Genomic DNA, 144,179 nt, shown 5'->3' on the forward strand with positions numbered 1-144,179 from the left:
AAGCTATATGGTTACACCTAGAAGATGACAATGGGATGCCGTGAAGGATATCATGAGGTACCTTAAGGGCATTGTAGATATTTGTATGTGATATAGTGGGGCCAGAATGTGCATTGAATAAAGGGAAGTGATCAAAACTTTAAAAACACAAAACTCAAAATGCAAGAATCAAATACATAGCCATTGTTTTCATTGTTTGGTTGTTGTTGCTTGCAGAAATATGTTGAGCCAATTGATTGCTTTTGGTTCACATGATTTTCTTTGATCTTGATTTAGACCTCTCTTATCGCGCCCTTACATGTGGTGCTTCACTCCTGCACGTAGAGTTCACTTGCATAAAGTTTACTTATAGGAAGTTAATTCATAGAAGGTTTATTTACACCTAGATCTTTTGCACAAGGTTTATTAATACCTAGATCATTTGTATGTAATTCATTCATACCTAGATCATTCGCATGTAGTTCTTCACACAGATTATTTGGACATAACTCAAATTATTCACACCTAAATCATACACACAAAGTTTATTCAGATGTGGTTCATTCGCATGAACTTCACTCCCATATAGTTTACTCGCACATAATTCATTCTGCTCAACCAAAGCAAAAGGATCCATGAGGGACAATCAAGAAAGGATCAAATGACTAACAACCTCCTTCTAAGAGTGTTATTAAAAGTAAATATGAAAATTCAAAGATCAAGTCTACTTCCAATCAGTCTAAGAATCCAAGTGCATAGTCATATTTGACTACCAAGATTGACCAATTCATTGAATCGAAAGTTGCTACTTCCAATTTTAAGGTGAAGCCCCACGGAATCAAAACCCTTAATTGTCATCAAACTTATCATTATAGTTGAGGAGCAAGCCTCTCATTCTTCTGACTCACAAAAGGATGTGAACTTTAGCACAAAGGGTATGATAAATCCATTGATTCATGAGTCTTGTTATTCTCGGCCAAAAGCTCTAGAGAATTTAAAGCCTAAGCCAATCACACAATCTATCAACAAGGCATTAGAAAAGATGGGATAATGGCAAATATCAATTGATGACTAAGATCCCCAAGGAATTGGATGTAACTCTAACGTCACTTGCTTGATCATATATTCATGTTGACATTGTAGCTCCTATTGAAGAAAATAAGCAACTCTTAAAAAGACTGTTGACATATGCTGAGCAAGAACCCATCTACTTGCACTGTCCAATAGTCATAACAAATGTCATGAAGTCTATGTCCAAAGCTAAAGAAAAGGAGATTAGCTTGATTTTCTCATTCTACACTCACCGTTGTGATACTAGCAATTAAGAGGCACTTGAAGCATTGGCATAAAAGGGATAAGCACAAAGCATATTTGAACAAAAATGGTATTCTAGTTACTATTTAGTAGCTAGAATCGATTTTTGACTAATAACGTAGCCAAGCAAAGAAGGGGAGTTTGGACTTCAATGCATGATCCTACATATATAGCTCCTACTTCTTTGAGAGTTCTTGCAATTGTATGAGATTTTAAGCTCCTTGAATCAGCCCAAGGCCACCCTCTCTATTGAATAAACTCCTAATAGAGAAAGAACCGCATGTTGTGAGCATAATAGGCTAAGGGAATGTTGTACTTGGCGTTGTTCCATATGTATTTTTACTACTCACAACACCACCTCTCTTTGATGTGACTATGTATTTTTACTTGGTGTTGTTCCATATGTATTTTTACTACTCACAACACCACCTCTCTTTGATGTGATTATGATCCACTTCAATGCAATCCCAACTTCTTTGATTGGTTTATTCCAAGGCTGAGTGACACAAACCAATCTCTTTCCTTTGCTTCTACTACCATGCAAAATGAGTCTTCATCAAATGATATAAAGCAATGTGGTGTATATAAAACTCCAACTAACAAGGATACAATAGCCAAAAGTAGTGCACTCGAGATCCTAGATTCTAAGCCCAAACTATTGATGTCCTTATAAATACACCCGTGAGCTAGACCAAGTTGAGTTGACTGAATCCTATAATAGCTCAAAGGAAGTTGATCGCACTCACCTATAGATGACACAAAACATGATTTGCCTACTCATATGAAGTCATTGTGAGTTCGTCGATCTTTGAGTAGTATGGCTATTAATTTGGCCAAAAGTTGCTTCTAATTGGCATTCCACTAAGGAAGAGAATAAACATCTATTTTGCAAGAGCATGTTGGTTCAATATGAGTATACTAAGACCTTCCCTCAAAAGCAATCGTAGCCATGCCAACTTATGCTTATGTGACCAAAATCAAATACATGATCGATACTTGATGACTGTGAGCATAATTGGCATTCCTCAAGCCCATTCTTGTTGCAAGATTAGTTTTCTCATTGGGTGGAGCTTACTCTAGATGATAGTTGACTTATGACATTAGTTGAGTAGCAATATACAATTAGTACTCTTATCTAACCTACTTACTATAAGACCACTTCACTGCAATCTATCATCCTTGCTCAGAATTTGGACATGCCATCACTATTACAATATCATCCATTGATTTTGATGAGATTCTAATGGAAGAGGAACTATATATAGCCAGTCACTTGGAACTTCATTACTTAGTGATTTGATTACTCTCCTTTGTAAATTGGCTACTAAACGTACTAACTTGGATGCTTTTGCTAAATTGGAGTACAACTAAAATTTCTATAGTTGGTGGATTCCTACGATTATTAAACACTAATTCTTGTGTATAACTAACCTTAATGAATTTATGCATAGTTATTCTTTCACTCAACGTATCACAATGGCCAAAGACAAGCCCCTCTAACTTTTAAAACAATGCTACACCTTATGCGAGTGCAAGATTAGAGGTAAGCACTCTAAACCTTTATTCTAGGTATAATGGCAAAACATAGCAAAGTTCTCATTGCTCCTTTCTATCTTTTACATTTCGTAAATGCAAGAAAACATCAAATAATGATAAGTGGTAAAGAAGAGCACTACCATGCTTAAGGTTTGAAAAACATATTATCAACAATGATCAAAGATCTCTCAAGATTGAAGGCTGCTATGACAAGATCGAGATAACACACTCATCATGGAACCTCAAATGAGAGCCTCAAACACATAAGGGAACCATCAACGTCAAGGCTTTGATTTCTTTAAACCATGGCATACCTTGCCTTCATGGTCCTCTACTTTTAAAGGTGGAGTTGCAAATTGCTTCATCAAAAAGCATCCAAATCTTCAACGACAAGTGTCGGTTCTTCTTCAATGATGGCTTCAATGCTTGATAAGGCGCTGTGCTTCAAATGTCTAGGCATAGTATTCCATCTTCATTGCATGCACCTCGATGCATTAATCTTCCCATGAGCTAGGTTTACTATCTGTCATCAATGTTCAAATCTCTTGTGCTTCCATTTCAAATTTGTAAGGCTACAAAGTAATTGTAGAATACTGTTCTTATTCCAAGAAGGAGATAACATTTGTATCAATTGCCACATGTGGTTAATCTAGTAGAGAACCATATGTTTCAAAAGATTATTAAAGTAGACTCCATCTTTTGTCGTCCTACCTTTTAGATTTTTCCAAAATCTTATTTAACCGCTCTCTTTCCCCTCAGTACCAACAACTCTTTCCATATTCATCAATTCAAGTGACTTTATTGCATCACCCATCATCGATTAAAGAACCCACAAAGCAATCTTCTAATTGTGTATTAGCATATGTATGCTCTATCAAGCCCTTTACTTCTTCAAAGCTACTTCATTGATTGTCCTAGCATCCCACATTGGCTTGTAATGTGAGTGCCATAGGACTAGCACTCATCTTAAGAGGGCACTAATGTAAATATGAAATATGGAAGGCTAAAATCAAAGGCAAAGTCAAGGACAATCAAAGTGCAAGTTATATAATTATTTTTAAAATGATATTAATTTTGAAGCTTCATTGAATTTTTTGGCACTTACATTATTTTTGTATATCATGGACACATTATTATCATGGATGTATTATTTTGTGAGAGCTGGACTCACACAATGCACACTATATCATTTATCGCAGTTGTATTTGACACACCTACAATTATTATGTGGGTTTCACACATGAATATGTAAGTGCAATAGTGTAGGATAGGTGTAATTAGATCAATAGACAAGTATAGACCAAGCAATGATCATCCTAGAGCCCACAAATGGGTAGGACACCCAAAAGAGGATGCAAATCCTAATTCATAGTTGTGGAAACCCTAAATGAAAAGTGGAAATGCAAACAAAACATCATCCTAGAGATTGAGCTAAGCCTAATTTTGATTTATATAAGGGTAGGAGGTCTTAGTTGTATTTACACTTTTGGTGCATCCATGTTGCATGTTGTAGAAGCTCTATTAATGGAACTTTTGAGCGACCATTCTCTTCTTCTATTGTAGTGTCTTGTCTCCATTGTTGAGAGTGAGGGAGAGAGGTAGTAAGAGACATGTTGTGAGTGAGGGACCAAAGGATGGTGACACTCTACACCTTCTTTTTGCTTTTATTATTATTATTCTTCCCATTCATGGTAAGAGGGTTGAGTTTAGAGTTGTGTGTGAGGTTGTGAGAGAGTGAAGGATTGGGAAGCTCTTCTCCATCTTCTTCTCTCATTGTGGCATACTTAGTGGTTGATTTCAAGGAGCAAATGCATTAGATTGTGTTGCTTAGGTCGTGGAACTTTCTTCGAGCCTTTAAGCTTTTAGACTTTACTCAAAAAGATAAGTTAGTGATTTCACTATACCTCAAAGCTAGTATTGTGTTCTTACTTTTCTTGGGTTGGAGAGAATGATACATGGTTAGTTAGAGTGGAGTGTTAAGAAGTCAAGGTGAGAGATTGCTACCAAAACAAGTTGTAGCTTCTAAAAGGATAGAAGTCTATCCAATGTTCTGACTATTGTGTGTAGAGAGAGAGAGAGAGAGAGAGAGAGAGAGAGAGAGAGAGAGAGAGAGAGAGAGAGAGAGAGAGAGAGAGAGAGAGAGAGAGAGAGAGAGAGAGAGAGAGAGAGAGAGAGAGAGAGAGAGAGGTGAAGCTTCATGGGCTAAAGGGAAACAAGAGAATTAAACTTGCAGCATGACAACTTCAGTTGCTTTGCTCCAACTTGCAAGGTAATATGTAAGAATAGTAGTTTTGATGATGATGACAATTATTATATTTATTATTATTATTTGACTTTTTGAGCTCAAAATCTCCTAAATGAAAACACCTACCAGCACAAACATGGTTGTAAAAGGATGCATCTCTTGTTTCAAACAAAAACAATGAGATATTGATATTATGTTATATATCATATTACCTTTGTGTGTTTCAAAAATAAAAGATATTTCAAATGTGAGCATCTTTATACAATCATAGATGAAAGCAATATCCTTCATTTAAGATCACATGTTGCTTGGATTCTAATTAATATAGCATGGAAGGAGATGCTTTATTTCTTACACTAACAAGTTTCATGGATGACATGTGTGATGGTGAAATAAATATGAGCATGATTGATCAAGTGCATTATTGTTGAGAATTAAGACCATTACATGGACTTTTTGATCAGGACTAATGGAAATGAACAAGGCATCATTCCACTGGCTGGTTTGGCAAAAAGAAATCACTTAATGACTTGAAGGTAAGTGAAGAATCATGAGTACGACAAGATTTAGCCTATCTTTAGGAAGTTGCATGATTGAAGGAGCTAATAACACTAATTTTTAAAAATTTGATGCTACAAAAACTTTCAATGACTTGAAAGTTAGTTTGTCAAAAGTGGAACAACAAAATAAGCAAGTCAAGAGGCCTTAAAAAAGTCTAGAAGACTCTTTTGAAAACCCACCTATGATGGTAGATGTATATATCACTTACTTATTAAAATATTTTTCTCAACCACTTGATTAATCACAAGCTTGCCTTCTAGTTATATCAAAACTAGATGGGACTTGGGTAGAAACTACAAGTAAAAGAAAGATAAGTAAAATGTCAATATCAATTGCATTCAACTGATTATTTTATACTCTATATTTTATGTAAACATGCACACATGCGACATACATGAGGAAAGCACTTATGAGACAAAAGGAAAATATTGTTTGAGGCATTGATCTCCTTTTTTATCTAAATTTCTTGTGAAATTGGTTTCCAATGAAAGATATTCCTTATTATGCCCATAGGAACCTCAATAATGGTGTTTGCATCATAATTTGTAAACTTTCATTTGGGTGTTTTCAAGTATGGTCTAACGTTTGTATATTCTAGGAATTTACTAGATGTCTCAAACAACATTTCACTAAGCTAGTAGTTGTGCTAATGTGACACCCATCTTTGTTTGCTTATGGGTGTCTTGTCTGTATCATATGCTTGTGTAATGAGCACTTGATCCTCATTTTGTCAATTTCCCATTTCTTGGTATATGGTGTGGGATACTCTTGAGAGTTTCTAATTGCAATCCAAGAAAAAAAGGCTATCAAGTTGGTACATCAAACCTCATGATGGTGTCACATTGCTTCATCCTTGTTTAGAATGATATGGGTTGGAATACTAGAGCCCATTAGAAAGGTTTTGTGCAGTGTCACATAATTGGTACCATTGTGTAAGTGGATTGCTTTCAAACTCTCTTTTTGGAGGAGCTTTAAGAGAGAGGCCCACACATGGCAAAGCATTAAACTACAACACATGCACACATAGAAGTGTTAACGATGACGTTAACATCGACATAACAATAAATAATGTTAGAAGTATTAATGGGTTGGGCAATGACTTGTAGCTATGCAAGACTAGTCATTAAATCATATAATCATCCAATAGTTGCCATTGTTGAGATCTCTTTACTAAGTAGTGATAAACCCAACATTGTTAAACAAGTATTCGAACATGTAGGATACTAAGTAGTGATAAACCCAACATTGTTAAACAAGTATTCGAACATGTAGGATGTGTATATGTTCTAGAAAATGCAAGCATAGTACGATGAGTCTTTTTGATAGAGTGACTAGAGACTTTCCGATGGGTGAAGAGGGATTTACTTTAACTTTAGAGCAAGCTCCCAAAAGCATTTACATGTACCCACTTTGCATGGTGAACTTATGATGTTTCTGTCAAGCAACCATAAACAATTTGAGATAGTGGCAATGTAGACCCCTTTCTAAAGGGAGAGGAGAACGTACATTGTAATGACACTTTCACTTATTTGCTTTCACACATTTTGGCAATTACAGTATTTTGAAAGAGTTCACGTGGTTTGAATATTTGAAGCTTCTCCAAAGGATGACTCTACCCATTTATTCAAGTGACATTTGCCACAATGCAAGGTAGCTAGCAATCAAATGCAAGATGCTGATAAGCTGCTGGAACTTGGAGCAACGTTCATTCTCAGATCCACCGATATATGCCAAGAGTCTATAGTAAGTTCATGAGATTTTATAAAATTTAAAAGAGAGAGAGGGAGAGGAGAAAAAAAGGAAAATTAGGAGAAAGGGGAGGAGAAGAAAAGAGAGAGAGAGAGAGAGAGAGAGAAGAAGAGAGAATATGAACATAAAAAGAGAGAATCATACATAGGGAAAATATAAAATTTACATACTTTAAGAGAGACGGGAGAGAGAGAGAGAGAGAGAGAGAGAGCATAGGGGAGGGCCACTTGGAGTGGGCCAAAGGTTCACCGAACATATTTACTGTAGGTCAAATCTCAAGCAACTATACTATCCATAGCTATACAAGATGGTGGACCTTTTGTCCATTTGTTGTTTCGCCTAAAAATAAAGCTTTCCCTAATTTCAAAATTGAACGTTGAGGGGACCCACCCTTTCTTTATAGTGGTGGCTACTTAAGTTCTAAAAGATGACGTGGCACCGAAAATGAGAGATTTAGGAAAACACTTATCTCAAGGGTATTATAATAAAAAACCCATCGATTTAAAATAAAGTGCAACATTTTGGAAATTAAAAACTTTTAAAAGTGTATATTATTAGTTATTTCTTTTCGAATATATTGTTCCGAATCTCAATTTCGAGCGAATAAATTGTAAACGGGCAAAATTTCTGGTCGGCTGTCCGTCCCGGTGTCTCTCTCAGAGACCGGGGCGCGTTTTTATTATTTGTAATTTTATTGTCATTATTATCATTTTTTTGCGCTCTCTCTCTCTCTCCCCCCCCCCTCCCTGTGCTCTCTCTTCCTAGATCTGCTGCCTCTCCCTTCCCTTGTCCTGATTTGCCTGATCAGTAGTTTTTGGCTGGTCAGCAGTTATTTTGTGTGCATGGTTTTCTGCACGCACGTCCCTCTGCAGCAGTTTAGGGTTTCTGTTGCTGCTGCTGGTGCTCCTCGTCGTGGCCCTGGCTCCCTCAGGCTCTGGCGATCGTCCTGACCCTGCCTCATTCCCCACACCTGCATCGGCAACCACCTCCGCCGTCGCCATGAAGCGTGCCTACAAACTGCGTACGCACCTTCCCCACGACTCTACAGTTTTCCTGCTATTTTTACACCATCTTCTTCTGTCTTTATTATCTCAGAATTGCAGAAAACTACTGCTAGAAGCGTAGAAAACTAGTTCCCTGGCTCTGCATTGGTGCAGAGATGCATCGTTGCCCCATCCAGCATATCTGCATTGTCCTCGCGAGCCTCATTTTTTGAATCACACCACAAGCTGATTCAAGCCTTGTGTTTGATTTTGTGATTTCTCGGTGGTTTGCCAATTTCGACAGAGGAGTTTGTAGCGCATGCCTCCAATGTCAATTGCCTAAAGATTGGCAAGAAATCATCAAGAGTGCTCGTGACCGGAGGAGAGGATCATAAAGTTAACATGTGGGCTATTGGAAAGCCGAATGCAATCTTGGTGAGGTTATGTTGGCAATGCAGCTATCACATTCATGATACTGAGGAACAGGATTCACAACAATTGTGGAGTGCATTGTGTGTGGTGTAAATGATCTCTGCGAACTGTTTGCAGAGCTTGTCTGGACACTCGAGTGCAGTTGAATCAGTCACCTTCGACACTGCTGAAGTCCTGGTTGCAGCAGGGGCAGCAAGTGGAACAATCAAGCTGTGGGACCTGGAAGAGGCAAAAAGTATGTCACGGCATTAAGCAGTAATCTTTTGCTCCTTGTGGTCATCTGCATTGTAGCTTGGATGGCTTCTGGTAAACAATATGGCTGAAATATTACAATGTGTTTGCAGTTGTAAGGACACTTACTGGGCATCGGTCCAACTGCATAGCTGTAGATTTTCATCCTTTTGGAGAATTTTTTGCCTCTGGTTCTCTGGACACAAATCTGAAGATTTGGGACATCAGGCGAAAGGGTTGCATTCACACTTATAAAGGGCACACGCGTGGTGTTAATGCTATAAAATTCAGTCCTGATGGCCGCTGGGTTGTCTCTGGTGGAGAAGATAATATTGTGAAAGTGGGTGATTCTTACCTGGCCATGTATTTATGCATTCTTGAGTTCTTTAGCCATGTTTTGTAGTCTACAGAAAGTGTTTTAGAAGTTGCACTCCTAATCTGGTCTTGCAATTATTTTCTTGTTACAATCTAGTGGTGATCTTTGAGCTGGCATTCATTGGAGAAAGGAAAATTGTGGTTGTACATTTCTAACAGTGTGTAGTTTTGTTCTCCAAGTCGGTAGCTCACGGGTGCTTTGCTGTCTTTGTGGTTGGTGTTAGTTGTGGGATTTAACAGCTGGCAAACTGATGCATGACTTCAAATGTCACGAGGGACAAATTTTGTGCTTGGATTTCCATCCACACGAATTTCTTCTTGCTACAGGTACTTAGCTTTCTATCACAGGAGGAACAATGCAATGAGAGTATTTACAGATATTCTACCAATGTGTTAGGTTTTACATAATAAACACGTGTAAGCAAAAAAGGCATCAGTCAAAGCGGGATCCATACCTTGAGATGTGAGATGATCTGCGACATCTGTGACAAGGAAGGGGCGAGGAAGGAAAGGGGGGGGGGGGGGGGGAAGGGAGAAGGGGGAAGAGGGAAGGAGGGATCGGAGGGGGAGAGAGAAATGTCAATGATTGTAACTGGCCAAAGCCCAACAGACTATCAAAATGTGCTGAGCACTAATAGTAATAGTTAAGATTACCCTGCAGAATCCATTGGCTTTTCGACATAGTATGTTATTTGGATTATGGACCAATGGAGATTGATCATGATTTGACTCAGAAAGGGGTTGGTATATCTTCAATCTTGACTTTGGGGTTGGTGTATTGATGTTATGTGCATTTCCGCAACATACTAATTGTGGGTTGTGGCAAGTATGCTGGGTTGTTCAGTTCTGAGAAGAGTGTAAGGGAGTTGTATATGAGTCCTTTGGGCATTTCTACCTCTGACCATGGGGTCATTAGAGTGCATAGGATTAGGTTCTTGTTTTGGCCACTTTGAGCCATGTGGCCAGTTGCCTATGACCAGGGCATCCCATACGCGATATGTCATATAGACGTCATTTGTAGCCACATTAGGCTGTGGTTTTGCATTGTTGAAGCTGCATGCTGCCCTGGGGCCTGGAGGTGCTAATAATGATGACTTGGCACTCTTCCTAGGAGAGGCTGCCAACTGCTGCGTTTTCTGCCTGGAGCATTGATTGACATGTGGCTGTTGTTGCTGCATTTTACACAGATGTGAGGGTCTCCGCTGCATGTTAGTTGCTGTGTGGCCAGTTGCTTTTGTTATTTTTTCTCTGCTGCAATTTCAACTTGGTTGTCTTTCCTAGTTGCATTTTGCATCTCTGGCTGCACTTTTCTTGCCATCCACTGACTGTTACAACTCGTTTTTATGTTTTTGGCAAATTTCAGTGCTCAAGGTGACCTCCTCTCCTGCTTCTTTGAACCTGGCTGCCTCTCTTAGTACTAAGAATCTATGGGTGTAATTTCTTTGCTGCCATGAAGTGTTTTGCTGCTTCTCTAAGGTAATTTTGAGCCTGGAACAGACCTGGTTTTGTGTTGCTCAAGGTGGACTGCACTAAGAATTCCCTGAATTCTGTCTGATAACAGCTGAGTTTTGCTTGATGGTGCTTTACTGTTAGATCTTTGTGATTCGATGGGATTCTTTGCTAGCCTTGGAGGTTCATTAAGGACTTGATCAATCATGGCATTTGGATTTGGCCGGCTCCTTCATTTCAACTTGTTTTGATTGTGCACGCTTCCTCACTTGAATTATGGCCATTGTTGCGGGGCTCTTCTAATGTTGTGCGATTTTGCTAGCATTAAGTGTTTCTTTTGAAATTTCTGGTGTGCTGTAGCTGCTACTACTGCTTTAGTTCAATTTGCAATTTCGTGGAGTTGGTACTCTTTGAGTATGGAACATTAGTGCTCAAGTATTTTACCTACTCCTTGTTGGTTGTTTTATTATCTTTTACCTCCACATATTCCTCTCAAATAGTAGATTTACACATTCTAAGTAGACTTGGCACTAATGCCAAGTGATGTTACTAATGATGACTAAAGCAGTACTCCATGTATTGGACTTGGGCATTTAGTGTTTCTCTTAGAGCGAAACAACGAACACATCTTCTATTTGTGCCAAGGTGCGAGGAGGCGTAGAAAAAGAGTACCTGCATGTTGGAGAGAATGTGAGATTTAGGCAAGCTTTAAAGTGTCTATGGCTTGATTGAGTTGAAGGCTCTTCAATGTAGATTGAGATGGAGTGAAGAGACCTCGAATATTGAAGTGTAAGTTCAACCTTTGGCTCTTGGAGCTAATACTTGTATAAATCTCTATTCACTTGCGAATATAAAGATTTGAGGATATCTTTCTCCTTTCTTGGATTCTTTTATCTTTTGTTGAGTTGTGCATTAAAACTGTGAGTCTTGTAGTTGGTACTGCCATTGACTCTCATGATGGGTGAAGAGTGAATGGATCAAAGGGTTTCAAAATTTTTGTGGGATGTGCTTTTTCAACCATGAATGGTTTCTATGAAGATGCTTTGTGTGTAGATTTTATGTAGTGGAGGCAATATGAGTGGTGGTAGAGACAACATGCTTGGAGGTGGTATCACTTTATCAAGAGCCCACTATCACCAAAGTTAGACGATTGCTTTTTGTTTGATGGCCTCCTAGCTTCAAGGGGAGATCATTGACATGGGGTGGTATATGGACCGAAGGTTGGAGCTCTTGGAGCTATTGGTGGTCCCAAATTCATTGAACGAAGAGTTTAGTATTGTGAGCTTGCACTGCAACTTTGCGCTAGCGAGCAATTAGCACTATTCAAGTATCCTCGCCTCCAAGTTCACATGGAGGATTGGAACATGCTAGACAAGACCACTCACCTTCACTTGCTCATGCTTTTGATACCTTTAACCCTTCTCCACGGGGTGTCTCAGCCACCCTTGTAAAGAAATGCTCATCTACAAAATACAAAAATAGTTGTATGATAGACACACAGACTGATAAAGAAATACAATTAGGATTAGGGTAAGCAATGAGACAATGAATATAGAAGATAAAAAAATCTAAATAATGAATAAGTACAATGCTCAATGCAGTAAATACACCATGCAAGGTAAACATTGGCCTTTGAACTAGATGGAGAGCTGATGGTAGGCGCGTGATGATGGAAAGCAATGTGTAGCAACTTGAATTGAGATATCCTCTGTCAATGGGATGTGGACAGCAAAGAGAAGGCATTTTCAACTTGCAAAAATGAAATTAAGGCTGAGTGGTCGGCAACTTGTTTATTTATAGATGGCCAAGTCCTTCCAAATTAGGGTTTGGCTTATGAGACATAGACACTCTTTGGAAACGCATTTTGATCCATCTAGTCCATGGACTTAATATGGTATCGAATGTGCAAAAAAAAAGTCAGATAAATTCTTGTGTTTCATACGGTCATTAAAAATACATAGAAAAAGCTGGGTTAGGTGTCATGGGGATGCGAAATTTGGAGATGCTTTAATATTGTCGATAACATTTTTTAAAGTTATTAATCAAATGTGCAAGGTTGTTTAGCACATGTGATGCACATGGTAGTTATTTTATGTTAACAGGCTAAGGACCTCAAGGATGCAATGGGTGTCAAAGATAAAAGTTGTAATAAGTTATGTTTGACAGGTACTAGGTGGTACTCATTGTCAGATTTGAGCCTAGATCAATATATTGGTCACTAATGTTAGTGGTAACATTAGAGGGGAGGGTTTGTTAGAAGTGGTGCAGCAATGGAAGTGTAAAGAATATGCTGAAATAAATGCTGAAACACAAGATAGAAGAAAGAAAGAAAGAATGAACACAGTAGTCAGATGAGAACTCAGATGTATGCTCGGGAAATGGAATCCATATCGAACACGAGACAGCAGCATACAACGGTGAGTCACTGGCTGCGTGGGCTCCTCAGCACCGGCTCCTCTCTCCCAGAAGGATCTCTACTGATGGCTGAAGCACATCAGACTGTGGAGGAGGAGCCCTATAAATAGCCACAAAAGTGGGGAGCATAAAATGCAGGTCGGCCAGCAATAAATGCTAAAAGTACATCATAAATGGCCACAAAAATGCGCCATAAAATACTGCATAAAATGCTACATAAAATGCCCAGCCTCTGCACACAGACTCACACCATGAGCTGACTAATATCTGCTAACACCCTCTCTCAGATCATGTGTGATCTGATACAAGAAAATAGTACAATGAGGGAGAATCATAAACTACACAACAAAGAAACACCAGAAGGACCATGGATATCCAAGCGGTGAGTGGCCAGCCCACCACCAAGATGCCTCGGAGAGTATCTGATGTCGATGTCGATCGTACCAACAACACGTGAAAATAGAGAAGACTCATAGCAGCTCTCTGTGTAATGTCACCTATGTCACTCAGGACATACAAAGCCAATCTGCCAAACATGTCTCTGAATCCAAGCGGTGAGTGGCTAGCCCACCACCAAGATGCCTCGGAGAGTATCTGATGTCGATGTCTATCGTACCAACAACACGTGAAAATAGAGAAGACTCATAGCAGCTCTCTGTGTAATGTCACCTATGTCATTCAGGACATACAAAGCCAATCTGCCAAACATGTCTCTGAACATGTGACCATGGATTCCCCGCCTTTGGCCAAACCACCAAAGTGTCCCCTCATGTGAGCTCCAGACGAAAGCCTCTCGCTCTCTGTCAAGAAGAACAGCTCATCATGAACCCAGAAATCAACTCCAGTCTCTAGGATTTCACTGCCAGATACCGTCGATGCGTCAGGGACATCCCTCTTTGGATCCTGTGCATCTATATCAAAATATAGATGAGGCACTGCAGCCCCACCAACACACCCTCTCACATTCCCTCTCTGGCACCGAGGAGGCGTGAGGGATGACATCATGCCATCATTAGAAAGCAGCTGTGGAAGGGGCCATCAATCCCTTCCCACGATCTGTCGAAGACGATCCCTTCCGCGTCTTGGCCGTGGCCGAGGCTGGAGGATCGGAGTCAGAATCAGAGGCAGATGATGACTCATCGGAGGAGTCCGCATCCCGCTTCGACGTCTTCTCCTGCTTCTTGGACACCGCTAACTTTATACAATCCTTCCGTAGATGACCTGTCTTCCCACAATGGTAACAATGTGGCTGCGACTTTTTCTTCTTCGAACCCCTCTCTGAAGCTTCAAGAGCCTCACCTGACCCTCCATACTGTGACGGAAGCCGTCCCTGTAGCTTATCTTCACTTGAGGTGCACGGAGGGGCCATCTGGAGGAGGTAGAAAAGAGAAGTAGAAGAAAAGAAGGTTGTTTGGAGAGTGAGCACAGCCAAAACGCAACCAAAAACACCAAAAATAGTGAGTTCACATGCAATATAACCCAAAGGCTGACCAGAATAGGCCAAAAGCTGCTGCACAAAGTGAAAAAATCAGTCAAAAACTGCCAAAAACAACAAAAACGGCCTGAATAATCAGAAAAACAGGCAAAAATAATGCTGTAAACAGCAAAACGCAGGCTGCAAACTGAAGAAACAAGGGCTAAAGACTGTTGCCAGCAGTTTGATGAAGGAAACACAGGCAGCAAAGAGTGGAACAGCAGTAAACGCAAATCTGTGCAGAAAAACGCAAAACGCAAATGTTGAAACACTGTCGCCAGCAGCAAATCAGCAGTCGCCAGCAGCAAATCAGCAGTCGCTAGTAGGAAGGACAGCTGGCTGATCAGCAAGAAAGGTGTAAATCCTGAAATCAGCAAGAAAACACAGCACAAATAGGTTGCAGCTTGAAATCTGATACCATGTCAGAAGTGGTGCAGCAATGGAAGCGTAAAGAATATGCTGAAATAAATGCTGAAACACAAGACAGAAGAAAGAAAGAAAGAATGAACACAGTAGACAGATGAGAACTCAGATGTATGCTCGGGAAATGGAATCCATATCGAACACGAGACAGCAGCATACAACGGTGAGTCACTGGCTGCGTGGGCTCCTCAGCACCGGCTCCTCTCTCCCAGAAGGATCTCCACTGATGGTTGAAGCACAGCAGACTGTGGAGGAGGAGCCCTATAAATAGCCACAAAAGTGGGGAGCATAAAATGCAGGTCGGCCAGCAATAAATGCTAAAAATACATCATAAATGGCCACAAAAATGCGCCATAAAATACTGCATAAAATGCTACATAAAATGCCCAGCCTCTGCACACAGACTCACACCATGAGTTGACTAATATCTGCTAACAGGGTTGTCATGAGGACATGTATTTTTGAAACCTCACTTAACATGTGGATTAATTTTTAATCACATGGTTAAGTAAATGTTGCACATGTGAGATGTAACTGGGGTTAGAGTCAATTTACGAGCGTGGGACTCGGGGAAATCACAGAATGTCAAAGGCAAAAGTTGCTATAAGTTATGAAGTACTTGTACTTTGTGCTATCTGGTGCCAATTGTTGGCTTAGGTCATTCATTTGGCCATAAGTCTTAGTTGTTGGTGGCACTAGAGAAGTGGAGTTTAATGGTAGCTAAAGCCAATTTGATGGTCAAAGATGGAGCAAAGATACACAGGAAGAGACTTTGCTTAACCAATTTAATTATTGGCCAATCAGATTATTTTTATGGGGACTAAATTACTTATTAGATTAGTTTTCAGTATTTAAAGATTGGAGATTAATATTTAATTATGGATAATGCCAGAAAAACCATTTCGGAAGGTTGCCATTTGGCAAACTTGCCCATGAAGGCTAGTGGGAGGTTGAAAAAGAAAAAAAAACCATGACTATTTTGCTATTGTGAGTGGGGAGCTGTTGGAGCTGATTGGGACTGTTTTTCCTCCATTTTCCAGTAAGAAAGAGCTGGTTGGCTGTAGGTGACAGCTCCTAGGGACTCCCAAATTGTAGGTGACAGCATTTGGGCTGTTGGCGGCAGCATTTATTGCAGGCGACAACAGGGAGAGGGTTCCCAACAACAGGTGACAGCATCTATAAGCTATTGAGATAGGGCATTAGTAGTAAATGACTAATTTTCTTCAGTTCTTTGCGAAGAAAGTCTGAATTTTCTCTTTGCTCAGCATTCTCTCTTATCTCCTAGCCTTTCTACAGCCTTGCTTCGAAGATTACAGCATTAAGATAATCAGAGGTTAAGAAATTTCAGATTTCTTAGCTGTAAAGCCTGACCTGCAACAAAAATTAGGGTTTAGCAGCAGCCTCGAGAAGTGTGGCAGAAATTGGAAGCTCCAAGACTTGGATTCAACAGAACTGAAGCTATTTTTAATCAAATTCAAGTGGATGGACTAGCAAAATCAATGAATTTGGGACATTTTTTATCTCCATCAAAGCGGGTGAAGCCCAATTGATTGCTTGAATCAAGGTGCAAATCAAATTGAAGACTTGCTGGTCATTTTGGAGAGTAAGGGGAGTTGGAATAGTGAAAAAGAGATTGGGAAAATCCCATTGTATATCTTCTTCTTCTCCAATTAAGTAAAAGAAATACTGAAAGGAGTGTCTGTTTTGGGGCCAACAGGGTGTTCATTGTCCAAGATTGCGAGTTAATTTACATTTCTCAGCTTTGTAATAAATGTTGCTACTGTAACTAAGTTGTGATTGGGGAGTTACCAACCTTCCATGTTGCTACTGTAACTTAGTTTGTCCAAGATTGCAAGTTAATTTACATTTCTCAGCTTTGTAATAAATGTTGCTACTGTAACTTACGAGATTGCGAGTTAATTTACATTGTCCAAGATTGCGAGTTAATTTACATTTCTCAGCTTTGTAATAAATGTTGCTACTGTAACTTAGTTGTGATTGGGAAGGAAGGCTGGTTTTATTTTCAGCCAAGTGACCCAGGTTCAAATCCTAGCAATGGAACCATGAAACCAGCCCAAGGTCCTTGTGCAGATGATAATATATAGGATGGGGCAATAGTCTTTCTAGTGGTCCTAAGCTGTAGGTGACAACTTTCATGTTTGTTTGAATAGGGCCATAGTAAGTTTTCAGTGTTTCTTGCAGTGAAACTCTGAAATTTTTCTTTTCACAGCCTTCTCTCTTATCCCCCAACCATCTCTCAAGTTATCTCAGCATTTTCCAACAGTTTGAGCCATTAGAGGAAGAGATTTTAGTCAATCTTTGTTGTAAACCCTAATCTACATAAAAAATTAGGGTTTTGACAACCACCTTGGAATGTGTGCTCAAAATTGAGGGCCTAGGATTATCTCAGTATTTTCCAGTAGTTTGAGCCATTAGAGGAAGAGATTTTAGTCAATCTGTGTTGTAAGCCCTAATTTATATAAAAAATTAGGGTTTTGATAACCGCCTCGGAATGTGTGTTCAGAATTGAGGGTCTAGGACTTGAATTCGAACAATTGAAATGGAGGAATTTCAAGGAGATTCAAGAGGCTAGCCAACCAATATCACATTTGGGGCTGAATTTGTCTTTTAAGGAGTGGGGTGAAGGCTAGTGCCCAAGCAAACCAAGGGGTAAATTGGTTTGGAGGCTTGTTAGTTAGTTTTGATAGCAAGAGGGAGTTGGATTAGTAGAGGAGATCAGAGGATCTCAGTTATACCGCAAGGGTTGCCAATTTTGGGGCCAACAGGGTGCCCAATGTCTAATTATTAAAGTAGTAAAGTATGCATTTTCAGTATATGTGAATTTTATACTTGTTGCCTTTAGTACTAACTTAGGTTATTTACCACTCTATTCGAGAAGGAAGATTGGTTTCATTAGGCTAGTAAATATTACTTGTTATAACATGAGTGGCTACCCATGAGATAAAGTATCACAAGGCATTATCCATCCAATACTAATACAATTCACAAACCACAAATGTCTTTACTTGTTATAACATGAGAGTGGCTACCCGTGAGATAGAGTATCACAAGGCATTATTCATTCAATACTAATGCAGTTTACAAACCACAAATGTCTTTGCTTCAATTTTCAACAATGAGTCATGAACACGATGAGAGATTGAGAGAAAATGTAAAATCCAAGACTCTAGTCTCAAGTAATTTACAAGATCTAGTTTCATTTATAAGATTGAAGACATGTACAATGGATCAAAAAAAGAAGCTAGTTGCAATGACGGATCATGGTATGGCAAGTCATAAGTGCCAAGTACAAAAAGTAGTAGATAAAAAAAGAAACTAGAGGCTAAGACTCAAGGTGAGCTATGTGTAATGTGAAGGCCTCATGAAGAGGCTTAGGCATTGTGATAGGGGTAAAGAATATAGAGATATAGGTAGAGGTAGGGGAAGGAAAAGAAGAGGAGGTAAAGAAAGAGGAAATAGATAGGGGTGAGACATAGGAGGAAGAGGAGCATGTAGGGGTAGAGAGAAGTGGATGGAGGAGATTCGAGGGAAAAGAGTAGAGGAGCTTGTAAGAGAGAGGTAGAAGAAGAGGAGGTAGTAGAGGTCAATGAGGATAAAGAGAAAAAGGTTAAAGCAAAAATATCACTTTTCTTTTAACACCAAGTCGATTCACCCCCACACACCACATCCTCCCCTCCCCCCCTTAAAAAATAAAAAGGAAAGAAAGAAAGGAAGGAAGAAAGAAAGGAGGAGCATGGATTGTACATATCCAATTGGACTGGATGGATCGTTCTATATGGATCCATGAATGCAACCATGCTGATGACTTTCTTGTGGCTTGGACTCGATTCATCAAGATCTAAGTCTCATTTTAGTCAATGCTCTCAAGCCTATATTCCACGGTCTCTCGTCATTGGGGATTCTTTAGAGCTAGGCTTAGAATGCGCTATATAATCTATTGCAAAGAAAGATGCAAATGAAACATATTTTAGGGCCCTTCAAAGTGGAACTTGATGGTAGAAGTCTTGAATCTAGCATGGTTTGTTGGTATGAGCAAGGCAATAGGTTTGTGGAGGAGACCTTAGTGCTGAAGTCTTTGCAGGTGGGTCATGACCGGTAGCAGACACGGCTTAGATGACACCATCTTTGATATGCAAGGTGGAGGAACCGGCTTAGAGGTTTTGGCTCATACAAGTCAAAATTTAAATGGATTATAGGTATCCAACATAGGCCTAGTTGAGATAAAGACGAGGGATTATTAGTATTCTTGAAGGTTTTATGTTCTCCATGAGCTAAGATGGGGCTATCCTCACTAGTTGAATGCCTTGACTGATGTGCACCTTCTGTTAGAAGTTTAGAGGAAGATCAAAGAGTGTAATTGGGCTACCTTCTACATATTTATTTCATGAACTTTGCATTTGTCATCCACTCAATGTCTTGTAGATTTTTGAAGAGGGAGATGATGCATTCTTCTTTGCTATGAGAGAATAATGTCATCTTAGTGCTTTGGGTGAGGGAGAAGCTTTTCATGATGGCTATGAAAGATAATCTCTAGGAGAGTAGTGGTTCTGATACCATGTGAAGATACGGTAGGGTTTGTAGAGAAAACATTGAGATTGTAGGAACATAGCCGGCACACAATGCACTTAGACAAGAACATAGAGTGCAAAAGGAGGAGAAAGAGAATCGGATGAATGAACGGATGTAGTAATGTAATGAATGATGGAGGAGTGAGATATAGTTGAAGGGTGCTCAAGAAGTAGAGACTATCCAACCATCATGCTTGTGGGAGCGAGTTGAGGCAGAGTGCCGAATAGAGTTGTCCTTTGTGAATGGATCCTGAGTGCAGCAAACCACCACTGTTGGAGTGGAGGGCTGATACTCATGGCTGAAAACAACAAGGCAGCAGGCTGGATGCCAAAATGCAGCAGTCTTTGGGGCTAGAATGACTAATCACAGCAATGTACTGCCTAGTTATAGTCTTTGGGGAGTGGAGAATGAGGATGACTGCTGCTAGGAACTGCAGGATGCAGTAAATGCAGGGAAGCAGCAGTTTTGGAAGGAAGACACAGCCAACTGTAGAAGGTGGAGTATCTAGTGGCAGTCTTGCAATGAAATAGAGCTGCTTGGAATGAGCTGACAGCTGGGTGGAACCACTTGGAGGCTAGCCACAGCACCAATAACAGGGTGGCAGTCCTAAAACAAAGGCTGCTGGAGCAACTGCAAGGGTGACAGCTTCTAGAGCTAGAAAAGAAGGGTAACAATGATGATGAAGACAATGGAGTGTTGGCACAGTGTGAGAAGTAGGGAAGAGGATGGATACTTACATGATGTCCTTATGTAGGGACTTTTGGGCGTTTGTCCTACTATCAAAATAAAGTGTTTTTTTAATGAATAATTCTTTTTTGGGCATGCATCCTACTTCCAACTTGTCGAGGATATCCTCTATTCTTGATGGTTATCTTGTTCGAGGCAGCATAATTGATGCACATACAACAAAAACCATCCTTCGTTTGGACCAAAAGAATAGGTGAGTAGAAAGGGGATGAGCTAGGCTGAATCAATCTCTTTTTCAATAAGTCCATCATATGCAGATAATGTCTTATTTTTGGGTTGCACTTACTTTGTACGATGGCTTGTTTAGTGGAGTATTGCTTGGCACTGAATTAAAAGCACGATCCTTAGGCCTCTTGGATGGAAGTTGAAACCAATCTTCCTCCTTGGAGAGGGTGGTAATGACCTGATTAATCAACAACTACCATAAAATTTACATGAACAAAAAATGCACACCTTATCACTTTAACCTTGGATAATGGACATCGTGCTGGCCCTAAAACTAGTGCCCTTTGTAGTATCTCTTTAGCTTTTATTGCAAATGGATGGAGTACAATTGAGATTCTCTCATCTTCTCTGCTAATCTAAGTGCCTCTTATTATCAAAACTGTCGAGCAAAGTTAGTAGTATCTTTGCAGTTGCGATTTGTGTAGGCAATGCTAACTTTCTTTAGATACATTACTAGCTTCCTTTCTCCAAACCAATTTGCCCCTTGGTTTGCTTGGGGATTGGCCTTCATCTTACTCCTTTAAAGACAAATAAGCCCCAATTGTGATATGGGCTGGTTGCCCTCTTGAATCTCCTTGAAATTCTTCAATTTCAGCTACTGGAATTCAAGTCCTAGGCTCTCAATTCTGAGCATGCATCCCTAGGTGGCTGTCAAACCCTAATTTTTGTTGTAAATTACAGTCTACAATAGAGGTTTCTCAATATCTCCACTTTTGATGACTCAAATGGTTGGATTTTGCTGAGAAAACTTGAGAGATATTTGTAGGATGTGAGAGAATGCTATGGAGAGAAATTTCAGAGTTTCATCATAAGAAAGGCTGGAAAATTGCTGCTGCCTTGCTCAAACAACCATGGAAATTGTCATCTATAGCTCAGGACCAGAAGAAAGGCTGTTTCTTCCTCCTCTATGTTGTCACCTGTACGAAAAGGACCTTGGGTTGTTGTTGCTTGTACTTGGAGGGCTTCAAACTACCTTTTAATCCCATTTTCTAGTATTATTCAGCTTATTAAATTAATTTTTAGAATATTAATTTAGTAATTTTTATAGTGCAAAAAAAAATCGTTAGTTAATAATTAAATTGGCTAGGTTAATTTGTCTTCTAAGTATTCGTGAGCAATTATTAGCTCTTAGAATGGCATTAATGAACTAATTAATGCATAGTCTCTAATGCCACCACTTACATTAGTGGCCAATAAATTGGTCTAGGTTAAAATTTGACATCGGGTACTACCTAGCTCTTGTTAGATATAACTTATTATAACTTTTGCCTTTGGCATCAAGTGATATTTTGGGGTCTTGGGTTTCACATAGTGAAATAATTAACTTATATCTCGCATGTGCAAGTCACATTAGTACATTTGATTAACTTTTAAGCAAATGTTAAGTAAATCAATAAAATTTCACGTCCTTGTGGTAGAAGCTCTCTAAAACAAAGACTCAAAAAAACCTTCTTTATACTATTGCAATAAATCAATCATTAAAAATAGAAGAAGATGATACAAGCTTTATGTCCAAAACACGAGTCTTTTTCCCATGCTTTAAAGTAATCTTCTTATTATTAAATATGTCCACCGCCATGTAAACCTTGTATCACCATGGCATACCGATAAAACATCTAACTCTCGAGTGGCATGGTAGAACTTCTTTGAATTTATACCACTTTGGATACGGATCCTTAGCTTGCAAAATAGGCTCATCATGACAAGGGCGAGCCTAACTTGCCTCACTCATAGGCCCTAGCTCCTTTGGATGAATGCTTAACTTTCTTGCTACCTTTGGAGATATGAAGTTTGCTTTTGCACTTGGGTCAATCTCAAACTTGTCGATGTCTCACTTTGCCCCATGTCATGAGGATATGAAATTTTGATGCTTTGCTTAGCATTTAATTAAGTTATTAATGAAATGTGTAAATGTTAGGTATACATGTGTTGTGCAAGTTCACAATGATAGGCACGGAACTTGGAGATTCAATGGGTGTTGAAGGCAAAAGTTATAACAAGTTGTGCTTGACAAATACTAGGTGGTATATAGTGACAAATTTTGGCCTAGATCATTTTAATAGCCACTAATGTTAGTGATGACATTAGGAACTGTTTAAGAATGCTTGGGTTATAAATTAGCCTAGCCAATATAATTGTTGGATGGTGGAATTATGTTTCTAAGCAAGAAATAGTTATTAAATAAATCCTTAGAACTGATAATCTGAAAATTCATTTAATAAGACTGAAAATCGAGGGAAAATGGATTAGGAAGATTGCCACTTGTCAAAACTTGCCTATGCAAGTAGAAAGAAGGTTGGGGAGAGTTCATTCTAGTGTATGGAAGTTGTGAGAGAGAGAGAGAGAGAGAGAGAGAGAGAGAGGTGGTTCAAGTAGGTGCCAAGCGTTGGAGGCCCTTTGCAGCCATCAAGCCATTAATGGACTTTTTTGGTGTAGGCGATTGCAGCCCAAGGCCCATTGATGTGGATGACAACAATTTTGGAAGATTCTGGCAGTTGATGACAACACCTATGGCATTCTAGACAAAGCAGCAACTGATTTCTTCCATTTTCTTGCAATGGAAGCTTGAATTATTCCTCTCTTCGGCATTCTCTCTCATTTTCTAGCCATTTCTCATCTTTCCTTAGCAAGTTTCAACAAATTTAGCCGTTGGGGGTGGAAAATTTGAAGATTCGCTGTTGTGATTCCTAATTTACCACCATAGAAATTAGGGTTTGATAGCCACCTTAGGAAGAGTGCTAAGAATTTGAGGCCTAGGACTTAGTATTTAGCAACTGAAATTAGAGCATTTTAGAGGTTCCAAGAGGCCAGCTAGGCAATAATTTGGAGCCGTATTTGTCATCAAAGGAGCAAGGTGAAGGCTAAACTCCAAGCAAGCCAAGGGGCACATTGGTTTGAAGGCTTGTTGGTCATTTGTGATAGCAGGAGGCTTTTCGATTATAAGGAGATTAAGAAAATCTAAAGTGTTATTCCTCCAACTCAATTTAAGTTGAATAATTATTGCAAGGGCCTACAATTTTGGGGCCAACAAGTTGTCCATTGTCCAAAATTAATTAGGACGCTACATTTTTCGTTTATGTGAATTTTATACTTGCTATAATTGGTGTAAATCAGGTCATTACCACCCTTTTCCCAAAAGAAAGGCTGGTTTCATGGTTCCATTGGTGGGTTGATAACACTTGATTGGAAGTCAAAAGCATTGCTCTAGTGCTGAAAGTGTGTTCAACTGAGCATTACAACAAGAATGTCTTCTTATAGTGAGATGGGATCAAGAAATGATAATGTCTCTCAATTTGAAAATGCACATTATATAGAGGGAAATGCAATGTCTAATCTTAGAATAGACTCTCACCATGGATATTAAGAAGAAGATGTGGGTGTTGACCAAGAAGTGGGTCCTTCTAGACTATAAGATATTGGTGATCAACAAGGTGAAGAAGAATTTGATGACTAGTTTAAGGCTTGGTTGAGGACAGCAGTAGAAATCTTTGCCTAGTTGGTCAAGGATAGTTTAAGAGATTTTTGAATTCTTTGAAGAAAGACTACAAGTGCAAAAAGAAGATGCCATCCTCAAAAGCTTTGGGACAACAAGCAGCAGCTCCCAAAGAGTAGTCATCGCAGCCTCAAGATGCACCAAAGGTTGGTGACGAACAAAAGTAATTAGTGCTAGTAGGGTAATATACGCAAATGCATGGCCATCTTGGTAGTGCCAATACAATGGATTTTGGGCTGTAGGGCATGCATGCAAACATTGGGCACTCTAGGTGCTTTAGTAGAGGTACAATATTCGATGCTGTGGCATATATGTTAATGCATTTGCATCTTTTGGTATGTATGGGGCTCAAAGAATGAATGTTGGTTGGAAATGCTTCATTTAATGTTGGTTATAACGCAATACAACCAATGCACCCTTGTTGTAGTCACTAGTTTATGATAACATGACTCCAAAAGAGCTAGCAAAGGACTATGATGAGGGTGGTACTCTTGGCACCAGCTCCCTCTCTCTAATAGAACGTGTGGTGATGATGTGGTTGAGAAACCACTTCTTCAGTTTACACACTTCAGTTAGGGATTCTTATTGATAGCTCCAAAAAGGGATGGTTTCCATATTCTGGTCACTTTTTCAGCAGGTGTTGTCATAAGGACATGTATTTTTGAAACCTCACTTAATATGTGGATTAATTTTTAATCATATGATTATGTAAATGTTGCACATGTGAGGTGCAACTGGGGACCTGAAGAAATCACGGGATGTCAAAGGCAAAAGTTGCTATAAGTTATGTCGCATAGGTATTTGGTGGTATTTGGTGCCAATTGTTGGTCTAGGTCATCCTTTTGGCCATAAGTGTTAGTTGTGGTGACATTAGAGAAGTGGCGTTTAATGGTACCTAACGCCAATCTGATGGTCACAGATGACGCAGAGACACTCGGGAATGGAAGTTGCCTAGCCATTGGCCAATTAGATTATTTTTTAGGGCACCGAAATAATTATTAGATTTATTTTCAGTATTTAAAGACTGAAAATTAATATTTAATTATAAAAATGCTAGAAAAACCATTTGGGAAGTTTGCCACTTGTCAAAAATGCCCATGCAAGACTGAAAAACGTCTTTACAGGCCGGAGAGAAGCATTTCTATAAATTCAGGCTGCAAGGGAGAGGGAGAGGAGGTTGTTAGTCTGATTTGCAGCCATTGGAGGACCTTTTGAGGCTGCCAAGGGTAGGAGAAGACCAATCAACAAGAGGAGACAGCATGTACAGGCTCTTGAGACAGGGCAATAGCTTTAAATGACTGAATTTTTTCAGTTCTTTGCATTTATAAGCTGTTGTGGCAAGGCAGCAGCTGCATTTGACTGATTTTCAGTCATTCTTTGCGACAAAACTCTGAATTTTCTCTCTACAGCTTTCCCTTTCATCTCCGAGCCATTTCACAGCCTTACTCTGAAGATCTCAGCATTTGGACCCTTGGAGTCTAAGAAATTTCAGATGTCTCTGCTGTAAACCCTAATATGTAGCAGAAATTAGGGTTTAGCAGCAGCCTCGAGAATCGTGCCAGAAATTGGAAGCTCCAAGACTTGCTTTGAATAGGGCTGAAGCTGTTTTTAGCCTATTCAAGTGGAGGGACCAGTAAATAATTGAATTTGGGGCATTTTCCATTTCCATCGAAGCGGGTGAAGGCCAATTGATTGCCCGAATCAAGGGGCAAATCGGATTAAGACTTGCTGGTGATTCATCATAGCAAGGGGAGTTGGAATACCGAAAGGGATTGGGAGAATCCCATTGTAATTCAACTTATTCTTCAATAAAGCTAAAGCAATACCGAAAGGGGCGCCAATTTTGGGGCCAATCGGGTGTGCATTGTCCAAGATTAGTAGGTAAATTTGTATTTTTAGATTTACATTAATTGTTTGCTGCTGTAATTTAGTTTTAATCAAGGATTTACCACCCATCCATGGAAGGAAGATTGGTTATAGGTGCCCATACAACAATGCGTCACCCTAGATAGCTTATACCTATTAATAGGCGGCCACTTCATTCATTCGACACCACCTCAGTCATTCTTCACCCCTCTTATTCTTTCACTTTGACACTTTTATTTCCTTACGTTGCTGCTGCCCACACCCCTATCGAAGGACATCACAGTTTGTGACCTTCTTTCACCATCTTCACTTGGCACATCTTTCCTAGAGTTGCCGACAACACTTCTACCTTGGTGTCATTCTTCCATAGTTGGCGACCTCTTCCACTCCCTTCAAGCTTTACTAGATTTGTATTTGGTTGGTTGGAGATCTCCTTCACATCGAGCATCATCTTTCCTAACCTGGGGTTAGCATCTTCTTGCTTGGCATTACTTCTGGTGTTAGTTTATGCAACCCCAGATACTTGCGTTTTTGGGTTGGTAGGCCTTCACAGGCTGCATTTACCCTCTTGGTGGCTGTCCTTTCATCTGGTGTGATCATCCATCCCCTAGTGTTAGCTTTTGGGCTGTGATTATCTATGTTTGGGAGCTCACTCACATCCGGGATTTGTGTTTGATACCCAGACCATTCCCCGACATCGGAGGATTGTGGTTCGCTCCCTTGATAGTTGGTGATCATGTTCTTCATCCGTGATGACATCAGAGGTCTGTAGTTCGCTCCCTCTATAGCTGTCCTTCACCTTCTAGTGATTACTTTGATAGCCCATTGCCTGGAGGACTGTGCTTTGCTCCCTTCATTGTGCAGATTTCCACAGGTGCTGCTGCTTGATTTAGATAGGATAGTGCAGTTATCTTTTGAGCTTTACCTCCATTGTATTAGCTTTTTTTCTCATAGCATGATTTAGTGTATCATCATTGTGTTCTTCTTGTGTTTTCTGAGTTTCTCTTCTCTCTCAATGTTTGCCATACAAACATTGTGTTTCTCCTCACAAACCCTATTGTCTCTTTGGTCTCTTTGTCATTTTCTTGACATATGTAATTGGCTGAGGAGGGAGCCCGGTATAAATAGGACAAAAATATGCCAAAAATAACACCAGATAGGTCAGCATTTAATGGTGGTTGGCTAGCAATAATTGCCCAAATACACATCATAATGACCATAGAAAAATGCCTAAAATACCTAGAAATGCCCGGCATAGCTCAGATTCACACATGAATTGCCTAGTTTGCTAACATCCAACACCTTAGGAATGGTTGCAAAAAGCTCTTCTTTTACTGTTCATTACAAAGAATTAGTAAGCATACATCTCCTTGTGCTGTCACATCTCTCCAAACTTAGGCTGCTTCCAAAAAATGAGAGAGCCTAAATAGCCAATGTGAAGTTTTCAAATAAATAACCAACTACTCCTGAATAAATCACATTTTTGATTAAGGGATAATTTATGGCTTTATCATCGATCATAAGTAAGCTTCTCATTGGACCAAACTAAAGCTCAAGGTCTACTTTATAACTTGCATGCCCTAAGTGAGTTACTTATTGTGTGAAACTTCCAGAGTATAATTTAATTCTAAAGTGCGAACTTTCATTTTAAGGAAAGTTTCTTATTGCATCTTGTTTCTTTTGCCATGTCTTTGTACCATGTACACTTGTCCATCGCATGTCCCCATGTCAAAATCCTTCACTACTAGTGCAATGGCCATTGTGCCAAGAGCTAGGGGTACTAGAGTTAGAGTTCATTTTTATTAAATCATTAGGCGTGCTTGTCATTCTGGTGATATTATTGATCACCATAATTCGAGAGAGCATGTTATTAGTGTACATATACTTGGTGTAAGAGTGCTTATCTTGGGTGTTGGCATTTCACCCACGTGAAATGTTGGCAGACTTGTCATAATTATTGTATTTTTTTTTGCCTATTCATATGCAGTCTCTCCACCATTGTCAATACATTTTTCCTTAGATAGGAGCGTATTGTTACCATCGGATAGAAGGAGATTACTACACTCTATTGGCTGTTCTCAGCCCATGTACTACTATTATTGAGCTTTGGTATATGGATTTCAATTCTTGACTCTATTCTCTTTGAGTTCTTTGATGTTTGTGATGCTTTTTTTGGCTCATTGTGTTTACAGTAGATCTATCAACACTCTCTTTGCATTCCTTGGCCACTTCTTGGTCGTTTCTTTGCCGCTCCATAGTCGTAAGGCTACTAGATCAAGTTTTTCAATATTCCTGTCTAAGAACAAAATATCTAATCACCCTTTTTTTAAAACTTTTATACATAGAAGCGGGAAACACTTTGAAACGCCTCTTGGGAGGACCCAAAATACAAAAATGTAAGGAGATGGGCTTGAAACATGTTTTCCCCACTCGAAACGTTTCCCCTTTGGGGTAATGATTGCCATGTGTTGTTTCAGCTTGGGGAAATGGTTCGGGGTAACCTCCTTCCCCACATGCTTAAAACTGTTTTTTAAATGTAGCTAATTTAAGCATTAATGCTTAGCATTTTTTGGTTTTTAAAAATAAAATTGTTTGTCCAAGGGGTGCATGATCTAATCCAACTTTTGGAGGATCGTGGCAAACTGTGATTATTTCTCTCTACCATGATAATAGACTTGAGCAGTCACTATGCTAAGAATGGCCAAAATAGATCCTCCGTCTTTCTTTGTCTCTTTCCCCTCCAACATGCTAATAGCTCTCTCTCACACACACTCTCTCTCATATCTATCAAGAGTCCACTTGCCAACAGATTTTAGTTAATAGCATAAAAACAAACCTAAGATTGCCACTAACAGCTCTCTCTCTCTCTCTCTTTTTCTTGAAGATAATTGAATTAAATGGCAATATTTACATTAAACCACTAGGTTAGCTAAGAAAAATAGAACAAACCCAAATCAAGCCAAAAGGCCTCTAAGACCATAACACACAAATATCACATAGAAAGGATAGCCAGAGTGGAGCGAACAATATCTAGCCAAGGAGCAGCAATGTCAAGAAGAACTAGGTCAGCTGAAACCTAAGAGGAGATCTGCCAGAACAATAAACCACGAACACGGGCCACATGACCATGGATATGCGAGGCAAAATAAAAAATAAAGGTATTCTGAATACACCAAATATGGCACAGAGTTGTCCAACTAAGGAAATGGAAAAGGCAGGAATGATCTGATTGCAAGGTGGACATAGAAGTTATCCTTCCCATAATCCACGAACGAGTTGATACCTGTGAAGACCACACACGGGAAACAAAACTCCAAATCAACAGCTCTCTCTCTCTCTCTCAAATGATGTGATGTTTCCGTTTCCCTCTCCTCAAAACTTGCCATTTCCATTTCCATTTCCCTGTTTCCCTCAACTATGCATTTATATCTCAATTTCCTTTGTGCTTCTATATCTTCTCACTTTCTTATATTTAGTTAAGATAGTTCTTTCTTTAACATTCAAATACAAGTTTTTGGTGGAATGTCGTCAACCTTTACATCAGTAGTCAACATCCTCTATGTGTGTGTGTGTGTGTGTGTGTGTGTGTGTGTCCATGCCCAGATAGGGTGCCTTTCCCATTCCTTGACCTTAGCATCCGTATACCCTGTTCCAAGGGGTTTTGTTCCCATTCCTGCTTCGCGTTCCAAGTTGCTATGGTTTGGTCTCCTCAACATGCAAAGGCCTAGAGGTTAGATGACATAACTATTCTCAAGGATCTGACGGCTTGACTATTATTGATACCTATGGCTTGTAGGGGCTCATTATTCCACCTATTCTTTACTGCTGTCTATGATTGATGGAGAATCCTTTGATTTGGTAGCTTTATGGGACCAAAACATTGTCCAGCCAGGTCATTCTCTTGTTTGAAGAAATGGTGCTTTGCTTCATGTGTAGCTTTGCTTGGCTAATGAGATTTGGACACATTGTGGAGATGTGGTGGCTTTTTATTGATTGAAGGATGTACAAACAACTAAGATTGAGATTGTACCTTGTGGGAAAGTTACAAACGTTGATTGGAGGATATGGCAGTTACATTGCCTAGTCATCTTCCTTCCCCAAGTATGATGTCTTCTTTCCAATTGGCTTACTTTATGCTTATGTGAGATATGAGTAACCAGCGACTGTAAAATAACGGACTTAGTTGCTATTGCTTAGAACATGAAAGGAGCTTGTGCCCAGGCTTCTAAAGCAAGAGGCTCAACATTATGAGACTTCCGGTGGTCCTAGGAGGATGACTAATGTTCTACCATTAGTGGAGAAGAGAAAAGGAAGAGGTGAAGGTTAAGGAGGATGATTCATCTTTTAGTAGTATTCGAGGACTCGTTTGGGTAGACTTATACTTAACCTTGGCCATTAAAGGGAACTGATAACACTGTGAAGGAGCCCTCTTCAATGGCACAGCATCGGCTGCCTAGTTTATATTTGTTCACCTTTATGATGCATATGAGACAGCATTGGCTTTTTAGAGCCAAAGGTGTGTCTCGTTGATAGTAGATCCTCTACTCATATGGCTTATCATAGGGATTAGCTACAAGAATGGCATGATAGGTCTATAGCTCTTGTTTGTGTATGGGTACCATGCCTCTTTCCTGATGGCCTGGCCATAGGCCAAATTTTAAGGGTGCTTCAGATTTGGGATTTAATATCCTTTCTATCATTGCATTTGCTTTGGTAGGTACCATGGTCAGCTTCAGTGGTAGAGTTGTTGTAGTTGAGGATAAGCTACCAAGTCTCTCCTTTTACAGTTATATCAAGAGGTGGGCTTCATTAGCTCATGGCTCTGCCAATGATGCATCCTTTGGGACATGTCTTCTCTGACATGCCTGCTATGGGACACAAGGCCTTGTGATAGGCCAGCTGTTTGTATCCAGTTGAGGTGTTACCAGTGCAGATTAGTGTGGCCCTGTACACATTGTCATTAGATGGATTTGTTACCTCATGATGATGTTGAGTAATTCTCAGGGGCCATTCAAAGATTCTTTGATCAAAGGATATTGCACATCTTAATGTTGGAATTTTATTTCTGGAAATGGCAATGGATTTCATTAATGTTCCAATGTCATGAATGCCTTTTCGATCTGTAGATTCTTACTCCAAGATTTCAGTAAGCTTCTACATTTTCTTTGAATGGACAAGTCCACTCTTAAAACTTCCATCTTATACTCGGTTATATGTTTGTATTTATTTCCAATAGCTTGAGAATTATGGCCTTTTTGAGCAGGCTCAGCTGATAGAACTGTCAAGTTTTGGGATCTAGAGACTTTTGAGCTGATTGGATCTGCTGGACCTGAGGTTTGCTCTTGCCCAAGTATTAGCTCCAAGTTTTCTTATTTTAATGTTTTCTGCAAATTGCCTGAAGGTATTGTATTTGGCAGGCAACTGGAGTTCGATCCATGATATTCAATCCTGATGGGCGAACACTACTGACGGGTTTGCATGAAAATATGAAGGTGAAGGTTACTTCAAGCTGAAGGAGGTATCAAATAAGCGCTGATTACGATGGCTGTTCTGAATTTCTGTTAATCCAGGTGTTTTCATGGGAGCCCTTGAGGTGCCATGATGTAGTAGATGTTGGATGGTCCAAGCTGGCAGATCTTAATATTCATGAGGGGAAGCTTCTTGGCTGTTCATACAATCAAAGCTGTGTTGGGATTTGGGTCGTTGATTTATCTGTAAGTATTGGGTGTGAAAGCAGCAAGATGTTTAATCTTGAGTTTGTTTATGTGTTACTCTTAACTCTTTAGGCGGTTGCTTATCTTTTATGTTGCAGCGTATAGGACCTTATGCAGCGAATGTTAACAGTCGAGCAAATGGCATTGTTGCAACAAGTCAGCCTTCACAGCAGATGGTAGATGGAAGTTTGAAGAGCAGTAGTGTTGTTCGTAACACAATGCCTCATGCTGTTGAATCTGCCATGAAAGATATGAAGCTCAATTCTCCAACAATCTGTATGTTCGTTGTGCTTATATGGACTTGAGAGATCAGAAGTTCTAGCATTTGTATAAGTGTGGAAGCCAGTTTCTAGTGTATCATATAGAAGTTCTGTTAGTATGCTCGTCAATTGAAAGGAGTTACTAGGACAGGTGTTAACAAGCGTTTTTGAGGCTTAGATACTGCCTTTATTTATAACAAGTGACTTTTAGGCTTAGATAATGTCTTTATTCATAACTTATGACACTCTTTAATTTGTACTTTCAGCATCAGAAAGCATGCCAAGCACACCGCAAAGGATTGCTAGTACGGTGCAAGCTAAAGTACCTGTATCTGGATCTTCTGCAAATTCTGTGTATGTGTTAGCATCGAGAAGAGTTGGCACTGGAAAGGTTCAATCTGCCACTATTGTCCAGCCAGCCAGTAAGCTTGATGCAGCACCTGTTGTGGTTCCGAGACATGTAGCACCAGGCATTGATGCAGTAATTTCTAGGCCCGTGTTAGAAATCAATTCTATTAAACCAATACCCCACGTACTCTCAACCCAAGGTAACGAATTGATCAAGGCAGACAGTTTCAAAGGGGCAAATGACAGCCCTCGAGTCGATTCACTGCCTACTTTGGAATCTGGTGTTTCTGGTCAGAAAAGTCATGTAAACAGTGTGAAAGCACTGTCAAGCACACTTCTGTGTTCAGAGACCCCTACTGATGGGAACCCGGGTCTCAATGAAAATGAACCTGTCAAGTGGATTGGATCTGGAAAGTTTAGAAGGACTGTGTCAATTGGTGCTCAAAGAGATACTGGGGCGAGAGGTTTAAGACCTTTTCCAGGTATAAAATAAGTTGTTGTGATTAATCGTTTCAGATGAAAGGATAGTCTTTCAACTATCTCAGCTCCATACTTGTTTGATGCAGTGTACAGTGCTTATGTTTTCAGTTTTTGTCTTGACTCCTTGTCTTTGTGGCTGCCTCTTATCAACTACATGGCCACCAAGTTTCTAGTCCACAGGCCAAGGCGGTTATGGCTGCTGTGCATCTTTGCTTGGCCATTGGGCTAGGCTTAGTGCTCCCAATGGGAAGCTCTATCTATATTTTCACAACTTGGCATAGGACTTGCCTGTTGCCTTTGTTCACGGCAATCTGTTTAAGAAAGTCATTTATATCTAGGCTTTTGGCATATGTCTAACCAGCACTTAAACCATACGATGCTTTTCTTATTGTCAGTGTTGCATTGTGTGCAAAGTAATGTCATAGGTTAATGGTGGTTATCAGAGCATGCTTGCACTTATGCATTCACTTTTGTCGTGATTATTGAAGCATGCCTACACTTAACCCTAATGGCCACTATGAAGATATGATAGGGTTTGCACTGAGAAAACGGAAAATGTATGAACATGACTAAAACACAATAACTGAGATAGTAACACAACAAATGCAAACCCTAAACTCAAAACACAAAAGGCAAAATGCAAAATGAAAAAACACAAACACAAATTGAGAAGAAAGAGAACTTTGAAGTGAATGAATCAATGCTTTAAATGAAGGAGAGAATGTTAAAAATGCTCAAGGATAGAGCTGTCCAACAGCCGGTGGCTCTCGTGGGAGTGGGCTGAGGGAGGTGTCTGTGTGTCATCAACCGGAGATGGATCCTGAGTGTAGTAACTACTTGTTCGAGTAGAGGTTGATGAAGAAAAGTGTTGAAAACACAAAAACGACTTGCTGTAATTGCAAAGGGAAATCAGGTTGCTAGTTCGAGTAAAGGCTGATGAAGAAAAGTGTTGAAAACACAAAAACGACTTGCTGTAATTGCAAAGGCAAATCAGGTTGTTGCTGGAAATGGAAGGGCAGCAAGGTACCGCTGGTGGAGATAGCTCAGAATCTGCCTAGTTGTACTTTGTACAATAAGATGTATAGAGTAATGTGCTACATGATGAGAATGTATGATGATGGGAATGTGTGAGACTAGCCTTCCTCTTCGGATAGGGTGGTAAAACTTGATCAGGCACTTAATTACAACAATTAATAATTGAGCATAAACTGAAATGCACATATTACCTTAACAATCTTGGACAATAGACACTCGGTTGGCCCCAAAACTAGTGCTCCTTTCAGTATTTCTTTAACTTTGATTACTAATGGACAATGTACAATTTGAGATTTCACAATCTCCTTTGCTGATTCAAAAGTTGCTTGCTGTACATACAATTAGTAAGCAATTCGAGCTAATTGGAACCTTGATTTTCATCCAGGACGTGCATAATTGGAACCACCACCTGACCAAATGCTACCCTAGTTTACAATGAATGGCTTGGCATCTCAAAATCTGTGTCAATTCCACGAATTTTAGGTGCTGATTTTAGTGTATAACGCCTTCTTTCTCTTGATGGCATGGGTCCCAAGGTGGCTGCTAAACCCTAATTTCTGCAGAAATATAGGTGTTATGGTAGAAATTCTCGTGTTGTCCACCGAATCGAGTTGAGATCTATCGATATTGGTTGAGAAGTGCTGAGATCTTTTGAGATATTACTGGAGAAGGTGAGAGAAAGTCAAGATGAGAGAAATCTGATTTTCTTAGTGAGACAACCCTAAAATCTGCATGCTACCTGCGCCAGCTTGCATTTAATGCAGTCATCTACTGCCAGGTACTTCCAAAATGTTGTCACTTGATTAGCAATGCTGTTGCCAGCCCTTGGAAGGTGTCTTCCTGCTATCCCTTGCTTCCTGAAGCCCCCAGATGGTTGTCTTTCGCACCAAATTGAAGCCCCCAGATGGTTGTCTTTCGCACCAAATTGTTGTTCTTTGATAAGAAAATGAACCAGCAACTCACTTTCTCTCTCCTCTAGGCTGCAAATTGATTGAATGGCTGAGACGAAGCCCTAAAAACGTTTCTTCAGTTTGCACGGTCATTTTGGCCAAGCGATAGCCTTCTAAATCCATTTTTTAGTATTATTTAAACACTTAATTAATTTTCAAAATTAAATAATCTTGAAAATTAAATTTAGCCCTTTTAACCCTGCCCAAAATTAAATATGCCCATCCATAATTAAATTAGCTAGGCCATTTGCAACTTGGAGTGGTTTTCGACCTTAGTTGATCCTTAGGCTGACATTAATTAACTAGTTAATGCTAGTTCCTAGTATCACCAATGACACTTATTACCAAACAACTGTCCTAGGGTCAAAACTTACATCAACTGACCCCCAAAGCCTATCTGGCATAGCTTATTGAGGTACCTCTCAACCCTAGATATTGAGTTCGAAGGAGGAAGATGAGCCTGATGTAGGCCTTCATGTGGTGTCGAGAACTATTGAAATTGGCCTTCCTTTAGTGGGCGGGTGGTAATTCCTTGATTACAACTTAATTACAACACTAAGCATTATTGCAAAACTGAAAATACAAATTTACTTCTAATCTTTGGACAATGGACATCCAGTTAGCTCCAAAATTGACACCTCTTTTGGTGTTTCTTTAGCTTTATTGAAGTAGAAGTTGATTTACAATGGGAATCTTTCAATCCCCTTCGCAATTCAAGCTCCCCTTGCTGTCCAAAGTGACCAGTATGTCTTCAATCTGATTTACCCCTTGATTCGGGCAATCAATTGGCCTTCACCCACTTCAAGAAGAGTGGAAATGCTTCAAAATCGATGGTTGGTTGGTCCTTCACTTGATTCCAGCTGAAATCCATCTTCAGTCCTAAATAATTTAGGTCTCAAAGTCTTCAATGTCTCACACGCTTCCTAAGGCAGCTAGTAAACCTTTTTTTTTGAAATTAAGGTTTACAATAGAGATTTACCAAAAATCTCCACCTTCCACCTTCAATGGTTGGATTGCTGTAATACTTGGAGCAAAGTTGGGAAATAGTTATAGAAAGAGAGAAAATCTAGAGATTTGTTGTGAGAATTTAGGAAAATTGAGTTGTTGACCGTGTTTTCTAGCTCCAAATGGATTCACCAAAAGCAAACGGAGCAATAGAGATTGTAATCTTCAAGAGAAAGTGCATCAGCTATATTCATTAGTTTCCCTTTGTTAGGAATATGCAACCGCCTTTACTAAAATGGTCTCCAATGGTTGAGAGATGGCCCCAAAAGCAAGCGACAACAACCCAACCTCTCTTCTTAATAGCTCCAAAATGCAAAAACGAGATTTCCTTCTCCCTTTAGCCCCAATTCAGCTTTTCTAAACTTGCATTGGCAAGTTTTGCCAAGTGGCAACCTTCTAAACTGAAATTCTAGCATTATCTACATCATTATATTAATTTTTAGTAGAAAAAATTATTGAAAATTAATATAATAATCATTTTGGTGCCCAAAAAATAGTGTGACCAGCCAATAATCAAATTGGCTAGGCCACTTTATCTCTCGAGTGTCTTGTGTAAATTTTGACCATCGGATTGGCTTTAAGTACCATTGCACATTTCTAGTGTCACCAACTGACACTTATAGTCAAACCAATAACTGGTACCGGATACCACCTAGTATTTGTGCGATATAACTAATTGTAACTTTTTCCTTCGATGTCCATTGATTCCGTGAGGTCTCGTGCTCATTTATCTACACTAACCTCAGTTGCACCCCGATTGGTAGAGGAAGATAGAAGTCACCACCATGATAGCATCAAGAGAGATGTTGCATGATCTGCCTTGGGAGGGGAAGTCTCCATGTTGGTAGAAGAGCAAATCTTCTAGAAAGATGAAACCACGAAAGAAATGGTATGCATGCCTTGACTTTAGCCCAAGAAGGATTGATATAAACCTGCAAATTAGCCCTACATTGAAATACAAAATGTTGCAAGAAAGATAAATTTGAAAACAAAGGTTAGTAGTGAGATTTTTCAAAGCAAAATAAAACAAAAAAGTAAAGTGAAATGAAAGAATAATGGAATGAGTATGTGGGTATAAGCGAGTGCTATAGAAAACAAGACTTAGAGGGATGCTAGACTAATCTAGGGTGTTTGAAAGGACCTAGAGAAGTACTAGCCTGGGGGTTGTGGCCACCAATGCGTATAACCATCAATAGGTTGCTACCAATGAAACACGATGAGGTGGGTAAGTGTTCCTAGGGTGGGGTGTAGAAGGAGATCTTGGGATGGATGTAAATAATGCAAATGGGTGAGGGGCTAGTGGACCAATCAGCTAATCCTTTAGGGATAGTGAAAGATATGGGTTATTGAGGTTGTCCGTGTGTTAGATGTTCTGGAGCAATTGTGCCAGAAGGAGCACATGGGGCAGTAGTGGGAGGTGTAGTCCCATTGGATTCTCTAGGAGATCTTGGGACGGATGTAAATAATGCAAATGGGTGAGGGGCTAGTGGACCAATCGGCTAATCCTTTAGGGATAGTGAAAGATATGGGTTATTGAGGTTGTTCGTGTGTTAGATGTTCTGGAGCAAAATAGTTCTAAGATGGAATAGAATAACACTAATTTCGCTTGAGTATCATCAACGACTTAGTGGCTAGGAGAATGTTAGGAATTGCGTAGTCGTCATGAGCACATGGGGCAGTAGTGGGAGGTGTAGTCCCATTGGATTCTCTAGTAGGAGTGGATGCAATCATACTGGTTTGTTGTGGTTTTTGTAGTGAGAGATCTTGGGCCTTGGTACAACACTCCTCTACATGATTCGATCTCTGACAGTAAGTGCAAAACCTATTCTCTTTAGGAAATTGTTGCTAGATGAGTTTAGTTTCTTTGGTTCCTCTAAGGAAGGGGTGTCACCCTTGTGAGTTGCTTTCGCATCTTGAGAGTTCTTTGCCATTTTTGGGTTTTCCTTTCAAAGAAGAGGCATCTAGATCCCCCTTTGAATAAGAAAGTGGGAATAACTTCTTGTGGACTTGATCATGGAGCCTCATGTAACACAAGAATTGACATTCGAACTCATAGAATATTGGCAATCCGGGAGATGAGATGATGTGCTGGATGAAGTGGAATACTTTTTTCACGAAGCTTGTTCAAAAGGAATGTGACCTAATCGTCACTTGACTTTGGGGAGCCAATTGTGGCAAACTCAATGATTAATTGCTGATATTTAGTCAACTTGACTTTTAGATCATCCCCTTAACGGAAAATCCATGAAGCTCAAAGTTGAGATTCATACCTTGAGTACAATCATGCATCGCATAGCAGTCAATGAGATGACTCCAATGCGTAGATGAGAGGGATACATGTTGGAAGCTGTAATTGAGAGTGGAACTCAGGAAGCAACCCTTGCATAAACTCAACATTGGCTATGGCATTGACAGATGTGATCAGGGTGAGCTAGTCTAGGGTCCAACATAGGCTCTAGACCAATGACTAGGACCCAAAGACCTTGAGATTCAAGTATTTGTTACATAAAGTTTGACCAAGTGGTGAAGTTTGACCCATTAAAACGGGTCTTATCCGTAAAGGCATTCTTGATCGTAGCAATAGGAGTGGTGATGCTATAGGATGGGAAAAATGGATATGGTGGATAGGGTGTTGGAGCGGAGTACACTTGGAAATGAATCCTAGAGTGCTCACCATGCATATGTTAAGTATGCACAATGGATCCAAAAGTGGGAATGGATTGACTAGGCAGGGGCATAGTGATTGCATGAATAGCTCACAGATGAGGGATAGAGACATGTGGGGCAAAGGATAGAAATTCCTATGTGGGAGTGACCCATGGCGTATGTGACGGTGTACCATAAGCAAAGGATGGAAATCCTTGCGTCTTAAGAGGTTGATAGATTGGAAGATCAGTGTTTGAGGGAAGTGAGGGGGATACCCATCACTACTATTTTAGGGTAAATAGATGTGTTGACTTGTAGGTTTAGGGGGCACACTATTCAAGGATGGCATTCCCCCTAATGATGTACGAGGGTGCAAAGTGGCATTCACTGGAGTATAGGTGACACAGGGTATAGAGAAAGAGAAGGAACTAGGAGTAGGGATGGAAGATCCAACTCCTAGGGTGCTAGATGCCGAAGTGGAGTGCAATCCTAGATTATTGAATGCAAATGAAAGAGGCTTGGGAGATGTGCGTGGGGTGTGTTGGGTTTAAAGTCCCTTTGTCTCCTTGTAAAGTTATACGTGTGTGAACACACCCTTATTTGTACCCTAACATATAAATATACTCTTTATTCTTTGTGTACCGATACAATCCAGTACACTCATCTTGGCATTCACTCTCTCTCACTCTCAACATTGCTGCTCCACTTTTGACTCCTACTCCCATTGCATGCTCTTTCCCTCAGATTGGTCTTAGAGCTGCGGCTAAGGTGTGCACGCTTCCTGAAGTCTGTGCGTGTCAGCCTCAACCTGTCCTCATGAAGAAACATCAGTTCTGGCCAGTTGGAGTGGAGGTGACAGCTTCAGGCACGTGTGTGTATTGGACAGACAGGTGACAGGTTAGAAACCCTAAGTCTCTGCAGGCGACAGTCTTTTCAGTCAGTTTTGACCAGGCAAGTGCAAGCGACAGTTCCCAGGTCATGGGTGACAGTTCCCAGGTCACAGTCACAGGCGACAGTTCCTAGGCCAGCGTGAGTACAGTCGCCAGCTCTCTGACCAGGCAACAGCTCATGTGATCAGGCGGCAGTCAGTTTTGACCAGTGGGACAGAGGCGATAGCTCATGACGGGTCACGCTAGGTCATGGCAGTTAGTTGACAGTTTGTTTGACATTATTGTGGTCACGCTAGGTCCCGGCAGTTAGTCGACAGTTTGTTTGACTTTCTTGTGTGACTTGGCACATTTATACAGGCCCTGGTTACGTGTGGAAGCAGTGGATGTGGAGTGTCCTACTATCTGACTAAAGATCGTTGTTTCTTTAAGCTCTAGCTCTGTGGCATGGATGACTAAGAGCTGTTCCTTAGATAGGATGATGCGCAAGGTGTTTGATTGGGGGGCACTCGTAGAATGCATTGGCGTTTGACCAGAGGTTTCCATTGTGTGTTCTTGCTGAGGACGTACCGATCTCGTTGCTATGCTATTGGGGGGGGCAGGGGGGGGGGGGGAGTTGTTGCAGAGGGAGGGAGCAATTTTTGGGGGGGGGGGGGTGTGTGCTGGACACTGCTGGAGGCTGGCTCTGAACGGGCATAGTGCAGCTGTTAGGCCTGACGGACAGGGCCGGGGCCGGGGCCGGGGCCGCAAGGCAGGAAAGGCCCTAATCCCCCCCCCCCTGGAGGCGGGGGATAAGGGCCTTGGGGGGGGGCGGAACTGCTGGAGAGAGCTAGCAAGGGCGGACACCAGGCGGGGGTGAGGCGTATGCAGCCAATACCCGGCCAGCGGGGGCAGTGGCAAAGTAGGCGGAGGTGGCGCTTGGGGATGGAGCAGAAGGCAGAGGAGGGGGGGGTTTTGGGCGGAAACAGAAGCGAGGGAGGCATAATGGGCCAGAACGCCTGGGGGGGGGGAGTAGGCGAGGCAAAAGGCGGGGGGGGGGGGAGTAGGCGAGGCAAAAGGCGGGGGGGAGGGCGAACACTGTGTCACTAGGGGAGAGAGCTGGGGGTGGCCACGGACAGTCAGCGAGGGGGGGAGCAAGTACGATGGCAGGGGCGAAGTGCAGCACACACGACGGCAGGAGCCGTGATCCTAGCTATCGTAGAGAACTTTACTATTACCACAGATTTGGGCTTTAAGCTGCACATATCTCCTGTGCTTACTGCTGATTCGTATATTGTCCAGTGGCATCTGTCATTTTCCCATAGACTATAACCAAACCACCACCTTGCAAACCACCACCTTACAAATTCACCAGGTACAAAGATTTTATCTTTTGGGGCAGTGGTAGACTGCTTTTGCAGCATTATGGAGGCTGTTTTATTGAATTCTTGAGGTCTCCAAGCCTGGCATGGTGGATCCTTCCTGTATATCTCAGAATCTATGTCTTTTCACTTGGCACCCTCCAGTGCACCCCATTAGACTTGAACTCTGTACCTTCATAGGGAGAGAAGGTGATCCATTACTCAGCCTGATTTATTTTCTTGTTCTAGTTTGCAAGCTTCTTGCCAGATTAATTGATATTATGATGTGCAGTAAATTTAATTGAGGTACTGTTCGTACAGAAGATGATGCAGTAAGGGGAGAAGATCGATATGCTGCTTCTAAAGACGCGTCTTTGATGGGTAAGGCACCTTTTTGCATGTTTAAATTGAGATCTATAAGGAAAAATTGATGTTTTTTGCTGTGTGTTCTTTTAGAAAGCTAGCTGATTGTCCAAATGCAGGTGGCATAGAACTTGGCCGTGCCCGTTCCTTAGCAAGTGCATACGAGAAAAAGGATATGACTGCTGGATTAGACTGTGTGAGCATGCCCTCAGTCAGAGCTTCTGTTCTTGATGCAAGTTCTTTTATCCTGGTATATATTTTTTCTGAGTTTAGGATCATTCCTCAGGATTCTGTAGTTCTGATGGTTACATACATTTTAATCATTTTATAAAATCTACAAGAGTAAGATTGTGTTCTTCAGATTCTGAGGCTATAGTGTACTATCAAATCTGAAAGCATTGTATCAGATCTTTGGCAAGGATACTTTCTAATTTAAGAGCACAAAAGCCTGAACTCACCATAGACAACATGCATATGTTCATGTTAATACACAAGGAGGCAGCATGCTGCGTTTACATGCGTGCAAACACAATGAACTAGGGAAAACCCTGCATTTAGCAATTACTTATAGCACGGTTTCAGCTTTCTTAAGAAAATAAAATCACAAGAGAATTCCAAGCAAAAACTTTTCTTCTGATATTATATCAAAGCTGAGGAGCTCATAACAGATGACAAGTTTGACTTATACAGAAAAAGACGTGTACTATATGAACCATCTTAATTCATAGGAGATTTCTCTGTAGTTATTCAACAGGCTGGATTGAGCATCTGGCAGCTGCATAAGGTTTGCTAGTGTTTGTGCCATGATAGGTAGCTTCTTATCCAACGTAGAGATGGCTATAACATTCTGATCATTGACATATTGACATAGTCACAGGTGATGGTCATTTTTGGACTTGAGGATTGTGGGGATGATAGCTTTTTTCCGTCCCACATCCCATTCCCTGTGACTATACTTGTGACGGCAATTCCTTGCCGACTCGCCGGCCGCCGCTGTCCCCATCCCATTTTGTGTCACTTGTGACTATGCATATTGATGGGTGAGTGACAGAGGCCATAAGCAGAAGTAGAACCTCACCAGTATAGTTTGTCTGCAATGTGGGGATGAAAAAGTGGCTCACTTGTCATTTAAATTGGGACACAAAACATTAGATAATGTTATTCATTTCAAGAGAACAAATTTTGTGTGTGGCCAAAACTGTAAAGTCGTATTCGGCTCATTCTGGTGTATATCACATTCATCTTTCTTGAGACTGGTGGATAGAGCTGTTAAGAGGTTAAGCTTTGCCCTCATGTCTCGGCTTCTTAGTTTGACCTGGTCTGTTTGTTCTATAACTTTTGAGTCTTGGCTCACCACTCTACCATCCAAAACATTAGCTGCTGACAGCTCAAACTTTCTAATATTCTTGCTACGGGCTAGCTTCGAGCTTTCTCAATGAATTTGGACATCTAACAATGTTGTATGTGCTCATGGGGTGACTGTGTGAATTCTGCAATTGAATTCAATGATGCCATGTACCTGATACATAGTCTGCTTGAATTTTTGTCCATTCAATTTTCTGCGATGATCTCTGCAGCTGATTGTCATTTGTATTTTCAGTGTTGGTAGTAACAAGGGATTTTAGAAATTTAAATATATGCCTACTACTTACACATTTCACATGTAAAATGAAGCCCTTAATTTTGAGATGATATTTTACAATGTAAGTTTTTGCTCCTAAATATAATTGGAATGTTTGCATTTCAGAAAGCGTCTACAACCTTCCCTGTAAATGATGCTGATGTTATAGACGATCTGATGCAACAGCACACCTCTTTTACCAATATTATGCAATCAAGGGTGACAAAGTTACAGGTTTCTCTTCTGCAACTCATTGTTATATGGTGCACAGTATCAAGCATTTAGGAAGGAAGTCGTATGGTTTTATGTTGGTAAGCTTGAAACTTAAATCCATGAGAGGTGATCTGATATTACAACTGCAGGCTAAACACTGCAATGGAAAGCACTGTGATTTTACAGCCAGCTATTAACCTATTCTGACATTCTAATTTGTTTTTTTTTCACATGTCCAATTCCCCTCTGTGTACACGGTTAATATTGAGTGCTCCAGGAAGTTTGAAACTGAAAATCCATGAAAGATGACCGATATCTCAACCACAAATGAGAGACTTGGCAGACAAAAAGATTATCGGCAACAACTGCTTGGCTTCATCGTAGGAAAACATTGTCTGAAAACAGACTTGAGAAATATATCTTAGAGCTGATAGGAGAAATCACAACAAGAGAATCATGAATGTAAGCCTTCTGAAGTGAGAACATCATCATAGATAGTCCCTTTTCATGCCCTTATGGCTTGCATTCTAACAAGTCTCTAGTTGAAAAGGAACTCTAAAGTGAGAACATCGTCATATGTAGTTATTGTAGGTGCTCTATGACCCTTATGGCTCGCATTGTAACAAGTCTCTAGTTGAAAAGGAACTCTGAAGTGAGAACATCATCATAGGTAGTCCTTGTAGGTTCTCCATGACCCTTATGGCTTGCATTCTAATAACAAGTCTCTAGTTCAAAAGGAACTCAGCATTCTTATTGCAGAACTGAGATTGGAATCAGCTTAGGGAAGAATATCATATGCTGGTGAAAAGTCAAGCTGGAAAGTTACTTCTTGGTTCCATTGGCCCTTATCCAAGGAGAATTTTTGTTACACAGAGGGTGTATGTTCTAGCTGCAGCCATACATCCAGCTCCATGAGTCAGTTGAGGAGCTTTGGTTGTCTGTAATCATGTTCAGTTTCTGTGCGAAGAATGTCAATATATAAGACAAGGGAATTGCAGAACAAATATTATACTTAGCTTGTAGAGAGCCTAGTGCTGGTGTTTGTATCTTGAAATTATCCATCTTGTGGTTGGCTTTGTTCTGATTGTGAGATAATGGTGTTTATTACTGTATGCTGAATGTTGCCATCCTATGACAAAAGAAAGAAAGTGGGGGTGGAAACATAGAGGGTGAGAAAGGGAGGAGGCCTTGAGAAGGTATAAGGGAGGGTAAGAAGAGATAAAGGCAGGAGGTAAGGGGAGGAAGGGGGAGAATATAACAGAGGTGAGAAGAAAGGGGGAGGAGGTGGGGTGAGAGATAAGAAGAGGGACAGAGGAAAGGGAAGTGAGGTGTTGATGCTATGTTAACGGCCTAAAAGATTAATGTGGGGATTTTGACTATTTGATGTGTTGCCATGTGGACATACAACTATAATAAAGCAAACCGGATTTACATTATGCTGCATTGAAGTCATGACTAATGCCTCCCTCTTTCTCTCTCTGTCCAGGTCATTCGGCGATTTTGGACAAAAAATGATTTGAGAGGTGCAGTAGAGGCAATGGCAAAAATGGCAGATCATTCTGTAGGTATTCTGCTTTGAGGTGGTCAAAGTGCCTTATTGACATGCTGTTTCTTGGTCTTGTTGCCATTGCCGTTACACTCAGATGTACAATTTCCTACTCTTTCCTCTCAGGTGCTGGTTGATGTGCTGAGTTGCTTGTTAGACCGGAGTGAGGCTTTCACATTAGAAGCGTGCGCCTTACTGCTGCCAATGCTGAATGGATTGTTAAGCAGTACTTTGGACAGGTACTGAGGTTTGGAGTTAAGCTGAGCTCAAAGCTAGAACTTTTCAATAACTAGATATCCATATCGTAGCAATCAATAGACATTCCATTTTCTTCTAGAAGACAGAACACCGCCACCTTAAGCTATAACCAATACATCAATGATAAGGTACATCAGAGTTTGTTTTGAGCCAAGAAATCTGTGAGAGAAAATATAGATAGTTGTTAGTGGTGATTGCTGTTGATTTAGAGTTGCATCATTATTATTCTTGTAGTGTTGAAAGTGAAACTGTAGGAAGTTTCTAGTGCTAAACTATTTGTCTAGCAAGTATTTGGACACTTCTTTAATTATCTTCACGACATCTGATGACCTTTTGCTTTGGAAATCCTGGCTTGTTTTGCCAAGGTAGAGGGTGCTCCTTATGTCTCTTTTTGGAGTAAAACCGTCACTTCCAGCAGTAAAATGCCCTTTCTCACTGCGTGTAGAGCATTTTCATTCTTTGGAGTAATCTTCAATCGGTTTGGGAGAGAGTATAAGAAATGGATCCTAGCCCCCAGCTTACAACGAATTCTTTCCTCTTTTGGCCTTTTCTTTGCCTTATTGGCAGTCTTTTACTTTTTATTGGCATTGTTACCATGGATGATTCTTCTGTATTCAAGCAAGGAGCTTGAATCTTTGTGGTTGAATCCATTGACTCTGTCAAGATTTCTCTAGGTGATGTACAGAGGTCCTCATTTTGAGTTCCTTTTCCAGGAGCAATGCTTGCTGATTGTGGTGGTGGATCTAAAGATACTGCAGGACAAATATTTTTTTCTTGGCTGATTTGGAGATTTTGTTGTGACCATAGGAGTCATTACATTTGCTGCATGAAGTGGAATAGGACTTGTTAGATTGGAAAGTCCAGTTTCAAATTGCAAACACCCTTCCTTTAGCTGCTAAACAAGTTGGTGCAAATTCAGTTATTCTACTAGACTAAAGAAGCAAGCACAAAACCCCAATCTGAGAATTGAGGTACTTCGATCTGTCGTTCTAACATGAAGAACATAAACCCAGGACTGGAAAGAGAAAGACACAAGATTTTTTAAAAACATTGGATCTGATGTTGTGAATATTCTTGCAGCCCTAGCTTGGAGCTTCTTCACTTCGCAACTTTCTACCTGTTATGAGTGGGTTTACATACTCTCACTCTCTTTGCACTGGATGGAATGCGATGTTTATATGTATATCTTATATACTCTTGGTTTTACTCAGTACTTCGAACTTGCTGTCTGAACACTGCCCCTTATTCATCTCTCATGAACTCTCAATCTCTCAGAGAAATATCCCTGATGTTTCAATGATGTGGCTCCTCACAACTATAAAAGACTTTCTAAGTACTTATTCATGACTCATTTGTATTCATTTTGAGCCTTTGTTGGGGAGGATAATTGCCTTTGCCCATGTGGTGGAGGCCCCAATTCTGAACTTTTGTGTTGGAAGACTAATCCTAGTAGATCAAGGGCAATCACAGAGCCTAATGACCAGATGATTTCTTTAGGTGCATACTTGCATGATGACTAGCTGTTTTGGACTTGGTTTGGTCATGTAGGCAATCATGTTTATGCATGATTTTGATTGTATATCATTGTTTTCTTATTTAGTTGACTTTGTACTTTAAGAGGTGGTAGGCTCTTATTTATCACACATTTTGTTTTATTGTTGACATTTGGATTTGTAGATCTCGAAATTAAAGGCCTATGCAACCAATTGAAGACTTTTCACCACCCTTGAATCGTGCTATTGCCTAGGAAAAATTTTACATTGAAAAACCCTCCAAATTGATATTGTGCCAGACTTGTAAAGTTATCTAAATGTTGTTAATCCTAGATTTTTTGGCAAATATCTTGAAAGTAGAATAACACTAAGGACTAGTGATTCTACCTTATGTTAGGCTTATAGTTTTTAATATATATATTCTCCCATATTTTAGGCTTACAATTTGTGTAGTTATTACACGTGGTATGTTTGGACAAATTCATGAGCTGTGTGCAGTTTTTCAGGGTCTGTGAGTGCTTGAAATTGACCCAGCATGTTCATAATCTGGGCTGTGTTTTAATAAGCTGTCTTGGCTTTTACTCTTTTTCTGGAGCTGCTTGTGCAATCTAGCCCTCCATCAGAGCTATGGACCAAAAGAGAGCAAAATAGTTACAAGATTGGTGTTTTCCTACATCTTGCTGGTGAATTGAGTTGTGTGCATGCTGTATCTATTGCTGTACATCTACCCTCAACTAGTGGTGCTTTGGCATATTTGATTGTCAGCCACATTTTGGGTTAGACACATAAGTTTCTAGCTTGCCGTACATGTTTTGCAGAATTTATCTAACCTCATTGTCATGGTAAACATTTGGGGATTCTGATCCTTGAGGTTGTTCTTTGTCCCCTCAAATGGGATGAGGGGAATTGGGGAGTATTTTGGGTAGTTCATGGCATGATTCAAACAAGTTCATCTCTATCAAAATCCCAATCATCCACTTAACACTGGTCAATCCTTGAAAGGATGGTGGCTTCAGCTGCACTATTGGCCAACCAAACCAAACTAACGATTGTGAAATGATTAATAAAGGTTGGCTCCTCCCAAGTTGCCTGCTCTGTGACTCTGTTAACCTTAGTGTTCCTTTGTCTCTTATTTTGCAGAAGTCTACCACATTCACATCCACACACAATCCAGTGTTACACTTAATGTAGGTGCTTTCTCTCACAAGGTGGAGCATGTTCATCCCTGATTTCACTGTTTAATTACAGCCATCACACAATCCTGACATACAGAGCATCCTTAAATAAAAGTAAGTGGAAACAAAGATAAGGTGGCCTAGAAGGTCTGCTCAGATGCCAGACTAGTCACCGTTGACTGGAGTATGGTTATTGCTGTTTTCATGGTTTAATTACAGCCATCACACAATTGTGACATTCACAGTATTGTTAAACACGACTGAAAATTAAAAAGGAGCGACAAGGTAGCCCAGGAGGCCTGCTCAGCTGCCAGACTAGTCGCAACTGACTGGTGTACCATTCCCTTGTGTGTATCAATCGAAGTAAGATTTCAGGGATACAGAAGCTCCAAGCATGGAAATTTTCTCTCACTTCAGCAGCTGCTTGTCTTTCGCTATGAAGTTTTTAGCCCAAACTACTAGAGGGCATTGATATAGGCTCTGACTAGTGAGATAGCCCTGCTGTTGATGATGGTGAACTAAAGGGAAACAGCTGTATAGTAACCCAATTGTCTCCACACAACTTGGACAACCTCCACAAAATAGTCTACATGCCTGTAGATAGAGTTTGGGCAGTGGGTAGCACAATCGCAAAAGAGAATTCATGTCAGATCAGGTAGAAGGGGATGAGAGAACGATGATAGGAAGAAGAAAGCAGCAGTCAACATTGATGGACAACCACCCTCTTTTTGTCCTAACAAACCCTTTAACCATAGAAACTGTATGTTAAGGAATATCTAAAACTAAGGATTCTGAAGTTATTTACCTGACTTGGTAAGTTATTAAATTAAATGACTTTTAGAGTACTAGCATCTTAGTCACACAGTTGGGTCATCATACATGCTTAAACTGCACCAATGTGTGGGTGTGTCCCTTAGAGTTTATCATCGTCTCATGTGCACAATGCATGTGCATGAGTTACAATTATATTATTCAGAATCTCCACATCTCTGTTTTGTTTGCCACATGGCATGTGCACATGTGGCACTTAGAGAAGCTAAACTTAAGAGGAGTCTTAGATATTAATCTAGGGCAACTTGCTCTTTACAACATGGCTGCTCTGGCTATCCAAGTGGCAATATTTATAAAAAAAGAGCAATGCTATGTTCAACCCAATTCCTTAGGCTTAAGGAAATTTTCTGAGATAGTAATTCCTCCAATGTGTGAACACACATTATGTGGATTAACAGTGGGTGTAGATGTGAACACCCTTTCCATTGTGAAGAAAACTGCTAGGGTTTGCACTGAGGACACATAGAGTGTACGACCACGACAGAAACACAAAGAGACAGACGTAAGCACAGAGAGCAAAACTCAAACCCTAAACGCAAAACTCAAAACTCAAACACAAATAGAAGAAGGGAGAGAGAGAACACAACTTTGAAGTGAATGAATGTTGTAAATGAATGTAAGAGTGTATAGTGTGCTCAAGGGTAGAGCAATGTTGGAGAGTGATGTCTGTTAGATATGATCAATGCCCCACCCTCATTAGGTACTAGCAATGATCCATGGTGCTCAAAGTTATAAGGCCCCCATTATGAGGAGAAGCCAAGTGTGAGCCCGGACATTGGTGGAGTCCTGACTTGTATATCAGATGAGGTCTATGTGACCGGATGGCAAAAAGGTGACCATTGTGGGTCTAATCTTTGGGTTAGACAGAGTGGTTAAGCTGGTAGCAACTCGAGGCACATTGCATTGAGTTGCGTAGTAAGGGAGTTAAAAGGGGCCCCTATTGTGGGGTCCGGGGGCAGCGCCCCCGGCCCGATGGTAAAGGGAATATTCCCTGGCCGACTAGTGGAGGCTCATATGGTAGGTCGGTCAGCAGGCCAACCTAACGACCTTCGCGGGCTATAAAAGCTAAACCCCTTCGCAACCATCTTACACTCATCTTTCACCCAGTCAGAGTTGTTATTCCAGCTAGCCTTAAGCTCTTCACCTATCTTCTGTCTAGATCGCCATCTAAGCTTCATTTAGTGGAAGCGCACGGGTGGACAGAGCCATCTTTGTATCAGTTGTTTGGAGTTAAAGAATTTTACTGATTCTCCTCTTATCTGTTGTGTACTCTCTATCTCTTTCTCAGATTCTGTTCGCTGCGCCGTGTAATATTTTACATGGTATCAGAGCCCAGGGGGCTCTAGAGATCGGAGAGCGTGCAAGAGGCAAAGGCTTCAACAGCAAAGAGAAACGGTGTCGACTCCGGGAAGCAGTTCTGGCGCATCAGGAAGCGGTGCAGGAGGTGGTGCTGCTGTACCGGCTATTCAAACACTGAGGATTCGTCCACCAACCTTCAGTGAAGGCAAGTTAGATGGTACAAACTACACCTTGTGGAAGTTCAAAATTACAACTATCCTTGATTCTTATGAGCTTCTGGAGACTGTGCTGGGGACTGACGCAGAACCACAGCCTATCCCCGACCCATCAAATCCTAGTGTGATGATTCCTCCGAATGCAGATCTTCTACGAGCTTGGAAACGAAGGAATGCAGATGCATTGTGTGCCTTAGTTACAAGCTGTTCTGACAGTGTTTTGACTCTGATTCAGCATACAACCAAAGCGTCAGAGGCTTGGAATGTACTAAGGAGTCGGTATGAAACACGAAACCAAACAAGGATTCAAAACTTGGAGAATCAACTAGCAGTGGAGAAGTTTGCTGAAGGAGAGACGGTTGAAGCATTCATCACTCGGATTAAGAATCTGCGCGACCAGATGGCTGGCGGTGGGATACAAAAGACTAGCGAAGAGCTAGCTCGGAGGTGTCTTCGGATTTGTCCACAAAAGTTTGATGGACTAGTAACTGCCCTTAATACTCAGGTGAGACCTCAAGCTTTGACTTTTGAGGAGTTTTGTGCATTATTAATGGAGGAGGAGTTGAGGCTGAAAGCCCGAGAAGGAAGCAACAATGGAGATGCTGCATTCTCTGCCAATGCAAAAGGCAAAGGTGTTTCCTCCACCAAAAATGATGGTGACAAAAAGAAAAAGGGCGGCAAGAAGAAGTTTCAAGGAGAGTGCTTCTACTGTAAGAAGAAAGGACATGCAATTGCAGATTGTCGTGTCAAGAAGGCAGATGAAAAGAATGGTATCCTTAAAACTAAAGGGAAAGAGACAGCCAATACGGCTGAAGCAGAGTTGGAATTATTCATGGCGACCATTGAGGAAGTGTGCTCCTAGGCGCAAGAAGAATCTACCACTGACTCTTGGGTGTTGGATAGTGGGGCCTCCCGTCACATGACCAACAAGAAAGGTCTATACAGTTCTATGCAGCCTCTACAAGAATCCATCACTGTGACGGTTGGAAATGATGCTAAATGTCCTGCTGCGGGCACAGGTACTATTTCTTTTGTTGCTGCAAATGGTGAAGTAAAAAAGCTTTCAAATGTGTTGTATGTTCCCGAAATCAGGAGAAATCTCTTATCAGTTGCTGCCATAACTGATCTTGGTCATGAAGTGAGGTTCAGGAAGACAGGTGCAGAAATTATTGATAGTGTTGGCACAATTGTTGGCAAAGGAGAAAGAAGGAACAACCTGTATGAGCTAAGTGCTCTTACAGCCACCGCTGGAGTGGGCACAAGTAAGCTTTGGCATGAAAGGTTTGGACACATCGGATTTGCAGTATTGAAGGAGATGCAAAAGCAAGGTATGGTTGCTCACCTACCTACAATAACTGAATTGAAGAAACCATGTGAAGCTTGTATGATGGGCAAGCAACAGAGAAAGGCATTTCCACAAGAAAGCAAGAATAGAGCACATGCTCCTCTAGAGTTGGTGCATGCTGACTTGTGTCGTAAGATGCCTACACAGGCCTTGGGGGGATCTTCTTATTTTATGTTGATTGTCGACGACTACAGTAGGAAGATGTGGGTGTACTTCCTTCGTGGTAAGGCTCAAGCTTTTGGTAAGTTTAAAGAATGGCTAATACTTGTTCAGAATGAAACAGGGAAAAGTGTGAAGAAATTTAGAACAGATGGTGGTGGTGAGTTCAACTCAAAGGAGTTTGAAGGCTTTTGCAAGAGCAAAGGGATCAAGCGTCAATTGACGACGCCTCACACACCTCAGCAGAATGGTGTTGTGGAACGCAGGAATCGTACCATTGTGGAGATGGCAAGATGCATGCTAAAGGGCAAGGGATTGCCTAACCATTTTTGGGCTGAAGCTGTTAATACTGCAGTCTACATTCTAAATCGGAGCTACACAAAGGCTCTCAAGGGAAAAACACCTCATGAGGCTTACACTGGTAAGAAACCATCTGTTTCACATTTCAGAATTTTTGGATGTGAATGTTATGCACATGTTCCAGATGAGAAGAGAAACAAGTTACAACCAAAAAGCAGAAAATGTATCTTCTTGGGTTATAGTGATGAGCAGAAGGCTTACAAGTTATATGACCAAGAGGCAAAGAAGATCATCGCGAGCCGTGATGTGGTGTTCAAGGAGGAGCCGCATACAGTGGAGGAGGAGAAGGCAAGGTCTTCCACTTTATCATCAAGCGAAGAAGTAGTCCACTATGAACCTGTCCCGAGAGCTATCCCTATCCTTAAGGAGGAGGAAGCATCATCTTCAGATGATGAGGAAAAAGTTCACCAACCTGACATCACCCCACCGGAAAAGCCATTGCCGCGCTGGGTGAAGCAGCTCTATGACCACAATAATCCTATGCCTGCATCTGTTGAGGAGAAGGCAGACGGACCAAGGAGGTCTCAGAGAATAGAGGAGCAAAGGAGGGCTTCTGCTCACATAGTCAACATGGCCTTGATGGTTGAGATTATGAGAGAAGTAAAGGAGCCAACTGACTTAGAAGAAGCACTTGCAGATCCATCATGGAAGGCTGCTATGCAGGCGGAGTATGACAGCATAATGAAGAATGACACTTGGGAGCTAGTGGATCGGCCAGCAAAGCGGAAGATTATTGGCACCAAGTGGATCTGGAAGGTAAAGTACAAGGCTGATGGTACCTTAGAAAAGTACAAAGCTAGACTGGTTGCCCAAGGATTTTCACAAGTTGAAGGGTTTGATTTTCAAGAGTCATTTGCCCCAACTGCCAGAATGACCACTATTCGCACGGTACTTGCAGTGGCTGCCCACAAGAAGTGGCCAGTGTACCAAATGGATGTTAAGTCAGCGTTCTTAAATGGTGACCTCAAGGAGGAGGTGTACGTGGCTCAGCCACCAGGGTTTGAGGCCCCCCATTCTGAGAACAAAGTGTGTAAACTGAAGAAGGCATTGTATGGGCTGAAACAAGCCCCCAGAGCATGGTACCAGCGGATAGATAGGTTCTTTTTAAACCTAAACTTCAAAAGATGTGCCTCAGATGCTAACTTGTATGTTTACAGGGATGGTAAAAAGTCTGTAGTGATTGTCCTATATGTGGACGACCTTCTTATTACAGGTGACTATGAAGATATGATCAACCAAACTCGAAAGGCTTTGAGTTTTGAGTTTGAAATGACAGACTTGGGCTTGCTGCACTATTGTTTGGGGATTGAAGTCTGGCAAGAGCCAGGAAAGATCTTCATCTCTCAGAAGAAGTATGCATGGGAAATCTTGAAGGCATTTGGCATGACCGAGTGCAAGGAGATAGCTACACCTATGGAGGTGAATGTAAAGTTATCCGTTGAGGATACATCAGCACTAGCAGACATTGGGAGATATAGGAGGTTGATCGGCAGTCTAATCTACTTGTGTAACACCAGACCAGATATCAGTTTTGCTGTTGGTGTTTTGAGCAGGTTCTCAAACAAACCTCATGAGAGTCATTGGAAGGCTGGGATGCGGGTGCTCAGATACTTGAAGAAAACTCTTGACTATGGTATCACATACAGTTTCGGAACTTCTCTTGTGGGGAACTGTGACTCAGATTGGGCAGGAGACATTGATTCCAGGAAGTCAGTTTCTGGTTATTGTTTCTCTTTGGGTTCAGGAATTTTCTCTTGGATTAGTAAGAAGCAACCAACAGTGGCATTGTCTTCTACCGAAGCAGAGTACAAGGCAGCTTGTTTTGCTGCATGTGAGGCCGTATGGTTGAGAAGGATTCTATGGCATATGGGAGTGCAGGATGAAGAACCAACTGTGCTGAGATGTGACAATCAGAGTTGCATCGCCATTGCCAAAAATCCAGTGTTTCATGCACGCACCAAACATATAGAGATCCAGTATCACTATGTGCGTGATTTGATGGAGGATGGGATAGTGGAATTGGTCTACTGTCCAACAGAGGAGAATGGAGCAGATATCTTCACCAAAGCACTTACGAAGGATCTGCTTCAAGTTCATCTTCAGAGACTCGGCATTGGGCCGAGGAGATAGTTCACCTATGGGTGGACATTGAGGGGGGGTGTTAGATATGATCAATGCCCCACCCTCATTAGGTACTAGCAATGATCCATGGTGCTCAAAGTTGTAAGGCCCCCATTATGAGGAGAAGCCAAGTGTGAGCCCGGACATTGGTGGAGTCCTGACTTGTATATCAGATGAGGTCTATGTGACCGGATGGCAAAAAGGTGACCATTGTGGGTCTAATCTTTGGGTTAGACAGAGTGGTTAAGCTGGTAGCAACTCGAGGCACATTGCATTGAGTTGGGGGGTGTTAGATATGATCAATGCCCCACCCTCATTAGGTACTAGCAATGATCCATGGTGCTCAAAGTTGTAAGGCCCCCATTATGAGGAGAAGCCAAGTGTGAGCCCGGACATTGGTGGAGTCCTGACTTGTATATCAGATGAGGTCTATGTGACCGGATGGCAAAAAGGTGACCATTGTGGGTCTAATCTTTGGGTTAGACAGAGTGGTTAAGCTGGTAGCAACTCGAGGCACATTGCATTGAGTTGCGTAGTAAGGGAGTTAAAAGGGGCCCCTATTGTGGGGTCCGGGGGCAGCGCCCCCGGCCCGATGGTAAAGGGAATATTCCCTGGACGACTAGTGGAGGCTCATATGGTAGGTCGGTCAGCAGGCCGACCTAACGACCTTCGCGGGCTATAAAAGCTAAACCCCTTCGTAGCCATCTTACACTCATCTTTCACCCAGTCAGAGTTGTTGTTCCAGCTAGCCTTAAGCTCTTCACCTATCTTCTGTCTAGATCGCCATCTAAGCTTCATTTAGTGGAAGCGCACGGGTGGACAGAGCCATCTTTGTATCAGTTGTTTGGAGTTAAAGAATTTTACTGATTCTCCTCTTATCTGTTGTGTACTCTCTATCTCTTTCTCAGATTCTGTTCGCTGCGCCGTGTAATATTTTACAATGTCCACCGGAGACGGATCCCAAGTTTGTGACCATCAATTGGAGTGTCTGAGGAAGTAGATGCTGTAAATGCAAGTCACAGCAGATGCTGATCAGCAAATGCAAACAGTGGGAGTGTGTGTGATGGTTGGCGGCTGTCCCAGACAGGAAACACAAATTTGAAATTGCCGCAAGATGATGAACAGCTGACGCCTAGGCTGTCCAGGTGCGAACGCGGGCTGAAACAGTGTCTGATGTGGCTGGCGATGACTGGATGATCAGATTGCAGCAGATGATGATGCCGGCAGCAGTTGACGTCAACATGGATGAAGGCGCCAGCAGTAGGAGCAAACACGGATGGAGTGGTAGCAGTCATGAGGGTTGGACAGCCATGTGGAAGGAGGTTGATGGCTGAAATCTACATGTAGAGTGAGAAACCTGCATAGATGGAATGAGGCTGAATGGGGGCAGCCTATCTATTTATAAATGTGGAAGGGTGCCCCAAAAATTAGGGTTTTTGGGAGGCCACTGAAACTCTCCCCGACCACTTCCCTTTTTAGGGTTTTTCATTAATTAAGTGTGTTTTGGGGCTGTTTAAGAATGCTAATCAGCTGAAAAGCGTGTTTTAGCTCAACATCCACCTCCTTGCATTTAATTAGAGTCAAAAGGGCCAATTGTGTACTTTAGCTTATGTTACATTGCCAAAGAATGCACCTAATAGGTGTGAGTTAGTAATACATTATCTTACATGTTTTTTCCCTCGTATTCTCATTCAGTCTCTCTTCTTTGGTTTTTTTCTACAAAGGTTGCTGAAATTAGAGAACACTCTGATGGACAATAGGCTGTTTGGCAGCATGCAAAAACCATATGCACCACTGGAAAAACCATAAGAGTATCATGCTCTGTCACACATAAGCAGTCCCCTGATGTACAAGAGGCCCTTTGGCAGCATGCCAAAACCATATGCACCACTGGAAAAACCATAAGAGTATCATGCTCCATCACACAAAAAAAAAACCCACCCCAAATCCCAGCCCCCTTCAATCCTTTAGGGCTGTTGGAGCCTTCATCTGTTGCTTTTGCAGTCATATCCTAACTTCATGCCTTCAATAACCTGACATATGAACCTGACCATCGTCCATTCAATGTGCTGCCCAGGGCTCCGTCAACTGGTCATCACATGCAAGCCTTTGCTGAAAGATTGTGCTCTTGGTCATAAGAAAATCTGCATAGGCCACACTAAGGCCCAATAAAGGTCTTGTTTGGGTAGAGTCTGCCCATGGAGGCCTCCAAAACCTCTAACTTCCATGTGACAAGTCTAATGTTCTACCAATTAATCTCTTTAATCAGTGCGGTTGTATCGCCATGTCTTTGGAAAGGCAAAGACAGGAGTGGTGGGCAAGAAGGGAGCTGTGCACCAGAGGAGAGGTGGAAGGATATCTGAAAGAGAACTAGGATGGCAGCAGAGCATGTGGAAAGGGAAGATTTTTTTTTTTTTGGGAGGGGGGAGGAGGGGGCGGGGGGTGTGTTGTGGGGGGTGGTGCAGCAGAGGCAACTCAACAAAGAATCTATACTAGCGATTCAAGGCTCTTAACTTGTCAGGAGTGCTTCTCATTCTTCCTGTTCTGCCTCTTTTCTTTGGGTGACTGCTTGCTTTCATTTGTGTTTCAAAATCAAACCAAGTTTTTCTTTTTACCTTGGACCAGCTCAAGTGTGTGCTTTTATCACATGGGTATCCTCTATGCCAATAGAAATAAGGGCAGTTGTACTTATCTATTACTTTTTCCATGTTTTTTGGGGGGGCAAGGCAGGGGGTCAGGGGGGGGGGGGGGTGGTGCAGCCTCAACAAAGAATCTATACTAGCAATTCAAGGCTCTTTAAGAACCCATCAAGAGTGCTTCTCATTCTTCATATTGTGCCTCTGTTCTTTGGGTGACTGCTTGCTTTCATTTGTGTTTCAAAATTGAACGAAGTTTATCCTTTTACCTTGAGACCAGCTCAAGTGTGTGCTTTTATCACATGGGTATCCTCTATGCCAATAGAAATAAGGGCCGTTGTACATATCTATCACTTTTACCATGTAGGGCTGTCAAAAATCTTTTCTTTCCCCTTCTACACCATCCTCACTGCCCAACTCAGCAAATACTCCTATTGTCAGTGCTATTGAAATTATCATTAACCACAAAAAGCTGATGGTGGCATCAATAAGCATTTTCTACTCCATGTAGAGGATCCTTCTTTGCCAAAAGACCTTGCCAGTTTTGCGGCAATAGTTACATTGATAGCTGCTTCAGGTCACTTGAATACACAACTTGATGCTGTGGCACCTCCATATAACGATGCAGCAGCCTGCAGGCTTCTGAGAGTTGTATGGCTTGGGCTAAGCGCCCTTTCTGTTTCTTTACCTTTCTTTTCATATGTGCATGTGTGCGTGTCTGAATGTGTTGAACTTGGCAGAGGTGAGGAAAGTAGTGCGTAGGAGCTGTGGCAAGTGGACTTGCACCAACCAATTAGGTTGATGGCTCCTTAAATCATATGTGCAGTAGCTGTGAGTTGTGCTCAATCAATGGTGTAGGTTAAGGCAATTCAGAAGGCAATGTGAGAGTTGAAGATTGCAATGAAGGCTTGCGTAAATTGAGGGAGCATGTGTGGGCAAGCACATGCAGCTTCAAATCAAGGATCAGGAAAGCAATGCCACACAGACAGCTCATTACCATTAAGGAAACGAGATGTGACTTCCAAACTTGGTGCATGCAGTGAATAGACATATACAGCAGTTCATTTAGTAGCATGTAAGTTTACTAAACCAGTAACTCCAGCTGTTTAATTTACCTAATTTACTTTGTTTACAAAAACAAAAGCTAAACACATACACGCTATTGCAACATCCTAGCACATGGTTGGAACTTGGAGTTACAGGGTCATGCTATTACACCCCCAAACATCTCTATTCACACTGCATAGCTCAGCAGAGTATTCTAAGGGCTCTCATTTGAGGAAATCTCCTGAGGGCCAAATGCAGTGCCAAGAGTTTAAGTTAAGTGACCTTGTCGTGGCCATGTGGCAACAGTCAGGGTTGTCACTTAGCAAATGCCAGTTCAAATTTCTCTTGTTCAATGTACTTGCATTTCGCCACTTGTCATTGTTCTACACATGACCACATGCTGGGAGGGAAAAACCCAATTACTATTGCAAAGTGGTTTATCCACAATGTTTTTGGCTATGAGGTTAAATATCTCTTCTCGTCTGGTAATGAATTCACAAATAAAAGGAATGAAATATCTATGGGATCTCTTGGACATGATTTTCATCTTTCTTTTAGAGTCAAAACATTTCAGAGCATGTTTGAATGGAAATTTTGAGTGGGACTGGTCAAGAGCTGAATGGGCATCTATTTGGACATTGCAGGTATTTGAGTACTGCTTTGGCAGTGATATCTGTGCTGGTCCGCAATTTTGGTCAGGTCATTCACACAACACGCACAGCATCGCCATCATTTGGTGTTGATCTTCATGCAGAGGAGAGGTAAACTTTTTCTTTCTGATTTTTTACAGTAGGTTGGTCTGAATAGCACAGAGTTGTTTTTCAGAAATATGGTGTGGCTTAAACTCTCATTCATTTGAAGTCTTGAATAGCATCAAGTAAACTACTTATTCCTTTCGCTTCCAAACTGCTTACATGGTTTCAGGCATTGATTGTGAGAAGTTTCTACATAGTTCACTGGAAACTCTCCCTGCATCCCCTTTGCAAGTGTCCCCTTCCCTAATCACATATTTTATGCACATGACTTTTTTCGAGATATTTTAGGCAGTCTTAGGCTCCGTACAAGATGAAGTACAAGACTGCAATAGTAGATCTGAGTCCTCCTGATGCATATGCAAGAAGAGTTTCTGAGTATTAACTGGGGTTTTTTTTTGGGGGGGGGGGTGATCCACCTTCTCTAGTTTATCATGCTTCCTTTACAAGCATCCAAGTGTGAGTATAAGATATCTGCCATCTCATTATTGTGTCTAAACTCATTATTATTTCATGCCTTGATTTAGATGTCTGCCATCTCGTCTTGTGTCTTTTGATACATTTAAAGTCGTCATTGCCAGCCTGATGAATTAAGGATGCATCTTTATGAGCTGCCTCAATGCTTGATAAGACAATTAAAATGTCACAATGCCATTATCAATGTTTAATACAGAAGAACTAAAAGATTGTTTTACATAAACACAACATGCCTAACCTTGTTGGAAATGTTTAGCATCTTAGATAAATGCTAAATCTGAAAGTGTAGAAAGAAAGCAGTTTACTATGGTGGATTAACACACACAAAGAAAGTCATTAGGACTGTTGGGACACTTAGATGTAATCAAGCTGGAATTAAAAAGATGAGGCAAGATGTTTGAAAACAGCCACTGGTGTGCCTTAGGCTTTGTATATGACTGAAACAAGATGCTGCACCTAGAAGTCCTCCACCTCTGCTCCTTTGATGGTACTTGCCATGACTTGCAAATATTGCATCATGCATGTGTAAATGATGGTAGATTATGGTATGTGCTTTCACATGTAGCAGATGAGGGCTCTATTCGTCTTATGCAGACCCAATTGCTGTTCCCTATTAAAGGGTATGCCTATGTACACTTAACACCTACTGTGGATACATGGGTGACTTGGAGAATATGTCGCAAGAAAGACAAAAGATCAGCTTATGCTATGGAGGAGGAGACTTCAATCCATTGAGACAAGAAAGCTATAACTCGTGTTTTGATCTGAATCTCTCTCATGCCACTTTTATGTGTGTATATGTCCGCTTTTTGCTCGGGTCCTATGTTTTGCATCAAGGAGGGAGATTTGTGAGGATATGTCCAATCCAGATCCCAATGAACTTCATAATTAGCCTCAAATTACTTACATAAGTGTTGATGTGGATCACTCTTACACAACTTTTGTACCCAAGAGTGTTGTTTTTGTCCTTACATGTAGTCCTTGTTAAATGCACCCGCTATTTTCCCCGGAGTCATTTTGGTGTGAATACACCCTATCCACGGGCACTTTTTGCCCTCTTGTATGGGAGGGGTTTTTCCTATGTGAACACATTTCAGTGTCTAGGTCTATATAACCTTAGGGTTGTACCTTATACTTTCATTCTTGTGATTCATTTTTAGTGAAGATACTCTTGCATGCTTCTTTGTGTGTCTACTCTCTTTGTCACTCTCTACTTCACTTCTTGTCTATTAAACTGAGCTGCCCATTTGATCCAACAATGGTATCAGAGCCATTGTGCCGCTGGCCTTGCCACCATTGATGCATCAGATCCATCGCCAGCTCTAACACGTGGAGTCCCTCATGCATTGTTGTCCGTAGCCACCATTGCTTCAACCACCTCAGCTGTGGCATTTTCCATCGCGCCTACTCTCTCTATGTAGTGTGCCCGACTAAGGATCCCTCATCGGCACAATTTAGTGGTCCCTCGAGAGACTTTTCCTAAGCAATGCCACCTGGTACTCCTTAGAATAACATGGGGTTTGTCACCTAGGCGCTTTGGAGTCCACTTTGTAATGAAAGGTTTTTGGTAGTAACCCATAAGGATTGACTTGAATTTGGGTTTCTAATTCGATGCTAATGTCACCTAACAACTTACGCTAGTGTCGGTTCTTGAGCTATTGCATTCGCAAGTCAATTCAAATAGAAGAAAATCAAGTTGCACTTGGTTCATAGTGAGTGAGAAATGAGGGGGGTGGTACGTGTTGACCCCTCTACTTGTAGGGTATTGTCTCAATTGTGTTGCCCTATAACGGCATTGATTGGGGTCTAAGACAACACACTAGGCAGTCACACATTCGGCCCGTTCCTAATCACATTGCCTTGAAGGAAAACTCTCGACTCAGTGAGACCTCCCATCCATAGGATGAATCTATTAGGGATCTTGTCCTCCCACTTTTCTCGAGGGTTTGTTTTAGTTATCTCATTATTCTAACACTTTTAGGTTTGACATGTAAAGATAAACTTTCTTAATTAACCATTAAGCACCGATTCATTCGCGTAATTTATGTCACGGACACAAAGACAATATCAACGCAATCTTTTGGAAGCAGATATAAAACAATGTACTTGTCTCGCACCTTCTCCAAGGTGCAATGCCAATTTGGCATTTTGTCCCTTAGTTTAGGGCTCATGTCCAATTCAGGCACACGTTCCACCAATCCGCCCTTATGTAGCATCAGGGCCTTCCAGGAAGTCCATCCTAGGACACACAGGGGTTAGGTTGATCCTTGACAGACCCAGGGATTTATGGCTAGAGCTCCCTCGGCACCCTTGTCGCCTTTGGGCCTAACGTCCTCCCTACGGAGAGAGCTCTCGCATCTGGGGTTGTGGTCCTAACCTCTAGCCTGGTCAAACAGCCCCTTGGTGAAGGACTCCTGCTACTAACCTTGGGGGAGGTTTAGTGCATTAAAAGAAAATCAGGCCATGAGGGCTCAAGAACTTTTGTGTAAATATATATGGACTAGCAATCAACCTATGATCAACAGCTAGGAAAACATATCCTTTCCATAATATTGATGCTAACAATTACTTCGAATATTCCAAAAAAAAAAAAAACAGCTACTTATCTTGGATAGCAAGACTATCTCTTTCACAAAATAACTAGTCTTTTCTTTAAAGACAAGTTTAACAACCTAAAAATGTATCCTTTGTCCGATACTTTGCAAGAAAGATGCAATCTACAAAAACTTATCCTTCCATTAAAATGCAATTTCAAGTGGTACACGCCAATCACATAGTAGAGTAACATGTTTTCAACCCTGTTCTTTACAACACAATGATTCGTACCCATGCATAACTCTCTTTATTTCAATCCTATGAATATTCTTTATTTTAATGAGAGACCTTTACGTCATTCCTATGCAATGGTAAGCTAACTTAGTAGAAGAGAAAAACAACTTCTAGGGGAGCACTTGGGGTTCCTTTGCAAGTCATGGATTATGGTCTCTAGCTTGGTACTATTAGACTCTTAGTGGTACTTCCGCTTGTAAAGGTCTTGGTACTCCTACAAATTGAACTCCTCTTCTCCTCCTCTTCTCTTTCCTTCGTTCTACTCCTCCTCTTCTCCTCTCCTCTTACCTTCTTCTCCTCTCCTCCTCTTCTCTTCCTTCCTTTCTACTCCTTCCCTTCTCTTCTTCTTCTTCTTCTTCTTCTTCTTCTTCTTCTTCTCTCTCCTCTGTGTGTGTGTGTGTGTGTGTGTGTAGTAGGGTGTCCGTCTTATCCCAAAAACACCAAGGTCCATATGGTCTTTATTAAGGCTATTAGCCTTTGCTTCTCTCTCGCGCCCGTCGTCACACAACTCTCGTATTCTCCCCGTGATGCTTTTGAGGCTTGTTCGATGTCCCACACTTGTGTGCCACACTTGTGTGGTTCGATGTGCCCAAGGTAGCATTGAAGGAGCGTTTCTGATCCGATGATGATCTTGAGGGCACTGGTGGTGATTGATTTGAGTTGGTGGCACTTAGTTGACGTACCTAATATTTGATTTCTTTCTTTTCCTTTAAGGCTAAAGGTTTGCTCTTTTTAGCCTTTTTCTACCTTTGGTTAACCCCTTTCACATGCGGGGTTTTGGGGATATCACACTCTATGTTGCACACCTCCTCCCTCATTGCATAGACTGCATGCAACCTCTCTCACTACGCAGCGTTGCATGCAGTCCCTACACGTAGTTCCACACGTAGCCTCTCTCAGACCTGCTCGACATCTACTCAGCCTTGCCCATCATTTTTCACAGATTTGGAAAAAATACTTAGAAGCCCTAATTTTGAATTTGGGGTGTCATTAATTTGTGCAATTTTGGGTTTGTCTCACCCTTTCATCTTGAATTTCAAGGAAATTTTCAATTTTACATGCTTGGTGCCTAGAATTTACATGTTTCCGATTGACCCGCCCAATTTTGCAAATTCTTGATGTTTTCAAATGAAAATTTGGGGGTTTTGCTGGATTCACATTCCATTGCATGGATCTCATAGAATTTGTATAATTTCAGCAATTTCTCCAACATTAACATGCAAAATTTGGGCATTTTTATCCAAATCATCGGATTTGATTCTAATTTCGACAAATTTCAGCTTGCTTCCCTGACTTTTCTGCATGTAGACACCTGAAGAGCGTCTACATTGGCATTTGCATTGATTGTAACCTTTTTCTCACCTCGTTTTATTTTTGAACCATTTTTTTCGCACATAGGTGTTGGGACAACAACTCGCTTGTCAATTTTTAGACATAGATCTAAGTAGTTGCCTCAGCTGCATTTGTGTATTGAGGGTGTGCAAAGATGTCATATTATCAAAATGAGTTGTTTAGGATGCTTTTTGATGATGAAAAATTGGATGGTACCAACTATTTCACTTGATTGTACGTGATGAAGCATGTATTGGTTGTGAAAGGCTTTTGGGAAATTGTCATATGTTCACATGTATGGCCAGTAGGCCCTAATGCTCCTAGGGGTGCCAATGCTTCTACTTCAAGTGGTTCTATAGTCACTTATAGCTTTTTAGGAGTTACTACCATTGCTTCTTCTATTGCTAAGCAAGTATGTTGGATATGCAGGATGCTCAAGCACACTCTTTGATTGCCCAAGAGACTTGTTGTTTTGCATATATGCTCATGGAGGACTGCAAAGAGTGCTTGGGATAAGCTCGCATCTCTTTATTAGATTTGAAATGAGGCACGTGCTACCTATTTGAGGAAGCAAAAATTTGAATAGGATTGCTTATTTGGTACGTGTGAGAGATTGGTGAGCATATTTTCTCACATACACCAAGATTAGAGATCCAAAACAAACTTAGTACGGGGTATTTTGAACGATAATAATCTATTGTCGTTTTAACTTGCTCATACTTAGAGACATGCATGAGATGCCTATGGCATGACATGTAATTTAGAACTTGAGTCCATAGTTATTAGTATCTACTTGTTGTAAATTCATGAATAAAAAAATTCAAGTCATATCTCTGAACTTCAAATCGTAAGGTGAATGTAGACGAGTTAAAGTTGATAGGGGCCACACTGAAAAGTGTGCATAAAGAGAGATAGGGAGTATTATACCATCTTTAGAGTTTTGTACATGGGGTTGGAGGACATTGATTGCTGTATATCATGTACTTGTAGGGGACAACAAGTCACTTCTCGAGGTGTTGCAGTTGGTGGTAACACATAAGTGGTATGTAGAATCTATGTGAGGTGCGGTTTTGAATTGCTTGTGTTTTTGAGGATATCAGGGTTCGAGAACCAAAGTACGATGACATGGCATTCTCCTTAGTGATTGGGATTTTGTTGTAAGCACTTTAGAGTCATCTAGTGATGACCATGAGTCTCATGTGAGTGGTGGGTGTGAGTATTCATTTGACTAGTATGGCCCATCGGCTCTTGAGCTTTGGGTTTTAGTTTTTTTTTTTTTGACATTTGTATCCCCTACTTTTTGTACTTACTACTTCGCACTTCTGACTTGCCATCATTGCAACTAGCTCTTGAATCAAAGACATTTATGGTTTTTAAAACAGACTCTCATATTAAAACAAGTAATATATACTAGACTAACTCTTAATTTCCTTTGTAATGACCATATAAAACATCGGATGTTACCTGATGATTGTTTGTGTATGTTTGGTACCATGTGAAGTCCATGGACTAGATAGATCAGATGGATTGTGCATGACTACCGAGTTGTAGTGTTTTTAATTTGAGGAGTGTAAACTTGTCTCTACTCCAATTGAGTTAGGCTTGTGTTTTTCTCGTCAAAGTTGAGTAGATTTATGTATAGCCTAGGCTCACAATCACAACATTGGCAAGCAATAGTATGTCTTTTGATACCTAAAAGGCACTCAAATTTTGGGTGTGTTTTACCCTTGCAACACTGTTTGGAAAGTGTTTCTTACTTGAGGGATGCTTGTATCCCTTGGCTTAGCAAGAAGCAATCTACAGTGGCCACTTCGAGTTGACATTCGAGTGTTGTTTGGCTCAGACACCTTTTATCGAACTTGTATATTGTAGTTTTGTGAGTTAGATGTATCCACACTCACAGTTAGAGTGCCTTGGGAGTTGCATGAAATCTTGTATTTTATGCACGAACAAAGCATATTGAGGGGCATTATTAGTGATCACAATGTTAGTTTTATTTTTATATATATATATATATATATATATATATATATATATATATATATATATATAGAGAGAGAGAGAGAGAGAGAGAGAGAGAGAGAGAGAGAGAGAGAGAGAGAGAGAGAGAGAGAGAGAGAGAGGGAGGGAGGGAGGGAACTATGGCCCCGTCTGCCTCCCGTAATCAGTCTACAAGGAAAGTCTATACAGACGGTCCCAAGGGCCCACCTGCTAAGCTGGCGTTTGATATAAAAGGTAATGTGATTACACCCTGGGATTGGCGTTATCCTTGCCCCACTCCCAAGGCAGTGGATTTTCCTTCTACCTCTAAAGCAGGTCGCCAGAATTCGATTGCAGTATTGGCTGATTTTTTGGATGAGGGTGTCCTGGATGCTCTCGCGGAAAAGGTGAAATCGAGGCAACAGGCGCCTCGTTCTTGACTTACCTTTTTTTGAAGATAGCCACGTGGAATTTGCGAGGCATTTGCTCTCGCCATAAGCAACATACCATGTGGACTGTCTTGCATGAGAACCAGTGGGATGTATTGTGTGTAGTTGAGCACAAAAGTCACGGTGAAGCAGGAAAAGTTGTGGATTGTCATGGATTCTGTCTGTTTTATGCAGGGACACATGCCACGCACTATTCGGGCGTGCTGATGATTGTCCATGAGAAATACCAGCCTGTTCTTGTTAAAAATGATGTGCAGGGCCGCTTTCTGGTAATCGAAGTCTTATTTGAAGGAGAGATTTTATGGTTGCTGGGCCTCTATGCTCTGAATGATCCCGCATCCCGACGGGATCTTTGGTCGACTTTGCAGGGCTCCATGTCACTTGGCCGAAGGGGGTTTTTGATGGGCGATTTCAATATGTGTGTTGACTCTTCTCAGTCCACTTCAGGGCATTCGATAATGGATATGCCGGAAAGCCGGGTGTGGAATTCCTTTGCTTTGCGCGTACTTAAGCAAGATCTTTGGTCGTGGCTTCACCCTTTTTCAGGGTTTACTTTTCATTCCGCCCAATATGCAACTACTTGGTCGCGGTTGGACCGAATGTATATCATGCAGGGGGATGATTTTCTTCCTGAGATGCTGGAAATGAAGGTCTTGCAGCAATATGCGTTGTCGGACCATTTCCCCCTCCAGCTTGAGATGCGGGCACAACCTATTGCACCTTTTATGCAGTTGCTGGATAGGCTCCCTTTACGTTTCAACTCCTCTTATTTGAAGCATCCAATTTTTCAGGGCTATATGCAGCAATTAATTGAGAGGTTCTTATTGGACTTCGCCTCTGAGGGCTTGGCTTCATTTGCACGACTGCTCTCTAATGTGCAGCGGGTTGCTCGACAGTATGGGATTCATCATGCCTCTCTTTGTCGGCGACGTCGACATGCAGCAGAGGACTTATTGGCTCTGGTCCGTTCCTTGCTCGTGGATTCCCCAGATGATGATTTTCTGCTGTCACTGGAGAGGCGTTTGGCCCATCTTATTCAAGTGTTTCAGTTGAAATCTTATCAGCAGGCCAAGCTGCATAACTTGACTGACACATTGCAAGATAGCGCATGCCAGTCTCATAAGTTCTTTCGCGCCTTGCAATCTTCTCCGGCTCGCGAAAATATGACTAGACTCCAGGATTCGGAAGGTTGTATGGTCACTGATCCGCAGACCATTGTCAATATGTGCAAAAATTATTTTATGGAACTTCTTGGTTCTTCTCCCTCGCCTTCTAGCCAGGTTACGCATGCCCGCTCGGTCTACTATCATCTGGTCCGCCAGCAGGTTCCACTTGATATGCAAACCACTTTGGAGGCGGATATTTGCGAGGAGGAGGTTATGGATGTTTTGTTGCACCTGCCTAAGGATAAAAGTCCTGGTTGGAATGGTCTCACTAATGAATTCTTTGAGAACTCGGCCACGCAGTTGGTGAAACCATTGGCGGTCATGTTTCAGCAGGTTTGGGACACAGGGGTCATGCCTTCCTCATGGAAAGAAGGCCTTATCAAACTTATTCCAAAGGTCCCTTCGCCGTCCATGCTGCAACACTGGAGACCAATTTCTTTGATGGGCTCGATGTATAAAATCTTCTCCAAAGTACTGGCGAATTGGCTTTACAAGCACCTTCCAGCTATTGTGCATCCTCTCCAATATGGTTTCATTAAGGGCCGCAACATTCTGCATAATATCTTAAATGTGCAAATGGCTATTGACTATGCGTGGCACTCCAGTCAGGAAGTGGTATTGATTCAATTGGACTTGGAAAAGGCGTTTGACTATGTGGACTGGTCTTTCATTGCTGATCTCATGTCTGCTATGGGCTTTGGTACTCGGATGTCTCGATTGATCTACACCATTAGTGCTGCGGCTTCTTCAAGAGTCATGCTCAATGGTGGGGTTACAGAGCCATTTGTCCTTGCACGCTCGGTCAGACAGGGTTGCCCTTCGAGTCCTCTCTTCTTTGCCCTGGCGACTCACCCGGTCCTTTCAATGCTATCTTCAATGGCGGCTTCTGCTCAGCTGGCAGGATTGTCTCTTCCTTTGGGGCAGCACTTTATTAGCCAATCTTTGGCTGATGACACCTTTATGATTTTGCGGGCGGACAGGGACAACATTCGAAAGGCATTAGATGTTTGGACGCTCTTTGGTCAGGCCTCTGGTCTTCGCATCAATGCCTTTAAGTCAGCCATTCTCAGTTGCACGGAGCCTGATTTACAGTCATTAGGCTGGCAGGGCCAGGTGGTTTCCCGTGGCTCCATTGTCAGGCATCTTGGATACCCATTGGGGGTGGATGTACGGCTAAAGGACCTACTGGAGTGGATTTCACAAAAACTGGCGGCGAAGTTTATGTATTGGAAGTCGCAAGTGTGGCCATTCCATGTCCGCCTCAAAGTGGCTCAGACAATTATGCTACCAATGCTAAGGTATTTCCTGCCATTGCTGCCGTGGACGCCTACTACTTTGAAGGCTCTCACTCATCCCATTCGTTTCATGCTATGAAAGAAGGATTCACTGCAGGCAGGCATTTCGTGGATTTCATGGTCACATACATGTACCCTGAAACGCATGGGTGGTGGAGCGATTTTGGATGCAGAACTCATATGCTGGCTCTTTGTTGGTCTCTTTTTCGTGCCATGTGTGTGGATCATCACCCGTGGACCATCATAGCCCGTTATTTTCTTGAGGACAGCGGGTACGCCATGGTAACACACGACTTCGGGCCTCCTGGTGGCATGTCCTTAATGCTGACTCTCGATTTTCCAGTCCCTCTTCCTCTTTGTTATTGCACTTGGTCGGCTCTTGGAAAGCGGTGCTCCAAAAGGCCCGTTGGCATCCAGTGGGGGACCGCTTGCAGACTAACTCCTTTCAGCTGGAATTGTTGGCAGTATCGAGATTACTTTCATGGGAAGACAAACATCAGCTCAGACTGAGATTCAACCGCATGGCCCGTTTAGGTGTGACTTCGATTGTGGATGCTACCCTTGCCACTCGCAATGTCCTCGCATCGTTTCGGACTGCTAGGAGACTTTTCAGGATCCCACGCGGATACCGTGGTTTATGGGGAAAGCTTTTGTTGGAGCTTCAGGGTAGGCAACCCTTTCTTGCCTTGGCTGTGGATCGTCCTTGGCAGGACTTGGACCTTGCAGGCCGGTTGAGTCTGGAAAAGGCCTCTACTAATCAGGTGTATCATCTTCTCATTCAAGATCACCAATGGTTGGGTGTGAAAGCTAATACTGTTTGGGGATTGCGGAAATCGCTGTCATGGTGGCAGGCAACGCTGATGGAGGGCTGGTTGAATAAGGCACCTTTCAAATGCAAGGTCTTTCTTTGGCGTGTAATGATTGGTGGTCTTCCTCTTGCCTCGGCCCTTTCCAAGCGTCGAATCTCGAATGGCATTGTTTCTTCTGCACCACTACTGCAGAATCGGCCCGACATCGTTTTCTTTCTTGCCCGCTCGCCAAGAATATCTGGTCACTCTTGTCGCAAATCTGGCGCGCAGTGGTGGGGTCCTCACTAACTCCTTTCGATTGGGTTTTTGTGCGCCCAAAGTACCCCACACCGCCAAAGTTACATATGAAGATCTTATTTCACTTTTTCAGATACTGGGGATGCTGGCACATATGGACCACGCGCAATGCTTTTCTCTTTGATTCGGCCTCTAATGTACCGAGACATATTGCCAAGCTTAAAGGGCTCTTGCATTGGTAGTTAGATCTCATCCGGCACTCCGACTTGCTCCCTAGGGAGGATTTGCATCCCTGGCATATGGCAATTGCCTCTGGGTTGTTGCCATGATTAGTGTAACCTTTTTAGTGCATTAGGACGGGGATTTCCCACACGTTGGCCTAGGGCCCTCGTGCCTCTTGTAATCATGTAATCATGTAATCATGTAATCTTGTACCTTTTTTCCATAATTAATACAATTACCTTTTACGAAAAAAAAAAGAGAGGGAGAGAGAGAGAGAGAGAGAGAGAGAGAGAGAGAGAGAGAGAGAGAGAGAGAGAGAGAGAGAGAGAGAGAGAGAGAGAGAGAGAGAGAGAGAGAGAGAGAGAGAGAGAGTTGAGATGGTCGTCGAGGAGCGATGGCGACTCTGCTCGTGACGGGACATTTCTTGCTGCCGCGATCTTCCTTGCACCTTCTGCTCGTCTAGGGCAGCGCCTCGACCCAGGTTCGAATGTGCACACACAGAGAGAGAGAGAGAGAGAGAGAGAGAGAGAGAGAGAGAGAGAGAGAGAGAGAGCCAGTCTCCTGCTCGTCGCCTGCTCCTGACGCCCCTCGCCTGCCCGTCTGCAGTCCCGCTTGCCCATCGCCTGCTCCGTCGTCTGCTCCTGACGCCCCTCGCCTGTCACGTTGCTTGCCCCAGAGCTTGCGCTGCCGCCTGCACTGTCGCCTGTCTCTGAAGCTCTGCGCCTGCATTTCGCCTGTGCTTCGTCCTTTCGCCCTGCGCGTTAGGGTTTCGGCTGCCGCCTGGCCCCTGCCCTGCGCCTCCGACTGTCCCCCTCTGCCATCGACTGTCCGCCCTGTGCTCCACCCTCCTGCCCCTGCACTGTTAGGGTTGTGTCTTGCCGTGTGCCCTCTTGGGACAGGTCGCGACTGTGGAGGACAAGGTTGCGTTTCCTGCTATCCACCGTGCGTCAGTCCTCCTTCGAGATCCGATCGTGATACACGATGGCTGGTTTGGATCTAGATTTCATAGACCAAACGGTGGCAGCACTTGGCCCGGATTCTGATACTGAGGAACCTGAGGATATGGTTCCGTGCACCGAAGAGATGCCCCCTGGTCCTGACATCCAGCCTGCGGGTAAACGTACCAAGCATACTTCGGAAGAGATAGGTGTTCATCAGGATCATTCCTATGCTTAGGTTGCTTCAGATTCTGTGGACTCTCAGGATGTTGACTGAGAGCATTTGGTGGAATTTGCCAATACTCTGCTTGGCGATTATGTTCAACATAATCAGGAAGTCTTTTCTGACTCTGCACTTGACGATGTTCTGGAAGCCACCGTGGACCCAAAAACTGTCCTACGCTCCTTTTCGGTATTTTATGATTGCGCTGTGATACTCTTCTTCACTAGTCGAATCCCGCTGCTTTCACGTATTTGCCAGTGGCTGCACAGTCTGCTACAAGGGGAATGTGTTGAAGAGATTTTTGTTGGGTCCCGAGGTTTTTTTGAGGTCCTATTGAAATCTGAGACACACCGTGCTGCTCTCCTGTCTAAACTGCCTTTGTTTTTTGATCGCCGGTTGGTTCATGTTGTTCCATGGCGCCCAATGGCAGATTTTCAGCATCTGCTGCAACGTGAATGCCCTGTGTGGGTAGAAGTGGAAAATTGTCCGGCTGTTTATTGGCCACTATTGAAGGATGCTTTGGCCGCTGTGGGCACTGTTCTGGTCCCTCCCAGTCTTAGGGCTGTGAATCGCAACCGCTTGTGTATGTTATGGGACACTGCAAGGAAAGGCCTGCTTGGTTACGTCTCAATTGCTCTGGCATGCATCCGTTACACTTTCGATTGAAATGGGGCAATTTTGCAGGACATTGCTTTTCCTGTGGACGGTTGGGGCATTTTATGGCCGAATGCCCGGAGCAGCAACACACTTCAGATGTTGGCCATGTTGCGCCGCCCATGGAAGATATGGTGTGTGATGCCGTCGCTGGATACTATCCACCCGTCTCAAGTTCTGGACAAAGGTAAACAACAGGTTTCGGGTCTGGATTGCCGTGCCAGTGATTGGGTTGAAGTACGTGCAAAAAAAGGCAACAGGGTTGTTGCTGGCATGGAGAATACTGTGCCTACTACCTCACAAGATTCCATGCGTACATATATGCGCAAGAAGGAAATGTTGTCTTCTGAGCGCTCTGCTCCTGCTATGGTTTCCTCTGCCCCTTCCTCAGCCCGCCAGGAAAATGTATTCGGATCGTCCAAAGGGTCCACCTGCTAAGCTGGCTTTTGATACCAGAGGCAACGTCATTACCTCGTGGGACCATCGTTATCCCCGTTCCCACCCCAAGCCAGCAGATATGCCGTCTACTTCCAAATCTGGTCCTCAGAACTCTTTTGCGGTGTTGGCGGATTTCTTGGACGAGGGAGTCCTGGACATTCTCGCCGACAAAGTCAAATCGAGGCAAGCTGTGCCTCGTACCTGATTTTGTTTTGAATACACATGAAAATAGCCACATGGAATGTGCGAGGAATTTGTTCTTGACACAAGTAACATGCCATGTGGACTGTATTGTATGAGAATCAGTGGGATGTCCTGTGCGCTGTTGAGCACAAGAGTCATGGTGAAGCCGGAAAAGTTGTGGATTGCCATGGCTTTCGTTTGTTCTATGCAGGGACACAGGCCATGCATTATTCGGGTGTGCTCATGATTGTACATGACAAATATCAGCTTGTTCTTATTAAAAATGGTGTTCATGGCCGCTTTTTGGTGATTGAAATTTTATTCGAAGGGGAAATCTTATGGTTACTTGGCCTTTATGCTCCGAATGATTCGTTATCTCGTCGGGAGCTTTAGCAGACTTTGCAGACCTCCTTGTCACTTGTCAGACGGGGCTTCTTTATGGGGGATTTCAATATGTGTGTTGATTCTTCCCAGTCCACATCGGAGCATTCGGTAATGGATGCGCCGGAAAGTCGTATGTGGCATGAGTTGGCTCTTGCTGTTCTTAAGCAAGATCTCTGGTCCTGGCTACACCCGTCTTCTACAGGGTTTACTTTCCATTCTGCCCAGTATGCAACAACGTGGTCGCGGTTGGACCGTATATATATCATGCAGAATGATGATTTTCTTCCCGAGATGCTCGAAAGAAAAGTGTTGCAGCAATATGCCTTGTAGGACCATTTCCCTTTGCAGCTCGAGCTGCTTGCACAACCCATTGCACCTTTCAAGCAATTTCTGGAGAGACTCCCTTTGCGTTTCAACTCGTCTTACTTGAAGCATGCAATCTTTCAGGGCTATATGCAGCAATTGATTGACAGATTCTTCTTGGACTTCTCCTCTGAGGGCACTGCGTCATTTGAAAGATTGCTCTCTAATGTGCAGCGGGTTGCTCGGTAGTATGGGATCTATCATACCTCTCTTTGTCAGCGGCGTCGACAGGCAGCGGAGGACCTGCTGGTTTTGGTTCGTTCTCTGCTGGTGGACACTCCGGATGATGCATTTCTGCTCGCACTGGCTATGCGGGTGGCTAATCTTATTAAAGAGTTCCAGTTGAAATCATATCAGCAGGCCAAATTGCAACATCTGACGGAGACTTTGCAAGATAGTGCGTGCCAAACCCATAAGTTCTTTTGAGCTCTCCACGCCTCTCCTGCTCGAGAGAATATGACCAGATTCGAGGATGCAGAAGGCCACCTTATCCTGGATCCGCAGACTATTGTGCATATGTGCAGGAATTATTTCCGCGACCTTCTCGGTTCCACTTCTCCACCTTCAGCCCAAATTACTCAGGCCCGTTCGGTTTTTTATGACCTGGTCCACAATCAGCTTCCACAGGACATGCAAGCTATTATGGAGTCAGATATTTGTGAGGCAGAGGTTATGGACGTCTTGTTACACTTGCCCAAGGATAAAAGTCCGGGTTCGGATGGTCTCACCAATGAGTTCTTTGAAGCTTTTGCTACCCAACTGGCGAAACCATTGCAGGCTTTGTTTCAGCAGGTGTGGGAAAAGGGGATCATGCCTTCCTCATGGAAAGGACTTATTAAACTGCTTCCAAAAGTTCCTTCGCCATCTACGTTGACACAGTGGCGCCCAATTTCTTCAATGGGTTCTAGGTACAAAATCTTTTCCAAAGTAATGGCGAATCGACTCCATAAGCATCTCCCTGCCATTGTGCACCCTCTCCAGTATGGTTTCATTAAGGGCTGAAATATTCTGCACAATGTATTGAATGCTCAACTGGCAATTGATTATGCAAGGCATTCTAATCAGGAGGTAGTACTGATTCAACTGGACTTGGAAAAGGCTTTTGACTATTTGGACTGGTCTTTCGTTGCTGAACTTATGTCTGCTATGGGCTTTGGTGCTTGGATGTCTCGTCTAATCTACACCATTAGCGCTGCGACGTCTTCGCGAGTCATGCTGAACGGAGGTGTTATTGAGCCATTTGTCCTTGCCCGCTCTGTCAGACAGGGGTGCCCTTTGAGCCCTCTATTCTTTGCCCTTGCGACACATCCAGTTCTTTCGATGTTATCTCATATGGCAGCCTCTTCCCAGTTGGCCAGATTGTCGCTTCCTACAGGACAACACTTCATTAGCCAATCCCTGGCGGATGATAGCTTTATGATTTTGCGTGCGGACAAGGATAACCTTCGAAAAGCATTGGATGTTTGGGGTCTCTTGGGTCAGGCGTCCGGCCTTCGTATCAATGCGCTCAAATCTGCCATTCTCAGCCGCACGGAGTCGGATATTGATGTGTCAGATCAGGCCCCTTGATCTATGCTCTCTCCATGTAAGACATTGGGACTAAGGGATAGACAGTGTTTTTGGTCACAGTCCTGCAGAATTGTCACAAAGATCCCATTGCAGAAAATTTTGTCCTAAATCTGGGGGTAAAACCTATAGATCATCTCAAAGAGGGCTTCATCCCCTCCGGTTTGAATTAAAAATCTCCCCAATTGGAGTTATGTTGTGAAAGTTATGCCCATTTTTGTGCACTAGGGTTACTATGGACAGGTTGCAGACCGCTCCAGGCGGGCCATGGGCTTCTGCATGGCAATATCCAAATCCGGAGTTCTTGGTGGCATGTTCTTAATGCTGATTCGCGGTTCTCCAGTTCTTCTTCATCGCTGCTTACTCATTTGGTATGTTCCTGGAAACTGGTCCTCCAGAAGGCTCAGTGGCATCCAGCTGAGGATCGCTTAGCTACTAACTCTTTTCAATTGGAATTGCTGGCAGTCTTGCGTTTACTTTCATGGGAAGGTAAACATGAGCTTAGACCACAATTCGACCGGATGGCACATTTGGGCTTGTCTTCAATCGCGGATGCCACCCTTGCCAGTCGCAATGTGCTTATATCGTTTCGTACAGCTAGGAGGCTTTTCAGGATCCCTCGTGGATATAGGCCTTTATGGGAACAGCTTTTGAGGGTGCTTCAGAGCAGACAACCCTTTCCTGCCCTTGCTTCGGATCATCCCTGGCAGGATTGGGACCTACAAGGCCGGCTGTATTTAAGCAAAGCTTCTGCTAACCAAGTGTATCATCTTCTGATTAAAGATCATCAATGGCTAGTTACTAAAGCGAATGCTTTATGGGGATTGCGTAAATCCCGGTCATGGTGGAGGGCAACTGTGATGGAGGGCTGGTTGAACAAGACACCCTTCAAATATGAAGTCTTTCTTTGGAGAGTGATGATTGGTGGTCTTCCGCTTGCTTCAGCTCTTTCCAAGCGACGAATCTCGAATGGCAGCTGTTTCTTTTGCATCACTACTGTGGAATCCGCCGGCCACCGATTTATTTCTTGCCCCATCGCTAAGAAAGTCTGGTTATTTTTGTCGGCTGTTTGGCAAGGGGTGGTTGGTTTCACCCTGTGCCCCTTTGATTGGGTTTTTGGGCAGCCCAAATACCCCACTCCGGCACAGCCACATATGAAGCTCATGTATCACTTTCTTGGATATTGGGGCTATTGGCATAACTGGACCATTCGAAATGCTTTTCTTTTTGATTCCGCCTATAATGTTCAGCGGCATATTGCGAGGCTTAAGGGCCTCTTGTATTGGTAGTTAGATCTTCTCTAGCATTCTGACTTGCTCTCTAGGGAGGACTTACGTCCCTGGCATATGGCAATTTCCTTCGCGTCTTTGCCATGACTTTGTAACTTGTAGTACTTAGAACCTCTTCACATGATGGCTTAGATTGTCGTCATGTATCTTGTAATCACGTAATCTTGTATTTTTTTCGTAATTAATACAATTACCTTTTACGAAAAAGAGAGAGAGAGAGAGAGAGAGAGAGAGAGAGAGAGAGAGAGAGAGAGAGATTGTTGACTAGATGGTCTGATGTATAGGTTTTTCGGAGAGAGAGTTCTAAGCTGACCTATGGTCTGATGTAAAATATTTTACTTAAATCAATTATCTTCATGGAAAAAAGATGATGTAAGGAGGATTGATTTGGTCTATGTGCCTACATAGGACAACATAGTAGACATATTTAGGAAGGTTCCATCTAGAGAAAAGTTCAAAGCTTTTTGCAAAGGTTTGGGCTTACTTCCATTCGGGGATCAATCTATGATATCCTTGTTTCATTCACATCATTCACTCCAAGGGTGTTTGCTAAATACACCTTGTATTTTCCTGTGAGTTTGTTTTGGTGTGAATCAACTCTATTCATGGGCGCTTTTTACCCTTTCATGGGAGGGGTTTTTTTCCCTTTATGAACACACTTTAGTGTGTAGGTCTATGTAACCCTAGGGTTGTTCCTTGTACTTCCATTCTTGTGATTCATTTTCAATGAAGGTACTCTTGTACACTTCTTTGTGTGTCTACTTTCACTCTCACTCTCTACGCTTGGCTATTGAGCGGCCATTCAATCCAATAGTCTCCTTTTGGCTTAGATTCTATTTTTTGCGCCAATGTATAAATGCCGAGAGAGGGTCTAGTTTAGGGTAGTTAGGTACGATCTGTCTGATCCGTCTAGTTTGTAGACTTAGTACGGTACCAAATGTACACAAAATAATCTCGGATTAAATCCGAAGTTTCTTATGTCATAAAAATATACATAGAAATAAAGGGTTAGGCTAGTAAATATTACTTGTTTTAACATGAGAGTGGCTTCCCATGAGATAGATTATCACAAGGTATTATCCATCCAATATTAATACAGTTTACAAACCACAAATGCCTTTGCTTCAATTTTCAGCAACAAGTCATGAATATGACTAGAGATTGAGACAAATTGTAAATCCAAGACTCTAATCACAAGTAATTTCTAAGATCCAATTTTATTTATAAGATTGAAGACATATACAATGAATTTTAGAAAAAGCTAGCTGCAATAATGGATCATGCATGGTTCATGGATCACAATATAGCAAGCCATAAGTGCCAAGTGGCAAGTACAAAAAGTAGTAGATAGTAGATACAAAAAAAACTTAAGGCTAAGACTTAAGGTAAGCTGTGTATAATGGGAAGGCTTCATGAAGAGGCTTAGACATTGTAAGAGGAGTAAAGGATATGGAGATATAGGTAGATGCAAGGGAAGGGAAAGAAGAGGAGGCAAAGGAAGAGGAAATAGAGCTAGAGCTATAGGGGATGAGACACGAGGAAGAGGATGTAGAGGTAGAGTGAGGTATAGACAGAGGTCAATGAGGAGAAATAGGAAAAGGGTAGAGCAAAAAACAACTTTTCTTTGAACACCAACTCAAAACAAAAAGAAAGAATGAAAACTAGGTGGATCGTATATGCATGACCGGACTTGTGCAGATCTATATGTATCCGTCCACGGATGGAATGCAACCATGGCTATAACATACCAAACAGAAGGTAAGGATCATTCTTCACCATATGCTAGGAAGAGATTCAAACAATTTGTAAGAAGCTTGCCACTTTGGGCCATTTACATACTTGCTTTTTCTAGTTTTCAACAAGAATTTGGCGTAAGTTGACAATCACATACAACCTACAGGTTAGAGTTATGAATCTCTTCTATTCTTTTGTCAAACATTCATCTCTCTATGAGTGACTTGTCTATCCTAATTTATTGGTCTAAAAACCAAACTTGTCCCCTCATGTACAACATCTACCACCCGTTGTTTATTAAACGAATCAAGGAACTAAAGATACCATGCCAAAGGGCCCTGGCTTTGGGAAACCCCGAAGTCAAGCAAAACTTTTTGGTTTTGAACTAGGTAAACAAGATGATGTGTTGATTTTTTGAGCTTATTAGGCAAAGTATGTCTCTCTTGTTGTAAGCAAAATAAACTTCCCAATGCTTAAAAGTAGGAACATTTACTTATGAGTGTCATGTGGATGTGACTTATCTTTGGAGCATCTTTTGGTGGTTCCATGACATTGCACGAGTTCTGCTGGGACATGGGCAGCTAGGTCCATCACTAATTAAGGTTTTGTGATTTGAAAAACAAATTAATTAATCTATAAGTTTGTGCAAAGATTTGATTAGTTCAATGTAAGTGAACCTCAAGGAAAGCTTTGTTTGATCTTGGGCCAAGTTTCGGGTTGGGACACTTGAATAAAAAAATTAATAGCTGAGAAAATAAATTTTAATGACATATTTAATTATTTCATTGAAAGCTAACAAAACAAAGGAAAAGCAAGAGAAATGCATGAAGGGTGTAAGAAGACAACTTTCTCTGTACATGATGGCTATATTTGGGCAGATCTCGTTGTAGGAGGTTTCATGTGGTTGGGGTCTCCAGGGAAAGACCTGGTGTTTGGACCTTTATGTGCTCTGGGAGGAGTTCCAAGAGTAGCGTCTCTGGATATGGGAGAGCAGGCCACTTGATGAGTTGGAGTGGGACCCTGGAGAGTGGTTATGGTTGGCCATTGCGGTCACCAAGAAGCCATTGAGGTTCTGGGAGTACATAGCCAGGATTGGTAGACATGTACTGATGTAGGAGGACATGGATTGGGCGCCTTCGCGTAGCAGATACTGGGCAGAGCTCAGCATCATGATGCCTTCCGTTGGACTTTTTGACGCCGCCTTTGGGACAGTTGGAGGCCAAGGAGGGTGTCGTATTTCCTTTGGCTTTTGGCACATGGAGATTTGGCGGTTGGGAGTTGGCTGGCCGAGATGCAGCAGGATGGAGGGTGTAAGCGTTGCCCACAGTAGCACTTGGAAACCCCAAAGCACTGCCTTTGGTCTTGTGAGGTGGCATAGCTCGTATGGAGAGGAGCTTGCCGTATTCTCCGTTGTGTGGCACCTAGCCTTGGATGTATCTCGTGGGGGGCCTTTTGCTAGCAGGTAGTCAGCTAGGGCCGTCACCTTTTGTATGAGACCGGGATGCAGGACACGATCTTCATCATTGAGGCTGGTGTAGTGGGCGGCTTGGAGGCTTTACCGAGCTGCCAAGTACTGGAGCCCACAACAGACTTCTCAGAGGTATGGAAGATCGTAGGGAGTCTTACAGGATGGCATATCTGGTCAGGAGGTCTTTGGCGGGGAGTGCCTTTCAGTACAAGTGACTTTGGCAGCTTTGGACTTCGGTCATCCACTCCCTCCGCGGCCAGTGGGACCAGGTGCAAGGCGAGCCTTGAGCTCATCAGGAGCTCCATTTTCACCTTTTGCGCACCTGGGGCGGCTAGGACCTGTTCTTCATGATGCAAGTAGACAGCCGCAGATGGGCATACCCCCCTCACATGGCTTCTTGCCCCCAGACCGCCTTGAGAGGCTTGTATACATGATGTATTTGTGATTTGCATCAGCTCTAGCTAGTCTATTGAGCATGAGCACCCCATTGTAATCAACCTTCTGAGTAATATATTTAGCCACATTTTACTTGCAAAAAAAAAAAGTAATAGATATCTAGAAAAGTGCATTAGAGCTAGATTGATGAGTGGCCATAGGTTATAGGGGGCCCCATGTAGTGGGTTAGAAGAAAGATAGAACATAGGTTCACCTATATGACCCAATTGGGTGCCTATAATTGAAACTCAAGAATGTCAAGCTCTATCTCACACAGAGAAATGATTAATGCCTTGAAGTGTGGGCTAGATCCTTTAAAATAGATATTTACAATCAGGAAGATAGCATGATTATGGAAAGTTTATACAATGTATATATGTAGATTGAAAGTTAGAATGCGCCATATCTTTGCATACAAAACTCAAGTAAGAATTGTAGCACTATGTTTGTTATGTACTCGAGAAGAGCTTTCACACAATCCTTCCATCTATATTGGGGGGACCCCTAACTTTTAGGAGGTCCCAAAATTTTAAGAGCCTTGGATTAACCTAAAATGCTCATCATAAATAGGGATGACATTCTAAAAAATAGTAAGTTTGTAATGCAATAATGCTTAGTAAATTTGATTATTTCTATTCTTGATGGTTTTTAGCTCCAAAGGGAAGGCGATAGTGTCAAAACACTTGTAAAATAAGCTTCTAAGTATTCCACTATATTCAAACACGTGGTTGGATGGCTGTATTGTGCTATTCCACTTTCCCTATTTGCACTAAGTCTCTCTTTCTCCTATAAAAAGAGCTTATTTTCTCTCATTCTACATCAGTTTTTCTTGCTGTAAACTCATGTACCTTAACAGAAGATAGCTTTAAGGTCGGTCGTGGTCTCTAGCCATCTCCATCGTCATCAAATCCTTCTATTTTTCTTTTCTATCATTTATGTTTTATAGGATAGCAGGCCTGTAAATTCAGTATAAAAGGAAGAAAGCCATGGCAATGTATAACTGATCAACCATGAAGGACTTATTTCTCTCTCGTGCTACTCTCAATGTGATATATGTATATTTGTATATTCTTCACACAATCTTGCAAAAGTGAGAGAGACTTCTCCTTACTCTCAACTCGATTGTAACTAAGCTCATAAGGGACTTGGGTTGAGTAGAAATGCATTTCTTGGGGGAGGGGGATTCCCTTTCTTCAATCCTCAAATTGTCTTTATTTATTTTGTATCCATGGCTATAAAATTTTGAACAATTATCATATTCAACTTTAAGTATTTGTTTTTCTTTGTTTCCTTGCAATATTAAGTCTCACAAATATTGGATGTCATAATGGTTGAGCATAGTTTATTGCTCGGAACATTTACAAAGATCCATTTTTACAAAAGTTGGAATGGAACTTTTGAAATATGTCAGAGTGATCATCGTCTAACTTGGATAAGATAGTGGTGATGAACTCAATGAGGAAGCGTCTTTTTTCAGCTAACATAACTTTTGGATTGTCTCCTTAGTGGAGCTCATGATGGAAATTGATGCTTTGAGTTCTATCTCTTGCTCCCCTAGTTTGAGGTATTGGAGAGAGGAGGGATAGTAGTTAAAGATGAGGGTAAGAGTGGTATTTGTAGCCATCTTATGGGCTATGTGTAGATGTCCTTTGATCCACGATCTAGGCTCCTCAGACATTTAGATTGTCATTAAAAACAGTTATTACCCCTTGTGTCCTAGACCATAATTGACACTAGGGTTAGGTTTCAATTTGGGTCTCCTATGACGGTTAAGCCGTTTAGGGTTTGATTTTACTATAAGAAGAGACTTTGTGCGTCATTAGCACATAAGTGTGGCATTATTCATTGTGGTCGCCTCGAGTGTTTGACTATCTCTTATTCATTAATACATCGCTTCTTTTTTGTGATTATCTGTGCACTGATTAGTTCATTCATTTTGTTCAATTGATCATGCAATTACCTCACACTTGGGCCAATAATGGTAACAAAGCCATTTACCTCCATTGCCATTGCTTGTGACTACCCTCCACACAGCCATTGCCATTGAGTGCCACACCTTGGCCGGTTTCCATCTAAAGCCAGTGCCATCGCGTGACTATCTCTTATTCATTAATACATCGCTTCTTTTTTGTGATTATCTGTGCACTGATTAGTTCATTCATTTTGTTCAATTGATCATGCAATTACCTCACACTTGGGCCAATAATGGTATCAAAGCCACTTACCTCCATCGCCATTGCTTGTGATTACCCTCCATGCAGCTACTGCCATTGAGTGCCACACCTTGGCCGGTTTCCATCTGAAGCCAGTGCCATTGCGTCAGCTTCTATAAACTTTGACGAGTGGTGATTGATGGTTGGATGCCATTGTTTTGGCTATTGGTGCTGCCACTTGGTCTATTAGTACCACATCAATTGTGCTCTACATGGTTGTGCTGTATTCTTGTTATGCTAGCAACCGCCTGCTTGATCACACTTGTTGAAGTCCATGACAATCCGCACTTGCTGCCTCCAGTGGCAGCGGACCTATTGAGCTGTGCTGCTGGAACAAAAAGTGCCATAGCATTTTCGTGCAACCCAACCTTGTCAGATTGACGCTTGCACGGTTGTGGTGTTTCATGCTTGATATCTGCCACACAACCTTGTCCGTTGCCTTCACAATAATTGACCAAAAGAACTAAGTCTTTTGTTTGTAAAAATTACACGGCGCAGCGAACAGAATCTGAGAAAGAGATAGAGAGTTCACAACAGATAAGAGGAGAATCAGTAAATTCTTTAACTCCAAACAACTGATACAAAGATGGCTCTGTCCACCCGTGTGGATACAAAGATGGCTCTGTCCACCCGTGTGCTTCCACTGTGTGAAGCTTAGATGGCGATCTAGACAGAAGATAGGTGAAGAGCTTAAGGCTAGCTGGAACAATAACTCTGATTGGGCGAAAGATGAGTAATTGATGGCTGTTGAAGGGGTTTAGCTTTTATAGCCCGCGAAGGTTGTTAGGTCGGCTTGACCGACCTACCGTATGAGCCTCCACTAGTCGGCTAGGGAATATTCTAGGGAATATTCCCTTTACCATCGGGCCGGGAGCGCTACCCCCAGACACCCGCCAGGGGGGGGCTGGCCCCCCTGGGACCCCCCAGCCAGGGGCAGCTTCCACAGCCCCCGAACCCCAAAATAGGGGCCCCTTTTAATTCCCTTATCCCGCAACTTGATGCAATGCGTCTCGAGTTGCTATCAACTTAACCACTCCATCTAACCCAAAGGTTAGACCCACAACGGTCACCTTTTTTGCCATCCGGTCACATAGAGCTCATCTGATATACAAGTCAGGACTCAACCAATGTCCGGGCTCACATTTGGCTTCTCCTCATAATGGGGGCCTTACAACTTTGAGCACCATGGATCATTGGTAGCACCTAATGAGGGTGGGGCATTGATCATATCTAACATTGTTCCTATACTCCAACATGTTTATCTTATGTAGAACCACACAAAATATGTTCAACAGTTGCGTCTGCAATATATGAAACTGCAAATGCTACAGGACTCCAAAATCATTTCAAAGCTTGGTATGAGTTCACGAATTGTTGTTGAGAGCGAGTAATTTGATGGCCTATACTTTTTCTAGGCTATATGTGGTCCATTATCTTATCTGAGTGATTTTATAGTTTCTAGAGATAAATAATGAATACTGTTATTTTGTATGTTTACAGGATTGAGCGGTGTAATACATGCTATACAGAACTTCAAGCTATCACACAAAGTTTAACCCCACTTTTGAGGTACTGTGGGTTCTATATTTATTGCATAGTGCAACTCTGAAATAATTTCTAGTAACTATAAGTTGCGTGTTTGAACGCTGGTTGGAATGGCTAGGACAAAGTTGTTACTGTGGTCCTTGGGGAGTATTTCAAGAAGAGTGAGATTGAAAGATAATTCACTGCCTTCTCTGACTTGTTGCTAGCATTATACACTGGTGTTACGTGTTTTTCGGTCTCTATCACTTCACAGGACAAATAGATTCACCATGTGTCTGACAGTTTCTTGTGTGAAATACAAGGGCCCCCGGGGGTCTCTGTCACTTCACAAGACAAATAGGTTCTTCACAGTTTCTTGTGTGAAATCATGACTAGATTGATACATGTTACTTGTCTTCTGTCTTATTCTTTATATCAGGATCAACCATTTGTTTCAGTCACTATTACTTGACAAAATTGTGTTTGTCAGTATCTTATAAAGAAGTTGAAAGGCGCAAGACCTCATGACCAAGCTTTGACCACTGTTAGAGATGATTAATGCTTAATCCTTATCTTCATGTCTTTATGATCTGTGATTATCTGTGATTCATATTGATCCCATGCTTCAACAGAAACTTTCATAAGCATTTAATCCAATCTCAATGTATGTTTTTCTTTTGTATTTCTTGTTTCAAGTCAATCAAATCCATGAATTAACAAGATGTAGGCAGACTAATATTTGTACTTGTATTGCCAATGACACGCTGGAAGAACAAATTGGGTTCAATATTTCTGTGCAAATAATTGGTAGGTCTTAATTTTTATAAGTTGGCAAGTGTATTTTTCTACTAAAGACAGGCCATGAGGCACATAATCCACATTCAGAGTCAGTTGGGCAGAGAAATCACGTTTAATGCTTGCTATAGCACTAGGTTGGCTATATTGCTCACGAGACTAGACCTACAGTTTTCCTTGCAAAGAGCTAACAAAGCTTTGTTGTTCATTATTGCGTACTGATTTTTGCAGGAGAAGTGGTGAAATTGGGAAGTCTGCTCAGGAATTGAGCATATCTCTCCAGGAAGTATAGTGTATACAAGTAGTGCATTGTCACATCTGGTAAAGGCATTCTCAGAGGAAACGATATCAGCAGTTGATTGCACATTAGCTCTTTGCTATGCTGCAAAAGCAAAGTTTCAGGGATGGTAATGGTGAATATCGGCTGTTTTCATGGCATACTTTTTCCTCAAATGTTCTGAACTCCTTCTTTGACTACTACTGTAGGATCTTGAAAGAGAGGCGAGTTAAAGGTCTGGAGGTCTATAATGCCTTGGAATGCCGTTGAGATGGGTAAAACTTTGAGGGCTCTGTTCTACATTCATACAGTCTGTCTGTATTGTAGTCATTACAGGAAAGAGGTTCTACTTCCAAGAACCTGGTTGTGATGTACAGTTCTATAGTGTCTGGATGTTTTATACAGTATGGCAGAGTGCTTAGTCAGAAGGTTTTGCTCTCATCTAGGCCTTTTTCAAAGACCTGAAAACAAGCAGGTCAGGCGAAGGCAGTTACTCTCGCAAAGCCTTTTGTTCCAAGCTTGTAACGTGATGTAATGTACTATTTTATTGGCAATGCAATCCAATTTTGATTCACAAGAGCAGCACGAGGTTTGTTTGCCTGTGTTAAAGATTGTGTACGATCTCTCTCACATGCAGGCATGTACGCATGCTCTCTCTCTCTCTCTCTCTCTCTCATGAAAGAAAGAGTGGTCTGTCAGGAAAGGAGATTTTGTCGAGAAAGAATATTTGCTAGCTCAATGATAACAAGCTACCAATGAAGAAGACCTGTCAAAGTGGCACTATAGCCTTCCACTTCAGAAAATGAATGCATTTTATATCGTCCACATGTGACAATAGTTCGAAAAGCTTTGACAACCTGGCCAATCCAAAAACCTTGTCCTTTGGAGACGTTGACAACCCTGCTGCTACTGGAGACTAAATAGTAGAACACACAGATTAGTCTATTGTATTGATGGCTCCAAACATTTGTCAAGCGTGGGGGTGAATCAAAAAAGTCTTTGAAGGTTATTATTGATGGGGTAAACGTTACTACTTCTCTAGGAGGTTAGTATATCAATGTTTAGTACGTCAATATCACCCGTCAATCAACTCTTACAACATGCAAGTGGCCAGCTCCAAATCTGCTTTGTCGCACTTTCCTGACATCCAGCTTCAGTACTGCAGCTAACATTTCATGCTGGCCAGCAAGCATCATTAGCCTTCACAATCTTACGACCAACTCGACTCCCCAAGTCATGCATCGCTCCTCCTCATGACTATCATCACGCGGGGTTCTCTCCTTCATCACATGCCCCCCTGCTGTGTACACCATCTGCAGTCATATGCTACGCTCTATGCATCAGAAGCATGATCACTTACACACACAAGCAATCCTTACCATTAACATGCAGATCCTCAGCTTCAAATTATAAGCGCCCGCCATGAAGCATGTAGCTGCCTCAGTGCAGTCCAGTTTTGACTGCAGTAATTCTTCAATCACTTCGACGTATCCCATCAAACATGTGCTTGCTCAGAAACAGTACCTTGCTGCCCAAAACTCCGCTGCCTTCAGTAGACTAATTGCCACCTTCTCTCAATTATATAACTTGTCCCAATTTGGCACATCTGAAGACCAACAATCTCTCACAAATAACCACATAACCTCATAATAGTTCGTTGACAACTACAAGCTCCTTGTCTGCTCCCCAGGCAAGTAGGCACGAGAGAAAGAAGATGAAGATGAATATATTTTTGTATTAATCTGAATGGTGAAAAATAAAAGTCTCTTGCACCTTAATACATGAGCCAGTATAGCTAGTATTTTCTCACATTAATATTCCTAGTTTCTTACTTTCTACCCTCACCTAAATGTTTCTCTTTCCAAAAACAAAATTGAAACTTATTACATAGTAAGAGAGAGAGCAAAACAGAGTATTACTTTGTTTTGCCCATTATAAATTGATGAATCAATGAATATTTCAAGAATGTGAAAAGATTTTAGGAGCTATAATCAAGTATATTACATGTATATCAGTGGGAATAAGAAAATACATCACTTGATCATAAAACTTTGGATAAATGAAGGCTGCAGATATGGAACACCATTTGTCTATTGTAGTATCTTGTTGTAGTAAATCTGTCATAACTTTTGGTAGAAGAAGGCTTCGATTGGAGCATGCAAGGCATCAAAAGGATGCTCTTTTCGAACGCTTTTAGTTTGTGTAGGTTATATTTTGTTGTCCATAAAATAGAATCAAATCAGGTTTAAAATAGAACTATCTGTAGTTTATCTATGCTAGAACAAGGCCATAAGTGACTAATATTCAACTAATATTGCTTCCTTGAGATAAGGGAACTCCTTCATAATCAATGTTGGTCTCCAAGAAGCTTGTTCCAAAGGTAATCCTCTCCATTTGATCAAATATATCCTCTATCCAATCACTACGAAGTTCTGAAATGGCTTGATAATAAATATTTGGCTATTGAAGGTTGTAGATATGGAACAAAACCTTGTTTATTGCAGTACCTTGCTGTAGTAAATTTGTCATAACTTTTGGTAGAAGGCTTCGAATGAAGCATGCTAGGTATCAAAAGGAAGCTCTTTTCTGAATGCTTTCAATCCATGTAAGTTGTGTTTTGTTGTCCATAAAACAAAATGAAATTTGGTCTAAAACAAAGATGTATGTAGTTTATGTGTGCTAGAATAGAGCCATAAGTGACTAATCTTCAACCAATACTGCTTTTTTGAGATAAGGAAACTCCTTCATAATTGACATGGTCTTCAAAAAGCTTCTTTTAAAGGTAATCTTGTTCATTTGATCAAATATTCTTTGATCCTTCTTGATCTAAGCTTCTTGGCTTGTTGGCTAATAGCCTCCTCAGGAACATATTGAATGATGCCCTTCTCTTCCATGGGTGGGAACTCCTTTAACATAATCCATAGTAGATCAAATAAAAGGCTTTAACTAACTCACATGGAAGACATTGTCAATCCTAGAGGATAAGAGAAGTGCCAATCAATATGCCAAGTCACCTGCTCTCTTCAAAATCCTATAAGGACCGTAAAATTTATGAGCGAATTTGGTACTAGAACCATCTTTGAGAGTAGCATAACAAGACTTGGGGCACTTTCAAAAGCACAAAACCTCCTTCTTGAAACTCTAGATTCCACCTTTTCTCATTAGTATAAAGCTTCATTGATCCTGGACTTTCTTTAAATTTGAAGGAGAGCATGCATGCAATCAAATTCTTCATTGCTTTGAGGGTTTATCTTCTCATTGAAAATGACTGCGGGAAGGGGTTCCTTGTAGCCATACAAAGCCTATAAAGGTGAAACTCTTATGTTGAAATGATTGGAGTAGCAATAGGTAAACCAGACCAAATGCAACCATGAATTCCATGCATTCTGTACATCATGGCAAAAGTGTCTCAAGTAAGTCTTCAACAGCTTATTAACTCTCTTTGTCTATCCATTTGTTTGAGGATGGTAGGGTATAGAAGGAGCTAATTAGATGCCAATGGAGCTAAATACCGCTTGTTAAAAGCTGCTCATATACTTAGCATCTCTACCATGCACTATAACTTATAGTAATCCATGTAACTTGAAGACATGCTCCATGAATTGAATCGCTACTTGAGAAGTTGTATATTGAACTTTTGTGGGAAAAAAGTGGTCTACCTTGATGAGTCTATCTATCACCACACAAATGTTATTCTACCCTTTCTTAGTAACATGTAAGCCAATGATAAAATCCATAGTAATATATATCCATTCACCTTTAGAGATAGGCAATGGCTGTAATAAACCACATGGCTTGATGTGTTGTCATTGTTTTGTTGGCATGGTATACAACTAGAAACAAAAGTCTTAACATCCTTATAAATTCCAATAGAAACTCTTAGCAATCCTATCATAGGTCTCAAAGACACCAAAATGACAGCTGTAGGCAAGAAATGCATCCCTTGGATAATTTTCTGTGTGAATGGAAAAGTATGTGGAATGATAATCCTATCATCATACCATATGAGATCGTTTCTCGACTAAAATTGAGATTTTTTATCCATAATGTCTTGTTGTAATTCTGAGATATAGGGTTGAAGTTATGGTCTAAAAGGTAAGCCTCTTGGATCTCCTCTATCCAGTCACTACGAAGTTGTAAAATGGCTGAGACCTTTGCATGCCCACATCCTAGATATAAGGAATCAACAACTATGTTATCCTTTCTCTTGGTATGTGTAATAGCAAAGTCATAATTATGTAATGTAACTATCAATTTGCACTGCTTTAGAGTGAGGTTTGATTGAGATAGGAAATACTTGAGGACCCTATGATCACTTTTCACCCTAAATTGGTTGCCATACAAATATTGATGCCACTTCTTGATTGCATGAAGAATGGCCAGCATTTCTTGGCCATGAATAATCATTGCAATCTCCTTATCATTCATCTTGTGACTCTCAAGGCTATTACCCCATGCTCATGCAAAGAAATTGCTCCAATGCCCTGACCATAAACAAGGATAGGGGCTCACGTAAGTAAATCTTTTAGATGATTAAAACTTGGATAAACTATGGCATCCCAAAAGAAGGCTTCTTTCTTTAGCCTTTTTGCGAGGACCTATAATAGTAGTATAATGGCAAATAAATCTCCTGTAGAATAATGAGAGACCAAGAAATCCATGAAGAGAACTAGTAGCAGTGGGTGGAGTATAATCTTTAATGCATTGCACCTTTTCGAGGTCATCCTGAATTCCCTTTTCACTGACAATGTGTCTTAGATATTCCATCTTAGTTTGCGTGAATGAACACTCAGTCTCCTTGGAAAATAACTTATGCTATCTCAAAACATCGAATACCTTCCTCACATGTGCCAGATGGACCTATAATGTGTTACTGTAAATGAGTATATCATAAGAGAATACCAAGATAAAGCGAAAGAGAAAAGGATGCAAAATGTTGTTCATGAGACTTTAAAAGATAGCTGGGCCATTTGTAAATCCAAAGGGCATAACCAAAAACTCATAGAGGCCATGATTTGTCCTGAAGGTAGCCTTAACTTCATCACCATGCCTCATGTGAATTTGATGATAGCCAGATCATAAATCTATTTTGGTGAAATACTTTGCTCCTTTCAATTCATCGAGTAAATCACTCACCTTAGGGATGGGATATGTTCTTCACTGTAATCTTATTGAGATCCCTATAATCAAAACATATTTGAAATGATCCATCCTTTTTCTTTACCAAGTGGACCGGGGATGCATAAGGTGAGAAACTAGGCTCTGTAAATCCCATCTCCAATAGCTCTTTAATTTTCTTGACAACTTTTTCTCTTTTATACTTGGAAAGCTTATAGGGTGGTTGGCTTTAGATGAGGCTCTAAATCAATTTGATGGTTAACTTGTCTTTTAGGGGGCAGTGCTCTAGGTATCTGGAATAGTTCTTTGTACTCTTCTAAAAGAGCCTTCATTGTTGAATCCTTGGCTGATTCTTTGGGTGGATTTGGCACTTCTTTATTAAGATGCATGATAAAGATTCGGGATCTTTTCTTGAACTCTTTTGGCTTGCTTTGTTGAAATAATTTGAAAATAAGTTTTGTTATGGATTCCATCCAAGTGTATGAGTTGTCCACCACTGACAAACTCTACATATAGTTGAGAAAAGTCCATAACAATTTTACCTAGCTGCATCAGCCAATCATAGCTGAACACAATGCCAATGGGGCTCATATCCAAAGCAATTAAGTCCATTTGTTGCCCATAATTTTTAGCCAATTGAATGTACACTTAGGGACACATTTGGTTGTTGATTTCTTAATCTCCATTTGCTACTTGGACTTTGATAGGCTGTTGTAAATCAGTAGGGAAAAACCTCAATTAGACTATGGCTAATATGTTTATGAAACTATGGGTATTACCACTATCAACCAAAATGAACACATTTTTTTCCATTAATGCTCCCTTGGATACGAAGCGTGCTTGGGCTTTTTGATCCTGTCCATGCATCCATTGAAATGGAATAAATAATGGTAGCATATGTCTCATCATTCCCTCTTGGATTAAAATGAATACTACCACTAGAGTCAAAAGAAAAAGTGTCAACAAGATCATATAACAGTTCTTGCCCAACATCCTAATCAATATCCTCATTTTTAGTGGCATGCATAAGTACATTTGCATCATCAAGATCGTCCTCTAAATCTTGAAGAACTAACATGCTATGAACCTTGGCCTCAATGCATTCCTATAAGCACACTTTGTTGCATGGTAGGTTATATACTTCTCACCACATTTAAAAGACAACACTTTTTCTTTCCTTTCCTTGTATAAGTCCATGGAAATGGAATTTGGATTACCAAATATACTGAAGAACTTTTAGAATTTTTGTCCCCTTGTTTATGGTCCATCCTAAGAATTTTTGCTATCTTGAAATTGCTTTGAGGTCCTGAAGCATTAAATGATAGATAAATTAGCATTTTAGGTCCCCCACTAGATGCATGATTGCTACCATAAGTATTGCCAACAAGTTCTTGCTTTAAAACAATCATTGGATGTCCATAAGTGGACTAAAATGTAGGCTCTCTCCTATACTTTCTTCCATACCTTTTTGTAAGCTCAATTGCCTTGAAAAGGGTAGTGGGATTTTGAGCAATAACATCATCCCAACAATGAAGGTTCCAAGCCATAAATATACTTATGGAGCTTGGCTTCATCACTTATACTCTTCACATACATAGTGAGGTTAAATTATTGTTTTGTAGGCTCCCGTACACTTAGGCCTCTTTGCTCTAGTCTATACCATCTTCTTGGCAGCTTTCTTTTTCAAAAGGAGAAATAAAAACTTTAGCCACGAGTGCCTTAAAAGCATTCCGATTCTTTCCTATATGTTCTCTTTCTTAATGTACAAACACCAAGTGTGAGCAAATCCTTCCAAGTGTAATGAAGCAAAGTGAATTTTTATGTTATCATTCCTAGGGAGTATGTCAAAATATGACTCCAACTTTGAAATCCATTCCTCTAGGTTGGACAATGATGATGATGGCCCATTATACTTTGCCAAAACTATTTTTCCCTTTGACTATCATTCATGGAAAGGTTGGTCTCTCAAAATAGGCTGGTCATGATTGGTAAGGATTGGACTTCCAAAATTTGATGATGGTCTTCCATAAGGTGATTGAGAATTTGTTTCAGATGGCAAAGAACCTCTTGATACTTGAAGATTTAGCCCATGAACATGTGGATTACCACCATTAAAGCTACCCAAATAGTCTTCATTTCTTTATGAAGTCTCTCCTACTTCATATTGACTATTGGGGATACCCCAGCATTCAATAATACCATGTCTTTGAGGATTAGGATTGGGTGGCTTAAGTGGGGTTGATAGTTCAAACTGTTTGGATGAGATTTTTCCCTTGCATCATTGTTACCAATTTTCATTTGCATCCATTGGGAAAATTGGGCCATGATTTGTGTATTGAAATGTACTAACTTGGTAATGAAAGCCTTCGTTTGGGTTGTTGAATCCATTAATTTATCGATGAAAGACTTTTTTTGAGGGCTAGATAAGACCATTTTCTCAACCCTTGAAAGTAGCTCTGCATGTCTATAAGCATGTCTAGTCTCATGTTCACATATGGTATGGTTGAGAGCACTAAGTGACCCTTGCAATTGGGGATCTTCAAGGCCCTCTTGGGGTGTATTTTCAAGTATATAATCTTTGATTTGTTGAGTATACTCATCTTGGGTTTTATTCTTACCCTTGTGACCTGCCATTATAGTGCAATCTTGTAAGACCCCTAGTCAGTAAATTGGCTTTAACTTGAGCTAGGAAACTCTGATTGCCAAATTTTTTGGTTCAAATCAAAGATAATGATGCCCTCTTCTACATGAGTACTAGATACATTATGAGATATTTAAAATAGAAAATCCTATGATTCAATCTTTGTGGCTGTACGGTCTAGTCCTACACCTTGTTTCAACCTATAAGTGCCCTGTTTCCACCTATGCAAACAAAATTGATGCACCTCGACACTACCAAAACCTATGGGGTGTTGGATAACACACATTGAAAACCTATAGTACATGTATCTCATCTCTAATGATGACTAAGCAAGGCTTCTAATTCACTGTTTTAATTAAGAGAATAATGCAATTAGTGAATGGGCTAATTTCATCAATGAAGGGCTTAAATTTGATGGCAAAGTTTCAACTCTTTAATCTCTCAATCAAGAGGACGAAGCTCAACAAGTGGATAATATCCTTTGAATGAAAAGGCTTCAGCTCTCATTAATCTTCAACAATAAAGAATCTCAAGCTTAATAAAGAATCCCCAAATTTTTACTCCATGGAAGCTTGAAAGGTTGAAGAAAGCTCCAATGCTTCCAATCTTTGACAAATCTTGAAAGATTCTTGTTGTAGATAGGCTTCAGAGTTGAAATAGACTAAACGCCCCTTAAAATTGAGAAGCTTTGACAAAGCTTTAATGGATGCCCATGGACTGCACTTGTTAGGATTTGGGGAAGAAGAAGAATGCCAAAATGATGGAAGAGAAGGCTTATTAACCTTCCAATGATCACCACAAATGATCCCAATCATAGGAGATGTAGTCATGAGCTATCTAGGAGCATAAGAAAATCAACACAAATTTTGAGTTGTTCTGACTATCACGCGCCTACTTGCTCCAACAATCACAAGGAATGGTTATAGTTGGGCTTCGTTCTTCATGGAGAGGCAAGATATCATAATGAGGCTTACAAGTCATAGAGAAGAGAAAGATGAAAGAAATCCTCCATGGAAGCTTCAAGTAACCTTGGAAGAAGAAGAAAAAAGCTCTACCCCAAAAAGTAACTGAAGTTTTAGTCTTTTCCAAGTCTGGTTACCTCTTCTTTTACAAAGTTACCTTTAAAATAGCATGTAATTGATGCAAGACCTGCTATTGTGGCCACAATTTGGCTAAATATCCCCCATATCTTTATCAAAGTTTCAAGATTAGCCTCTACTTCAAAAAAAAAGTCAACAAGTACCTACCATATGGCTGCTATACTTGTTGTACTTGTTGCTTGATATTTGATGGTGAGAAATAGAAAAAAATATGTCTATAAATTGAGAAAATCAAATGGAACAAGAGCCTATGCTCTGATACCACTTGTAAAGAAGTTAACTAGGAGAGAGAAAGAAGAGAGAGATGATTGTAGAAGAGAGAGAACAATAGTGCAGAAGAGAGGAGAGAGAAATACTATTCAAGGAGAGAGAAAGATTGGATGAAAGAGAACAATAGTGTAGAAGAGAGAGAAAATAGTGCACAAGAGAGGAGAGAGAAATACTATTCAAGGAGAGAGAAAGATTGGATGAAAGAGGAGGAAGCTATGGAAGCTAAGAGAAAGAAGATGTACGTGAAGAGTCTTTTGTAATAATTTGAATGGTGGAAAATAGAAGTCTCTTACACCTTATATACTAGCCAATGATGCTAGTATTTTTCCATATTATTATTCCGAAGTTCTTACATGTTCAACATTAATCACATGCCACAATCATGAAGTGGAAACCCTAGTATTTCTATGCTTCATACCTTGTTCTTCAAGAAAAAACCTAGCAATCAAAGGCCAAGGTTACCATCTCTCACACAAAGTGTGAAATAGAGACCAACGAAGAACAATCATACATGTCTCCAAATACAAAACACCCCACCTTCCATTCTTTTCAAAGTGACAATGTGATTCTAGGCGATATATAAAATGCCCAATCATCATGTAAAATCCTTCTTCTAGAGAGCAAGAATCGAATAGACTGATGAATTTCATGTATGCAAGAATTTAACCAAGGAAGCGAAATCATTAGCACCATAATAGTCTAAGCAACTTTCAAACGTACATGGAAGGGCTATGCTTGAAATTTTTGATATACCAACTTATTTGTAATGCATGTGAAAATCTAATCAAGCAATTGGTTACTCACGATATTTACTCACAAAGGATAGCCCGATACCCCTAAAGTTTGCGTTTTGGAACCTTATCAATCCAAGGCTTGAAGATCACTTTTTGTGTAGCTAATACGAGTTGATTTGGAGACATTAATGCAAAGTCGTGAAGGAAGGGCAAACATGTCCCATGTTTCCATTGTGTTGGGAGTAAAGGCACCTCTACCTAACTACCTATTAGCCCCAACACGAAGAAAGCAAAAGGAAATAAAAGAGACGCAGGGCAAAGGTGGAAAAAGGTAGCCCGATTGAAGAAAGAATAGGAGAAAAGGCCAAAAGCGCAAGGGTAACCTTAAAAGGCCAAGGCAAATACAAAAGGGGAAAGGCACATTTTAAAATAAAAAGGCGCACCCTGAAATCTTGTAAAAGAGCGTCGGGCTCTCACTCGTGCAATTTGTAAATGTAGATGGGTGGTGGAAAGGAAGCTAGGAAGATAGAAGGACAATGGGAAAAAGGGCCTAGGCTATGGCCGGCCATGTAAAAAGGGAAAAGGGGATGACCGCCCAAAAGGGATTTAGGGTTTTGTATATAAAGTTGAAAAGAGAATGAGAAGCTCATTCTTGTGTGTGGCCAAAAGTAGCTCTCCTCTTCTTCTCCTTCTTCTTGTTCTTGCTTGCTTGAGCTTGTGCTTGAGAGAGGAAGTGTGAGAGTGTGAGGGAGTGAGTGTGTGAGGGTGAGGGATCGAGGAGGAGAAGCTCTCCATCTTCTCCTCGCTTCTTCTCTTCTCTTCTCTTCTCTTGTCTTGCTCGCGGCAATGGAGCTTGGAGCATGGAGCTTGAGGATGGAGCTTGCTTGAAGCTTGCACTTGGATCGTGGAGCTACCGCAGTGCGCGGGAGAGGAGGTAACTCGAATGGCATGGAGGTAAGCTCACTACACCCGTAGATATGGATGGCACGTCGGCTATGTGAGAGGTAGCCATTAGTGCTCGGCTTGGAACGCTTGAAACAATAAGCGGTCCATGGGTCTTGGCAGTTGAGCGAAAGCTCCCACATTTTGGTTCCGTTGCCGGGACAAACGGATTCAAGCCTTGAGTGCTTGCGCGCTTCGAATCGAGCATCAAAGTAAGGGTTTCCCCGAACCGGTGCTTGAGATAGGTAGGAAGCGAGGGGGTTGAAGATGGTATTCGATCTCCTTGGCAAGTAGGTTTGTTGTTTTTCTTGAGATTTATGTTGTGAGATGGAGTAGTGTAGGTATTTACTTTGTGATTTGGATGCATTAGAGTAGGAGAAAACAAAGAAAAACAAAGAAAATAAGCATTAGGGACACTGTTGCAAAACAGGGCAAGAATCGTGCAAAAGTGGTAAAAAACTTACTTGTGATGCCTAAGGTCGATAAGTGAGTTATTGGGGGTGCCAATACCATACCTGGAAGAGGGTATAAGGGCCAGAAGTGGCAAGAAAGGCCACATTGTGCATTGCAGGGTTTCAGGAGAGCAAGAGAGAAGAAGAAAGCTTGGTGAGGAAATCCGCTTCAATCTTGGCATCAGGGAGATCTTCAGCTAGCCCAGGTAATTCTACACCTCCCTCTATAGTAGTAGGACCAATCTGGAGTTGCACGACAAGGGGGAGGACCCCCAGCGCCCTGCACGTCGAATTTTGGGAGTTGCGGCAAAAACACGCGCGGTGTTCGGCGCATCTGAGTCACGTCGACTCTGGTCCGAGGCCGAGACTCGGCCCTCGGACCACCCGGTCCACTCGGCCAAACTCTAGTCGGCCTTGTACTGTCCGAGGAAAAACCCGTCCGAGACTCAAATTCGGCCCTCGGCTACGTCCCACATTCGGCCCTCAGGCCAAGTGCCTTGGCCCGTCCGAGTGACCGTGTCTGAATTCGTCCGAATCGTCCGAACTTAGCCCTCGGCCCATGCGCCTCGGCCCGTCTGAGTGACCCACTCGGACCCTGCAATTCGGACCTGTTAGGACGAATTTAGATTTTCTCAAATTTAACCTGAAGATAGTGAAATTAACCAAGAAACCATATAGAGCCGAAACCATATCATAGATCCATTACCGGGCTGAAACTAAGAGTAAGTGGTTCAAATTTGGCTATAAATGGTCCTCCAAATTGTGCATGGTTTTTACCGTTACGGCCCTACGGGCCGGGGGGGACTGGCCCCCCCCCGGACCCCCGCAGAGGGGGGCTTTGCCCCCTCCGCACCTCCCTCGGGTAGGTTGGAGAGAAAACGCGTGCTGTGACATGTCCTTCAAATTGGACCCTAGTGTAGCAATCGCTCTACACGAGCATGGAGCCTCATTTGCAATAGAGCAACCTAAAGCCCATACCCGAACAAAGAGAAACAGAGACCCTAGAACATCAATGGGCCAATCTAGCCATCAAGGGAAAAAAGGCCACACCACGAGAACACAAAGACATTGTGTTCATACCATGTCTAGTTAGAGCGAAATGCAACATCAGCAAGCTACAAATGCCAAGATGACTAGACATGACACTCTTGACGAGAGATGTACCTTAAATAGCACTGCACTGAGACGATCCAAGAGAGCAGTGGAGAATCCACATCTGGTCGTGCAGTCGAGAACTCAAGGGCATCTGCCAGAAGGCTTAAAGTTTCGAGCCAAGACTCGGAAGATGAGGACATAGTACCACCTGCTTATCTTAGGGTCAAACTCACCGCGAAAAGAGAGCATACTATTGATGCTCTAATTGATGAAGGAGCAAATTTTAATATCTTGACCTATGAATCATGGACCCTACTAGGCCAACCAGAGTTCATACCGATTGAGGCAACTCTTAATCCTTACGGGGAACACCCACAAGCACTTCTAGGGAGGTGCAGAATCCTTGTAACAATTGAAACAGAAAGCTTGCCACTCCTGTTCTATGTCCCTCCCAATCACGAGAATGGTGGAAAGGAAATCCTCCTAGGAAGGCCTTTCAAAAAGGCTACCAAGTGTGAGGCGGACTACGTAGCTCAGAGGATACACTTGACATTACCAGGTGTGAGGATAATCACGACCTTTAGCAAGGATGACCTCAGCAAACCTCGAGGGAAGGGCAAGGAAGGTGCTGACGTAACAGTCAAGCCCATTAACAAGAACAAGGACTTGTTGGAAGAGTTAATACAAGCGCAGGTCGAACAACGAGAGCCAGTGAGTGAGGCCATGCAGAACTAAGAAGGTCAAGAGACAATGCCAAGGACAGGCTTTGGACTTACAAATATCGTAGAAGACCCCAAAAGAAGCCCAAGCCTTATAGACACAAGCATCGATGGAGAGCTAGCACAACGCCACGATAGATATCCAAGGCGTGGCTTCGGGCTCAAGGGTATTATGCAGGCAACCGATGGATTTGGGTGCCAAAACCCCTTGCTAAATCGCCGTGGTCGACTGAAGGCCAGATCGTATCAAGAGCAAGGAAGCGTAGGAGGAGATCTAAGCGAAAAACTAAGTCTCGAGTCAACAACAGTGGAGTGACTGAGCCCCTCATGGTCGAAATCAAGAAACCAAACGGGACCAATCAGAGGGTAGATCCTCGGCCTACCGTGCTCGACAAGCAGATACCAGATGTATTCGTTGAGGATACGTAGAAGCCGTTGGTGCCCAAGGAGCCTTTGATTCCCCAAGAGGATAGCAAGCATCATAGGCACAACATTGCTTAGGGCAAGGTTGAGCGCTCAACAAAGCAAATAGCACAATCATCTAATAGCCACGAGCAAATCTCCAAGCCAGTGTCAAAGCCACTTAGGAATCCTAAGTCTCCTGCACCCTCTTCCCCTACATGGACACAAGAAGCACAACACTCGTTAGGTGCGGCTATTCAATCCCAATCTCGACCTACATCAAAGCTTCCAAATGTCCAAGAGGCAGGACACAATACCATCTGTGGCTCTCGGCCCAAGGATATGCCTATGCAACCTAAAGTGGCTAGCTCAACTGATACTCGGCCTACACAAGGGAATGCTCTAAGAGCAACGACAATTTCTAATTGCCCTAAGGACTTGACACCGCAACCCACCAAGGGTAGCCAGCCCACTAAACTAGCTGCTCCTACTTCCAATCAAGAATCACAGCAGTCATAGCCCTTAGCCATGACAAGACCCCTTGCGGACAGTGTCCTTAGTAGTTTACCTATGGAAGAGGTGTCACAACCAACTTCCTCGAAAACTCCAGCACTTCCAGAGTGCCTGAAGCCTAGGCTAGAGGAGTTAAACTCAAAGGAGTTGGCTGAAGAGCTAGACTCTCTGAAAAGGAAGGTAATTGTGCTCTCACAACCTAGCAAGGCTATTCAACAGGCCACGGCCATGTCCCGTAAAGACACACCAGAGGAAGAGAATGCTAAGGCCCAACCAAGCATATCAACGGTTGATCTAGTTCAAGGTCCTGAGTCCTTGAGCGATGCACCTCCATTGACCAAGAAAAAGAGGAGAAAACAACGAAGGTAACAACAATCACATGTGCTTGTGGACCCCAAGAGCATTGAGACCAAGAGCGATGGCGAACTAGGAAATAAAGCATCGAGCCCATCCATCAATGAACTCGTTAATGCCTTTCCTAATATCGGTGAACCCTCAGACGCACCTGTGTGCTCTGAAAAACCAAAGCAACCGTTGCCATCAACAGTTGCTTGCAACACTCTATCCACTGACAATAGAATTCACATTGACCAATCAAGAGTGGATACAATGTCATCACAACAGGGTGACAAATCTATACCAGTCACATCCAAGAAGAACCATGAAAAAATAGTAGTAAAACCTCAGGAGAAACGTGAGAACCCTAAGAGCATAAGAAATCCTAGCGTTGACCAATCTTTCTCATCTAGGCCTGAGCTCCCAACCATGCTAAAGCCTAAGGAAACTCTTAGAACTTTGCATGAGATAGAACCCGAGGAAGCCCTCGTTGAACATAGAAGTGTCACAGAATGCTTAACTGAGTTGGATGCTAAGGTCAAAGTGGTCACACATGTCTACGTCCTGGCGGACATGGGCACAATCCACAAGGAGCATCTTGGAGATTACTTGACCTTTCCACTATCATGGGAAGAGCAAGAACATCTTAACGAGCACTACGACAAACTCCTCCATGAACGCATGCGACTCATCTATGACGAGGAGGCTGACGAAGTGCGCTTAACCGTCACGTTCAATTAAATGCTCTGCCGACTGAATCTCGTAGACATAGAGCAACTAAAGCGACTGTTAGCAGGCCAGAGTCAATTTGAGCAGCGTTGGTGCGAAAGCCGTGTTGTAATGGCCGAACTAGGGGCTCAGATCATGACAGTCTTAGAAGAGCGATTGGTCTCGAAAGGACCCAACCTATCTAGCACCAACTTCCCTTCGAGTACTAACTGGCATTCGGGGTACGAACTTAGCTAGAACTAGACTAGAGGGCCCTTTGATTAATAAGGTTCTCAATGAGGAGGAGTTACATATTGCTAGTAGACTTGGTCAAGGTTCCATGCTACTCGACGTGGCAAAATATCTATCAGTATTAAGTAAGCTGCCGCGAATACTAGATGCGTGTGCCAAGCTCCGGTACAACCTCGAGTTCTACACTTGGTTCTTATCCTCGTGAAGTGACATGGATTCATAAATATATATATAAATAAACACTACTTTCTGTGTCACCGTGTATAAACAATGTCAACACACACAAGCAATGATAGTCAAGCGCAGGGAGAACAGTTGGGTCAGATAAACTAAGCTCCTCAAGTCCTCCTCTCATCACTCATTTAAAAGCCATGTGACCACCCCCACCTCCAAGTGAAGGGCATGCAACCCACATCGCCGCCATAGGAAGCCTTGACCAACAACTCTGATGGTGTAGACAAGGTGTAGTCCCTTTCTATACACCTTCTTCCCTTTTTGGTCTATCCTTTCAAGGATGTGCCTTGTCCCACTCCATGACAACCAGTCCACGCGACTTAGCATAAGCTAATATCTGCTAATGACTAGAGGCAAAGAGAACATCAGCATGGGGGCCATTCCTTTACAACAAACACTGCATGCTCACCCCTCCCCTTCTTGTCATATGCGCTTGAAAAACCACACTAAAATCCCTTCTATGCAAAAGTGTATCCTATATCCAGGTCTAACCCTTGGATTGCATCTTGCAGGCTCCATTTTTGACGGAACACATGGACAACCATGGACATCTGGTATGCAGAGATGCTCTTCATAGATGATGGGAGCATGTGGCATGCTCCCCTCCACCGGAGCGCTATGTGCCCACCCTCAAGAGGTATGCGAAGAAGCGAGGCCCTAAGCGACACCGTCCTGGACGAAGGCCGAAGAATCCTCGAGTCAAGAAAGTCGAGACTCAAAACGCGCAACATGTAGCAACACTAGTGGCACAAGCCCCCAACTTACGCTCGGGCACCAGATGCTCAAGGGCAGAAAAGGCGGCCAGGGATAGGGCATAATTTAATGAATTGTTTAAAGACATTCTGGAAACGGTAGCGGCCCGGGACTACACCATTCATGTCCCGGACGACATGTTCCCTGCCCCACCCCACGGGAGCCCCACACTAGCAGAGGCCCAATCACCCGACCACCCAGACTCGCCCCACCTTGTACAAATAGAGTAGCCCCATGTTGTATAAAGGGCTTATCAAACGCTAGATGGCCATGACTTTTTGTCTTTAAATGGTTAAGTGTTGACATGTTCCCAAATTGTACGAACTTTTCATATCTGCGTTTAATATATTTCACGTCTTTAGCAAAAGAAAAAGCTAATCAAGCGCAGGTGATAAATATCTAAGTCAACACCATAGAATTTAGATAAGTGATGTCTCCTTGCATTGCACTGGTTTATTATAGTTGCGGCATATACCATGCATGTACTCTCATGAAGCGACAAGTGGATGCAGGATAATACAAGTCCTTGTGCGAAAGTGTTCAATGCCCGATCACCGCAACACCAACAACCCCACAACGAGCCGCGGCAAAGCCACGCTACCGAAAGCAAAAACCACCCTTGCCGACAACCCACATCACATGGACCAACGCACATTCATGGGCCACACTCTCTTTTTGGGTCAAGCTCTATAGTTGGCTCACAGCAGTCGTTACCAAGGTTTGCAATATCTCAAGTGTATCTCCCCATCTCGACAACTGCTTCTCTAACAACGAGGCTAGGGCACAATCATCACTATTATATCAATTTCCTAAGCCTTCAAACTTGACATTTTCCAACTCATTGAAAGGTTGATAGCCTCAACATATTGTAATGGTTGTACTTGTGCAAGTCCCAAAAAAAAAAGAGAGAAAAGAAAAGAAAAGACAAGAAACAGATGAAAAGATAAGAAGTACCCACGATCACAGCACAGCACCTAGGGGTCCTCAAATTAGGTACGTCCGGTGACCTTGATCGACTGGCTCCGTTCCTAGTCCCCTAGCCCTTTAGCATCATCCATAATTGTTCAGAGCACATCAAGGGTAGGACACACCTAGGGAGCTTGTCTCGCCTATGGTTACACCTGTCACCCTGACCCACTTGCACAATTCTCTCTTGCACTCTGCCTTAGTACCATTGCAGTCAGTGGTGATAAGCACCGCACGATTGGCCATGAAAAGTACACCGTACTCATCAAGCAAGTCCAATAGTTTCCAGCTACGGAAAGTGCGGTGTCCCTGTATTCAATTATGCTACGTCATGCAGTCACAATGCAAAGCATGTCTCATATACCTTCACGTGGACTTCTTCTCCACATGGACAACTTTGCTTCATCCACGCATTGTTATGAGAAACTAGCCCACGGTCTTCTAACTACGTAATATCTAACTATGCACAAGCACTCACATAATATCTGCACCGAAGTATATCCACAGTTTGGGTCCTCAAGTGCAGGACAATACTCCAGGCTTGCTTAGAGTTCGACCTATCTCCCAAACTAATCAAAATATGTCTTGTGCACAATAGAGAAGACTAGCACTACCCTTAGGGAGCAACCACATGAGAGGTTTTCAATTGCAGGTGTTGAAGACTCCACCGAAAGTGTCGTTCGCTCTTCATCAACACCCAACTCTGAATGCTTATCCCTCACCATCCGACAAGCCCACAAAGAATTGTCATGTGCAGAATCCCCAACAAACCAACACTTGTGCCGGCCATCAATGCAATCCCCAACACAGCATAGCCCTACCACCAACCCCAACAACCTTCCACCAGCCACCTTGGCCACCAACAGGCCCCCAGGACCTTCTTCCACACCACCAGCAAACTCCTCCACGGAAACCACATGCGTCCTTGTCACCCACGTCTTCGGTGCATGCTATAGCCTGCTACCTACGACGGTGAGTGCCATGGGATTGGCACTTGTCTAGGAGGGGGGTAATGTTAACCCCAACACGAAGAAAGCAAAAGGAAATAAAAGAGACGCAGGGCAAAGGCGGAAAAAGGTAGCTCGACTGAAGAAAGAATAGGAGAAAAGGCCAAAAGCGCAAGGGCAACCTTAAAAGGCCAAGGCAAATACAAAAGGGGAAAGACACATTTTAAAATAAAAAGACGCACCCTGAAATCTTGTAAAAGAGCACCGGGCTCTCACCCGTGCAATTTGTAAATGTAGATGGGCGGTGGAAAGGAAGCTAGGAAGATAGAAGGACAATGGGAAAAAGGGCTCCAGGCTATGGCCGGCTATGTAAAAAGGGAAAAGGGGATGACCACCCAAAAGGGATTTAGGGTTTTGTATATAAAGTTGAAAAGAGAATGAGAAGCTCATTCTTGTGTGTGGCCAAAAGTAGCTCTCCTCTTCTTCTCCTTCTTGTTCTTGCTTGCTTGAGCTTGTGCTTGAGAGAGGGAGTGTGAGAGTGTGAGGGAGTGAGTGTGTGAGGGTGAGGGACCAAGGAGGAGAAGCTCTCAATCTTCTCCACTCTTCTTCTCTTCTCTTCTCTTCTCTTCTCTTGCTCGCGGCAATGGAGCTTGGAGCGTGGAGCTTGAGAATGGAGCTTGCTTGAAGCTTGCACTTGGATCATGGAGCTACCGGAGTGCACGGGAGAGGAGGTAACTCGAACGGCATGGAGGTAAGCTCACTACACCTGTAGATATGGATGGCACATCGGCTATGTGAGAGGTAGCCATTAGTGCTCAGCTTGGAATACTTGAAACAATAAGCAGTCCGTGGGTCTTGGCGGTTGAGCGAAAGCTCCCACACTACCCTTGTATTCATTACATTGACAATAACCACATACTTATACACTATAGGTGGCAGGCGCCCATTACTATCACTTCATTCTTTATTCTTTTTGTGACATTTGAATAAGGGAAGGCTAGTTACACATTGTGACTATTGGAGCTCCCACACATGATGTCTCTCTGTCTTGCTCTCTTGCTCCATCCGCCATAGCTCTTACTTTGCTTTTTCTTCTTCCACTTGTGCGCTTCCACTTAGAGTCTACCTTTCCAATGGTATTAGAGCCAACCATTTGAGAAGCTTCTTCATCCTTTGCTTTAGCAGCATGAATTCAAAGTTTCAACTCAAGGTTTCATGGTAGCCATTGTTTCTTCCTCTAAAGGTATGCATTGGGTCTTTCCTTCTTTCGGACTTGTTCCAGCTTGCTTCACGCTTTGCTAAGGAGATTTTCAAGGTTTAGTTGAGCCTTGTTGAGTGCTTATTGAGCTAAGGAGAAGCCCTTTTATCCATTTAAAGTGGATACAAAGCGTGTTATAGAAGTCCTGGATAGCTATGGTGGCTTGACAACATTGTTGTATTTTGGCCATAACTTTTGCATACTATATTAGATTTAGGCATTCTACAGTTAGAAACAAAGAGCATGATGAGAGCTATAGATTTAGGACTCATAGAGTTGATTCTATACACTATTCTATTCCATGGTTCACATAGAACAAAATAGTTTTGGTTTGGATAGTAAACAATAAATCCCATACTACATGTCTAATGCTTCAAGGATGCTATTTTGGTGCTCGAATGGTATGGTTATGCTTTTGAAACAGATTTGAGCTTGAAATAGCTTAGATTTCAATATCATTTCAGTATTATAATGATAGGGTAAAAAGCATTTATTAGTGACAAGCTTATACCTAATGCTCGTTGATGCTTTAATGGGATACTTAGTGGATGTACCACTACTTTTGTTGTTATGTATACTTTCGGATATACTATGGCATGATTTTGATATGAGACTATGGGAGTTACCTACGCTACTTTGGATGTTACATAGAGATTCGGATTTATGCAGTTGAGCTTGAGCTTACTTTCATTGAGACTATGAGTGGGACACTTTCTTCATGTACATTGTATATGCTCTCTTGATATGTATTGGATGTAGTTATCCTAGAGTGGTATAATTTGATTGCTTAATGTACTTATGTTTGTCAATGTGTTGCCAATGATATTTATATGGTTTTGAGTTATGTATTGAGCTTTGCTCAGAGGGTTATACATTTGATAACTCTCCTCCCTTTATCCTAAGGTCTCCTATGTGCGTGATGTCTATGCCTATCTCATGTAAAGTTACTAACACACTACAGTTGTGATAGCCTTCAATGCCACTTGTTCCTAATCTTTCATTCTTGGTTTTTCATAGTTGTTGGGATATTGTTGTAGTTTATTACAATAGCATGTCATTTCAGTTTCATGTATTCTATCTAAGGCTAGTAACTCGGATTTGATAGTTACTTAATTACACTTAGTGGAAAGCTCATCCATTTGAAAGTTTCTCTTGCACATCCCTTGATTTGCCTATGATTTTTGGACTGTTTTATTATCATTTATAGTAGTTTGTTTATCTTATATTGTGCTTTCATCTCTTGCATTATGACGAGTCGAATAATAGTGCTATCTTTAACATTGAGAAGTTGGATGGCACAAAATACATCTATTGGAAGGCACACGTTTGGCAGGTTCTAGTGCAAAAATTGTAGGTTAAGCCATTGATACATGAGGACGTAAATTCCAAACCCTTTGATGCAAAGGATTGGGCTCAACTCAATGAGTTATATAAATCTACAATCATTTTGTCACTCTCTAGTAGGTCTAATATAATGTTGTCTCTGATGGGCAGATCGCATGGAAGTTATGGGATAATATTCGCAATGTCTATGATAAGCATAGCCCTGCCTCTTAGATGTATTGACTAAAGCAACTCATGGACCTTTGTATGATGGAGGGGACCTCGATTTTCCCCCACTTGAATGAGTTTCATTCTATTTTAGCCACTTACATTTTCAGAGAATAAAATTTAAGGATAATCTTCCTCTCTTGTTCTTGCTGATTACATTGCTTGAGTAATGGGACACATTTCCTATTGCTATATATATAAATATGCCCATCAATGGATTGAAATTGCAAGATGTGAGGATGTACTCTTGAATGAAGAGGTTAATAAAAAGACTATTGATGCTTCGTGCATCTCTCACGCTTTAATAGTCGGAGACAATAATAGTAGGAGCAATAATGATTATCGTGGAAGAGACTCTCAAAAGTCTTATGCTCAGTCATGTAGATAGTCTTGCAACAAGTCATGTGGCTTTAAGTATGCATTGACTTGTCACTACTATGGAAAGCAAGGTTATTTTTTGCCACAATGCCATAAAATGTGTGATGACAAGTGCAAAGAAAAGGGAAAGGATAAAGTGTAGAAAGGAATGATGATTGCAATATTATCGCTAGTAAGTCTAGTGTCAAGATTGAAGCAATTAATGTCATATAAATTGATTTTGATGATGACAACATACTTGTGGCTTCTTCTCTTGATGCTTCACAGTTGACTGATGCTTCATCTATCTATGCTCAGTGTTGGCTACTTGATTCAAGGGCTTCATTTCATATCACCCCTTATTGAGAGTGGTTCCACTCCTATCGTAGCATGACAAGATCTATCAGATTGACTAGCCTTGGATATTGTTGGTATTGGAGATGTCCAACTGTAGTTTCCTTTATGTAGTATGTTTACTTCACATGATGTATGCCATGTTTTGGCTTTAACCAAAAGCCAGTTGGACAGTTGGATAATGCATTTTATATTGTATCTTTTGGTGAATCCTCATGGAAGCTTACTTGTGGCAATCTTGTCTTGGCACGAGGTGCGTTTTCTTGCACTCTTTATGCCTTACTTGTATCTAGATTTATCGACCATGTTTTGGTAGTGGTTGTCGTACCACATGTATGGTTGCCTTACTTGTATATAGATTTATTGACCATGTTTTGGCAGTGGTTGCCGTACCACATGTATGATTATGGCATTGTTGCATTGGAAATATGTTATTAAAGGGAATGGAAATGCTTATCCATTTGTAATATCTTTCACCCTCCTTGACTATAAGTATTTTGATTCTTGTAATAATTGTTTTTATGGCAAGCAGACTTGTAACTCGCATAAGAAGTTTGACATTACATGCATGGATGAGTCTTTGATTCTTGTTCATTTAGATGTTTGTGGACCTATGTCTTGCAAGTTATAAGGTAGTACAAAGTATTTGATTACTTTCATTGATGATTCCTCACATATGGTTTGGGCATATCCCATAAAGCAAAAATAATAAGTCTTGGCTACCTTTTAGCATTGGCTTGCATTTGTTGAGAACGAGTCTGGGTATAGACTGAAATGCCTACAATCTGATTATGGGGGTGAGTATACATCTACAGCCTTTGAGTAGTTTTGTGATGAGAGGGATATTAAGTGTTAGTTGACTACCTTGTATAAACCAACCCAGAATGATATGGTTGAGCACATGAATATGATGATTTGGGAGCGAGTTTGTAGTATGCTTAGCCAGACAGGCTTACTGCAATACTTTTGGATTGAGGTAGTTACTATTGATATACATTTGATTGATCAATCCCCATGTATAGCTCTTGACTATTAGGTCACAAAGGAGATATAGTTTGGAAAACCTCCATTATATGCTCATTTGCATATCTTTGGTTGTGAGGCTATCTACCATGTTTCCAAGGACAAGTGAATAAGATGGATCCTAAGTCTATGAAATGCATCTTTCTTAGTTATGGAAATGCAAGTGAGATGGACTATCACCTATGGAATCCACATGCTTGAAAGGCCATCCATCCACATCCATGATGCTACTTTTCATGAGAAGAAAATGCATAAGTAGCTTGAGTAGGTCATTGAGACATTAGGGTGATATTTCAAGAGGAGTCTCTTACCTTTGATGAGGCCACACATAGAGGTGATAGTCACTCTTGGGAGAGGGCCATGCAATCATAGTATACCTCACTACAGAGAAAACATACATGGGATTTGGTTTCTTTGCCTAGTGAAAAATATACTTTTCCATGAAAGTGAGTGTACAAGTTGAAGAGTACCCTAGATGCCCCAAGCTAGCCTATAAGTCCATATTGGTTGCTAAGGGTTTTAAGTAGGAGCATGGTGTTAACTTTGATGGATTTTTCTCTCTTGCTATCAAGATGACTATGCACTTGGTTTTAGCTTTGTTTTCCTAGCTCAATTTGGATCTTTATTAAATGGATGTGAAGACAACTTTCTTACATGGGGACTTACATGATGAGATTTATATGTATTAGTCTAAAGGCTTTGAGGGAAAAGGTAGGGAACACCTAGTGTGCAAGTTGAGAAAGAGCCATTATAGCCTTAAGGAGGTACTTAGGGAATGGTACCGCAAGTTTAATGCTTTCATACATTCCTAGGGATATATTTGTATTGATATGGATTTGTGTTTATACACAAAGAGAAGGCTCGTGATGGTAGCCTTTTGGTACTCTATGTTGATGATAGATTGATTGCTGGGAGCACTCACAATGAGTTGGATGCCTTGAAAAATCAACTCAAGAAGAGCTTTGAGACAAAGGACATGGAACATGCCTCATATTCTTGGGATGCATATCATACACGATTGCTCTAAGGGTCTCCTTTACTTGTCACAAAAGGAGTTTATCCGAAAGATTCTTGAGCGGTTTCATATGCAAGACGTTAAGCCTATTGGATTTCTTTATCTTCTCATGTGAAGGTTGGTTAGACCAATTGTTTGCACTTTGATGAGCAGAAGGCCGAGATGGCCAAGATCCCTTATGCATCTGCAGTTGGTAGTTTGATATATGCCATAATAGTAGCCACTCATCCTAACATAGCATTTGTAGTGGGAGTTGTGGCATGCTATATGGCTACACCTAGCGAGCAACATTGGGATGTTGTGAAGGGTATCATGAGATACATTAAGAGTACCATATATATGAGCTTATGTTATAGTAGTCAAGATATAGGAGTCGTGGGATATATTGACTCTAATCATGCAAGACATGCAAATAGTAGGAAGTCCACCTCTGGCTATATCTTCACCTTTGCTGGAGGTGCTATTTCTTAGATGTCTAGGGTATAGAAATGCAATGCCCTATCTACTATAAAGTGAGAGTATGTTGCAACCATTGGGACTTGCAAAGGAGGCTCTTTGGTTAGGTCGTCTAGTCACATACATTGGTATTACTAATGTGGTATCTACACTACATTTGGATTCTATGAGTGCCATTCAATCCAGTCTATTGAGCTAGTCAAGATCTCGATTGATGAGAATTCTATATATCTTCTCACTAAAAATCTCTTAGCGAAACATTTTGCCTTCCTTAAGAAGATGATGGACATAGGATGAGATGACATCTATTCCTCATCCTACTATACTTTATATACATTTGTACTTTGTCACTTTTTCCTTGTTCTCCTTCACTAGGGAAACATTTGCCTTTAAGTGGGAGGTTGTTGGGAGTAAAGGTGTATTTGTCTACATGCCATGTATTCATTACACTGACAATAGCTCCACACATGTACACTGTAGGTGGTGGGCACCCATCATTATCACTTCATTTTTTATTCTTTTAGTGACATTTGAATAAGGGAAGTCTTGTCACACATTGTGATTATTGGAGCTCTTACATATGCTGTCTCTCTCTCTTGCTCTCTTGCTCCATCGGCCATAGCTCTTACTTTGCTTTTACTTTCGCTTCTATGATTCCACTCAAGCTCTACCTTTCACATTGTTATCTGAATATTATCATGATCAGCCTTCAGAAACATAATGTTGTGATTAGCCAAAGCTTGGCCAACTAGCAATCCCACTCAACAACATCATCTAAATGGGATGAATGGCTAGAGCAAATAACATAGGATTCAAAGAACACCTTCTAAGAGATGAATAAAGATGAAATTGTTGAGTGACTCCATCATTAAGCAAAGAAGAGCCCAAACTCGTAGTATAAGTTAGTCCCCCAAAGATTCAAGGACCAAATGAGCCAAGAAGGACCATTTTGGATGGCCAAAAGCTTTTTCTAGATCCAATTAACCCATCAACAATTCTTGATTTATGCAATGTGTATAGTTTATCTCCATGTGGGCATTCAATTTATCATGGAGAATATTCCTTCCTTTGATAAGTCCAAGATGCACAATGTTAGGAAGATACTCATGCTATCTATCAACAATACTTCTGTAAAGATCTTATACACACATCCCATTAAGAAAATGGGTCTCTAGTGCTACAAAGCACAAGGGCATGGTATTTTGGGTATCAATTGAATGAGATTCTTGTTCCAAGAGGCCAACATTTATCCTATCATCCAAACTTACTAAATAGAGTCAAAGGCACAGTCCATTGGGTTGCATATGTCTTAAAGAACTCCATAGTAAGACCATCCCACTGAGGACTCTTGTCTTTAGGCAAGTGCAACAAAACTTCCATCACCTAATCTTGTGATATGTCGGTATATAATTGTTAGCTATATCAGGGAAAACTTGGACTACTAACCCAATTGTTCAGTTATATTTGGTAGAGCTTTGATCTTTAACCAAATTGCAAAACAAAGAATGCATTGCCAACATTGCATTTGAAAGAGATGATTATGAGCCAAGCAAATTTGTAAAGTAATCTTTGCATATATGCACAATAGGTTCAGGATTGGTAACCATTTCACTTGTAGAATTGCTTAGTTTGATTACATGTTCCTTGGCAAAGGAAGCATGTAAACCAGGATAAGATTTATGGGATTGAAAATCATCATCTTGTAGTCCCTTTGATAAAGCAATAATTTTAGCATGATGGTAAGATTGCATTTGAAAAGTATCAGTTAGTTGTAAGACAGTGTTGGAGAGGTAGAAACCAACATATGATCTTGCAACGAGTCCATCATAAGAGAATGCACCCAAGCAAGGAGTTGCTCTATAGCTTGCAATCTTTGTTTACGGAGTGTAGCATGATGTATTCCATATTTCTTGGCCAGCTTTTGCACATTAGGTAGCAACAAATCAAGAGAAGAAGTCCCTTGAGATGGAAGATCTGGTGCGAACCATTTAAAATCTATCCCATATAACCATCAAATATCTCATACCAAATGTTTGAGGAAATAGAGCACAATGACAAGTTGTTGAGAAAGCATAGAAAGGGACAAACATGACCCTTAAGCATGTCAAATACTAGAGGGAAGTGTTTAGAGGACATATAGCTTTATAAAACCTAGACAAAGTCATCATGCATGACATGCATGTGGTCCAAATGGCTTCAAGTTTCCAACTATTGCATTGAATGAAAGGTATAACCATAATGAAGTGGATATAGCCAAGACTATAGATCTTGTTGCAACACCATTAATGCAAAAGCATTCTAACCCTACCATTTAGGCCCATCTGTCAATCCACCTCTAAAGGTAGACTTAGATGGATCCACACACATATTAAAATCCCCCAAGATGACACTAGGTCTTCCAAGGGAAGGGCATGATCGTCACAAATCTCACCATAATTCATGATGCCTAGATGCTTACTATAATTCACAATGCCTAGAGACATTATTGGAAGCATACATACCAACTAGCCATTGTACTTCTCCACCATAGATAATCTAAATAATAAGAAATCTACTTGATAAATCTCTCTTAATCAACATGTAATGTCATTAACACTAAGGATAGTGCTTATGCATTATGGAAAAAAAATTGTCATCTTTATGATAAGAAAAGTCATGCATTTTAGTTGTACTGGCTAAAGAATCTTGTAGACCTTCTCATGAAGGATAATATGACTAAGTCTCCTCATTTGAATGAGTTCCACTCCATTTTTTCAACTAGCTTGTATCACATGGCATCTAGTTTGAATACAATATCAAGCCTTTGTTCTTACTTTTTATGCTGCTTGAGTCATGAGACAACTTTTGTACTGTTATGAGTTCCCATTCCCTTGAGCGTGGTTTTAAATGCAATGATATAGAGAGTGATCTACTAATAGAAGAGGTAAACATGAAGAACAATGATGTGATATGCACTTCTCATGCATGGATAGTTAAGGTTAGAAATTGTGGTAATGGCAATAATAATTGTGAAAGAGACTCCCAGCCCAATAGGGACCTATCTCAATCTCGTGGGAAATCTTGTAGTAAGTCCTACATACGTAAGTCCTCTTTGACATGTCATTATTGTGGGTAGTAGGGTCATATGCAACCCCAATGCCATAAATATACACAATGATAGGCACAATGAGAAAGGCAAGGGGAAAACACATGTTAATGCAAAGTATGATGATTGTAACATTGTCTCTAGTAAGTCTAGCATGAAGATTGAAGAGATAAATGCATTGTAGTGTGAGTCTAATGATGACTATATCTTAGCTGCTTTATCTCTCTTGATACTAGTGTGTCAATCATCTACTTACTCTCAGTGTCGGTTGCTTGATTCGGGGCATCTTTCCAGGTTACCCCACATGGAGATTAGTTTCAAACCTATTGCAATATTATATTCTATGAGACTGGAAAATCATACTACATTGGATATCATTTGCATTGGGGATGTTAGGATGTAGTTTGCTTAGGTAGCTCTTTTGTTTTGGAGAATGTATGTCATGTATCGGCTTTGACCAAAAGCCTACTCTTTGCTAGACAATTGGATAATGTAGGATGTCATTTCTCTTTTGGTGATTCTGTATGGAAGGTTCTTGAGTAGTTCACTATATGTATACCCTCTACATCACATCATTCAAGGCCTATTTATAAATATCATTGTTTGTAAATTTTTCCTTACCAACACATAACCCTTTTCTATTAAATCTATAAGTAACCCCTTTATGTGGGACCCTTCTATATGTAAAAAATGTGTAAAAATAGTATTTTAAAAATTCATTATGTTGAACCCACGTGATACATACATATATTTATGACTGACCTCCCCCAAGGGAAGGTTGGCGGTGGTCTCCCACTTTTTGCTTGAGGTGTCAAGGTTGGCAACTTCTATCCTTTGTTTGTATTTAGGTCTATTGACTATGTATTTGGCTATGACTGATTTACCACATGTATCCTTATGGCATCATTGCCTTGGGCACATGTCCCTAAAATGAATAAAAGTACTTACTTATTTACAATATCTTCCACCTCTTCATTACTTGCATTTTGATTCATGTGATCATTTCTTTATGGCAGGGAGACACGTAATGCGGCTCTATGGACATGGATGAGCCTCTAGCTCTTGTGTGTTTCGATGTATGTGATTCCATGCCCTGTCATCACTGGGTGTGTGAAGTAGAGTATTTTGTGACATTTATATGATGATTATTCATGTAAGATCTGGGCTTATCCTTGTAAGAAAAAATTAGATGTTCTAGCTATATTTTAGTACTTTGTTGCTCTTGTCGAGAACTAGTTTGGTGAAATACCTAAGGTCTAACAATGGGATGAATATGTCTCTAAGGCATTTGAGTAGTTTTGGGATGAATGGGATGATAAGAATTAATTGATTGCCCCATATACCCCACCTCAGAATGGTATTGTACAGCGAATGAACCATACTATTTAGGAAAGAGTTTGTAGTATGCTTAGTCAGGTAGGCTCACCACAATACTTTTGGGCTGATACAATCACTACTATATATTTGATAAATAGATCCCCATGCATTGCAATTGGTTGTTAGGTTGTAGAGAAGATATAGTATGGGAAACCTTCATCATATACTCATTTGAGTTTGTTTGGATGTGAGGCTTTCTACTACATTTCCAAGGATAAGCACAATAAGCTGGATCCAAAGTCTCTCAAATGCATCTTTCCTGGATATGGTGATGTAGGTGAGATGGGATATCACCTTTGGGATTGCAAGGTCGGAAGGTTATTCGTAGTCATGATATTGTATTTTATGAAGAAAAGATGCATAAGCAGCCTGAGTAGGTAGGTAAGGTATGTAGGTTGGTCTTTCACAAGGAGTATCTTGTTACAATACATCTAGCCCTAGTGAGACAACTTGCTACAGTTGTTGATCATGTAGTGGCCCATGATCTGCTTGTGATGCAAGATCATGCTGTTACATAGAGATGACATTCCATACAAGCTCCACAACTAGCTTTGAGGTGCTTTGCTAGAGCTTCATATCCTCTTGATTGCTATGAGCTCTCTATGGATTATGTTATGGTGATAGACTCTGTTGAGTCACTTACCTATGAGGAGGTTATGCACAGAGATCATTCTCATTCTTGGGGGAGGGCTATGAAGTCTGAGTTTGATTTGCTACAAAAGAACCATACACAAGGCTTATTTTCCTTGCTTGATAGGAAACATGCATTACTATGCAATTGGGTTTACAAGTTGAAGAGTACCCTTGGTCACCCTAAGCCAGCATATAACACTAGATTAGTTGCAAAAGGTTTTAAGCAGGAGCATTGGTGTTGACTTTAATGCAGTATTTTCTCATGTAGTTAAGATGAGCATCCTATGCTTGGTATTGGTCTTGTTTGCTTAATTGGATTTGGAGCTTCATTAGTTGGATGTTAAGATGAATTTTCTACATGGGGACTTACATGATGAGATTATATGTAGCAACCTAAGGGATTTATGGAGAAAGGTAGGGAACACGTAGTATGCAAATTGTTAGCCATGGCTTGACGCATGATGTTTATCCTTAGCATGGTTTATACCTTAGTCCTTGGTCTTTTCCTATGTGAGTAGACTTTAAATGCCTCATGAAGTTATGGTTATGTGTGCTATTGTAGATTTGGACTGAAATGCTATTATTTATATCTCATTTTCTCTCCATGATCTGATGTTGATGGGATCTTGACAATGCAAATCTGTCTTGATCAATTTGAGCCACGTTTTTGCTTCATTTATGTGTTTAAGTATTCTATATCTTTTGTCTTCATAATGTTGTCATAAGTGCGTTGTGGTATTTCCTTAAGGTCTTTCTTAAAGTAGTAAAGTCATTTTTCATGCTACCTATAGCGCTTCAATACAATATTGTAGCTCTATTATGTATTTTGCATAGATTAGGGGCTATAACACTTTGGCAATCCTGCCATTACTTTTCCAAACCTCTGCTTTGAATCTTTTATTTTTTTAAAAATTATTTTATGAAAGAAGACAATTTTTTTTGTATGTAGTTCAAAGGGTTTTATATATGTATGTTGTGTCATTACTTCCTTGAACCTTTATTTTAAAAATTCCATTAAAAATGACCATGTTTCAGGGTAAAATTTTGAAATTTTCTATTAAAGTCGAAGTAGTGAAACCTTTCTTGAAGCAAGAAGATGCAATTTAAAGGCTGAATTCTATATTTTGATCATGTGGATGATGCGATTATGTATCCATATATTTTTAATTTAAAATTCTAGTAAAAACAACCTTGTTTCATGCAAATATTCAAGTTTTTTGTAAATCTTGAAGCATTGGATTCCATAGAATTGTGAGTAAGGCAATAACACCAACAATCATTACAAAATGAAGGAGAAAATGTAGGGGAATCTACATTCATGGATGAGTATAGATTATCTAGACACGGTTTTCAAAATGCATTACCTTTGTAGGAATATCAAAGAAAAGGAAAAAGTATTTTTTGCCTATTCTATAGAGATCCTAGATTGTTGCAAAATGGATGGAATGCATTGGTAGACTTATTTGATGAATAGGCTAAACAATCACATTTTATTTGAGAATTCTAGTTTCCTTGTTTAAGAGTTTTGAATGAGAAAGATTCTTATTTATTTAGCCCTATTAACAATGTTTTCTATAGTAATAACAATTTTTTGCTACCTAAAGCCCAAGCAATGGTAGATTAGAAGAACATGTTTAACAACTTTCAATATGTTTTCTTTTAGAGCCTTTAGATTTCTAGCAACAAAAAATTTGAAGTGTGCCCTCCTATAGCAAGAAGCCAAATAAGTGGCGGCTCATACCTACTGTAGACAAGAAGTTCGAGGAGTAGAGTTGGAAGATTAAAGATGGTAACTTGCAACAATGAAGATGGACAAGAAGATCTAGAAGGAAGATCTTTTTAAAAAAAGAGGAAGAAAAAGCTCATTGTGCGATGGAAGAAATATATGCAATGCTAAGCGAGCAACTTGAAAAGTAGGAGACAAGGATAAAGATCATACTTATTCACAAGTACTTGAAGCAAATTTGTTTTGCAAAGCCTAGAAAGCATTAAGGTTTCGGTAATCTTTAAGTATAATACAATGGGAAAATCCAAGAAGATAAGAAGGTGCAAAGTTTGGTTTGAGCATGGACATACCTCAAAATGTTGTCATTATGTTTACGAGCCTTGTGAAATAGAGAAATCATGCAAGTATTTTTGCATGGTTGATTTATGCAAGGAGTTCAATGATATCCTCAAGAAGTTTTCAACAACACAAACAAAGAAGGAATCAAGTTCCAAAAAAAATAAAGCATGGGATAAGTTGATTTCTTTTGAGGATATTCTTCATGATGCTTAAGAATGGCATGATGATCATGGAGGCAAGAAAGTTAGGTATTGTTCAAGTGTTAAGCATGTTGGGAGATTGCTTAGAGAACTTGAAAAGCTTAAGGAAAGATATGAAGATGTTTTGGATTCACATTTTGATTCAAGTTCAAGTGATGAGGATGATGATTGGTGCTCTTTATCCATGGTTTTGCCAAAGGTTGAGGTACATGGAGTGAGAGAGGACAAGAGAAAAAGAAGCCAAGGATGCTTGAGTTCCCCAAACCCAATAAAGGAGCTTACCGACAATGATAGAGCAGAACATCATATACCTTGCATTGAAAACTTGATGGTATTTTCCATATTTTGATCTCTTGTAAATTGTCATAATCAATCTCCAATCATATTTATTCAAGATGGAAGAATGAATAAATTTATCAACAAGGAAAATAATTAGTTAGTTCATCAAGAGAATAAGTTATGCATTCAAAAAGATGTTGTTGGAGCCCCAAGAGGAACACCAAAGAAAAGGGAATTCTCTTGCAAGAAAATCTATCTTGTAACATCAACAAACTTATTTATCATGTTTCATATGATCACAATGAAAAAAAGAACACCAGGCACAACAAATCTTCATGCAGCATCATGTAGACCTCCCACGGATTTGATAGAATCAACCATATTCTTCAACATCTTTACAAAATCCACCAATAGAACAAAGAAAGCAAAGGAATACACCATCTTTGAATGGAAATACATCACATAGTATTCATCTTCAATATCTTCATAGTCTTCTCTCTCAATCTCTCATATACAATCACTCTGTTTGAGTAAAATTGGCTATCTCTGACTCTCTCTCTCTCTCCCCATCAATAATACATAATATCCTCACTACAATCTCTCAAAATCACCCTCAATAATCCTTCTTAGGTCGTGGATACCCCTCCCAAGAGGTATGTCTAATATGAAGAGTCACCAGAGCCACTACAGTGTCTTTTCATAGCTCACTACTATCACTTCACTCCAGTCTTCACTTGAGTCTTCAGCAGCTACTTCTTCCACTTCCTCCAGCTCTTTTGCACTTGTATTCACCTCTTTCCAAGGCTAGAAAACTTTCCCAAAGTCACACATACATTCCACAGAACACTTACAGAAGCATACAGAACAGTTTACAGAATAGTACCAGAACAGCTACAGTACAGAACAGAACAGAAACAGAAGCTCTACAGAAGACCTACAGAAGGTTACAGAAGGTCATCAAAACCACATAACTTACTCTCAAATCATTCCAAACTCTCACAAACCATTCAATAAACTTTCACAATATCTCATTCTTCATCAATCAATACTCCATCCCTCTTTACAGAAGACAATCAGAACAAAACAGACCAAAACAGACCAAAACAGAAGGTATACAAAACCATTCAGAACCTATCAGAACATCACAGAACCACCAACAAACATCATGATCTTCCAAAACACAATCAATATCATCCAAAACACTCTCAAACCACTTCCAAACCAATCAATCATCTCATAAAATCAACCATTCAGCTCTCAAAAACAACAAAAATCAACCAAAAAACAAGTCATTTCAACACTCAACATATCCCCACACTTAATAACGAAGCGTCCTCGCGACCCAGGAAAAAGGGAATACAAGGGCATTGAAAAGCTCAACTTTGATCTTCAATATCTCCTAAAAAAGAATCCATCTACCACAACCCCAACTTATAACCTGGTTCTAATATAAAAAATACAAAGAAAGGAAAACCCTTTATTCATTAACACCTCTTAGCAAACAAGAAAATCACAACAAATTTGTAAAGGATATAAAAGTTTGCTTCTTCTTCATCTGCATCTGCTTCAATTCTCCAACCACGAACCCAGCACCACAATTCTCCAAAACGTAGCTCGTACACGAAATCCAATAGGAAACCACTACGTTCATTTGACATAAATAAACTTACAACACAAACACTAATACACAACACAACCATCTGAATGACTCCTTCAAAAAGAGAGTTGTTCATTGAAAAGCTTCCATTATACATTGGAAAGGTGTCAATGAAGATGATCCCGCTTAAAAGATTGATGTTGTCGGAATCGATCCATAGATAAGGATTCATCTACAAAGTTTTTAGGAGGATTTTGAAAAAATTGGAGACAGCACATCCTTTCCAACAGGACCAGGTATCTGCTAGGCAAACAGAGGGCATGAAAATACAATATATCCAGCTGTTGGGAATCAATGCTAACATTGACATTCATGCACAACTTTGGAATAGGCTTGGAATCATTATGAGAGTGCCTATGCATATACGCCAGGTACCAAGCAAAGTGAGTAGTTAATCTCACTGAGGGATCTGCAGACTGTGAATACTGCTGGGCAAAATGAACATAGTTCTAATAAGCTTGGCTGGAAGCTGCCAATTCTCCTAGAATTACTGGCCAATTGATCTGCGGTCCTGTAAGGCAATCATCCAAACTCCATCCCCTTCTTCTGGAAATCTGATTATCAAACCCGTCACAGTCACTAACCAACTGAGGTGGTTGAGATATGGAAGTGTTAGGAGAGGGTAATGGAATAAGGAAAAGTGGATGAAGGGAAGGATAGGAAAAATCATAAAAGGAAGAAAATGTTAAAGAAGGAGTGGCAGAAATTTGTAAGGAATCACTAAGGAACAGTATTAACTGATAAATAGGAAATGTGGAGGGTACATTAATGGAGGGAGAATGACAGGGTGGAGAAGGGGAAAATACCCTATCCTCAATAAAGGAACAATAAGTGAAAATGGGAATTTGAGGGAAAGATGAAGGTTGGAAAAGAAGGGGTAAAATAATTGTGGAATTAGACTGACAAAGGGAAAGATATATAGCATAGCGGTGAGCCAATTGTTGGTAATAGAGGAGGGTAGGAACAGAAGGTCCTAAGAGAGATCATCTATGATAGGCATCAAAGAAGGTAGGATCAAATGGATTATGCTTTGAAAGATAGGTTAAGAGATCCATCCTCAGTTGATTAGTACTCTGGGCAAAGGTAGGAGCTGTGTTTTGTCTTTGATTTAGGACCACCGAATCAATCATGGGATGCCACAAATTATCATGACAATCAGCTACTTTGGAGGAATAACTTTGGAACATATCAGCTATGCGCAACTCCAAATGGTTGACATACAAAACAGCCTGTAAGACCACATCCCCCACATACCATGCCATATCCACCTCATCGGGAATTAACAAATCTCCTCGTAGATACATGTAGGACATCAATATGGTATCTGGTGTGACAGAATCTTCAAAGACCATCCTGACTACCTCTGTCAACAACTCAGCAGACCAAGCCCCACTCCAGCCATCCTCTGGAAAAGGTAAATCCATCGTGGAAAGCTTCATATAGAAGACCAACTTCTGTAAGTGGTAGTGGACAAAGAAAGAATGGTCTGGTAAGACATAGTCCTGAAACTGCTCAAAGGTAGACCATAACAAGTCCATTCGGGACTGCAATCTGTCCACTTTATCTTGGAATAGAGGGCACAAAGTAGCCTGTCTCTGAAGAGCAGCCAAGTCATGCTGTGAAAGAGAAGGAATCAATGGAACATGAGGGCTTGGAGGAACAGAGCGGGACTTTGCCGGTTGATCTTGCAACTGCTGAAGTTGGGAGGCTTGGGATGCCACTGTGTCAGTAGCAATCTGTAAAGCTGAAAGTTTGTCATCTAAGATAGCTTGGAATTCCTTCGCTTCTCTGGACATTTTCTCCTTCTCCTCTGAAAGGCTAGTAACATGGGATTGAGCCTCGAGTAACTGGGTCTTCAAAGAAGAAATCTCACCGCTTTGGGTGGCAACCAGTTGGGTTTGTTGTTCCATTTGCTTAAATAAATCTGCTAGGGTATCCTTAGCAGAAGCTAACTCAGATGTTGCCTTATGCAACTGGTCCTTAGACTGCATGAGCTCCTCATAAAAAGATGCGTACAGCTGTTGAACACAGGCTGTTACTGACAACTCAATGAAATTTTGAATATCCTTGCAGAGGAAAGGAATCACATCTCCTGAGACGAGACTGTTCAGGGAAGGAACTGAGATCTCCAATGATCCTTCTCGATGTGCTCTGAACAGGTTAGTACAAGTGAGATACCCAGGGAGTTCACTGCCAGAAGTAGCAGGGATAGGCACTGAAGGAAGTACGGAAGGAGCTTTATCCGCTACCCTCTTCAAGCGTTTGTGCTGTATGACCAGGGGAGGTGGAGAATCATCATCCTCTATGTCAATGGGTTTGGACTCATCTGAAGGTGGAGGAGGAGGTACTGGATCTGAGGGAGGAGGTGGAGGCACAGTCTTCTGTAAACCTGAATAGGTCAAGAAGGCAGACAAATATGATCCATATGTGACATTGGTAACATTACCTTTGGTGACTTTAACAAAATGCTGATCCATTTTAGTGAGAAGATAAGTGCTCCAATCAATAGCAACTCCTTTCAACACCATCCTGGAAGCTGTGTAAAGCTCTTTGGACAAATAGTGGGATGGCGTTTTGGCAGGCATAAACCTGTCCTGAAGAAACTGACAAATCGTCTTCCATACGGGATCAGTGATCATAGAAAAAGAAACTCTTGAAGAGTTGATCACCTTCTTAACATCGAGGATTTCCCTTGTCTGCTTTTGCAACAGCTTTAAAATCTCTTCATTAGAGAAAAGCTGACGAGTGGTCACAAAAGGTTCACCTTTGAAGGGTAGAGACAGAGCCTTCCCTAAGCCTCGAGATGTCAAAGTCATAGACATGCCCTGGACTACGCCTGTCTTCTTGCTGTAAGAGGCCAGGAACTCATCACATAACGACGAATCCTCGGGAAGCAATGGAAAAGGAGTGGCCACAAAAGCAGCAAGTCCCGCCTTCGTGAGAGGTTCAAAAGTAAGTAGGGAAGAGTAATCCCTACTAACTAATGGGACGTACTGGATAGGGGGAGGAGCATGAGAAGGCGCCATTCAGATGGTTACACACACACCACAAACACAGACAATCAAGGAGAATGCCTGCAAAGCAACAGACAAAAAAAAAAACCAAGGATAAGAGAATAGCCAATAAGAAAACGTGACTCGACCAACTAACCCCAAGCAAACCACATCCTAGAAAAAATTCGACATGACCTTGAGACAAATGCGACCGAAAGCTTCATGCGATGCATCAGACAAATACCTAGAACCCCGTAACAGGCAAGAAAAGAAAAAAACTGCATACCGTACCCGTAACCGTAACAAAGACAGGAAACCAAAACAATACCATATCTGACACATATCAAGACTACATCGGTGATAAACCAAGACTGGACCAAGAAAAATAACTCTAAGGACTGCGCATACCCATCCCACGAAACGGTTCATTAAAAAGGGAAATTAAGTGCAGTGAGGGGGAATTAATTAATGAAGGATTTATTTTAATAAATTATTAAGAATGGGTGAATTTTTATTAGGTGATAAACCTTAGCAAGAAAACGGCGGTTCCTTATTATAAATTAAATTACCAATTATTAGGTGAAGCGGTGCATTAATTCGATTCCCGACTTCGATTCCCGACTGGGTCTCTAAATGCAAATTCATTGATTAAAAATTAAGGTGATGTGGAGTACTTTTTTGCCAGCGCGTGCTCATGTGACGGTTGGTTTATTTTATTTAAAAAAAATTAAAGTGTCTCTGTAGCGCACATAGCGCGTGCTAAGTGAATGGCGGGTTTATTTTAAATAAAAAGTATGTGGGTGTGGAGCGCGAATGCGCGTGGAAACTGTGGGTGAATTAAAGAGTTCATTTTAACAATTAATTTATGATTAAGAGAGAAATAAATAAAACACATAAAATAAATACCTGGAAGGGGTGTGTATGTAATGCAGAAATGCGCACGGAAGAGTCCCCCAAAAGAAGTGAATCCAGTAAAGGAAAAGTAAAGATCACTGATGAAACAACAAACACAACACCTTAGCGAATGGGTTAATGTGGTTTGTGTTGGTTTTTTATTTTTATTTGTATTTTTATGTTGTTGTTTTTTTTTGTGTTAAGTTGGGATTATTTATGGTGGAATAAATGAAAAATGATCAAGGGAGGCGAGGGAAATTGTTGAGAAATTTTTAGAAAATTTTTAGAATTTTTTACTATTTTTAAATGAATTTTCTACATTTATTGGCAATTTAGGGGATTAATTAGGAAATATTTAATTTTCAGAAAATGTAGGGTAGGTAATTGCCAGCGGACAAACTCCCAAAAATTGGCAAAAAGCAAAGGAAATTTTTAGAAAATTTTCAGAATTTTTTTTGATGGAAAATTTAATTTAGAAATTAATTAAATCATATAAATCATATTAATCAGATAAGTCAATTAGAAATAAGTCTGTTAAGTCTGGTTAGTGTGGATAAATCATGGTAGTCACAGGAAGTCAAGTCAGGTTAGGTTAGTCAGGTTGAATAAGTCAAATAAGTCTAGTTAGTAGAAACTAACCTAAAGGGGGTTAGGTAACCTAAGGTGGGTTAGGGTTAGGGTTAGGGTTAGTGGGATCCTAGTTAGGGTTAGGGTTAGGGTTAGGGGGATGGTAACTATGGTTAGTGGCAACTAACTAGAGTGAGTTAATCAACTAACTAGGGTTAATTAACTAGCTAACTAGGGTTAATTAACTAACTAACTAGGGTTAATTAACTAACTAACTAGGGTTAATTAACTAACTAACTAGAGTTAAGATAGAGGGAACTAATGTTAAGTTAAGTGGGATTAACTAAGGTTAGTGATTAACTAACCAAGGTTAGTGACTAACCTTAGTATGGTTAGTGGAGGAGGTGGTTAGAGGTGGAGGTGCAGGAGGAGAGGAAGGAGGATGGGGAGGAGGAAGTTGGCGGCGGCGGGTAGAGGAGGAGGAGGTGGCGGTCCACGCGGCGGCAGCGGGAGGCGACACGTAGACGGCGACCGGCGGCTCGGCGGGGCGGTCTGCGACGGAGGCGGCCTGCGACGTTCCCAGCGGCGGGCGGTGCACAGTGACGGGCAGGGTAGAGGCACGCGGCGGCGGTGCGTCAGGAGGACGGCGACGGCGCACAGTGACGGGCAAGGTAGAGGCACGCGGCGGCGGCGCGACGAGGAGGAGGGGAGAAGAAAGGAAGGAGGAGGAGGAGAAGGGAGGGGGGAGGGAAGGAGAAGAGGGAGATGAGGGAGATGGAGAGGGTTGGAGGGAAGGGGTCGGGCGGTTGGGGGGAAGGGGTGGGCAGGAGCAATGGGCGGGCAGGGTGGGTGGGCAGGGTGGTTGGGCAGGGACAAGGGTAGGGTAGGGTAGGGGGCGAGCAGGGACAAGGGTAGGGTAGGGTAGGGGCTGGGCAGGGACAAGGGTAGGGTAGGGTAGGGGGTGGGCAGGGGTCCCAAGGGGGGTGGGCAGGGACAAGGGCGCGTACCCCCGTCCCGCGCACATGCGCGGGGCGGGGTAAAAAAATTTACCGTGACGGCATTGAAATGACGCTGGGATGACGGTACGGGTTATGCGGACACGACCGGGGCACGTGGGGATGCGTAAAATCGAAAAAGGGCGCGTTCACGCGCAAAACGGGCGCGCGAATACACGTAAAAATAAAGAAAAATTAATAACTCCCAATCCGGACGTCAAAACGAAATAGCGTAAAAACAAAAAGTGGGCAGGACGACAGGGGGAAACCAAGGAAAATACGGGATGGAGGTTCCGGGGGGGGGAAGGGCGGTCACATGCAAAAAATCCCAAAAACGTATCAAAAAACGCAATTAAAAATTAATATCGAAAAATCCGTGCATCGGAATGAGGTGCAAAAAAAAGGAAAACTGTGCAGAAAGATGTGCGCGACAATCCTATCACATCAAAACATAATTCCGATGGAGATAAGACGCGTTCACATGGGAAAAACCCAAAAAACAAACCCAAAATGGGATCGAAAATTAATATCGGACTAACCGTTCACCGGAATGACATGCAGTAAGAAGGAAAAATGTCCACAAAAAGGAGTGGCACAGGGTTATCACGTTAAAACACAGTTCTGGTGGAAATAGGAGGGGTTTACATGCAAAAAACTCCAAAAATACTCTTGAAAACACAGTTAAAATTTAATAATAAAAAATCCAAAAGTCGAAAGAGGGTGGAGGAAAAAGGAAAAAGGTGGGGGAAGACACAGGGGACACGTCTGTCAAATCAAATTGGAATTCTGATGCAAATAGGGTAGGTACACATGGAAAAATGTCAAAAATACGCATGAAAAATGCTTAAAAAATCGGAAAATTAATAACGGACAAACCGTGTATCGAAATGATGCGCAGTAAGAAGGAAAAATATCAGGGGAAAAGTGGTTGGTAGGGCTAGGATGTCAGATCAGAGTTTCGAAGCAAGAAAAGCGCGTTCACATGGAAAACCGGCTAAATTGGGCAAAATGATTTAAAAATTAATAACACAAAAACCGTGCACCGGAACAGGGGTAGGTAAAAAGGAAAAATGGCCAGTTCAACGGGAGGAATAGGGCTATAAGGTTTGATTTGGACTTTAGTGAACGTAGGGTGCAGTCACATGGCAGGACCGCAAAATCAGGGAATGAAGGAAAACTGCAAGGGGAGCCCCAAGGGTGGGTGGAACATAACCGGGTGGGTGGGAAGGGACCCCAGCAGGGTAAAAGTAAGGCATGACCTACATGCATGAATAGGGTAAGGCATATGCAAAAGGGTATGCAATGTAGACGCGCAGGGACGCGTCCCCACACTTAAGACCTTAACGGATAGGGTTAACCGAGCAACAGGGACCTAGGACCACGCCACAGACCATCCACTAACGTCCCCACACTTAAAACATGACCGTCACGAAGAAACCAAAGTGTAGGGTTAGAAAAACTTGGCCCGTTTCGTCAAGAATCAAGGTTGAGTGTCGACGGCACGTCCACTGTGGTTGTCGGCGCTGGAGGGACCAAGGCATCTTCTCGGCACACATTCATCATGGCAGGGACCACGTGACAGCACCCAGGGAGGTAGCTGGTTGAAGGAATCGCAGGAAATTCGTCGATGATGAGGGATATTACACTCAACTCACAATCACTCAATTGAAATGAAAGAACAGTCACTCGCCCCATGACTAATATCACTTGAGGAAAAAGGATTGAAACCCATATCTCATACCCGGTTGAGGAATCGACAAGGGGGGAATGGTGCAGAAGGAGTATGCCAGGGTGCACAGTTGATGGTGCAGTAGTGCGTCCAACACGTCTGGCATAGGTGCAAGGAGGAAGGCAAGGGAGCCTTACAGTGTAGTGTACAGAACAGGGTGACGTGTCTTGTGATGACGGGAAAGACCCATCCCATGGGTGCATAGGGAAACGGGAACATACCTAACTCCAAGTGTCGTAACGTCCCTCAATCTCACCTCTCGGTAAGTTATTGAAGAAACTCCAGTCACACTCGTCCCACCCTCTGTCTCACTCTCTGTTGATAGATACCGAAGGGCAGCCTTTTCCTAAAACCCATTGAGGTAATCCTCATGGTCACTTGTACAAAGGTTCTATGCCTTGTGCGCATTGGATGGTGCAACTGTGCATTCCGCCCTGTGCCGGCATACGGTGCGAGAAGGAAGGCTAGGGAGCCTTATGGTGCAGTGCACAGAAACAAATTGTGCTTTGTGCATTGAGAGGCCCATCCCGTGCGTGCAACACTTCATTCACACTTCTCACCTCTCATTTGATTTAAAGGGAAAAGACTGGTCTCTCGCCCCACCCTCTGTCTCACTCTCTGTTGATAGATACAGAGGGCAACCCATACTCACGTCCCCATCCGGTTAGGATGAAAGCTCACATCACTCGATTGTTTGTCGATGAAGATCGCATCATCAGTTGTTGAAGAGGCATACCTAGGGAGGTAGCCATCAAATCGAATATTGTATTGGATAAGAACATGTCGTCCGCTAGAGGACAGGTAGTCACTTTGCAGAGAGACCCAGGACACAGCGTACCAAGGGAGGCAGCTTCGGAATTGGATCCTGGAGATATCAATTAATGAATCCACTTTCTGGACTGCTGGGTGTTGCCACCTTTTCCACAGCCAGCTTCCCGCCCAAGGGTGTTTACCACCTTTTCCTGGAACGAGGCCTGCTAGGACAGGGAATTGCTTCCTTTTCTCTCATAATAGTTTTGTTTTTTTGTTTTTCTTTCTTTTCTTGTTTTCCCCTATTCCCGAGGGTGTTTCCACCTTTTCCCGAAGAATAGGTCGGCATGACAGGGACCTAAGTCCTTTTCTCCCATGACCGATATGTTTTTTTTTTTTTTTCCTTAAAAAAAAAATTTTTGAGCAAGGGAATGGTAGAAAGACCATTTGTCAGAACCCACCTCGCCACTGTCGCTGGTGAAAAATAATGGATAAGAGATCAAGGCTGGAAGGGGGGTTTGAGGGGACGGAGGGTTGCGTCCACTTCATCAGGAGTGACTGAAGAACGGCTATCAAAAGTAGCATCATAACAAGTACAGTGCCGTGCCAACGAGGGAAAAGATCAAGTGACCGTAATTGTCAAGATCCCCAAGGAGAGAAGTACTTCTTCAGGCGATATCCATTGATCAGAAAGGGATCATCAGAGGCATCAACGGTCTGCACTTGGACAGAACCATTAGGGTTGACTGCAAGTACCTTATAGGGGCCCATCCACCGCTATTGGAGCTTGCCAGGAAACTTGCCAAAGCGTGAATCATAGGCTAGGACCAAATCACCTTCTTTGAACTCCTTGTGCTTGATGAAGCTATCATGGTAAGCCTTACGTCGAGCTTGCGTGGCTTCCATGCACTGTAGAGCCATCCTACGAATTTTGTCCAAACATTCCAGGTGCAGGAGACGGCGTTGCAGTGAATCATCATCCCCCAAACACTCTTTGATGGCCACTCTCAAAGAGGGTAGTTCCAATTCAACAGGAAAAACAGCTTCTGTACCATACACCAGCTAGAAGGGTGTCTGTCCTGTTGCTGCTTTATGGGAGGTTCTGTACGCCCAGAGGGCCTCCGTAAGTCGATCGTCCCAATCACGACGATGTGCGGCAATTGTTCTTGTCAGAATCGAGCAGAGGATGCGATTGGTGACTTTGACTTGGCCGTTGGCTCTGGGGTAATAGGGAGTGGACTTGCGATGGCGGATCTTATACAACTCTGTCAACTCTTCCATGACTTTGTTGAGGAAATGAGTGCCTCTATCACTTACCAGCTCTAAGGGACTGCCAAAACGGGTGATGATATTCTCGTACATGAACAGGGCCACACTGTTACCATCGTCCCACTTTAGGGCTTTAGCTTCACACCACTTTGTGACATAATCCGTACATACAAGGATGTATCGGTTCTGTTTCCTTCTAGTAGGAGGATCGATCGGACCTACGAAGTCGATGCCCCACTTCTCAAACGGCTTCAAAGGAAGGATAGGTTGCAGTGGCATGGCACTTGTCTTCGTGGGTTTTCCCATTCTTTGACAAGCATCACATCTTTTACAGTAATCATAGGCATCCTTGTGAATGGTAGGCCACCAATATCCTGCTAGCAGAGCCTTCCTAGCTGTAGCTTCTCCTGCAAAGTGACCTCCACATGGCTCGTCATGGCAAGCCTTCAGAACAATCCCAATCTCTTCTCCTGCAACACATCTTCTGAGCACTTCATCTTTGCCTTTCTTGTACAGTGCACCGCCTAGCAGGGTGTAGGGGGCTGATTCCAACATGAGCTTCTTCCTTTCCCGACTAGAAATACCAGGAGGGTACTGTTGGGTTGCCAGCAGATTGGCAATGTCTGCATACCAGGGAGTTACAGTTTCTACCAAGAATAGGGAAGCATCAGGGAGGTCTGGATCATCCTGCTCCTTGTCTGCAGTTTGTGGGATACGCGACAGATGATCAACCAGAACATGGGAACGACCAGGCTTAGTAATCACCTCAAAGTCGAACTCCTGGAATAAAAGGAGCCATCTCATCATTCGTCCTTTCACATCTGCTTTGTTCATCAAGAAGGACAGGGCCTCGTGATCCACATAAAATTTAAAGTGGATGGATAGGAGGTAATGGCGAAACTTTTCCAAGGCAAACACCATTGCCAAGCACTCCAGCTCTGTCACTGTATAGTTCCGTTCCCTATCAGTGACTTTTCGGCTTGTGTAATAGATCGGTTGATCCAACTTGGAGGAGCCCTTTTGGCAAAGGACAGCACCTAAGCCTTCAATTGATGCATCAGTGTGTACATGGAACTCTTTCGTCCAATCAGGAGGTTGCAGAATGGGTGCCTCAATCAGACACTGCTTCAGAGTGTGGAAGGCTTTGTCACATTCTTCCATCCAAGTAAACTTTGCATCTTTCCTTAGGAGCTTGTGCAAGGAAGTTGCCTTTGTCGCAAAATGGGCTATGAACCTTCTGTAGTAACCCACATGGCCTAGGAATCCCCTCAACTGTTTGAGGTTGGTGGGTGCTGCTAGAGCTGCGATCTTTTCAATCTTTGCAGGGTCTGTTGATATCCCTTGTGCAGAGACAATGTGGCCCAATAGAACTCCAGAAGAAACCCCAAAGATCCATTTGTCGGGGTTGAGGGAAATCCCATACTCCCGGTATCGGTCAAAGCATTGTTCCAGGTGTTCCCAGTGTTCACGGATCAAACTATAGACACAGAAGTCATCCAAATATACCTCAATAAAGTCGTGCAGATGATTTTGAAATGCGGCCATCATGACTCGTTGGAAAGTAGCAGGGGCATTGCAGAGCCCAAACAGCATCACTCGGTAAGCATAGGTCCCCCATTCTGTGGTGAAGGTTGTTTTGGATTGGTCTTCTTCCGCGATTTGGACTTGGTTATATCCGCTGAATCCATCCAAAAGAGAATAAAGCTCATGTCCTGCCACTGTGTCCAACAGTTGGTCTGTGAAAGGGATAGGAAAGTGATCCTTCTTTGTTTTAGAATTGAGCTTTCGGAAATCCACACATATACGAAGCTTGCCATTCTTCTTGGGTACAACCACGATGGGTGAAACCCATTCACTATTTGCCACTGGATAAATGAACTCGGCTTCTAGAAGCTTCAGCAGCTCTGCTTTTACCAATGTAGAGTAATTCGGGTTCATTCGCCTCTGTCGTTGCCGTACTGGCTTGGCATCAGGCTCCAAGTCAATATGATGTTGACATATTGTGGGATCAATCCCCTTTAGGTCTTTGTAAGACCATGCAAATACGTCCAAATTTTCTTTCAACAAGTTGTACAAGGTTGACAACTCCTCTTCTGGGAGACTTCTATCCACCTTCAAGTGGCGTTCAGTGCCTTCTGCATCCACAAAGGTTAACTGCCGTTCACCTTCTACTTCACGGATGAAGGTCCCGCGGACCGCTTCTGGATACAGATCCGACTCCTTCAAGGGAGTGATGTCCTCTTCTGATGTCCCACTAGAACCAACTTCTTCTTTTGGTGGAGACTTAGGTTGCTCCTTAAGATGTTGGAATGGGATTAGAGCTGTTTCGGGTTTGGTTTCAAGATTAATTACGTCTTGGCTTGAAGACTCATCTTCTGAAGATGACACATCCAGGAACGTCACATAACAGGGACCCTCTAATTTCTGTTGGGTTTGTCAGACTGGTGCTTGTTGGCACGGTGCATCATCATCATCTTTCTTTGGCAAAAATGGGTTAGGACGGCATGAGCCACTGCTGAAAGACAGCTTGTTCTTCTTAATCCATTTCTTATAAAGGTTTTGCATATGAGAAGATCTATTTACCAGACCAAATGGTACCATCACCATTCTGTCCCATAGCATGAGCTCATCGGCTTCTGATGCTTCTGGAACTTCTTCCTCAAATGTATCCTCTTCAGGTGGGATAGACTCTTCCGTTTCACTTTCATAATCTTCTTCGTCCATATCATATCCATCCTCTTCTGTCTCTGTCTCTGCTTCTGCTTCTACTTCTGCTTCTGCTTCTGTCTCTGTCTCTGCTTCTTTCTCTGTAGGAGCTCTGTAACAGAAGAATAGATTCTCTGTTTCCTCTTCTGCCTCTGTCTCTGCTTCTGCTTCTGCTTCTGCTTCTGCTGTGGCCATGTAACAGGGAGAGCAGTACATCCATGCTTCTATCTCACTGTCAGAAGTGATTTCAGAAGTCATGCCTGGTTCAGGCAGGAAGTATTTACCCATTGATAATGGCTTTGCATCTTTTGGAAGTCGGCTTACAGTATCCACTGTTAAGAAATGTGCCACTGTTTTCTTGGGAAGGATCTGTTTGACAGCATCTTCGTCTGCTGACGTTCCATCTGTAGCCTCATTAGGGGAGTCAGAAGATAATTCCAAGGAGGTGGATCCATGTTCTTTTTGAGAACCATACAGTTTCAGCACCACTTTATTGGGTCCTCTGCCCAAGGTCAAGGTTCCTTTGAACCAATCCGTCCTTGCTCTGGCTTCAAAAAGCCATGGTCTGCCCAGTAACAGAGGATAGGATGTACCATAAGAGTTTGGCTTCACCACCAAATAGGTTAGCCAATAATCTTTTCCAGCCACTGTAGTCTTCACATATGGGAGAATGCCCAAAGGCTTGATTCTACTCTGATCCGCCAGTCTGATGAGCCATTGGGTTGATTGCACACCTTGTAAGCCTAGATTCTTCATTGTAACATCCGTCATAATGTTTACTGATGAACCACCATCAATCAGTGCATTTGAAATAAAGCAACCTTCTATCCATACGCCAGTCTCTGGAGTACCCGGATCTAGGAAAGCATTAGCCACATCCACTTCTTTTACAGGCTCTGGAGCCTTGTTGGACTTTGTTGCTATTGAGGGAGAAATCCTTAAACCACGTCTTCTTGTCAGTATACTTTTGAACCTTTTCCGGCAACTGGGAGACAACATCAATAATTGACGGAATGTGAGGTTTGGTTTAAAGGTATCTAGATCTCTAACTAGATCGTATTCCTTAATAGGATCCACTGGCTTCTCTAACCGGTTAGGGAATGGGGCAACACCCATTTTTATTTTCCCTCTTTCTTCCAACAGAGGAATTACAGGAACTTCTTCTGCCACTTGTGGCACTTCCTCCTCTTCTGTATCCTGGACCTCTGGTCCTGTCTCTGTAACAGTCTCTGTAACTCTCTGTGGCACTGTAGGGCTCTGTACGGCACTGTTAGGCTCTGTTCTGTTCTGTTCTTCTGGTGGAAGATTGAACTTCACTGTTCTAGCAGGAGGGTTATTTTCTTTCTGGATAGGTGGTTCCTTCTGCTTTGCACGCGTGATGGCAGCAACTTCCAATTCCACCAAATGGGAGGTAGGCTCTTGGGCCTTGGCTGGACTGTCAGTAGCATTGTTTTTCATTGGGGCTGGGCTTGGACAGTCTTTTGCAGTGTGGCCTTCTCCTTTGCATCGACTGCATAAGGGCTTGTAATCCACTGACCTTCGAGGATTTGGACAATTTGGTGAGATGTGTCCCTTTTCTCTGCATCTGTAACACTCCACTTCTGATCTCTGACCACCGCCAGACTGTCTTCCTCTGTAACTTTGGGAGGGAAATCTTCTGGGTCCGAAATTAGGACCAAACTCTCTAAGCTTGGGTCCAATATCCTGTGTTGTCATTTTAGATTCCAGCAAGTTAAATCTTACGTCTTCTTCCTTTATTCTCCTATCATACATCTCCTTCAGAGAGTAAATGTCCTCTGTATGGTTCTTCCGCAAACAGTAGGAACAGAAGGCTCCAGGGATGGTTGGTATTCGTGTACATTCAGTGGCTAAATGGCCTGCTTGATGACACTTACCACACCAAGTATTTGACTGCATCACATCTCTTCCTGCTCCTGCAACGTTGGATATGCTAGCGGTATTCACTTTCAACGTCTGTAGTTGTTCTGTAATCACATCCATCAACTCCTTTTTGATATTTGCAACTGAGTTGGATAAATAATCCTTCAAGCTTTCTCCTCCTGAGGCACTGGCAGGAGGGTTTTGAGGAGTCTATATAATCACTGCATAAACGGGTTGGGCTGGTACAGAGGGGTCTCTGTTCTGGTTCTGATTCAGAGCTCATGTTTGAACTGTTGGCTGTTGGCTCCAGTTGGTAGGATTCCACTGTTGCTGCTGATTTGGCATTGAGGAAATTGGTTGGGACCATTGTTGTTGTGGTTGAACCATCATTTGAGGCATGGATTGTGGCCACTGTGGATTTGGTGCACTGTACTGTGATACCGGGGGCATCTATTGGTAGGGATAGGGAACAGTCCCTGGAACTGCATTTGGTGGATACATCATTCCTGGCATCAGAGGAGGTAGGACTCCTCTTCCTGTATTCATCACTAATCGAGCTTCCACTTCATCGTACAGTCTTGCTCCTTCTGTTGCAGCTTGCAGTGTGGCTGGTCTTTGCAGCTCCACAAACTTACGGACTTCTGGTTGTAATCCTCTGAGAAACACCCCCTTCTAAATGCCATCATCTAAATTATGGTTAGTCCATCTCTTCAGGATGGATTCCATTTGTGAGACGTAAGCTTCCACTCTTTCTCCAGAAGACTGACTTAGGTTCATAAATTCCTCTCTCATTTGCTCTTCAAAACCTTCACGCCTGAATTTAGTGAGGAAGGCCAACTTCAGGTCGTCCCATGTGCCAAAAGTTCCTACTGCTTGTCTCTCATACCACTGAAACGCCGCGCCCTTGAAAGTGGCAGGGAATATTGCTAACCAATGCTCAGGGGTTCTGGCATTGTTAGCCACACATGCTACCATAAACTCTGCTACATGAAGATCGGGGTCTTCATTGTACTCTCCCTTAAAAACTGGCAATGGAACTACATTCGTTGGCCTGTCATCAATATTTCCAGGACGGATCTGGCTTGGAAGTGGACCTCCAGCAGGAGGAAGGGCTTGATGTGCCATTGGGACTTCTGTAAAGAGTTCCGCAAGGGTGTCAAAGGCGGCTTCTGCTGCTAGCTCGTTCTCAGCCTTGATTTTTGCTTTCTCTCTTCTCACGTACCTCTGAACTCGTTCTAACGCTTGCCTTTTTATTGCATCATTCATCAGGGGTGTGGCTCCACTATATTGTTAGTGCTCCACAGAGGGTTAACAGAAGGCTTCAGTCTCTGGAGGACTCTCTTGCCAACATTTCTTCTACTTCTTTCTTTTCAACATCCCTGAATTCTGCTTTCATGCCACTGCACAGGGGAAGATATTCGGTTCTGAAGGTGTCAAAATGCATACGTCTGAGCATTGTGGTGGTGCCATCATCATAGTAATGCCAGCTTCTGATGGTTTCAACAGTGTATGTTGTGAAAAACACTCTGTCTACCAGCTTCCAGTGGGTTGCTAATTGAACAAACAGAAGATTATCAGTACACCAAGCATCCCATGTATCTTGCTATTGAGCGTCCACGAACAAATTCCAACTCTTTTCCTTCTTGTCTTTGTGAACCTCTACAGACCAAGACTCCTGAAGCTTCTTCACAATCTCCCACTTGATGTTGTCTGGAAACTTTTCAATGAATGCCAAATCTTCCATGGATGGTCATTCTCTCTATTTCTGCTCTTCAGTTTGTTCCCAAACAGTTTGCCACCAAGATGCAAGTTTCTGCTGCTTCAACAGGAAGAGGAAACTGTCCACCACATAGATCATGCATCATGATGGTGATGTGTTTCCGCCATTGTGGGATGAACTTCTTGTGGAAAGTGGCGTTGATTATGAGAAATTCCAACTCTTCAGTGGAAGAAGGAACTTTACAAACATCCATTGAATTCTTCTCTTCTTGGCAATGCCATTTCCTTCATTTTTAGCCTCTTCTGGTGCTTGTTGATGGCAAGTTTCCCTGGCTGCGCACCAAAAACATGGAGCCCCAAGAGGAACACCAAAGAAAAGGGAATTCTCTTGCAACAAAATCTATCTTGTAACATCAACAAACTTGTTTATCACGTTTCATATGATCACAATGAAAAAAAGAACACCAGGCACAACAAATCTTCATGCAACATCATGTAGACCTCCCACGGATTTGATAGAATCAACCATATTCTTCAACATCTTCACAAAATCCACCAATAGAACAAAGAAAGCAAAGGAATACACCATCTTTGAATGGAAATACATCACATAGTATTCATCTTCAATATCTTCATAGTCTTCTCTCTCAATCTCTCATATACAATCACTCTGTTTGAGTAAAATTGGCTATCTCTGACTCTCTCTCTCTCTCCCCATCAATAATACATCATATCCTCACTACAATCTCTCAAAATCACCCTCAATAATCTTTCTTAGGTCGTGGATACCCCTCCCAAGAGGTATGTCTGATATGAAGAGTCACCAGAGCCACTACAGTGTCTTTTCATAGCTCACTACTATCACTTCACTCCAGTCTTCACTTGAGTCTTCAGCAGCTACTTCTTCCACTTCCTCCAGCTCTTTTGCACTTGTATTCACCTCTTTCCAAGGCTAGAAAAATTTCCCAAAGTCACACATACATTCCACAGAACACTTACAGAAGCATACAGAACAGTTTACAGAACAGTACCAGAACAACTACAGTACAGAACAGAACAGAAACAGAACAGAAGCAGAAGCTCTACAGAAGACCTACAGAAGGTTACAGAAGGTCATCAAAACCACATAACTTACTCTCAAATCATTCCAAACTCTCACAAACCATTCAATAAACTTTCACAATATCTCATTCTTCATCAATCAATACTCCATCCCTCTTTACAGAAGACAATCAGAACAAAACAGACCAAAACAGAAGGTATACAAAACCATTCAGAACCTATCAGAACATCACAGAACCACCAACAAACATCATGATCTTCCAAAACACAATCAATATCATCCAAAACACTCTCAAACCACTTCCAAACCAATCAATCATCTCATAAAATCAACCATTCAGCTCTCAAAAACAACAAAAATCAGCCAAAAAACAAGTCATTTTAACACTCAACAGTTGTTGTCATGGATGACAAGCTTGAGGATTATCTTTTTCTCAATGAAGATGTTATTATGGATGATTTTCTTGGTTCTCTTATTTGTTTGGAGAAAGATAAGGCAACTACTAAGTTGGATTTCAGTGAAGAGGCTTTGCAAGCACTTGAAATGCCACTACCTGTAGTATAAATGCACCATATTTGGATGTATCTATTCAGGATACTCATGTTTCTAGCATGCAAAATACTATTTTAGTCACTACATTTACCATCCATTGCAATGAACTATAACCTCGATACAGGAAACTACAAAATTGATGTAGAAAAGTGGTAATGTGATGCATGAAAATGATAACTACACCTGCGTACTTTTAGGGATATATTGTTGGTCATCCCCATAGATGTGGGATTTTTTGGCTATTTATACCCCCACCCACCCTAGTCATGCATATTATCTTCTATCTTTGTTATAGGTTGCACACCTCTCTCTCTCTCTCTCTCTCTCTCTCTCTCTCTCTCTCTCTCTCTCTCTCTCTCTCTCTCTCTCTCTCTCTCTCTCTCTCTCTCTCTCTCTCTCTCTCTCTCTCTCTCTCTCTCTCTCTCTGGTGTTGCCATCATCTTTAGCCTGATCCAGAACCCTCACCAATGCTTTGGGATAGGCTGAACTCTCGAGTCCAGCCCTTTCTCTTTATGAGCCTATAGGATTCTATCCTTATTTATGTGCATAGGTCAAAGATGACGGCATAAGTGTGGACAAAGATCGAGAAAGCCATGGAAGCTACATAACCCATAATTGCAGTGGTCTTACATCCCCCAATGTAATGGTAATTCCATGTAATAAGGATTGGCCTAATGATGATAATCGAGTTGGAATAAATTAACGATTAGTATTTTCTATTAATATATATTTTTAATTTCTTCATTTTCACTTGAATTAGAGACATTAAACAAAAGTGATCCTAATAATGCTAGAAACATTCACTAAAAATAAGACATAGTGTTTAAAACTTTAGTATGGATCAAGAATATATCAAAATATGACCTAAGAAAACAAGACACTTGTACTCTTCTTTGTAGGAATGATAAAACATGGGAAAAGCAAGGATAAGGTTCGTGCATGATATGGCCTATTTACTAGCTAATTGATAATTTCTAATATGGTATGATTGTTTTTTGTTGTAAATATGGTTAACTTTGGATTCATACTTGCGACAACTCGATGAAAGAGAGGAAATTATGGTAAAGGATGTTGGGATCCTCACACCAACAAGTCACGAGCACCTTATGGGGTGTTGGAAAAAACTCGTCTTGTGAGATGAGGGTCAAGCACCTTCTTACAATGTAATGGGTGTTTGGTTTTTTTTTAGTATTCTCAAGTATCTAATTGAGTAAATGACTAAGTTGTAGTCCTCACATGATGTAGGATATCCTTGGAGGCATAAGAGAGCTTAGTGGGGCTTTGACATCATAACTCTCATGTGACTATGAAAGAAGTGCAATTACATATGGCCCTAACCTTGTAGAGTTGGAAGGTCCCACCCTAGGCAGAATTTTTTTTTGCCACTCTTGTAGGAGTAATGGTACTATAAAAACCTTTTCAATGTATAGAAGTTTCTCTAAAAGAAGTTGCTTTCATATGTTCTCATAGTGTGGTAGTATGTTCTGCTAATTAAAGAACTAAAATAAACCCATCAAGAAAACTTGAATATCTCAATCCTCTGGTTGGATAGAACCCATCTTAATACTATTTAGGGAAACAAAGTGTTTTTTAACCTCAATGCAAGAAGAAAATGAAAAAGTGGAAAAGCACAAGTCGGGACATAAAAGAGGTAGGCCAAGAGGAAATCAAACACAATGGAAGAAGCAAGAAGGAAAACAGTCAAAGTGTAAGGGTAGCCCCAAAAGCTAAGTCAAAGACAAAAGCGTGTTCTTAAATACAAGGCACCCCTAAAACTTTTTGTTAAAGATCACCATGCTCCCTCTGTGCAAATTGTAAAGGTAGATGGGTGGTAGAAAGGAAGCTAGGAAGATAGGAGGACAATGAGAAAGAGGGCCTAGGCCACGGCCAGCCATGTAAAAAAGGGAAGAAGGGGATGACCACCCTGAAAGGTGAGAAGGATCGAAGCTTGCACGCGAGAGCTATGGAGGGAGAGCAAGAGTAAGAAAGAGAGAGACAAGAAATGGGAACTCCAACAAACACAATGTGTGGCTGGGCCTTCCTTTATTCAAAATTCACTAAAAGAATAAAGAATAAGTGATTGTGACGGGCGCTTGCCACCTGCAGTGTGCAGTGGCGAGTACTGTCAATGTAGTAATACACGGGCAGCTAGGCGAAGGCACCTTTACCCCCAACAACCTCCCACTTAAAGGCGAATCTGCCCCAATGAGAGAGAGAAAAGAAAAGACAGTACAACATGTACACATGTACAACAGGATGAGGAAAGGCATCATCTCATCCAATACCCATCAATCTCCTAAGGAAGGCAAAGCGCTAGGTAGTGAGGCTTCTCACGAGCAAGTCTGCAGGATTCTGCTCAGTCGGAATCTTGACAAGGTCAACAGAATTGTCCTCAACGACCTCACGAATGAAGTGATACCTCACCTCAATATGTTTCATCTTCGCATGGAAGACTGGATTCTTGGTCAATTGAATGGCACTCATAGAATCCGAATGCAGTGTAGACATAACATCTGTCATACCAAGGTCTGCAATCAAACGGCCTAACCAGATAGCCTCCTTACAAGCCTCTGTGGCTGCAATATACTCAGCCTCTGTAGTAGAAAGGGCCGTACACTTCTGCACCCTGGACATCCAAGAGATAGCCCCTCCATCATAAGTGAACACATAGCCATAAGTGGACTTTCTACTATCTGCATGTTCTGCATAATCAGAGTCAATGTACCCCATGACTCCTGTATCCTGGCTGCCATAACAAAGTCACATATCTGTTGTGTCTTTCAGGTACCTCATGATACCCTTCACGGCATCCCAATTTTTCTTTCCAGGTGTAGCCATATAAGGTGCCACAACCCCAACTGCAAAAGCTACTGGCAAGACTGAGAAGAGCCCTTAGTGCCAATTTGCATGATGGCTAGGACTGCACAAAGAAGACTCAATCCTATCATATTCCAAGTACCAAGCAACAAGCGAGAGCTCCATGAGATCTTAGAGCACCTAACTGATAAGTTAGTTGGTAACCCATCAGTCAATCTTAAACCACTGAAGATCTCTTGAACGAACCTAACCCATCATAGGAGTCCAATTCTCGGTTGATTTTATAGTCATGCACATGGATTGCGATCGCACCTGGTTGAGCACATAGGTGGAGCACCTGGTTGGAGCACATAGGTGCAATAGACTTTGAGCAAGCAAGCCTAGCCCAACCAAGTGCCATGCCATTTCTTAAGACACATTCACCATCGGTGCTACAACCACTGGGAGAGACTCCCTCTTCTAGCTCAAAGATAAAGAGTTTGATTCCGAATCAAAAGTAAGCTTAGATAGTGATCCCAAAATACCTCGACCTTCTAAGACTAGACACACCAAAGGAGACTCACTCATTCACCTAAGGCACCGAAGGTTAAAGGAGGAAACAAAGAAGGAAACAACCTAGGAACACGCAAGTAGAGGAGCAAAGAAAACCATAAGACCTACCAAAGAGATTCACTAAGTTCAAGAAAGGCAATAGGGTAGTGATCTTGCTAGGAGTCAAATGCCAGGGGCAAGCAAGCAAACCAATAGAAGGATCCGCCAAGGTCAATGAGGTCAATTTATCCAAGGAGGGGGAGACACCCGACCTATCTTTATAGCCGATGACCTAATCGAGGAAGAGGAAGCAAGTCTCATTGCTCTCTTGTGAGAGTATATAGACATCTTTGCTTGGTCCCTAGAGAGACTCAAAGGGGTAGATCCGAGTGTAGTGACTCACAATATACCCATGATACCTGACACAACGCCGGTCAAGCAGCGACCATATCCCATGAATCTAAAGCATTCTCACGCTATCAGTGAAGAAATTTATAAGATAATGAGATTAGGATTCATCTACAAGATTGAGCACACGGAATGGGTTTCACCCATAGTCATCATACTAAAGAAGAATGGGAAGATTAGAATGTGCATCAACTACAAAAAGATAACAAAGATAATTATCCATTGCCATACACCAAGCACATGCTTGAGAGAGTGGTTGGTAAAGAGGCCTATAGTTTCTTGGATGGCTTCTTGAGGTACAATCAGGTGCAAGTGCACCTTGAGAATAGACACAAGACCACCTTTGCCACTGAGTGGAAAGTCTTTGCCTACGTAGTCATACCCTTCAGGTTGACTAGCACGCCAGCTACCTTCCAAAGGCTCATGTGTGCTATATTCAAGGATATGCTTAGGAAGGAGTTAGAGGTTTTCATCAACAATTTGTGTGTCCAGTCTACTCCGAGCTGTCCTTGAACAGTGTCGATTAAATCATCTCTCGTTGAACCCCTTAAAGTGCCAGTTCTAGGTGAAGCATGGATGCATCCTAGGGCATGTGGTGTCAAAGAATGGCATTGCCACAGACTTCTCAAAAGTCAAGGTTATTGTTGATCTTCCACCACCAACTAATTACAAGGGAGTTCAATGCTTCCTAGGCCATACAGGGTATTATTAGTGGTTTGTGTTGAACTATGCATTGATTGCTAGATCTCTATACAAGTTGGTGATTATATTCGAGTGGACTGAGGAATGCCAATGCACATATGAGGAGTTGAAAAAGGCTCTAACCACTATACCAATTCTACAAGCCCACTAGACTGGACAATCACTTTTCATGTTCACATTGACACTTCTAAATTCGCTATAGGAGTTGTGTTGTGTCAACCTAGTGAACACAACTTAGACTATCTTGTGAGCTTTGCTAGCACAGACAACTCACAAATACGGAAATCAATTACTCAACAAACAGAGAGAGAGGCTTAGCCATGGCGTTTGCTGTAAAGAAGTTTTGGCATTATCTTTTGGCTATGCCCTTTACCTTCTTTGTTGTCCATCAAGCCTTGCTTTACCTTGTTAATAAACCGTGTGCTATAGGAGGCATAGCTCGATGGTTACTTCTACTTTTAGAATTTGACTTCTCCCTGGTTGTACATAAAGGAAAGCAACATTATATGACTGAGACCATATGTCTCGCATCCCCATGGGAGAAGCCACTGGACAAGGCATTTTAGACGAACTACCTGATGCCCATCTATTCAGTCTATCCAGCCAAAGAGATTTTTTTAGAGCTGGTTTGACACCTTATTGGGCAGATGACACAGTCCAAGTACTTGAGCACAAACTCCCTGAATGACCAATAGAAAAAGCACGACTTAGGTGACTCATTCTCAAAATCCAACCTTATCAGTTGATAGCAAGCAACTCTATCGGGTAGGGCAAGATGGATTGATGTGTAGATGTGTATGCGAGCATGAAATGCACTACATACTTTTGCAAAGGCGGACGGTGGAATAGCAGAAGGGCATTTCAACAGAGACACAACAACCTGCAAGGTGTTGCAATCTCAGCTATAGTGGCCTACTCTTTTTTGAGATGCAGCACGATTTGTAAAGCACTGTGATGAGCACCAAATGACCATGATGAAAAGAATCTGAATTTGTATTCATTAAGGCTTCTGAAGCAGCTAAGGAGTTAATCACCACCAAGATTTCCTACAAGAGAAAGCATAGAAATGATGCCTCATCACATCATATGACAAGCATACTGCCTATGCCACCAACCAAGAAATTGAAGAGTTGAAGCAGCTTGCTGACAATGACTCTTCTTTCTTGAGAAAATGGTATGCTCTCCGACTTCAATGGGAATTTGAGGGCTATCAAATCATGACTAATGATGAACAAAGACATGCTATCAAAACCTCAGAGTATGGCCCTACTTATGTAGCTCCAACCTCTTATAGGGTTTTGATAACAATTCATAACAGACCCGTAGAAGAGCACCTCCTAGCCCATCCATATTTAGATCGTATTCTAACTAAAGAGCAGTTACACATTGCTAGCCGAATCGATTCCGTTGACTTTCTAATGGATGTCCTTACCTACATCACTCATGTAGGGATTTAACCTATTGACATAGACCACTACACTAAAATGGAATACAATCCAAACTTCTATGCTTGGATCATGTGGATGCAAAGCACCGCACACGTGCACTGAATGCCCTTAACCCTTTAATCTCTAATCCTAGGAAGGATCCTTCTCATTCTCAAGGGGGGAGGGGGTAAGGTGAAATCAAAAGGTAAAATCAAACATGTAATGTGAATGAAAAACACAAGGAAAACTAAAAAGCCTCAATCAATGTCCAAAATAGATGAAAATTTAAATTGTGAATTGAGGAAAAATATCATAAAATTTTGGAATGAATGGACTACTTGAAGGAAAAGTCTACTACTATGCTTAAGCATTTCAAGTCAGCAAGCATGTAGTCTTTCCTTCTAGAATGAATGGATTGCTTGAAGGAAAAGTCTACTATTGTACTTAAGCATTTCAATCTAGCAAGCATGTAGTCTTTCCTTCTACGAGTAATTATTTTGAAAAGCACTAATGGTGAATATGGCTTCATGATAGGCACCCATCATGGCAAGCCAAGAAAAGACTAGCAAGTTTCTTTTCTCAGAAGAAGAATAGGCCTCTTGGTGGAGACAAGGGCCTTCCTAGTTTAAATTTCGGCATATCTTCAACCTAGAAGATGTAGCTAGTGAAGAATGGGCCGTGAGGCAAATTGTTGAGCAGTGCAATCTGCAGAAATACATGGAAGCAATGGGCCAAGGGGGTAGATTACAACCACCATTGCGTAGAGTTCTTACAAACTTTTAATAGGAACCACAGCACTGTAACTGTGCAGAAGGGAGAAGAAACTCGTCAGGTGCAGATTGAATTAACCCCAGAGTTGGTAGAAAGAGCATTGGGCTTGGCAAACAAAGTGGAGAGAAAGACAAAGAGAGATGTATACGCCATGCTAGAGATGGACAAGGTGAAGGTCCACACCAACTATGGTATCATCTTGGCTGATATTCTAGATCCTGAAATCCAACTTCATGCCAAGATGGTGCACACATTGCTCTCTAGTCAGAGGTATAATACAATCATGAGTTGCATCAATGTCCTCTTACTAGAGAGCATTGCAACACAATCACTGGATGAGGTGAACCTCAATGGCTTCATGAGAAAGACCATCGAGACCTCGGCAAAGGCTCTAGCGATAGGAGGACAGCCCGCAAGAGGAGAGTCCCTTGCCAGCAAGGCAAAAAGAAAAGCTTCATCTTCAAAGGCCTCAACCATTGAATTCAGTGGGGTCCTTATTGCCATCATCAAAGAAGCCTTAGGGGCAAGGGCATGGAGAAGGAGAAGGAGTTGATGAAATACCGAGCAAGTCACCACCTCACCATGAACAAGAGGCACAATCCAATGAAAGGACGATGAGTGAGGATGAAGAGAAAAGAGAAGAAGAAGAGCAGTCTATAGCCGTGGAGAGGCTAAGAAGACAAAGAAGAAAATTGCATAGGAAAAGCAAGAAGAGAAGGAAAAAAGAAAAAGTAGACTTACAAAAGGCTCGTAGGGATTCTAAGAAGGCCGAGGAGGAAAGATGAGAGAAGAAAGAAAGAGAAGACTAAATTGTAGAAAATAACATAATAATCAAAAAGGGCCAAGGAGGAAAGACAAAGAAAGGCAAAGGAAGAAGACGAAGAGTTGAGAAGAAAAGAAGAAGAGGACTTGGCACAAGCTGTGCACATGTCCATTGAGCAGTAATACATGTATGAGGAGTTAGCAACAATGAGCCCACCAAGGCAAGACATGGCGGAAAATAGCGGCCAAGCACCAGAAGACTTGCCTCCATCCGTTCCAAAAGGGAAAAGGCAAGGCCGCACTCCACTTGATCCCACCCACCATCTTGCTGGCCACCCCAACCATTGCAGCAACACTAGGCACCCCAACCACGATTGACACCAACACCTCATGGCATGGGTGCACTTCTTGGTCGATAAAGGACATACCCCAATGTCAGACCCTAGTGCAGGGACTCCAAAGATAGAAATGAAAAGATCGGCATAGCTGCGGATGCTGAATCTCAATAGGGGGGTCCAAGCGACAAAGGGTCGAGGCCACCACCACCACGGGGCTGTAGCCCACTGATCAAGACGAGCATGCCAAGGAGCTTTATGCTCAATTGGGAAGAGCAAAAGAGAAGAAGAGAGTGGCAATGACAAAGCTAGAAACTAAAATAGAAATGTCAACTGCCTTCCAACTCGAAAAAACACACCAAGTGGCCATGCAGCAAAAAGAAATCAAGGCACTAAAAGTGGAACTAAGGGCCAAGGAAGATGAGGAGGAACAGTGGCAAAAAAGACTAGAAGAAGAGAACTAGAAGCTGGTTGGAATGCAAAGGGAGTACAAGCTCTTGGTTCTATAGCAGGCGGAGCTTGAAATGCAAATGAGAAAACTCCAGGAGGAAATGGAAGACCTCGCCACACTAGAGACAAAAAGAGTGTAAGAACAAGAGGAATGTCAATGAGAGAGGGAAGAAGTGGAGTATAGAGTGCAAATGGAAAGAGAGGAACAACCAAGATTGGAAAGAGAGATCGAGCACCTAACAAAGGAAAAAGAAGGAATTGCACAGAAATGGAAGGGGTAGGAGTCGATGACAATGGCCTTGTCACAAAGCAAAGAGAGGGCTTGGAAGAAATGAAAAAGAAGGCAAAGGAATGGGAGACCAAAAGTGAGAAGAAAGTGAAGGACCAAGCAAGTCATTTGGCCATTGCGGAACAGTCAAAACCCCCTCAAGAGCAAGATGCCACAATAGAAAGGAAAGTAGAGGCTAAAAAGAAGAGGGCTAGAATGCTTGACCAAGAACGCAGCAAAAGGGCAAAAGCGCAACCGCCTACAATCCTCGAGCCTCCCATCCCACCAAAGAAAGATTGCTCACCCACGAATTGGAACACGGAGCTATCACTTTGGGAGCAATGGGAGAATTGCCGCCCTAAGCAAAGTGCTATCCACCAAATTGGTAATGGAAGTAATCACCATGGGAAGAAGGCTTGGTGACCGATGGCTCGCTAAAAGGGAGAAGAATCCAATGGCTTGGGGGACAAAATCTCTAGATTACTAGGAAAACAAGGTTGAGGAGATACTCCACACGGTCAAAAGGCTATGAATCCCAACCTAAATGGAGGAGAAGAGTCTGGAACGGAAATGTGGATGTATGTATGTCATTTTTAGCTCCCAACCCTTCAAGCAAAATGATCCAACCTATCTACCATATCCTCGAAGGGTAGGAGCAGATTTTGACCTTGACATCCATGGTCAATATAGACTTCCCGAATATCTACAGTATCAACACCACAAAGCCTAAGGAAGCACTCGCTTTCTCAGAATAGGATCTATGGGACTCCATGGCTCACTTCTCGATGGAATTCTCCTCCTGCCTAGACCCCGCCTTTGTAAAACAACATGTAACTATATTAGATTACTTAGGACAGTCCTTAGGCAACCCCTCAAACTAGCAAATTGCCATCTTGCACCGCTGTTTTTTGACATTAACACGGGAATAGATAGTTGCGCCATGACTCAGCCGATGCTACATGCTGCTCTGCTCCCATCATTTTGCATGGGCCTCCTTGAGGACATGAATGACAGCCATTTTACGAGCTATATCCATCCATTTTTTTCCACCACCCCTCTCCATGTTAGGATAGGCCAAAAAGGGCACATGTTAAGTAGGAGTTTCCTTAGTAAATCATTGAAGTCCCCCTACCTCCCCATCTCACACTCAAGAGCCCAAGGAATAGATCCTCTATTTTGTACTACCCCTCGAAGGTCAAAGGCCAAAAAAAAAAAGCACCTCACAAACAAGCAGCTACACCACCTCACTTCACATAGACCACAAGCATTGCATCTAGGGGTTCTCAAGTTAGGTGCGTTCGGTGGCTTCAATCATCCGGCTATGTCCCTAACCCCCTAGCCTCTTTTGATCCCCCACTCACATGCTTAGGGCACATCAAAGGTCACACTTATTCCTAAGCCTCACTCACTGCACCTCCCTCTCTTGCACAAACTGGGTCCTCAAGTGTGGGACAACACCCAGACTCCCAACTCCCAATTCCACTAGTACGAGCACAATGCACCACATGGTAAGGTAGACATACCCCCAAGTAGTGCACCTTATTTTCTTTTCAAGCACAAACAAAAGCTGCAACCCATCAGCTTCAGAGACCCATCATCCATGCAATACATTTGTGACCCCCACCATCTCAA

The 144,179-nt window shown here is 41.8% G+C and overlaps 1 protein-coding gene across 3 annotated transcripts; it reads left to right on the plus strand.

The window, feature by feature from the left end:
- Window positions 1-8,057: 8,057 nt before the first annotated feature.
- On the plus strand, window positions 8,058-84,045 carry LOC148014011 (katanin p80 WD40 repeat-containing subunit B1 homolog KTN80.4-like). 3 transcript variants are annotated; one of them, XR_015688632.1, is made up of 19 exons: window positions 8,058-8,405; window positions 8,672-8,802; window positions 8,917-9,034; window positions 9,144-9,370; window positions 9,630-9,732; window positions 31,351-31,421; window positions 31,505-31,579; window positions 31,658-31,801; window positions 31,900-32,077; window positions 32,328-32,891; window positions 41,077-41,133; window positions 41,235-41,365; window positions 42,863-42,970; window positions 44,436-44,510; window positions 44,622-44,734; window positions 58,079-58,195; window positions 82,371-82,439; window positions 83,421-83,596; window positions 83,676-84,045. XR_015688632.1 is itself a non-coding variant. In XM_087666644.1 (18 exons), the coding sequence occupies exons 1-18, from the start codon at window positions 8,384-8,386 to the stop codon at window positions 83,479-83,481; spliced, it is 2,367 nt and encodes a 788-aa protein (XP_087522770.1). In that variant the 5' UTR covers window positions 8,061-8,383; the 3' UTR covers window positions 83,482-84,045. The 3 variants fall into 3 exon arrangements, 1 of the variants encoding a protein (XP_087522770.1); XR_015688631.1 differs by having other exon boundaries at window positions 8,062-8,405; window positions 41,074-41,133; XM_087666644.1 differs by having other exon boundaries at window positions 8,061-8,405; window positions 41,074-41,133; window positions 83,421-84,045.
- Window positions 84,046-144,179: the final 60,134 nt, after the last annotated feature.

Source organism: Lygodium microphyllum, chromosome 25, assembly GCF_053477565.2.
Source record: "Lygodium microphyllum isolate KBCC chromosome 25, Lygodium_microphyllum_v1.1.10, whole genome shotgun sequence".
Classification (NCBI taxonomy): domain Eukaryota; kingdom Viridiplantae; phylum Streptophyta; class Polypodiopsida; order Schizaeales; family Lygodiaceae; genus Lygodium; species Lygodium microphyllum.

Excerpts from the sequence above, each read along its gene's own strand:
- LOC148014011 (XM_087666644.1), top strand. The coding sequence starts at position 8,384 with ATGAAGCGTGCCTACAAACTGC. Across the intron at positions 31,422-31,504 it reads TTGGATCTGCTGGACCTGAG|GCAACTGGAGTTCGATCCAT; the intron begins GTTTGCTCTTGC and ends TGTATTTGGCAG. Across the intron at positions 32,892-41,073 it reads AGGTTTAAGACCTTTTCCAG|AAGATGATGCAGTAAGGGGA; the intron begins GTATAAAATAAG and ends CTGTTCGTACAG.